At 42.2% G+C, this 124,967-nt stretch overlaps 2 protein-coding genes and 1 long non-coding RNA gene across 3 annotated transcripts; all 3 read right to left on the bottom strand.

Moving 5' to 3' along the window:
* Nucleotides 1-5,020: 5,020 nt before the first annotated feature.
* Nucleotides 5,021-7,732, bottom strand: LOC139473246 (uncharacterized). The gene is made up of 4 exons (XR_011653925.1): nucleotides 7,676-7,732; nucleotides 6,893-6,987; nucleotides 6,003-6,101; nucleotides 5,021-5,180 (listed from the first exon to the last, which is right to left on the bottom strand). It is a non-coding gene; the product is annotated as an uncharacterized lncRNA (long non-coding RNA).
* A 5,404-nt stretch (nucleotides 7,733-13,136) lies between these two features.
* LOC139473277 (uncharacterized) lies at nucleotides 13,137-29,519 on the bottom strand. Its single transcript, XM_071255812.1, has 9 exons — nucleotides 29,356-29,519; nucleotides 26,143-26,247; nucleotides 19,292-19,417; nucleotides 17,883-17,993; nucleotides 17,473-17,595; nucleotides 15,810-15,923; nucleotides 14,315-14,404; nucleotides 13,302-13,396; nucleotides 13,137-13,189 (listed from the first exon to the last, which is right to left on the bottom strand). The coding sequence occupies exons 1-8, from the start codon at nucleotides 29,468-29,470 to the stop codon at nucleotides 13,311-13,313; spliced, it is 870 nt and encodes a 289-aa protein (XP_071111913.1). The 5' UTR covers nucleotides 29,471-29,519; the 3' UTR covers nucleotides 13,137-13,189; nucleotides 13,302-13,310.
* A 9,643-nt stretch (nucleotides 29,520-39,162) lies between these two features.
* LOC139473245 (neurogenic locus notch homolog protein 1-like) lies at nucleotides 39,163-107,905 on the bottom strand. Its single transcript, XM_071255777.1, has 41 exons — nucleotides 107,791-107,905; nucleotides 99,643-99,680; nucleotides 96,448-96,615; nucleotides 92,698-92,791; nucleotides 89,843-89,991; nucleotides 85,695-85,780; nucleotides 82,716-82,816; nucleotides 81,338-81,439; nucleotides 79,124-79,237; nucleotides 77,669-77,767; nucleotides 77,209-77,307; nucleotides 76,362-76,454; nucleotides 75,388-75,483; nucleotides 74,152-74,250; nucleotides 73,916-74,008; nucleotides 71,178-71,270; nucleotides 70,420-70,512; nucleotides 69,793-69,885; nucleotides 68,708-68,800; nucleotides 68,386-68,478; nucleotides 65,697-65,789; nucleotides 65,252-65,344; nucleotides 64,099-64,191; nucleotides 62,183-62,275; nucleotides 61,889-61,981; nucleotides 59,615-59,707; nucleotides 59,164-59,256; nucleotides 57,301-57,399; nucleotides 56,599-56,691; nucleotides 55,751-55,843; nucleotides 55,276-55,371; nucleotides 53,441-53,533; nucleotides 50,923-51,015; nucleotides 50,110-50,205; nucleotides 48,117-48,212; nucleotides 46,801-46,893; nucleotides 43,733-43,834; nucleotides 42,690-42,785; nucleotides 41,446-41,517; nucleotides 40,399-40,503; nucleotides 39,163-39,277 (listed from the first exon to the last, which is right to left on the bottom strand). The coding sequence occupies exons 1-41, from the start codon at nucleotides 107,882-107,884 to the stop codon at nucleotides 39,231-39,233; spliced, it is 3,915 nt and encodes a 1,304-aa protein (XP_071111878.1). The 5' UTR covers nucleotides 107,885-107,905; the 3' UTR covers nucleotides 39,163-39,230.
* Nucleotides 107,906-124,967: the final 17,062 nt, after the last annotated feature.

A 124,967-nucleotide genomic window follows, 5' to 3' on the forward strand; every position in this document is an offset into this window, starting at 1 on the left:
TATGTTGTGGTTCTACTTCAGTATATTGACACTTATCCCTGTGTTTGTATGTTGTGGTTCTACTACAGTATATTGACACTTATCCCTGTGTTTGTATGTTGTGGTTCTACTACAGTATATTGACACTTATCCCTGTGGCTGTGTGTTGTGGTTCTACTTCAGTATATTGACACTTATCCATGTGGCTGTATGTTGTGGTTCTACTTCAGTATATTGACACTTATCCCTGTGTTTGTATGTTGTGGTTCTACTATAGTATATTGACACTTATCCATGTGGCTGTAAGTTGTGGTTCTACTTCAGTATATTGACACTTATCCCTGTGGCTGTATGTTGTGGTTCTGCTTCAGTATATTGACACTTATCCCTGTGGCTGTATGTTGTGTTTCTACTACAGTATATTGACACTTATCCCTGTGTCTGTATGTTGTGGTTCTACTACAGTATATTGACACTTATCGCTGTGTCTGTATGTTGTGGTTCTACTATAGTATATTGTCACTGATCCCTGTGGCTGTATGTTGTGGTTCTGCTTCAGTATATTGACACTTATCCCTGTGGCTGTATGTTGTGGTTCTACTACAGTATATGGACACTTATCCCTGTGGCTGTATGTGGTGGTCCTACTACAGAAAATTGACACGTGTCCCTGTTTGCCTATGTGATGGTTCTACTACAGTATATTGACACTTATCCCTGTGACTGTATATAGTGGTTCTTCTGCAGTATATTGACACTTATCCCTGTGGCTGTATGTTGTGGTTCTAATGCAGTATATTGACACTTATCCCTGTGGCTGTATGTTGTGGTTCTACTTCAGTATATTGACACTTATCCCTGTGGCTGTATATGGTGGTTCAACTACAGTATATTGACACTTATCCCTGTAGCTGTATGTTGTGGTTCTACTTCAGTATATTGACACTTATCCCTGTGGCTGTATGTGGTGGTTCTACTACAGTATATTGACACTTATCCCTGTGTTTGTATGTTGTGGTTCTACTACAGTATATGTACACTTATCCCTGTGGCTGTATATGGTGGTTCTACTACAGTATATTGACACTTATCCCTGTGGCTGTATGTTGTGGTTCTACTTCAGTATATTGACACTTATCCCCGTGGAAGGCATATGGTGGTTCTACTACAGTATATTGACACTTATCCCTGTGGCTGCATATGGTGGTTCTACTACAGTATATCGACACTATTCCCTGTGGCTGTTTGTTGTGGTTCTACTACAGTATATTGACACTTATCCCTGTGGCTGTTTGTTGTGGTTCTACTACAGTATATTGACACTTATCCCTGTGGCTGTATGTTGTGGTTCTACTACAGTATATTGACACTTATTCCTGTGACTGTATGTTGTGGTTCTACTACAGTATATCGACACTTATCCCTGTGTTTGTATGTTGTGGTTCTACTATAGTATATTGACACTTATCCATGTGGCTGTATGTTGTGGTTCTACTTCAGTATATTGACACTTATCCCTGTGGCTGTATGTTGTGTTTCTACTACAGTATATTGACACTTATCCCTGTGTCTGTATGTTGTGGTTCTACTACAGTATATTGACACTTATCCCTGTGGCTGTATGTTGTGGTTCTACTATAGTATATTGTCACTGATCACTGTGGCTGTATGTTGTGGTTCTGCTTCAGTATATTGACACTTATCCCTGTGGCTGTATGTGGTGGTCCTACTACAGAAAATTGACACGTGTCCCTGTTTGCCTATGTGATGGTTCTACTACAGTATATTGACACTTCTTCCTGTGACTGTATATAGTGGTTCTTCTGCAGTACATTGACACTTATCCCTGTGGCTGTATGTTGTGGTTCTACTTCAGTATATTGACACTTATCCCTGTGGCTGTATGTTGTGGTTCTACTTCAGTATATTGACACTTATCCCTGTGGCTGTATATGGTGGTTCAACTACAGTATATTGACACTTATCCCTGTAGCTGTATGTTGTGGTTCTACTACAGTATATTGACACTTATCCCTGTGGCTGTATGTTGTGGTTCTACTTCAGTATATTGACACTTATCCCTGTGGCTGTATGTTGTGGTTCTACTTCAGTATATTGACACTTATCCCTGTGGCTGTATGTGGTGGTTCTACTACAGTATATTGACACTTATCCCTGTGTTTGTATGTTGTGGTTCTACTACAGTATATGTACACTTATCCCTGTGGCTGTATGTTGTGGTTCTACTACAGTATATTGACACTTATCCCTGTGGCTGTATGTTGTGGTTCTACTACAGTATATTGACACTTATCCCTGTGGCTGTATGTTGTGGTTCTACTTCAGTATATTGACACTTATCCCTGTGGCTGCATATGGTGGTTCTACTACAGTATATTGACCCTTATCCCTGTGGCTGCATATGGTGGTTCTACTACAGTATATCGACACTTATCCCTGTGGCTGTTTGTTGTGGTTCTACTACAGTATATTGACACTTATCCCTGTGGCTGTTTGTGGTGGTTCTACTACAATATATCGACACTTTACCCTGTGGCTGTATGTTGTGGTTCTACTACAGTATATTGACACTTATCCCTGTGGCTGTATGTTGTGGTTCTACTACAGTATATTGACACTTATTCCTGTGACTGTATGTTGTGGTTCTACTACAGTATATCGACACTTTACCCTGTGGCTGTATGTGTTGGTTCTGCTACAGTATATTGACACTGATCCCTGTGGCTGTATGTGGTGGTTCTACTACAGTATATTGACTTTGATCCCTGTGGCTGTTTGTTGTGGTTCTACTACAGTATATTGACACTTAGCCAGTGGCTGTTTGTGGTGGTTCTTTATAGATTACCTGGTGTGTAACAGAGGCCGCCCGTCCCTGGGATGGAGTTTTGACTATACAGATTACCTGGTGTGTAACAGAGGTCGCCCGTCCCTGGGATGGAGTTTTGACTATACAGATTACCTGGTGTGTTACAGAGGTCGCCCGTCCCTGGGATGGAGTTCTGACTATACAGATTACCTGGTGTGTTACAGAGGTCGCCCGTCCCTGGGAAGGAGTTCTGACTATACAGATTACCTGGTGTGTAACAGAGGTCGCCCGTCCCTGGGAAGGAGTTCTGACTATACAGATTACCTGGTGTGTAACAGAGGTCGCCCGTCCCTGGGAAGGAGTTCTGACTCTACAGATTACCTGGTGTGTCACGAAGGACACCCGTCCAGCCAGGCACAAACACAAAGGCAGGGGATGGAGTTCTGATTATATGGATTACCTGCATCGCATTTTCCATCACATTTTTGCACCCGTGAATTTCCGGGGTAGAATAGGTCTTCAGCAACCCATGCTTGCCGTAAAAGGTGACTATGCTTGTCGTACAAGGCGACTAACGGGATCGGGTGGTCAGGCTCGCTGACTTGGTTGATGAATGTCATCGATCTCAATTGCGCGGATCGATGCTCATGATATTAATCACTGGATTGTCTGGTCCAGACTCGATTATTTACAGACCGCCGTCATATAGCTAGAATATTGCTGAGTGCGGCGTCAAACAACAAACCAACCAACCAACCAACCAACCAACCATCACAGTTTGGGCGCATTGCATCGCAACATCACATTGCCTATAATAGGTTTGGCCGCTGATGCGATGACCCTCCTCAGCCATCGGTAGGAACGTCCTACTTACATCTAAATAGTGACCTCAAGACAATTGACTCTTTACAAAACTATAACTACGAGTTGTTTAATGGTGCATTTGATTGGGTTGGGTGTAATTACTGTGGATTGATTTGGCATATACAGTCTGTAATTGTCAATATATTTAAATAAACCCAAATTTAGAAAGAGGACGCTTGTCCTGGAAATATATACCTTAAGGATGAGAAGGTTTTGGACGAAAGTGTTTTATATCCAGAATATGAAGATAGCTTCAATAAAACACTGTCACTTTAAAGTACGTATATATTATATGCAGTGAGCGAGGGGGCCGTAAAATACACGCGTACGCGATAACTCTATAGTCAAGAAAAAGCGGCGGTCAATCACTACTGACTCTCCAACCACAGACTTGAGGACAACATTTCTCAACACACGCGACACAAAGGCTAGGATGTCGACATTATACGCCGAGTTTCAGGCGAATGATTATGTCTATATTATACACTGAATTTCAGGCTAATATATCTACATCACACACTAAGTTAAAGACTAATATTGATACATCTTACAATGAGTTTTAAGACTAATAGGTCTACATAATACAATACGTTTGAGACTAATATGGCCAAATGATACAATACGTTTATGACTAATATGGCCAAATCATACAATACGTTTAAGACTTATATGTCAACATTATACAGTGAGCTTCAGACTGTGACAGGTTCAGATTAACATGCCTATATGTCTATGTATGGAACAGGAAATTCACCACATGTGAACGTGTTTGCAAGGCGTAATGTGTGAGGTGAGGTGAAATTGGATTTAATATCGCGTCCAAGATTGTTGCGCTTATATAGCGACGTGCATGTGTAAGCAAGGATCATATTCTACATAAATATTATCCCGGGGTGGGTTTTTTACTATAGAGTATAGTATAGGATATGATTAAACACACTGGTATGGGTTCAAATTCACTTCATAATGTTCACTCTTAGACATGCACGTGTGTGTGTGTGTGGCTGCTTGTTCTAGTCCGGACTGATGCCGATTTATAGTGCTACCTCACTGAGTTACCATGCCTCAGTTTAACATGAATACCCCACTCAGACACAGTATACTGACTCCGAGCCGACCAGTCCTTGTTTTAGCCCCTTAATACCGAGCCCTAGACAGGGTAACAACAAGCACCATGTTTTAACATCTTTTGGTATTCCGCTCTGGAGGCGCTCGCAAGGTTTTAGAACTTTTGGACAAAGAAAATCCATATCATAAGCATTGCCCGTTGTCTTTACGTAGGTCAACGACCAGCTCATTCTGGTTGACATTAACGTATCATCACTAACTCCCAGTGCATAAACAAATGATATCAAATTTAAAATTAATAATTATATTTGTGCAATTCATTTGCTAAGCTACTTACGGCTTGGACAAATCCCGCAAAATGTTGGACATTCAAGAACTAGGTTTTGAAAGTTACAGTAATTGGTGTCTGTACAGTAGGTCTTGTCAGGCGTGGAGCATGACACTGAAAGACAAGTATATATGCACTGATTATCTGAAGAGAAAGATAGTTTCACATTATCCTCCGACGTTTCCCTGAGCTGCTGCATGTATTATGTCAATGGGATTTGTAAACATCTAGGTTCCCGACTGTACAAGGAACAGTTGATAGTCGCGAACGCCTCTTTGAACAGCATTTCAGTTACAACCCAGCATATCAGTTTAACGTGAGCGGAAGCTCAAAGTGTTTGTTTGTTAGTTGTTTAACGCCGCACTCATCAATATTCCAGCTATATGAGGGCGGTCTGTAAATAATCGAGTCTGGAACAAACAGTCAAGTAAGTGACATCATGAGCAATTGGGATACGATCACGATCATCAACATTCATCAACCAAGTCAGCGAGCCTGACCACCCGATCCCGTTAGTCGCCTCTTACTACAAGCATAGTCGCCTTTTACAGCAAGCATGGGTTGCTGAAGACCTATTCTCTACCCGGATCTTCACGGGTCGAAGCCTTAAGTGATGCCGGTCTAGTTCCTTAGGTTAAACCTACGAACAAAGATTTTTGACCAGCGTTTTTACCAGATGGAATCTGTTTGAACAGACCAACATCGCATCTTGGCAGAGCCAAGTTAATTATCAAATTACGGAGCGTTAGGCAAATGGAACGCTCGAAACCTTAGTTTGACACGTATCAATACTCCCAGTACACTACAGCACCATCACCCCCTTAAATTGGCCAGAATATCATAACATGTACCGACATCTGTTACAATTACCCTAGTTGAAATACATAACGAAATCATCATATGAAATCGAGTTATATATAACTTTGTAAACGTTACGTGTTTCGCATGAATCTCCAGTGAATATTACAGGACAGTCGCGGGTACAGGTTGTCTTGTCAAGCGTCCCTCCGTTTAAACACGTCTTTCCTCCGCAATCTGAAGTCATACAAAATTCCATGTTGTAACTAACATGCAAGCCATCATGCTGTAATTATAACCAACACACGCAGTTCTCAAATTCGGATACGGACATATCTACGTGCAAACCGAGGAATCGTTCATTGTCAAACAGTTGGTTTTTAAATGTAGCATTATTCATAAATAAAAGCAAATATCATGAGAAGAAATTCACTGGGAAAACAGTATGTGAAATGCTGGACTCCTCGTTGATAACTTCTTCGTGAACTTTGGGGATAGGACTTTGGGCAAGAAGTTGGCGTCCTCATGGGCACCAATTGTGCTCCCCTCGCTGTTTCCTCATGCACATGAATCGGAGGTTCTGCACGGATTGGCAAAATCCAACAGCTGAATTTGGCCAAGACGTTTATTTTATCGTAAATGATGATCAAATAGTCAATTCCCTTCCACAGATTTATCCACATGATCTAGAAATAAAAGAGACCAGTGAAACCGCCTTATCGGTTTCATTCTTCAGATATATGCATAAAAATTCAGAGTGACAAAAAAAACTCTCCACAAGACGATGACAAGACGGCTTCAATAGTCAACTTTCCTTTCGTGTAGAGTAATATCACAGCAGCTCCAGAAGAAAATGTCTTCTGTCAGGTTTAATTCATCTTAATCCAACCTTACATTAATCTAATCACACCAAATTGCACCGCTTAGTTTTCGCTTTATTTACATTTTTCGCATATAATTGACGCTCCCGTTAATTTCACGATTTACAGTATTTAATAATGTTTCACCTCTGATATACATGTACCTACCGCACAAACCGCTTGCATCTCTCGTCTCACACTGGGTCTGACAGGAGGAAGTTGTGCACACCTTAAAGGGTGTCTTCGTGTCGTCCGAGGTCTGTCTGGATAATATTTTGTTTAGATTTTAGCAATATAAATGGCCACCTGCTCTGATATTGAAATTGAAAGAACACTTATTTTTTCTTAAAATCCGTTAGCTCATTAACTTGAATTGCTGAGGACAATGAGACACATATGGCATTATCGAGTGTCGTGCAAGGTGAGGATTAAATGGGGTTTCACGCGGCGTCCAAGATTATTACACTTCTATAGCGAGGTGTGTGGCTGCTTGTACTAGTCCGGACTAATGCCGATTTTATAGTGCTAGCCCACTAAGATATCATGCCGTAGTTGAACATGAATAACCCACTCAGACACAGTATACTGACTCCGAGCCGACCACTCCTTGTCCCCTAATGCCGAGCGCCAGGCAGGGTAACGACAAGTACCATCTTTTAACGTCTATTGGTATGACGCGGCCGAACCTTCAAACACCGAACCTTCCGCTCTCCGGACACACGCTCTACCACTAGACCATGGAGGCGGTCTGTGTCGATAAGAAGAGATTGCATAAACGACCATGCCGAGAAATCAAATTCAAAGTATTAAAAATATTTATCAGATTGATGTCTGCAAACTGTTACAATTAGCATATGTTCATGTACGCTATGCAGAAACTCCATCCATCATATTGAAGCCACGTCCTGGGTCTCATCCCTCAACCCGACCCCATCATCGTTATAGACTCACCCTCCAGCGTAGTTGCAGACAATGTACTTCTTCGTTACGCCTCCCTCCACACACCTCCACACAATGAAACCACCTAGGTCGTTCGTTGATGTATCTTGTAATGTTACATCCAGCATTAATTGGCCGATGATTTGTTGGTAGTATAGGTTTCATTGCATTCTCCTCGGAACAGCCACAAATGTAATTTGTCCTTTTCAGAATATCACCAGCCAGAAAGCATCCTCAAGCGCCAATACAGGTTATCGGAAAATGAGTGTGTCGATGCATCAAGAGTTAACTGTAAGCGATGGATAAATACAAACAATTTTGTTTGCATTTGGTGGTGTTTTAAGTGTTGAAAACTTATCATAAATGAAATAATTATCGTGTTGACATACATTCACGGGGGCACGGGTGGCCCAGTCGTCTAAGGCGCCGCGATTCACTGTGCAGAGCTGCGTCCATTGGGCACGCCAGAAGCCTCTGATTGTGGGTTCGAATCCCGGTTCGCCCCGATTATGTGTCTAGGTTTGTCAGCACCATACCTGTTGCTCGTGGGTTTCACCGAAGTGGTAAACGTCTTAGACCTGCATCGTTAAACTCAACTCACTCACTCATACATTTACACTCTGTAAATTCAATCGCCTATAATAACCTGAATCTATAAATAAAAAGTGTGGCTTCAAAAAGGAGGGATGGTTGGCTACCCCTGCCTCCCCTCTGGACCTCGTATGATTGGAGACCTGTGACGATCCGGGGTAGAATAGGTTTTCAGTAACCCATGCTTGCCGTAAAAGGTGACTATGCTTGTCGTAAGAGGCGACAAACGGGATCGGATGGTCAGGCTCGCTGACTTGGTTGATGCATGTCATCGATCCTAATTACGTGGATCGATACTCATCATATTAATCACTGGATTGTCTGATTATTTACAGACGGACGTCACATAGCTGGAATATTGCTGAGTATGGCGTTAAACAATAAACCAACCAACCAATCGCATGATTGGAGTGTATCATAATAAAGCCATGTAATGTATAAAGACGTTTACATGAGTGACATATCTAAACCAGAATCATAAACATCCTATATCATGTTTACGTAAATTGTCGTTAAACTATTTCTTATTGGCATTATGTCGATCTCTACTATTTAAAGAGCAGCACATGCTACCTGCATGTCACGTGATGGCTACTGCAGCACGAGGCTGCTACTGGTCAGAGGTCAGGAGGCGGAGGAGTCTGTACCTGTGTGTAGTGGCCAACCACACCGCCATTCTTGGATCCAGTGCTGTACTCAAAATCCACGATCTCGCCATGCCACAGTGTTGTCGCGCAGGTAGGAGTAGTTCGCCCTGTAGTAGTTGGCCACGTTCTGGCCCATTATCACAACCGGCAGAGCTTTAAGGAGAAACATAGATAAATATATTATCACACCCGTCAGATATATATGGGGAAATAATTATCACACCCGGCAGAGCTTGATGGAGAAACATAGATAAATATATTATCACAACCGTCAGATGTATATGGGGAAATATACATAACCCTAATCAACATACCGGGAAGAGCATTATTGGAAAATATTCATAATCTTCATAAGCACACCCGACAGAGATTTATGCAAATATAATCCAAATAGTCACTCAGTGCAGAAACTTATGTGTAAATATACATAATCCTAATGATCACACCCGGCAGAAACGTATGTGTAAATATACATAATCCTAATGATCACACCCGGCAGAAACTCATGTGTAAATATACATAATCCTAATGATCACACCCGACAGAAACGTATGTGTAAATATACATAATCCTAATGATCACACCAGGCAGAAACGTATGTGTAAATATACATGATCCTAATGATCACACCCGGCAGAAACTCATGTGTAAATATACATAATCCTAATGATCACACCAGGCAGAAACGTATGTGTAAATATACATAATCCTAATGATCACACCCGGCAGAAACTCATGTGTAAATATACATAATCCTAATGATCACACCCGACAGAAACGTATGTGTAAATATACATAATCCTAATGATCACACCCGGCAGAAACGTATGTGTAAATATACATGATCCTAATGATCACACCCGGCAGAAACGTATGTGTAAATATACATAATCCTAATGATCACACCCGGCAGAAACGTATGTGTAAATATACATAATCCTAATGATCACACCCGGCAGAAACTCATGTGTAAATATACATAATCCTAATGATCACACCCGGCAGAAACATATGTGTAAATATACATAATCCTAATGATCACACCCGGCAGAAACTCATGTGTAAATATACATAATCCTAATGATCACACCCGACAGAAACGTATGTGTAAATATACATAATCCTAATGATCACACCCGGCAGAAACTCATGTGTAAATATACATAATCCTAATGATCACACCCGACAGAAACGTATGTGTAAATATACATAATCCTAATGATCACACCCAGCAGAAACGTATGTGTAAATATACATGATCCTAATGATCACACCCGGCAGAAACGTATGTGTAAATATACATAATCCTAATGATCACACCCGGCAGAAACGTATGTGTAAATATACATAATCCTAATGATCACACCCGGCAGAAACGTATGTGTAAATATACATAATCCTAATGATCACACCCGGCAGAAACGTATGTGTAATATACATAATCCTTATTATCACACTCGTCAGAAACGTATGTGTAAATATACATAATCCTTATTAACACACCTGGCAGAACCTCATGTGTAAATATACATAATCTTCATTATCACACCCAGCAGAAACGTATGTGTAAATAAACATAATCTTCATTATCACACCCGGCAGAAACGTATGTGTAAATGTACATAATCCTAATTATCACTCCCGACAGAAACTTATAAGTAAATATACGAAATCCACATGTTCACACCCAGCTAGGTGCAAAAACATCTGTTCCATATTCACTATAGCCCCAAATAGAAGAAATATCCACCATAACAGAATGTTGGCACAAGAAGGAGTTTTGTATCAAAATACTGTTCCACAAACCGGTGTAACCTTCATTATAGGAATGGAAAGTGTCATATTAGGTTTCGTTCTTTATTTGATGGTGTGAAGTGTGACGAAACACGTACATAGTACATAGAAAGAAGCTCACATGGTGTGACTATCCACGTTCATCTTACCAGGATAATATATATATATACAGTAACAAGTTCACATTGTGCGACCATCCACGTTCATCTAACCAGGAATTCCACAGAAGAAAGTTTACATTGTGCGACCATCCACGTTCATCTAACCAGGAATTCCACAGAAGAAAGTTTACATTGTGTTGCCATCCACGTTCATCTAACCAGGAATTAAACAATATTAAGAAGTTCACATTGTGCGACCATCCACGTTCATCTAACCAGGAATTCAACAGAAGAAAGTTCACATTGTGCGATCATCCACGTTCATCTAACCAGGAATTACATAGTAAGAAGGTCACATTGTGCGACCATCAACGTTCATCTAACCAGGAATTATACAGTAACAAGTTCACATTGTGCGACCATCCACGTCTATCTAACCAGGAATTCCACAGAAGAAAGTTCACATTGTGCGACCATCCACGTTCATCTAACCAGGAATTACAGATCATAGAAATCCGAACGCAAAAATTCGTCATAAATGGCATGAAAGTTATTATCTTTCCATACCAACTCGTCACCATAATTTCAGACGCTGTCGTGAAGTGTGGAAAAAGCTGTTTAACCAACTATCATGTAATTGTTGGTGGTTTAATGCCTGGTGTAACAATACTTATAATGAAGATCCCTTGTGGATTTCGAGAGAGAATGGGTACCCAACTACAAATGCTGTGGAATGCTGCGTTGTCGCCGTTATAAAAACAAGCACAAAGTGTCAAAATTAACAAAGTGCGGCGATTCAACATTGTGGTCATTTGTCTCATTGTCGCATTGCCACGCTTCGAGTGAGTGAGTACGGTTTTACGCCGTTTGAGCAATATTCCAGCAATATCACGGCGGGGGACACCAGAAATGGGCTTCACACATTTTACCCATGTCGGGAATCGAACCCGGGTCTTCGGCGTGACGAGCAAACGCTTAAACGACTGGGCTACCCGACCGCCAGGCCACGCTTCGAAGAGAATTACGTCTTTTACCTAAGCGCGACAATGCGACAAAGGTTTATCCTCTGTTTGCCATTACATAGCAATGGATTAACAGTAGGTGTGTTTTTACAAGTAAAGGGGGCACGGCAGGCTGTTTCTAACAGACCTCTCTCCCCGAGTACACATCTAGGATGAGATGGAACGAAGTCTACGACAGGACCAGAACCAGCCGGCCACGCTAGCTCGGCTGGGTCAATGTTTGTTTGACATCTGGAACAACATCTCCCAGGCTGCTTTCAATCATCTGGTGTTTACAATGTGTCGCCGCTGCTTCGCCTTTATCAACGTACAAATTGTGGTCACACCCAGTACAGACATTGTTAATAGAGTTGTTACACAACCCCTTATTTACGGCGTGTCTCGCAGTCTCCTGTTACGAGTTATAGGTTTTGTCAATGGATATGTCATGGTAAAAACATTGATCAGATGAATGGCTGAATATATTGTTGTTATTTTCAATAAACACTTACACCACCTTATATGAACACAGGTACTTTTTCACGTAAGTACATTAATAACATACGTTAACGTTCGTTTCTGAATCTGTCTAGCCATTATCACGAGCATCCTTGACCGCAGATGTGGCCCTGCTCTGTCTTCCGTTCGATAGCTGTTTGGTTTTGTATTTAAATGATCACTCCGTGTGCATACAAACGGCTCAGTGAAAAATATTTTCTTGATTTTGTGAACATGCCAGTTTTATGTTTAATGACAGTGGTGTTTACACTGTTGCAGTGAAAAGACAGTAGACAGTATCAATGATCAACCAATGTTGTGTGGCAGTAGAGATTGTTGTAAGTTGTCAGTGGCAGCAACTGATTGAAGCGCTGGTACAATGTTGGGCGCTGTCGGCGGCTGTATGTGAGTTAATTAGAGTATTTCATCATGACTACAGACATGACACACAAACTTCCAACGCCGACTGAAAGTTTGGGGGATAAATGCACAAGTGGTTTGAGAAATAATGAATGTTAATACAGAGAAATGTATATTTTTTTCTTAGAGAAGATATTTGAATATGTCAACATACTTATTCGTTAATTGTAAGTTATTATTTGTTTATTGAAGTGTGGGGAGTGTTGGCAGCTCTAGAAGACCATTGTTCCGAATAAGTGTTCTCGTGTTTAGGATATAAAATCAGCTTTGTCAGCCAAAGTCTTTGGTTTCAGCTGCAGGTTCATACATAGTGATGAATTAGGACAAACACACACACACTGTGTTGTTAACTGCAGACATACTTCTAAAATTAAATGTAAACTGAATACACAGCGTAAAACAAAACAAACAGAGAAATACTGGAGTGTTATTTATTTCTGCAACTGCAAGACACTTTGCAAGTCCTTTCTTGACCTGTAAAACAACCACAGGGGATATATGATTTGCATATCAATTTTTGAACATAGACACTATGAATTGCATATTGCAATTGGGGTAAAACGTTACTATCTCAAACACCACATACCGTGTTTAACTAGGGACATCCTGGGCACACGCTGGCGTAAAAGGACAGGGCCTCACATAGGTTGTTTTCGATGAGGATGGCGCATATTGGGTTTTCTGCAGAGAAATGCAAAACAAGTAACCATATCCATACGTGGTTACATAACTATGGGAACAAGATGTTAACATAAGTAATTGCCATTTTTAAATGTCACATAAGATATGTAGATATTGGGCAAACCTTTGTTAGTCCTTACAACGCACACTACGAACAAGTTCTTATTCAATTTGAGAAACACATTGTATATATTACATCATTGGAAAATAATATTCAACATACAAAAGTATATTTTATCTTATTTAAATATAATATATATGTGTTTGAAACGGCTGATACTTATGATGTAAGAAGAGACACCAATCTATGAGTTCTTATTGAAATCAATGGTATTTTGATTTTGAACATACATACATAAATTTAATTTTTCTCTGGCTATGACAAGAGGGGTGACTTCAACTTTCCAATAGTCAACTTTCCCGTCATGTCGAGCAATAGTCCAACGGCTCCAGCCTTTGGTGTCTACATTTCGCAACTTTGGGGATACAATCGAGCATGATCTTTCTACCAAGATTTCAAAGAGCGGCATGCGACTCTTGCTCAGAAGTTGTTTGATCAAGGTTACAACATTCAAGGCCCCAGCAGAGCTTTTAAAAAAATTTAAGGTAGACGTGTGGAGGACATTTCCAAATTTGACGCATCAGTGACAAAAATTATGTCGGATCCAATTCCTTATTTTGACTTGTATCAATTATTCCCGTGTTTTCAGGTTAACATTTGACATGCCTGTGCATGTGTTTGTGACGGGCGCCACCGCTGGGGCAGGATGCATTAACCTTTTCGCGAACACCTGGTATCATCACTATTTGTCAGTCATTCATAAACACATGAAAAAATCGGAATCGTATTTTAGACTCTGCTTTAGACTCTGATTTCTATTGGATATGGAAAGGGTTTTGTGGCTTCATTTGCAGTACCTTCGACGCATGTGCAGGTGTCAGAGTTCAAAGTCTCAGAGTCCGCGCAGGTGACGTCACACGGGTCAGGAGTTGTTGCATCAGCGCCACCTGTGAAAGGCACACATGACCCATCATGTACGGAATGTCAAGGTGGTTGTGATTCTGACTGGTTTATAAGTGAATGTGAGCCTAGACTCACAGATATGTTACACACATACAAGGTATTCTGAGGTGTAACGTTATCCCAGATTGGAACTATGCTCTGTGTTTAGGGCATGGTTGTCATGGAAGCCGTACGTTTTGCATTTAATTTAATATAATAAAAATTTAATGTAATTTATATAATGTTAATGGATGACAGGCGTATGCATCTTCCCGAGGCAAGAGAGTTAACTGACTATGAAAGTCCATTTTCCACCCTTGCCGAACTAGACGGGTATCATGGAGTTACATTTCGGCTGTATGTCTATGAATAGTCCAATCAAAATCTCGCACCGAAATCGAAATCCGGTTCGTAAACTGTCGTGCAGATTTCGGTGGATTGCAGGATTTGCAAAGCATGTGCACTGCCAACTCGTTGTCAGCAGATATTTTCCAAAACTTTTCCTGTTTTTAATCAAGGTGCTCACGTGATTTGATGCATTTCGGGATGTAAGGCCCGTTTTATCACAATATAGATCTTGATTATCGATCAGATCGTCCTGACCGGGCGCCACCACTTTGTGTGAAGCAAACGCAAGTGACGCGAGAGGTGGAATCTGATTGGTCCATAGGAGAGGCTTAGAAAGGACATAACTGGTAATAGCCACTGGTGGCGCTACGATCGAACCCAGTACTTCCAACCTAGCTCGGCAAGGGTGGAAACTGGACCTTAGTTAACTCTCTTGCCTCGGGAAACTGGACCTTAGTTAACTCTCTTGCCTCGGGAAGATGAGGCGTATGTTGATTTTATTCAGATTGGGAGAACTAGGAATTACGCATACAACTGTCAGAAAAAAAACCCAACGAAATTCGCTCTTTGTACTTTTGTCCTATCTGTACTGAAACACGTTCAACATATTTCCCATATTGAGATGACAGTGCTGACAATGATCGCAAAGACTGGCTGGTGAGGATGTTCAAATATCAATCTCTGGTGATGAGGTGTGTGTGTGCGTGTGTGTGTGTGATAGATATCATGCCGCAGTTTAACATGAATACCCCACTCAGACATAGAATACCAACACCGAGCCGAGCAGTCCTTGTTTTAGTTCTTAATGCCGAGCGCAAGCAGGGTGACAACAAGCAACATCCTTTAAGGTCTTTTGGTATGACGCGACCGGGGAAATAAACCCGGACCTCCGAGCGGACGCTCTAGCACTAGACCACGGAGGCGGTCTCAGTCTCTAATATGTCGTTTCCACCCGATTATTTCATGACTACAGCAATATTGCTGGAACATTTATGAGTGCAGCGTAAACGATAAACCAATACAGTGTTACTTACATCGATAAACCAATACAGTGTTACTCACATTGTCCGCATGTTTCTGGACAGAGCAGATCCCTTACTCCCTCAAAAGCACAGTACCTGTCGAGGTCCACCTTGATCACTGGACATATGTAGAAGTCGGCGGACTCACATTTGTCTGGGAATAGAGTTTGAGTACATTCATTTACAATACTGGTAGGATGTTTGGAGAGGTCTGATTACTTCCTCCTGTTCATAGTCACAAGGTGGGAGGTGGGACTCATGATGGACAGGGATCTCCTTATTTAAGCTTTTATTTCGTGGCGTGTGAGGGACACTGCTGCAGTAACTGTAACATCAGTGTGTATGTGGCATCACTACAGCTGCTGTTACATCGGAGTGTATGTCACTACAGCGGTTGTTACATCGGAGTGTATGTCACTACAGCGGATGTTACATCGGAGTGAATGTCACTACAGCGGATGTTACATCGGAGTATATGTCACTACAGCGGATGTTACATCGGAGTGTATGTCACTACAGCGGATGTTACATCGGAGTGAATGTCACTACAGCGGATGTTACATCGGCGTGTATGTCACTACAGCGGTTGTTACATTGGAGTGTAAGGGACGTCACTACAAAAACCTTCACATCGGAAACTACGGGACATTATTATAGTTGCTGGTACAGACAGGCAGATATAGTTTATTAAAGTGTCACAAGTTAAACAGACATAGCTAATTTAAAACATTTTATGGCACAATAAAAGATGGTTAACATCCAGCTATAGCTTGGCTTACGAGACATTACACTTATTACATTGTGTACGGTAAAATACTATTCACAATGAAATAATCGTTATAAAATGATGTTGTACTATATATATGTCGTCTAAAAACGTCTGTTTGGCAGAAGCGATACATTTGATGCGCTTAATGTGCGGGTTATTTTCAGATAACAATTTAATGAAAATATCTTTAGGCTTTGTAGAATTGTAACAATATTATTTAATGTTGTATCTTAGGTCCTTATTACAATTACACACTGAAAGGAAATGAACTTCTGTTTCTACTTGTTTTCATCAGTGTAGACTCGTGAAGATCCGGGGTAGAATAGGTCTTCAGCAACCCATGCTTACGGTAAAAGTGACCCGTGAAGATCCAGGGTAGAATAGGTCTTCAGCAACCCATGCTTACGGTAAAAGTGACCCGTGAAGATCCACGGTAGAATAGGTCTTCAGCAACCCATGCTTACGGTAAAAGTGACCCGTGAAGATCCGGGGTAGAATAGGTCTTCAGCAACCCATGTTTGCCGTAAAAGTGACCCGTGAAGATCCGGGGTAGAATAGGTCTTCAGCAACCCATGCTTGCCGTAAAAGTGACCTGTGTAGATCCGGGGTAGAATAGGTCTTCAGCAACCCATGCTTGCCGTAAAAGTGACCCGTGAAGATCCGGGGTATAAGAGGTCTCCAGCAACCCATGCTTACGGTAAAAGGCGACTATGCTTGTCGTAAAATGCGACCAACGGGATCGGGTGGTCAGGCTGACTTGGTTGATGCATGTCATCAATCCCAATTGTGTGGATGCTCATGATGTCAGTCACTGGATTGTCTGGTCCAGACTCGATTATTAACAGACCTCCGTCATATAGCTGGAATATTGCTGAGTGCGGTGTAAAACAACAAACAAACAAACACACATCAGTGTATATTATGTGAGGCTTACCACAACGCCCACAGGCGGCTGGACATAGCTGGATGCCCATGATGGGGTTGTCGCACAGGTCTGCGTAGGCAGCGTTGTTGGCCAGTATCGGACAGAACGGCTGATCAATAACGGCGCAGTTCGCTGACCAAATACGAATGATCGTATTATCAATTAAACAAAGTACTATTCTAGTGTCAGTGTTCAATATAGTTCAATCTTCAATATATGCTAGACAGATGTAATCGTTTGAAAGGGGTTGGATTACTTTTCACAAAAGTGTTTAATCCAACATTGTCAAATACTGGGTTTGATGGCCATTGAGTCCGCGTAAACAGAAGTCGTCAGTCACTTCAAGACAGGTATTGGGAATTATGGAAAAGATAAAATAATTACATTTTGGTTGAAAATAACGAGTCTGTTGAAGTTACCTGTTGTCGGGACACAGGTGCATGTTGTATCGTCCAAAATCTCGTCAGCTCCACATGTGAGTGCACATGGATCGCCAGGACCTCCTGGCCCTCCAGGTCCTGGAGTAGCGTCTGAGTCCAGATATGTAGGTATATATACAACTTGTACAACATATGTAGGTATATATACAACTTGTACATCATATGTAGGTATATATACAACTTGTACATCATATGTAGGTATATTTACAACTTGGACATCATATGTAGGTATATATTCAACTTGTACATCATATGTAGGTATAAATACAACTTGTACATCATATGTAGGTATATATACAACTTGTACATCATATGTAGGTATATATACAACTCGTACATCATATGAAGGTATATATACAACTTGTACATCATATGTAGGTATATATACAACTTGCACATCATATGTAGGTATATATACAACTTGTACATCATATGTAGGTATATATTAATACAACTCGTATATCATATGTAGGTATATATACAACTCGTACATCATATGTAGGTATATGTACAACTCGTACATCATATGTAGGTATATATACAACGTGTACATCATATGTAGGTATATATACAACTTGTACATCATATGTAGGTATATATACAACTTTTACATCATATGTAGGTATATATACAACTTTTGCATCATATGTAGGTATATATGTATACAACTTGTACATCATATATAGGTAAATATACAACTTGTACATGTTCTCGAATCCTATGCAGGTATATATACATGTATAACATTTATATTTCACGATCCTCCACTTTGTTTGGAGGGTAAATGTTTCGGTATGGGTATGTCATTATATAACCACAAGCGAATATGTTTCGCCAGAAAACATATACAGGATAATATTTAAATAATGACCAATTTGTGTTAAAATATAAACTGTTAAAATACCGTGGACGTTTTCTCTTTTTGACTCAATAGAAAAATACAAGCATTTGGATCGGTAGATTCGCCTAAAAGGGACACGAATCCTCGTCTTTTACCAACTGAACAGTTAGATTCTATATTAACTAAATGTTGAAGAAATACTTCTCTAAAGTTCAAAATTAAACACTCCTAGTAGAGTCCAGCGTACGGCCCATGTATTTCGACAACATCCATGTATATACATGCTACCGGACCCGTGAAGATCCGGGAAGAATAGGCCTTCAGCAACCAATGCTTGGTTATCATCCTATCCCATTTGCGTTGATCGATGCTCATGACATTAATCACTGGATTGTCTGGTCCAGACTCGATTATTTACAGACCACAGTCATATAGCTGGAATATTGCTGAGTGCGTCAAACATCAAACAAACAATCAAACAAAACGTGCTACCGATTCTTAAGTGTAATTCCTGCACCTCCTTCTCTATAGTGGTAAACACACATACCGCAATTTCCACACGCTGTGGGACACAGGGTCTCCCCAACCAAGGGCTCGCTACACAACCCGGAGAACGGCTCACTGGTGAAGACCTGGCAGATCTGCAGCTCGGGGCGGCTGCATCTGTCCACATCTAGATGTCGGGCAGGAAGACAACATCAGGTTGATATGCAATATTTAGATACCTCTATTGTCATACGTTCATTTAAAGGATGTAAGACCAAGCCATTCAAAGCATGTTATATATACCAGATACTCCGTATTTTCTGAAATTCAGGGGTCTTTTACTATTTCATTCAAAGAAAATGTGTAAAACTAACAAGCCTCTTCTTGTGTACTGGTCCTGTTATAAGTCAATACAAACCACCTCTGCAAAGCAATAACATTTGTTATTATACCAAAAATGTGACTTGGTAAATCTGTAATTTTAATTTTGGAATTGTTACCGCTATGTGCTTCAGACTTCAGCCTACTGCCGCCCTCTGGGCAGGTCTACATGACGGTATCCTGAGCAGTGTTCGCTGTTAACCATGATAGTCAAGGGATTCTTGTCGCAGTGTTCGGTTAATTTTAATCTCCAGCAAAATGTGTCAACAATCTCCTGCGATGCGTTTACATGTTATATTGGTATGGCGTGCTCCACGTCCCTGCTTCCATGTTGTGCTCCCTTTAAAACATGAAAATCCATCATTCCTTCCTGGTCTGACGTAATGGCTCGACTGTTGCTTCAAGGCGCAGAAGAAATTTCTCCTATTTCCTCTGTGCTGGTTTAACTTCTGGACTAACACAGGAACGGAGGGTTTGGACAAGGCCGAGATCACGAGAGTAGGGGAATGAAATCGTAAAACATACTTTCGCCGATGGTCAATGGATTGAGAATTTTAGAATGACAGGGGAAACATTTTAGTTCATTTGTCATGAGCTCCATGTGGCTCATGCAACATAGTGAACTGCCATAGCAATCTATTGGTGGGCATTGTCTGCCGAGTACCGAATTGTGAATACCCTATTTGGAGTAGGTTCGTCAACGGTGAGGAAATGTGTACGAGATGTGTCTACTGCACTTGTGGATGAAATTGGTCCCTCTCACATTAAGATCCCTAAAGATGTTGATCATGACCTACAGGCTGTGATTGAAGGTTTCGAGAATACCTGTGATTCCCTAACTGTGGAGAGGCTGTAGATGAGACCATATCATTGGGTCAGTGCATGCACATTGCGACTACCTAAACAGAAAAAGGATGGTGCTCCAAGCAGTCTGCGATGAAACAAGTAAGTGTTTACCTACGTCAATGTGGGATGGCCAGGTCAGGTCCATGACGCGCGGGTGTTCGGCAACTCCGAGCTGTACCACTAAGGTGTAACCAGTGGCCAGAGAAGATGAGGTCCCACAAGGACACCGTAATACCAGGAACACTGGTTGCAGATGCTGCTTACTCAGTTTAACCCTGGTTGTTGAAACCAGATAACAATGTAACCAATCTATCAGCTGACCAAAGACAGTTCAAGTACCGACTCAGTCGAGCTAGGATGACCACAGAGAACTCATTCGGACTCAAGGGCAGATGGAGATGTCTCCAAAAGAGGCTAGATGTTTTTTTGCGGACTTTGCCACGACAGTCATAACAGCATGCGTAGTGCTTCACAATGTGTGCGACATGCGTCGTGAACGGTACAACGTGGATGGGGCTAATGATGAGGCAGAGGAAGAGGAAGAGGTAGATGTGGAGGGGGAAGACGATACTGCCCAGAACGACCTGCGCCATCGTGATGGCTTGGTTTATACTTTGTCCATATGTGACGTTAATGTTTCCTCTGACATTAAATTCATGCAATTCGCATATGACACGGATTTCAGGAGAAACAAAAACGAATTCCTTTTCGTTTGTGAGTTTATTGTAACTCCTTCTTCTGCCGTTCTTCAGATTCAGTCTTCTGTTTTTTCCAACACTATTCGCTTCACTTCAGCATCAACCTTCTTTTCTTCTGATTTCAGAACAATTGTTTCAAACTTCTCATTACTGTCTGAAAACACGGTCATCACACTGTCTAAATCTGTTTCTAGCCACGGTATCTTCCGTTTTTCTCTGCTTCACGTGTTTTTTTCTGTTTCTTTCTATCTCTTCTGTTCTTCTGTTTTATTCTTTCTATAGCCATCACTGATTTCTAGAATAGTCTATAGCTACATGTCATTATGGCTGTAGTACCTCTGAATGTTCTAGGGTAGTGTATAGCTACATATCGTTATGGCTGTAGTACCTCCGAATGTTCTAGAGTAGTGTATAGATACATATCGTTATGGCTGCAGTACCTCCGAATGTTCTAGGGTAGTGTATAGCTACATATCGTTATGACTGTAGCACCTCCGAATGTTCTAGGGTAGTGTATAGCTACATATCATTATGACTGTAGTACCTCCGAATGTTCTAGGGTAGTGTATAGCTACATATCGTTATGACTGTAGCACCTCCGAATGTTCTAGGGTAGTGTATAGCTACATATCATTATGGCTGTAGTACATCTGAATGTTCTAGGGTAGTGTATAGCTACATATCGTTATGACTGTAGCACCTCCGAATGTTCTAGGGTAGTGTATAGCTACATATCATTATGACTGTAGTACCTCCGAATGTTCTAGGGTAGTGTATAGCTACATATCGTTATGACTGTAGCACCTCCGAATGTTCTAGGGTAGTGTATAGCTACATATCACTATGGCTGTAGTACATCTGAATGTTCTAGGGTAGTGTATAGCTACATATCGTTATGACTGTAGCACCTCCGAAAGTTCTAGGGTAGTGTATAGCTACATATCATTATGACTGTAGCACCTCCGAATGTTCTAGGGTAGTATATAGCTACATATCATTATGGCTGTAGCACCTCCAAATGTTCTAGAGTAGTGTATAACTACATATCTTTTTGGCTGTAGTACCTCTAGAATGTTCTAGAGTAGTGTATAGCTACATATCATTATGGCTGTAGTACCTCTAGAATGTTCTAGGGTAGTGTATAGCTACATATCTTTTTGGCTGTAGTACCTCTAGAATGTTCTAGAGTAGTGTATAGCTACATATCATTATGGCTGTAGTACATCTGAATGTTCTAGGGTAGTGTATAGCTACATATCTTTTTGGCTGTAGTACCTCTAGAATGTTCTAGAGTAGTGTATAGCTACATATCATTATGGCTGTAGTACCTCCGAATGTTCTAGGGTAGTGTATAGCTACATATCATTATGGCTGTAGTACCTCCGAATGTTCTAGGGTAGTGTATAGCTACATATCATTATGGCTGTAGTACCTCCGAATGTTCTAGGGTAGTGTATAGCTACATATCATTATGGCTGTAGTACCTCCGAATGTTCTAGGGTAGTGTATAGCTACATATCATTATGGCTGTAGTACCTCCAAATGTTCTAGGGTAGTATATAGCTACATATCATTATGGCTGTAGCACCTGCAAATGTTCTAGAGTAGTGTATAACTACATATCTTTTTGGCTGTAGTACCTCTAGAATGTTCTAGGGTAGTGTATAGCTACATATCGTTATGACTGTAGCACCTCCGAATGTTCTAGGGTAGTGTATAGCTACATATCATTATGGCTGTAGTACCTCCAAATGTTCTAGGGTAGTATATAGCTACATATCATTATGGCTGTAGCACCTCCAAATGTTCTAGAGTAGTGTATAACTACATATCTTTTTGGCTGTAGTACCTCTAGAATGTTCTAGGGTAGTATATAGCTACATATCATTATGGCTGTAGTACCTCCAAATGTTCTAGAGTAGTGTATAACTACATATCTTTTTGGCTGTAGTACCTCTAGAATGTTCTAGAGTAGTGTATAACTACATATCTTTTTGGCTGTAGTACCTCTAGAATGTTCTAGAGTAGTGTATAATTACATATCTTTTTGGCTGTAGTACCTCTAGAATGTTCTAGAGTAGTGTATAACTACATATCTTTTTGGCTCTAGTACCTCTAGAATGTTCTAGAGTAGTGTATAACTACATATAATTTTGGCTGTAGTACCTCTAGAATGTTCTAGAGTAGTGTATAACTACATATAATTTTGGCTGTAGTACCTCTAGAATGTTCTAGAGTAGTGTATAACTACATATAATTTTGGCTGTAGTACCTCTAGAATGTTCTAGAGTAGTGTATAACTACATATAATTTTGGCTGTAGTACCTCTAGAATGTTCTAGAGTAGTGTATAACTACATATAATTTTGGCTGTAGTACCTCTAGAATGTTCTAGAGTAGTGTATAGCTACATATCATTATGGCTGTAGTACATCTGAATGTTCTAGGGTAGTGTATAGCTACATATCTTTTTGGCTGTAGTACCTCTAGAATGTTCTAGAGTAGTGTATAGCTACATATCATTATGGCTGTAGTACCTCCGAATGTTCTAGGGTAGTGTATAGCTACATATCATTATGGCTGTAGTACCTCCGAATGTTCTAGGGTAGTGTATAGCTACATATCATTATGGCTGTAGTACCTCCGAATGTTCTAGGGTAGTGTATAGCTACATATCATTATGGCTGTAGTACCTCCGAATGTTCTAGGGTAGTGTATAGCTACATATCATTATGGCTGTAGTACCTCCAAATGTTCTAGGGTAGTATATAGCTACATATCATTATGGCTGTAGCACCTGCAAATGTTCTAGAGTAGTGTATAACTACATATCTTTTTGGCTGTAGTACCTCTAGAATGTTCTAGGGTAGTGTATAGCCTTATATCGTTATGACTGTAGCACCTCCGAATGTTCTAGGGTAGTGTATAGCTACATATCATTATGGCTGTAGTACCTCCAAATGTTCTAGGGTAGTATATAGCTACAAATCATTATGGCTGTAGCACCTCCAAATGTTCTAGAGTAGTGTATAACTACATATCTTTTTGGCTGTAGTACCTCTAGAATGTTCTAGGGTAGTATATAGCTACATATCATTATGGCTGTAGTACCTCCAAATGTTCTAGAGTAGTGTATAACTACATATCTTTTTGGCTGTAGTACCTCTAGAATGTTCTAGAGTAGTGTATAACTACATATCTTTTTGGCTGTAGTACCTCTAGAATGTTCTAGAGTAGTGTATAATTACATATCTTTTTGGCTGTAGTACCTCTAGAATGTTCTAGAGTAGTGTATAACTACATATCTTTTTGGCTCTAGTACCTCTAGAATGTTCTAGAGTAGTGTATAACTACATATAATTTTGGCTGTAGTACCTCTAGAATGTTCTAGAGTAGTGTATAACTACATATAATTTTGGCTGTAGTACCTCTAGAATGTTCTAGAGTAGTGTATAACTACATATAATTTTGGCTGTAGTACCTCTAGAATGTTCTAGAGTAGTGTATAACTACATATAATTTTGGCTGTAGTACCTCTAGAATGTTCTAGAGTAGTGTATAACTACATATAATTTTGGCTGTAGTACCTCTAGAATGTTCTAGAGTAGTGTATAACTACATATAATTTTGGCTGTAGTACCTCTAGAATGTTCTAGAGTAGTGTATAACTACATATCTTTTTGGCTGTAGTACCTCTAGAATGTTCTAGAGAAGTGTATAGCTACATATCATTATGGCTGTAGTACCTCTAGAATGTTCTAGATTTGTGTTTGGCTACAAACCATCCATGTCCAGTGTATTACTCAGGATCCAGATGCATAAAAGCGAATCTCGCCTCTCGACAATGCAGTGTACTTTTTAAAACAAATTCATAATTAATTGATAGTCCTTAGTTTTAACAACTTGATATAAAAAGGGATGCTTTGATCGAAGTACTTATAGTCACATCATGGAGCAGCGAGTGTTCTTGTACGTGACGATAGGCTGCAGATGACTTAAAAAAGCTAGCGCATGCATAAGGCAACATCCTTATATTTTATTTTTAGGATATTAACGGATTTTGTCTGCAAACGATCTAGTTTGTATGAAAGTGTCAACGTTTATTTATTCAAATTGGGAAATTTAGGCATTTCCTCACTACAAAATTGATGTAAATAGGCATAAAATGTTATAATGTCAACGATTTAATGATTTTACATATGACTTTGTTTTCTTCCTGTTGATTATTATAAGAGACTGTATCGTTACTTTACAGGTAGCTGCGCATTCTGTATAGTTATAAATGATGAGGTGTTGATATTTACCAAACTGTTTGAAACTGTTCACGGCCAAAAAGCGAGAAATAGTCTTGTAAAGCAGTTTCAGAATTACTTCTGACATTCCGAGACATTACAAGTTCGGTCTCGATCAAACCACGGCTTGTCAGACAGTGTCCGTATGGATTTAAAATCCCTTTTGATCAAAAGTAACCGAAAACGGGGTACGAACTAAAAGCCAGTATAATAACCTGCCCCATGGCACGCACTTCAGAAAGTGAGTGAGTTGGGTTTAACGCCGCTTTGAACTGTATTCAAGTTTTACCACGGCGTGTCAGCTTAGTGTGCGAGGACAGCCCGAAGTGATGCAGGTCTCAGATGTAACCCCACGACAACGAGCATGGTGCTTACAAACCTAGAAACGTAATGAGATCGACTCTGGATTCGAACCACATAGAGGTTTTTGGCAAGCCTAAGGTACGCAACTCTGTTCAACGAATTGCGGCGCATCAGATAACTGGCCCCGCCTCCGCGTTCCTCGAAGCATATAGGCAAACAGTGGGCATATAAACAAACAATCTTCATCTTAAAGAACACTAAGTATAAAGACAAACAGTGGGCAGTGCATTCAGCCCTTGTAGTTCCACCTTAACACGAATGGCACCATGTAAGCATGAGACCATGAGACCCAGTGAGACAAATACACGGCGGTCTGTGTTGTGATGCACTTACCTCCACATTCTCCACACGTGACGGGGCAGAGGTCAGATATCACTTCCACTGGACACAGTTCAGTCGGTATCAGGACGCACAGGTCGCTTTCTCCACTTTCACATACTGAGACATGCGGAAAATAAATATATTGTTAGCAACGTCCTTCATTCGACGTAAAGAGATTTACACGGTATTTAGTAAACGAATTATAAATACGCTGAATTTGTTTTAATTCTTCGATCATATCCAGGCGAATAACTTATAAGCATTAACACCAAGTTGCAATATTTTACACTTTACTTTGAGGGATGGTTGTACAAGCGTTAAGGAACATAATGCGGTGTATTGCATTAGTAACATCATGCAGCACGTTACATTAAGGAACATCATGCGGAGTGTTACACGAAAGAACATCTTTAGGGATGTTACATTGAGGAACATCATGCGGAGTGTTACACTAAAGAACATCTTTAGGGGTGTTACATTGAGGAACATCATGCGGAGTGTTACACTAAATGACATCTTTAGGGATGTTACGTTAAGGAACATCATGCGGAGTGTTACACTAAATAACATCTTTCGGGATGTTACGTTAAGGAACATCATGCGGAGTGTTACACTAAAGAACATCTTTCGGGATGTTACATTGAGGAACATCATGCGGAGTGTTACACTAAATAACATCTTTAGGGATGTTACGTTAAGGAACATCATGCGGAGTGTTACACTAAATAACATCTTTAGGGATGTTACGTTAAGGAACATCACGCAGAGTGTTTCACGAAAGAACATCTTTCGGGATGTTACATTGAGGAACATCATGCGGAGTGTTACACTAAATAACATCTTCCGGGATGTTACATTAAGGAACATCATGCGGAGTGTTACACTAAATAACATCTTTAGGGATGTTACGTTAAGGAACATCATGCGGAGTGTTACACTAAATAACATCTTTAGGGATGTTACGTTAAGGAACATCACGCAGAGTGTTTCACGAAAGAACATCTTTCGGGATGTTACATTGAGGAACATCATGCGGAGTGTTACACTAAATAACATCTTCCGGGATGTTACATTAAGGAACATCATGCGGAGTGTTACATTAAGAAACACCTTCTGGATGTTACAGAACATCTTCAGGCATGTTACATCAAGAACATCATGCGGCATCTGCATTGCATGGGTTGAGGGTACATAGGTTGCTGTTAAAGAGGTTGCGGGTACTGGGGTTGCGGGTACATAAACCGCATGTATAGGGGTTGCGGGTACATAGATTGAGGGTACATAGTTTGGGGGACATAAGTTGCGGGCACTTAGGTTGCGGGTACATAGGTTGAGGGTACATAGGTTGCGGGTACATAGGTTGAGGGTACATAGGTTGAGGGTACATACATGTAGGTTGTGGGTACATAGGTTGAGGGTACATAGGTTGAGGGTACATAGGTTGAGGGTACATACATGTAGGTTGCGGGTACTTAGGTTAAGGGTACATACATGTAGGTTGAGGGTACATAGGTTGAGGGTACATACATGTAGGTTGCGGGTACATAGGTTGAGGGTACATAGGTTGAGGGTACATAGGTTGAGGGTACATACATGTAGGTTGCGGGTACATAGGTTGCGGGTACATAGGTTGAGGGTACGTAGGTTGCGGGTACATAGGTTGAGGGTACATAGGTTGAGGGTACATACATGTAGGTTGCGGGTACATAGGTTAAGGGTACATAGGTTGAGGGTACATAGGTTGAGGGTACATACATGTAGGTTGCGGGTACTTAGGTTAAGGGTACATAGGTTGAGGGTACATACATGTAGGTTGCGGGTACATAGGTTGCGGGTACATAGGTTGAGGGTACATAGGTTGAGGGGACATAGGTTGAGGGTACATAGGTTGAGGGTACATAGGTTGAGGGTACATACATGTAGGTTGCGGGTACATAGGTTGCGGGTACATAGGTTGAGGGTACGTAGGTTGCGGGTACATAGGTTGAGGGTACATAGGTTGAGGGTACATACATGTAGGTTGCAGGTACATAGGTTAAGGGTACATAGGTTGAGGGTACATAGGTTGAGGGTACATACATGTAGGTTGCGGGTACATAGGTTGCGGGCACTTAGGTTGAGGGTACATAGGTTGAGGGTACATAGGTTGCGGGTACATAGGTTGCGGGTACATAGGTTAAGGGTACTTAGGTTAAGGGTACATAGGTTAAGGGTACATAGGTTGAGGGTACATAGGTTGCGGGTACTTAGGTTGCGGGTACATAAGTTGAGGGTACATACATGTAGGTTGCGGGTACTTAGGTTGCGGGTACATAGGTTGAGGGTACATAGGTTGCGGGCACTTAGGTTGCGGGTACATAGGTTGAGGGTACATAGGTTGCGGGCACTTAGGTTGAGGGTACATAGGTTGAGGGTACATAGGTTGCGGGCACTTAGGTTGAGGGTACATAGGTTGAGGGTACATAGGTTGAGGGTACATAGGTTGCGGGTACTTAGGTTGAGGGTAGAAAGGTTGAGGGTACATAGGTTGAGGGTACATAGGTTGAGCGTACATAGGTTGCGGGTACTTAGGTTGCAGGTACAGAGGTTGCGGGTACTGGGGTTGCGGGTACAAAACCTGGCTGGTGTGTATGAGTTTTAAGCTTGAGTTCGTCCGTCGTGTTGGACGTTTAACATGATGAACCATGATGTGCCTCTCAGTTCTGAATATGAACACCTTTTTGACTCGGATGATTATGCTCATCAAGAATATGTTAAGTGAATAGTCAATGCTATCCCTGCCTTTTATGATTTTGGATATAAAACTTGAAAACAGCATTGCTTATTTTATGCCTCCAAGAATAATTTGTGTACACATGTCGTTAGTTTGTGACATATATATTGAAATATAATCGCTTGTTTTCGTCTCAACACATCCTTGATGGGAACCCAAGCATCTTAAATAGGGAATGTATAATAACAATGTGACCTCTCTGATTACATGTCATCGTATCAGTGGTCAGTCGGTCCAAGACTTGAGTAAATAATCAAGTCTTGGACCGATACTACATTACTAACGACTAATCACTGCCCAAACACAATGCAATGAGCGTCTACCGACGTGATGTTGTTAGAATATTGCGTACTGAGGCCTAAAACAAGATTTACACGTCATCTACGCGTACCTACGCATACTACGCATACTTACGCATACTACACATACTTACGCATACTACACATACTCACGGGGAGACGGGGCTTCGGTAGTCGCACAGAGAGAGGGCGAGATCCAAAAACATGTGTAAAAAACAAACAAAGTGAAGATTCCGTGCCACGCCATTTTCTTATGACTTACATACATATATGTTCACTGCTTCGTAAGAAATAGGAACATGTGCTATAAGGTCTCTTCTGTGAAGATATACGTAAGCCACTGTGTATTTTACCTTTGTATTTGCTCAATGACCGTATAAAGTATTGATACAGGTGATATGTCACATGTGAAATATTGACAAGAAAAAAGGCGAGTTCGTCATAACAGAATGTGTTAATTGACAGGTGAATGAGTCTCACACATGCCTCTGTATAAGACGATTTAAGTGACGTTTTTAACATTAGTGAAAAGAATGCATGTATATGACAACATCAAATGAAATACCAAAGCAATATGTCAATATGCAATATTTTAATTTCTTCAAGAACGGAATTTGAAGATTTGTATTTCAGCTTTTCTTCAGCGAGGAATCCATGATAGCCTTTTAATAAGTAATGGATGACGAACAGAAGGCCTGACGCTACCCCCAACACGAATAATGAATCTGACACTTGCCATAGGTACCGATTTATTGGCGTTGTGAGAAGAAGTCTGAAAACGTTCATTTCAACAACGCTGAAACGTACCAGCTCCTAGCCGACACCACGATCAGACTGTCACATTATGTAGCGAAAAACAATTATTGTCAACCCGTGAATCACCACTGACTCAGGAATCAGTATCTGGAGTGTCCACCCCTCTCGCCAATGACATTCTCGAGGCGTCTCCCTATGATGCTGATCAGACGTCATCAGGGTCCTCTGCCAATCTTGGTGCAGTGCACTGGTCAGTTCATTCAGGCCATATAGAAGATGAGACTCTTGACAGAAACAGAAAACACAGAAAATGATCACAAGAATTTGTCGTTTAAATACACCCAACGTCCAGTTTGATATATAATTGAAAACATCATTAATTACACACACTAAAAATGAGGGGAAAAAAACGGCCATGGGAGCAGTGCCAATTTACACTTATCAGAGGGGTACACAAAGTACGTGATCTAGACTACCAGTTGTCGGACTTTCATTTCATTTCATTTCTCGGTGGCTGAGTGGGTCAGATCGCTGACTTTTTGTGCTGGCGAGTAGTTGCCCCACTCTGGCGGTGTGGGTTCGAATCCCGGACAGTACTCAACCCCAAACAGTACGAGAATCTGTACTTTACTTAGAAAGTGTTATCCTAAATGTAACATTTGTTACGGATGAAACTGACGTCAACGATAATACACACACAATTCTTAGGGAAATAGATTCTCTCAATAGTGAGTGAGTGAGTTGGGTTTGACGCCGCTTTTAACATTATTCCAGTCATATCGCGGCGTGTCAGATTAATGTGGGAGGAAATCCCGAAGTGATGCAGGTTTTAGACGTTTACCACTTCGATGAAACCCACGAGCACAGGTATGGTGCTGACAAACCTAGAAACAATATCAGGGTGAACCAGGATTCAAACACACAATCAAAGGTTTCTGGCGTGCCTAAGGGACGCAACTCTGCACAGCGAATCGCGGCGCCTTAGACGACTGGGCAAACCCGTGCCCCCCGATTCTCTCAAGAAGAAATGATAAAGATTATGAATAATGGATAGATCTGAGGTAACATGGGGGGAACATGGCGTAAAACCATCCAAATATTAGTTTGTGTGTGACTGTGCTTGTGTGTGTGAATGTGTGAGAGTGTGTTGGTATGTGAGTGTGCGTATGTGAGTGTGTGTGTGCATGTATGTGTGTGTGTGTATATTTGTATGTGAATGTTAGTGTGTGTGAATGTGTATGTGAGTGTGTATGTGTTAATATGAGTGTGTATATGTGTGTGTCTGTGTGCGCATGCGCGTGACATTGAAGTATTTGTCACACTTAGAAAACATATGGCACGTAAACATAGGAACCTTATCCCAATTATTCCACTGACTATCCTGCTTTTACACCTCGCTAAGGTCGAGTTCCCGCTCTTCAGATAACATACGCCACACCTTGGCATACAAAGACGGGTTTTCTAACTACCGACAGATCGCCATGAAGTACCTCATCCTACTCTGTATTTCATTCTCCGTGTTCAGCGGCGCCTTGTCAGCTGCCAGTGAGTATGTCACATACACATTCAGTTCCAACGTTCAGTGAGACGAACCCAGCTTTCGAAACATTTTCAAAACATTAAAAATAGGCTGATCTTTATTAATGTATCAATGGTTTTCCAAAATGAAAGTAGAACACATTTAACAACTCATATGTCAAATGCATCAATCTTATTGGTTGATTCAGTTCTGAAAAAACCCTCCACATCATCATTTTCAAATATATTTATCCCGTAACTCTATCACGAATATGTCAAATGTGTTAAAACGCAATCATATTATCCAAATAATTATAAATACCTCACAAAATATATCTCATGCAAAGTTTCAAATTAATATTTTTCTGTAAGCCTTGAACCTTGAACCTAGTTACAGGACATATGTCTAAAAAGGTTGACAAAACCCTCACGGAAAACAGACACAGTCAGCTGATTCAATATGTCTTTTGTCTGTTGACACTCTAGTCACTGACGACACGTGCAAGACGGTGTACGGAGGCAGTTGTCTTGACATTAGACTAGCGTTCTGTATCAACGTGGCCAGGGGCATCTGTTCAGGACAGTTCCACGAGTGCTGCTACGCTAATGTCAACGTTGGACGGTAAATAAATGATGACATCTGCTGAAACAGCAACTGAAACACATCAGTTTTGGAACGAAACCTGTACACATGTTTAAACAATATTTCTCAAGAGTTATTAAAAACATTTTGGCGTTTTATTGTGTTTATATTTTTGTTATATTTCTGAAGCATGTTTTCTCTTTCACTTGAGATAATGTTGTGGTAATGCTCACGAGTAAGAGTAGTGTTGCATACGAGTATTAACAAATACATTGGGGAATTACATACAAGCAGAAAGTAGGTGAGTGACTTTGAACTTCTTTGGCACATACTAACCCTTGTCGCGAAAAGCGGGTGTCATCACTGATTTTCAGTGATCCATTCGTGATATAATTTTTAGCGCTATTTTGCGTTTTACGCCCAAAGGAATCTGTAACATCGGATAATCGAAACTGGTTATATTCTGGCGTTGTTTTACATTTATTTGAAACGCGTCGATGGGCATTTCTAAACGAGGCTATTGTAGCGAATATATATGTTTGTTGTTTGTTTGTTTGTTGTTTAACGCCGCACTCAGCTATATTCCAGCAATCCCGTGATTGACATCAGGAGCATCGATCCATGCAATTAAGATCCATGACATGCATCAACCAAGTCAGAGAGCATGACCACCCGATCCCGTTAGTCGCCTCTTACGTCAAACATAGCTTCCTTTTATGGCAATATCTATAGTGTATAACAGAAAGTGAGACACGTCAATGTCACTTAATGTAGCAATAATTAAGTCACGTAATCTACACAAACTGTTGACGTACTTTTAACGCTAGTTCAACAGTGACAAGGCAAAATAATTACTAATGGTTATTTATGGAGTAAATGTCACTTCATGCCGTTTGTTATTCCCTTGAACATGTTTCGTTATAAACTGCAAATTTCTCATTTAACTCGTCAATCGAGACTGTTCCCTCCGTAAAGCGCCATTTTTGATATTTGACCAACGTCTATTCTTTCTCTTCCAACAGCAGTCACGTAGATATCAAGAATATTTTTGGTTAAAGCTTTTTTTGTTTATAATCATATCTATATGAATGATACAGAAAGTTTCGACCCTGAAAAGTGTTCGTTACTTTTGTTTATATTTTTTAAGATTTTGCAAACACGAGAATACCTTTTTAGTCGCAAATAAAAGGGGTGGTGAACAGTCCTTGTGTGTTTGGTAAGAAGAATTTACTTTAAAGGTTTGTAATGAAATCATAAAATTATGAAAATTACACAAAAAGTATATGATAAATAGGTATATAACAGTATATCATATAATAAATAATTTCACACGACACATGAAATGTCCTCTATATGTTAAAAGTAAGATTCAGTGGGTGTTACTTTCTTTAAAATGTTTGTGGAAATGCGTTCGAAATAACATATAGGTATATATAGGTAATAGAAGTATAAAAAGTTGTACCCGATGAACTCAGTGCTACAAGCCAAGTTTCCGGGAAATCCATCAAAATATGTTGCAAATGTTTTATTTGTTATTTAACGACGCACTCAGCGATATTCCAGCTATGACGGCCTCATGTAAGGGATCGAGTCTGGACCAGACAGTCCTGTGATTGACATCATGAGCATCGATCCACGTTATTGGGATACGATGACATGCATCAACCAAGTCAGCGAGCCTGACCACGCGATCCCGTTAGTCGCCTCTTACGACAAGCATTGTCACCTTTTACGGCAAGCATGTATTGCTGAAGACCTATTCTACCCCGGATCTTCACGGGTCGTTGCAAATGTGAATTATGACATGGTATATTCAACAGGTACTGGTCAAGCTGCCATGCACACTTCTCTTAAAGAACAATAACTAATGTGTAATAGGCGCAACTGTAAAATGAAAATGTAACATAAATTAAAAGTTAAAACAATTTTATTGTATGAGTAGTTATTAAATGTACATATGCATGTACATGATGCTCTTAACTTGTATTTACTTGTGAACTAGTGTGGTATAGGCCGTTTGGCCGGGCACTACATGTTACACATGTCAAACAGATAATAAATGAAACATCAATGTTCTGTGTGACACTTTAATAAAATATTCTGCTTTAATATCAGGCCAAAGGTAGTCCACACACAGGCTTATCTGCCGTGAGTTATATATATGACCTGCTTTCATTACTTGTTTGGACAATAAACACGCGTCACAACTACACCGCATATCGGTCCAATGTATCACGGACTACATAGGAACGAGGGCATAAAAACATTCTTTGGCGAAGTATTATATGTTTTGTGATATAACAAACAGTAGGAGAGTAGTGCTGATTTGAGTTTCACTTGACCAGCGAACACCCTAACATCACCATCTTTTTTTTAAAATTAGTATCTATTTGAGCAGTCAAGTTATTCAGTTATGACGGCTCTGTTGGAACTACCTATACATTACAAACACCAACGTATTGAACACAATAAACTTTAGTGAAGTAAATAAAATAAGTGCATTCTACTACTTGTTTTTGTTAAATGTCGCGTAAATAACTATTTACTTGAGACAAAACAACAAGTTAGAAACCATTGTATACATCCTATCTTGTCGCCGCGAAACCATGCTAAAAAAGGTAGAATGACGTGGCAAGGGTTGAATTCACGACCCTGAAACAAATTTAATATGCATACGTCATTGTTTTATTAATTTATTTTCAGAAAATGTATTCTTTTTCTGCAGCAACTACATATATGTAGTAGTCCTGCTATTTATATGTAAGTATGTAGTTGAACTAGGTGAGTGTGATCGTTGTCAATGTTGATCTCAAAGAGGTACGTACATGCACACACTTTTAACCGTACACATACTGCATGTAAGTAGACCGAGTAGATAACGACGTCGTTGTCGCCGCCGATGCGTGCGGAATGATTGCTCAAATTGTTTTTGACTTACAATAACGCCATAATCATCTCGAACAGGTTAACCCGATCCGAAATATCACTAAACGGGAAAACACAACGGTTGTGTGCGTAATCTCGGATCCGGCTATCGCCGCTGTTGTCCTTTCAATATTCAACTGCTACTAGGCAGTACGGGCTACACCGTGCTGATATTATTCGGATATTTTCACCGTGATGATTCACAAAGTGACTGTTGAGTGTTGCCGTTATAATTTAACCAATACATGAGTGGTGAAGTCAGTGTGTGCGCAGAGATACTTGCCCGATCCGAAGTTATCAGCCTCGCCGCTCTGAAATCAGTCGGATCCGAAGTTATCCTAGAATCCGCAAACATGTCGCCATCAACTTACGAAATCCGAAAATCCGCACGCAACGCGGAACGTTTTAAGTTGAAATCGGATTCTGACACACCTTACACGACTGACTGCCTGTCGTGCGTGGATTTATTGAATCGGGTACACACGTTGGCGCTTTTTAGACCGTGATCGTTAATAATTTCGACTGGCGCGGTGTGAGGAACAAAAAGGTAACAAAATATACAGGTAGGAAGTGATCGATCTTTTAACACAAAAATACACAATGGCGGAAAAAACACTTGCGAACTCTCCACCGAAGGAAGAAACGTTTTAAAGGTCTGGTCTTATACGGTAATCTGCAAATCTACGGACTTGTTCGTATTTATTCTACAAAAATAATGAGAAAATTATATTCGTTTCTTTTTAATTTACTAAGAATTTATAGCGAGTTAGCATTCAGATACTACACGACCAGGTTTGTATATGTGATAAATATACACATATATCGGAAATAAGTCTGTTTGGTTTGTTATTTAAAAATAAAACCCATTTCAGTACAGTGTCACCGTGTAAACAAATGTGAGTATCGTAGTCATTCAGTGAAACTTGTTAACGTTGTCGCGATTTGTTTCACCAGTAAGTGGAATTTAGACATGGACACCATGTAGACTGAAAACACTCGTATTTTGATGGCCGCAATGATGGCTATTTGTCGTTTCAGTACCAGTCCAGCTACGTACACTATGCATCTATCAATTTCTGTCTCCTAGATCCGCACTCCCCCTCCCCCTCCCGTCATGATATTGCTTGCATATTGCTAAAAAGCGACGTTTAAATCATTTTAAAAAATAAAAAACCTCAACAAACCTTTCCTAGCTCTTCACTGAATTGAGTCGGACTGAGTATTTTCCTATTAACAAGGGGGGAATCTTATCGCAATCGCGGTAATTTCTGCGTCATTTATCTACCACTGGCGATGCGCTTCGGTGACACTGGGTGATCGAATGTGGAAGTGGAACTAGAGGGACCTTTTTGTGTTGTTCGCCGACCGCGGCGTCACTGGGAAAATGATGAATCTGTCGTCGCTCAAAACAACACTACCGAACAGAGTAGCCTCCCTTTGTTAACGGTAAACAGTTGAGAAACATTCATTTTTGGTTCGTGCAAATACGACACCGGCGACCGATACTAATTTGTACACTATATTTATACGTTTTGTACGTGATAATCTATTAACGTTTAGAACAAAATTCATGATTTCATTGCTTGGGACTAATCTTGCGAAGAGAAAGTGATCGAAACGCCAGTAAAATACCCCAATCTAATCATAAACTTCACTCATTTGGCAACATTGAAAACGTGCACTGAGACTAAACTAACACCTGGTTATACATAACAGTTCTCATTAAGCGTCATACCCAAAGTGTGCGTACATGCATATCCCAGCCAGTACCCCCAACACACACAAAACACACACACACACACACACACACACCTCCCGCATCTGTGCTCCATGTACTTCCAGGCTTTAAAATGCCAACGCAGGAATGGTGTCGAAAAACAAGTACCTCCACGTTTTGAATGCTGTATCCCTTTAAGGACATAGTAACACATAGTTTTGTAAACCTATCCGCAGTTGTATAAGAAATATTCGTACTGTGATGCATTGAATGTACATTTATATCGGTTGCTGTGTTTGTGGATACACTTTTCATGATAGTGTTGATGCTGTTATATGGCAGTGTATTTCATTGTTGAACAATGATTGTAACTGTGCTGCTAGACTGTCTGATTCCAGTGTCACCACTGTCTGGTTCCAGTTGATGCTGCCGTCATTTTTCCGTTGATGAAATTTCCAAACATAAAAGTCGGAATCCCTTTCGTTCTCAAAGATGATATTGATGTTTTGATGTTGGTATATGGTCAGTGTATTGTAATGTAAAACAATGATTGTAACTGTTTAATATTGTCTCTGTTGAGATTCGGTAGACGCTCATTGCTTTGAGTGTGGACAGTGATCAGTTGTCAGGAATGCAGTGCTATTTAAGGTACGCAGTCGTCAGGAAGTTACTATATTCAGATGCTAGAGTGGTTGGGTAACTTCCGGAAACGGCGAGACTCGTCCAGCATTGTATAGAGCTTTTACGGCACTGCGTGGAAAGTTTTGGAAGCTAGTTAGACGGTATTAAAGGGGACAATAGCAGGCCTCTCGCACCTCTCACACATTTCGCCTCTTACGCTTTGCATCGCTTCGAAACCAGCGTTCATGTGAGGATCGCTCATCATCCCTAGCCCATATATATTATTATCACTGACTTTTGCTGTCACCACTGTATTTGATACTGACCACTGACATCATATTATTTTTTGCCATTGAATATTGTACTACCGCTCTATTGTGTACTGCCATTGTAATTGATGTGCAGTAATTTGTATTGATTTGCAAACTTTGTTTTTTTGGGTAATACATGTGTAAGTGTGTACATCTTGTTGGTTGTTTGTTGGTTTCACACTTAGTTCTTTTACCTACAGATTTCTGGTTAACATATTGTTTCAATTTGGGAATCGACACGTAACAATGCTTACGATAACCCCATGACGTTCATTCTCTAGACACAGCGCATTGGTCTGAATCATGGCGTTCATCCTCTAGACACAGCGCATTAGTCTGAATCATGGCGTTCAACATCTAGACACAGTTCATTGGTCTGAATAATGGCGTTCATCGAGACACAGCTCAGTAATCTGAATCATGGCGTTCAACATCTAGACACAGTTCATTGGTCTGAATAATGGCGTTCATCGAGACACAGCTCAGTAATCTGAATCATGGCACTATAAAATCGGCATTAGTCCAGACTAGAACAAGCAGACGCACGCACGCACGCACGCACGCACACACGCACACAAGCACGCACGTCGCTATACAAGTGCTATAATCTTGGACGCGACGTTAACCCCATTTCACCTCACCTCACCATCTATCCACAAGACGTGTATGGCATAATCAAAGTGGGACAAGCACGGTAAAGAACAATACAATATAATGTGCGGTGGGCATGATCCATTATCTTACCTTATATGAAACTATGATTGGTTACTGCACGGGATTTTTGTTACATGTTCCCAGCTGACAAACAAGGTATACACATCATATACCCAGCTCGGAAATGCCGAACTGGTTACCAATATGAAAACAACGATATGATTATATTATTTTCAAACTGAACACCTTTCAAATACAGTTTAAGGAACTAAAAGAGCATGTCTGATTGTCGTGCGGGGGCACGGGTGGCCCAGTCGTCTAAGGCGCCTCAATTCGCTGTGCAGAGTTGCGTCCCTTGGGCACGCTAGAAACCTATGATTGTGGGTTCGAATCCCGGTTCGCCCCGATCATGTTTTTAGGTTTGTCAGCACCATACCTGTGATCGTGGGTTTCACCGAAGTGATAAACGTCTGAGACCTGCATCACTTCGGGCTTTCCTCCCACATTAAGCTGACACGCCGGAATACTGGTAAAAGCGGCGTTAAACACAACTCACTCACTCACTGATTGTAGTGCAAGGGCGATAACTTGGGATGTATTTAAGTTGTCTCCAGGTGTCAAGATGTTTGTGAAACGGTCACCAGACATTCTGATGATAAACGAGCGTAAATTATGCAGGTAAGATAAACCGGTCAACCGATCCTTCAGTTATATGGTGTAGGGGAGGGGTACATAGACTCACACACAGGGTACACCACACCATATACTCCTTTGACCAGTCGACAATTACAAATGTACACATCTTAAACTATTCAACTTATGGTGCCTCTTCCCTTTCTCTACCAAATAAAACATAAGATATGTTTGGTAAGAATATTAGTCGATACTTTTTATTCCTTTTAATTCAGTATTCGGCTTAACCGAAGCATGCTAGGACCCCAGCCTAGGACCAGCCAGCGAACTGGGGCAGAGGGTTCGGCGCATTGATCTCTGAAAGTAGACCAGGCATATATGTTTAAGAAATGACTTTAAAAACCCAGTCTGTGAAGTACTGTCGACGAATTTAATAATACGGATTTATTTCAAAATTTCTTTGCTTTTATTGAGGTATAACGTAAACATCGATTTGAATAAAGTGTACATCGGGTTTTTACATTCATATGTCCGTAAACGCAAGACAATTTGAAATAAATCCCTATTAATACATACGTCAACAGTACTTCACAGACTGGGTATTTAATCATAAACACACAATCAAATGTAGACAACAAATCACGTATTGCACCACAAAGTTTTCATCTATGGTTGGTTGGATAATTAACGCCGCACTCAGCAATATTCCAGCTATATGACGGCGGTCTGTAAATAATCGAGTCTGGACCAGACAATACAGTGATTAATATCATGAGCATCGCTCCACGCAATGGGATATGATGACATGCATCAACCAAGTCAGCGAGCCTGACAACCCGATCCCGTTAGTCGCCTCTTACGACAAGCATTGTCACCTATTACGGCAAGCATGGGTTGCTGAAGACCTATTCTACCCCGGATCTTCACGGGGCCGATCTGTATTGAAGTATTTGTTATAGGTATATTCTTCTCTTGGTATATTCGTCCAACCTTTAGTGTACATTTGCTTAGGTTTTTAGAAGGAACAAAACAATTATTGGCAGTCTGAACGTGCAGAGACGTTTCTTAATGTTTTTATGATACAGTGAAATCCCCTTTGTTGTAGAGACGACCGCCTCCGTGGTCTAGTGGCAGAGTGTCCGCCCGGAGAGCGGAGGTCCAGGGTTCGATCCCCTGCCGTGTCATACCAAAGCACGTTAAAAGATACTTGTTGTTACCCGGCGCTCGGCATTAAGGGGCTAAAACAAGGACTGGTCGGCTCGGGGTCAGAATACTGTGTCTGAGTGGGGTATTCATGTTAAACTGCCGCATGGTATCTCAGTGTGCTAGCACTATAAATCGGCATCAGTCCGGACTAGTACAAGCAGCCACACACACACGTGCATACACGTCGCTATATACGTGCAATAACGCGACGTTAAACCCCAATTCATCTCACCTTGTTGTAGACACTATGGGATACAGATGCGTGTACTTACCGCATGTCCTGCACGTGTTGGGACAGACTGTCATGAGTGTCTTGATGTATCGACATACAGTGGCGTAGAAGCGACAGAATTCCGCCTCTCTCCCATTGCATTCAACTGAATATACAACATGAAATGTTGGTGAACAGGTACAATGTTTGGAGTGACTTCGTGAGAACAATAGGGTTATATCTATATCCTCCAAAACATTACAGATGATACTATCGCTAGAACTGATCCGGAGTTGTAAGTTTGGGGTTCTAACGATGAATTGGCGTGTCGCATTACAACCTTATATATATATATATATATACATACATACATTGCCTCAATACAAAACTTTAAAAACCGCAATTCCGATACGATAATCGAAAAAGATCAGCAATGAAGCATTGTGACGTCGTATGGCTCCAAGTGACCAATCAGCATTGCGAATCTTCAAACTAAATGCACCTGCGCATATATTGGAAAGTTCAATCTTCCCTTATGAGTAATATATATATATGCGCAGGTGCATTTAGTTTGAAGATTCGCAATGCTGATTGGTCACTTGGAGCCATATAACGTCACAATGCTTCATTGCTGAGAAAACATCCGATATGACGACATCCATGGCTCATGACTTCAAAAATTGATGCCATTACGTCATCTGGGCCCACTTGCACAAAGCGATCTTAGCGCTACGACTATTGTAAGCCTATGTTAAAGTATGGGAGCTACGATCATCTTAGCGCTAAGATCGCTTTGTGCAAGTGGGCCCTGAACTATAGGCTTCGGTGAACTTTCCCTGTAGGATTGACATTTCCTACGTTTATTCTCCATTTTCTCTTTTAACATGTCAATGAGTAGTATATAGAATAACCTAAACGAAACTCAAAATTACGAATTATCTGTCCCTCGTGATGGAAATCAGTTAGTCCGTCGCCATTCATTCACCCAGGACCGATAATCCGACGTTCCTGGTAGTTCGTTGGTAATTCCTTTAATGTACGGTTTCAGGGTAGTGACAAGACTATCAGTTAATTTAGTCGACTGCGTAACCATGTCATCTCAACTCACCGTTGTCGGGGATACACACACAGCGCGAGGGATTCAGCTTCTGACCGCTCGGGCATACCCGTGAACAGGACGCTGAAACAATAGTCATGGGTAGAATACGCGCGGCGTGAATACAGACACACATCACGTGGAATCGCATCCTAGTTTGTTTGTTATTCATATAGCCAAAACGAGGATCCGAATAAAATTCGTTTTGATTGCTAAACTAAATAAAAGTTTTTGAACCTTTCACCTAAAACTCCAAGAATTCTATTCATAATAATACTCCTATCCGATTGAACGTATTGATTAAAGGGTTGTGTTAACTATTGGACGCAAGATCAATCTAACAATGAAAAAACAACACTCATTGAACAAGGGATATATTTCTTGGGACATACAACTTCTTTATTACAATCACTGCTTATGAAGCAAGTCATGAACAGACATTTGAAGTAGGGAGGGTATATACATGTGGATAATTGATGTTTATACACGATAATGTTTACACAACAGTTAACGTTAAAGTATTACGCCTGGTAAGACATAAATAGAATTAACATGGCATGATAGGTAAAACAATACAGTGATTGATATATTGATTGACATGGACAAGGTGACTGGAAGCTAGTATAAGCACACAGACACAGACACAGACACAGACACAGACAGACAGACAGACAGACAGACAGACAGACAGACAGACACACACACACACACACACACACACACACACACACACACACACACACACACACGGTGAAATTTGGTGCGGAACTGGGGATGGTGTGTTTAGCTTCCTATACTCGGAAAAGGAGCTGGATAAGCTAGCCAAACTTTGTGTTTTTATTGCTTCTTTAAGGCAAGACTATGCACACATGTACAGGTAAAAGCTGTTGAACGCCTAGTTATTTCAAAAAAAATATAACGTTGCTATAGAACGCTATGGGAAGACATTTGGTTTTGAGTAACCTGGAGCAGGAATGGAACGACGTAACTATGATACCTGTATATAAAGGACTGATGTAATCAAACAAAATCTTTAAATCACACTTTCAGTATTATTGCGAATAACCTTTCTGATTTAGATGGTTCTTCATACGTCTCATCAAGGGTGTTTATGTCCAACACACGACGATCCCTAGTAGTATACAGCGTAGAAAGACAATTGATTTCACAATTGGATCATCTCTTATCCATTTTACTTTTGTCTTATATTGGAAAACACCCTGTACAAGATGAACAAAAGGAGATGGTTAACTTACAGATCTGACACAGGTTTCCTGAGAATCCAGCTGGACATGTGCACGTGCAGGAGGACGTGAGCTGTCCGCCATTCTGGCACTCAGTAGTGCAGCCCGCTGAAAGACCACCACCGAGATATGTGTAAGGGACAAATTACACCAGTGAAATTATATTGTCATGACATAATATCTTTACTGAATTCGCCGTAATATGTGCCGTGTGCGCTTAGAAAGTTCATGACTGGGTAGCTTTTTTTAGTGGACACACTTCGTTCAAACGTCAGTGAAAATAACTGTTTTCGAGAAATAGCTACATGGCAATATTGTCGCCTTCTTCGCTACTGCTTAGATTTCTTACTGATTGGCATAGCAGTTGGTCAGGGGCAATTATAAATATGATTTATAGATTGGCCTAGACGTTGGTCGAGGGGCAGTTATTGAAGCAGGACTCTTAATACGGCGAACTCGGTATTAGATATTGTAGTCGGTAATTGAAGAATTAACATCATTATATTACACGTCGCTTCACTTGAATGTTGTTTCGTTACGCATGCGTAATAAACCGCCCTCCCATCTGTACGTGATAGAGGGTAGGGTAAAGATGTAGTTTAGAATGTTACGGTCAACTCTAAAGAACATTCTATACCTTAAAAAAAACCATGGCAGGTTCACCACCCAACTCAAATAAATGTAACCGAATGTACATGTTCATAAACAATGACAATATAAGGCAGACATTGGCATTATTTTCTGTTGTCTATTTTACGTACGATGTAATCATGGTGTAAGCGTTACTGTGCCAGTTTGTGATGCACTGGGTGAAATATGAGAAAACAGGTCAATATTAATGTAGTACAAAGCAGAATCAATGTGTCATATTTTCGTTAACAATAACTTTCCTACATTATGTTGACTACGAGTACTGGACGAAGTGACATTTAGTAAGCTGTTTTTTTCCCAAGCAGTTCAATTACGATTATATAACGACCTGTGAATATACTGGACTGAAGCCATGAACCGCGACTCACGGCATCGGGGAATGGTGGCACGCAAGAAACACTCACCTGTCTGACAGAGGGCGCCACTGAATCCGAGTGGACAGGTACAGGAGGTGCATGATGGGTAATTTGCGACACCGCCATTTTGACAGTTGAGGTCACACCGTTCTGAAACAGGAAGTAAACTGAGCAGTCTATTTCAACTCAGGTATGGGTGGGGAACGATTTCTCCGCAAACAATATATACCCATTATGACGTCACCATGTTTTACTTGACTTGTACACCTGTAGTCTAACAGTAAATATGAATCGTCAACGACAGAGAATACCACCGATTAAACACCGCAACAGATTCCACTGGGCGTAAAAGGCAAAACAGCGATGAGAATGATATGAATGGACCACTGAAAATAGGTGATGATACCAGGTCTTCGCGAAAAGGATAAACATGTCCCTCGAATCATACTATTTGTATAAAAGATAAGTGTTTTTTGCCTGGCGCCGCTCATGATGTCTATTGCAAGTCTAACTGATGTGTTCCCGGATAATGCAAAGATAACTCTAGGTCTTCAAAAGATCGCGCAATATTGTTACCAAAAAACATAAATGGTTGTATGTTATCATGTCCTTTGAGTTACGTTCTTTTCGATGAATAACCCATATTTTATTTATATATATACGAGATGTTGCGCAAAAGAGAATATTCAATGGTGCATACCAGGCGTCAACTGGTTATTTACGTATGATGTCAAGTTGACCTGAGTGAGTGAGTGAGTGAGTTGGGTTTAACGCCGCTTTTAACAGAATTCCAGTTATATCGCGGCGTGTCAGCTTAATGTGGGAGGAAAGCCCGAAGTGATGCAGGTCTCAAACGTTTACCACTTCGGTGAAACCCACGAGCACGGGTATGGTGCTGACAAACCTAGAAACATAATCGGTGCGAAGCGGGATTCGAACCCACAATCATAGGTTTCTGGCGTGCCCAAGGGACGCAACTCTGCACAGCAAATCGCGGCGCCTTAGACGACTGGGCCACCCGTGCCCCATAGGTTTAGCAGAACCTGTCTGTGTCATATTGCCATTTTGAAAACATCTTTGCCTTTTCTATCTGAGCAGTGGTTGTAATTTTTTTGACAAATTGTTTGATTTTATATAGAATATATCAGTTCGTCATCGTGACGTTTCTGTGTAAGTCCGAATATAATGTTATGTATAGTCACAACACTGCCACGCCATTCTCCTCTCCAATCCATATTCATATCCATTATCATTTTATATTCCTACAAGAAATTTTTGATGGCATGATGGCACTGAGTGAGTGTGCGATTTGTTTCTAACACCGTTTTGAACAATATTCCAATTAATCTGGGGCGGTGGGGTAGCCTTGTGGTTGAAGCGTTCGCTTGTCACGCCGAGGACCCAGGTTAGATTCCCCACATGGGTACAATGTGTGAAGCCCATTTGTGGTGCCACCGATGTGATATTGCTGGAATATTGCTAAAAGCGGCAAAATCCATGCTCACTCACTCACTCACTTGAAATAACGGTCCAGGTTTTCACTAATTGTGTATTTTTGATAATTCATGATATTGTGTATATCTAATAAATGTCATCCTTGGTCACTGGTAGCTATTGTTACGTGCTTAAACACTTACTAAGGGTGCATACATCCAACCTCGGTTATATCTGTGCAACGCTTCCAAAGCAACCGGAGAAAATTACTTGATAGACAATGCTTAGTACAACCATCCAGAGGAAGGTATCCGGATCGTTTTAAGAAGTCCGAAACCTGACCCCCAAAAGCCTGGGCTGTGTCTATGATCTATTTACCACATTACTCAACGGCGAACCTGACCCCATAAAGCCGTGTTGTGTCTGTGATCGACTTACCACAGGAGTCACGGCGAACCTGACCCGGAAAGCCGTGTTGTGTCTGTGATCTACTTACCACAGGAGTCACGGCGAACCTGACCCCGGAAAGCCGTGTTGTGTCTGTGATCTACCTACCACAGGAGTCACGGCGAACCTGACCCGGAAAGCCGTGTTGTGTCTGTGATCTACCTACCACAGGAGTCACGGCGAACCTGACCCCGGAAAGCCGTGTTGTGTCTGTGATCTACTTACCACAGGAGTCACGGCGAACCTGATGTCGGAAAGCCGTGTTGTGTCTGTGTTCTACTTACAACAGGAGTCACGGCGAACCTGATGTCGGAAAGCCGTGTTGTGTCTGTGATCTACTTACCACAGGAGTCACGGCGAACCTGATGTCGGAAAGCCGTGTTGTGTCTGTGATCTACTTACAACAGGAGTCACCGGCGAACCCGACGTCGGAAAGCCGTGTTGTGTCTGTGATCTACCTACCACAGGAGTCACCGGCGAATTTGATGTCGGAAAGCCGTGTTGTGTCTGTGATATACTTACAACAGGAGTCACCGGCGAACCCGACGTCGGAAAGCCGTGTTGTGTCTATGATCTACTTACCACATTACTCAACGGCGAACCTGACCCCGTAAAGCCGTGTTGTGTCTGTGATCTACCTACCACAGGAGTCACGGCGAACCTGATGTCGGAAAGCCGTGTTGTGTCTGTGATCTACTTACCACAGGAGTCACGGCGAACCTGATGTCGGAAAGCCGTGTTGTGTCTGTGATCTACTTACAACAGGAGTCACCGGCGAACCCGACGTCGGAAAGCCGTGTTGTGTCTGTGATCTACTTACCACAGGAGTCACCGGCGAATCTGATGTCGGAAAGCCGTGTTGTGTCTGTGATCTACTTACAACAGGAGTCACCGGCGAACCCGACGTCGAAAAGCCGTGTTGTGTCTGTGATCTACTTACCACGAGTCACGGCGAACCTGATGTCGGAAAGCCGTGTTGTGTCTGTGATCTACTTACAACAGGAGTCACCGGCGAACCCGATGTCGGAAAGCCGTGTTGTGTCTGTGATCTACTTACCACAGGAGTCACGGCGAACCTGATGTCGGAAAGCCGTGTTGTGTCTGTGATCTACTTACCACATTAGTCAACGGCGAATCTGACGTCGGAAAGCCGTGTTGTGTCTGTGATCTACTTACCACAGGAGTCACGGCGAATCTGACCCCAGAAAGCCGTGTTGTGTCTGTGATCTACTTACCACAGGAGTCACCGGCGAACCTCACCGGACAGGCACAGGCACACGCAGACTGGATGAGGATGCCGTTGTTAAGACACTGTCGGGAACAGGAAGCTGAAACAAGATTGTATGAGTCACTCAACCTTGAACCGGAATTGGTTGAATAGAATATTTTCAATTTGTTGAAAGGTCGAATTCCGGGATCACTGAACGGTTTTACTCCGCGTATGTTTGCTTTTGAAAACCAAATACCATGATAATATTTCAGAATGTCACGACATTCCTCTTGAGTATTCACTCTGAACGCGGTATTCAAACACTGCTCCCTAGATACAGTTAGTCAAATGTTAGCCTATGGGTTTCCATTAGTGTTGTAATACTCCCTGATCCCACGGAGTGGTGTGAAACTCGAATCTCGAGACCGTGCATGAATAGATGTGAAATAATCCAACTCAGATACCGGTTTACCGTCGTTTGTGTTATAGGAATTACAATTTTGAGTTATAGGGATTAGAGTTTTGAGTTATAGGTATTACAACATTGTGTTATAGGTATAACAACTTTGTGTTAAAGGTATTACAACCTTGTGTTATAGGTGTTACAACTTTTTGTTATAGGTATTACAGCTCTGTGTTATGGGTATTAGAACTTTGTGTTATATGTATTACAGCTTTGTGTTATAGTTATTACAGCTTTGTGTTATAGTTATTACAACTTTGTGTTATAGGTATTACAACCTTGTGTTATAGGTATTACAGCTCTGTGTTATGGGTATTAGAACTTTGTGTTATATGTATTACAGCTTTGTGTTATAGTTATTACAACTTTGTGTTATAGGTATTACAACCTTGTGTTATAGGTATTACAACTTTGTGTTATAGGTATTAGAGCTTTGAGTTATAGGTATTAGAGCTTTGAGTTATAGGTATTACAGCTTTGCGTTATAGTTATTACAACTTTGCGTTATAGGTATTAGAGCTTTGAGTAGTAGGTGTAACAGCTTTGCGTTATAGGTATTACAGCTTTGCGTTATAGGTATTAGAGCTTTGAGTAGTAGGTGTAACAGCTTTGCGTTATAGGTATTACAGCTTTGCGTTATAGTTATTACAACTTTGCGTTATAGGTATTAGAGCTTTGAGTAGTAGGTGTAACAGCTTTGCGTTATAGGTATTAGAGCTTTGAGTAGTAGGTGTTACAGCTTTGTGTTATAGGTATTACAGCTTTGCGTTATAGGTATTAGAGCTTTGAGTAGTAGGTGTTACAGCTTTGTGTTATAGGTATTACAGCTTGGCTATATGCATTTTGAATTATCAAACAGTAACTAAATCAGTACATACGTGTTTCACAGAAAGTTCCAGTGTACCCCGCAGGGCAGACACAGGAGCAGGAGGACGTTTGAGTGCCGCCATTCTGACACTGCGTTGTGCAGGATGCTTAGAAACAAGAGTACATATATCAGATTCCGAATTAGTGGCAATATCATATGATTTGTCACGAATTGGATATTCAAATAAAGACATGTCAACACACGTAGCATGAACTTAATCAGTATATGTTGTTGTTATTTGTTGTTTAACGCCGCACTCAGCAATATTCCAGCTATGTGACGGCGGTCTGTAAATAATCCAGTGATTGACATCATGAGCATCGACCCACGTAATTGGGATACGATGACATGCATCAACCAAGTCAGCGAGACTGACCACCCGATTCCGTTATTCGCTCCTCACGACAAGCATAGTCGCCTCTTACGGAAAGTATGGGTTGTTGAAGACCTATTCTACCCCGCATCTTCACGGGTCTAATCGGTGTATGATCTCGCGTGTTTGGCAAACACTTGCGGTACACTTGTTCTATGTGATACTTTGAAATGTGCCATGTGGTTACAGCACCAAATTAAACCTGAACAATTCCCTGTCATGTTTGGGCCGACACACAGACTTCAGCACCATTTCTTTTATAATATAACATCCCGTGAATTGTGAGAATTATACTGCAATTTTCACCAGCGACGCGAAGTCCCCGCGACTACAGCCTAGCAACACAGTGTCTGGGTCCTAGTTTGCTGTAGAAGTGTATGCACGTTTGAGGTGAATCTTAATAAAATTTATGATAATTTGAATGGCAGTCGTCCGCCATTGGGACATTGGGTGTTTCTGTCAACACACGACCATGCACGATGTATATATACAGAGACGGGGGGGGGGGGGGGGGGGGGGGGGGGACCACTATCCCCCATCTTTCCGAGGCAAGGACTTTAATAGTCCAGTTTCCACTGGCTACATTTGAATTAATACTTACTACTACCATCAAGATCTTCATCCGAGGCAGCTCACCGCAGGAGTGAGTGAGTGAGTTGGGTTTAACGCCGCTTTTAACAGCATTCCAGTTATGTCGCGGCGTGTCAGCTTCATGTGGGAGGAAAGCCCGAAGTGATGCAGATCTTAGACGTTTATCACTTCGGTGAAACGCACGAGCACGGGTATGGTGCTGAAAAACCTAGAAACATAATCGGGGCGAAGCGGGATTCGAACCCACAGTCATAGGTTTCTTGCGTGCCCAAGGGACGCAACTCTGCATAGCGAATCGCGGCACCTTAGACGACTGGGCCACCCGTGCCCCCCTCAGTGCAGGATCACGCCCTGGCATGGGTGCCGTTGTACAAAGCAATTTTAGCGCTCAGGTGATCGTTTATCTTAACATAGACCTACGACAGTCGTAGCGCAAAGGTTGTTTTGTACAACGGCACCCATATCTTTAAAGCTCACCTCGGCGAACCCATATATACTTACTTCATATAGTGTTTTAATAACGAATGTTTTGAAAAAGATGGATTGCTGAACGCTTTTAATACATGCTGGGTGTTGTGTTCTAGTGCAAGACATACATGGATTTCTGGGACCCAGAACACATTAATGTTCAGGACAAAGTGAGGGGGCGGTCGGGTAGCCTAGTGGTTAAAGCATTCGTTCGTCACGTCGAAGACCCGGGTTCGATTCCCGACATGGGTACAATGTGTGAAGCCCATTTCTGGTGTCCCCGTCCAATGCTGGAATATTTCTAAAAGCGGCGTAAAACTTCACTCACTCACTCATAAAGTGAGTGTTTCTGAAATAGGTTATTTCTTTCTAACCAACAACAAAGTGGACATGTCATATTTTGGCTTGGAGATAACGTTTAGTCAAGTAGGACAATTTGTGAGTGGGAATTCAACGGCCAATCCTTATAAGGATTATTAGAGTCAATTATTGTGAGTATTGTAATCATTTTAAGAAACCCTGCAAACTTAAAAATAGGATTAAACACACTGTAGCAGCTAGATATACTTACTTAACTCGCAGGAGGCTCCAGCAAAGCCAAAAGGACAAGTACAGGTACAGGCCGATGTCAACGCTCCGCCATTTATACATCGTCGGCTGCACGTTTCTGCAAAAATAGATAATATTTGTTTGTTGTTTAAGGCCGCACTCCGCAATATTCCAGCTATATGACGGCGGTCTGTAAATAATCGAGTCTGGACCAGACAATCCAGTGATTGACATCATGAGCATCGATCCACGCAATTCGGATACGATGACATGCATCAACCAAGTCAGCAAGCCTGACCAACCGATCCCGTTAGTCGCCTCTTATGACAAGCATAGTCGCGTTTTACAGCAAGCATATGGGTTGCTGAAGACCTATTCTACCCCGGATCTGGACCAGACAATCCAGTGATTGATATCATGGACATCGATCTAAGCAATTGGTTTACGGTGATAGGCATGAACCAAACAGCGAGCCTGACCACCCGGCATTGTCGCCATTTACGGTAAGCATGGGTTGCTGATGAAGACCTATTCTACCCCGGATCTTCACAGGTCTAACGAGTGAACGAGTAAACGTACAGTTGGCTTATTTGCCCAACTGAATAAATAGTCTGTCCTGTTCATTGTGTGGAAACAATGTTCCCAGAGCATTAAGTTTCAAGGCCGGTAGGGTAGCCGAGTGGTTAAAGCGTTCGCACGTCACGCCAAAGACCCGGCTTCGATTCCCCACGTGGGTACAATGTGTGAAGCCCATTTCTGGTGTCCCCCGCAGTGCTATTGCTGGAATATTGCCAATAGCGGCGTAAAACTATACTCACTCACTGTCGCTACTCACCACAGGTGTCGCCCGTCCAGGGAGTTTGGCAGGTGCAACGACAGGTAGACGGGTCCAGCACTCCACCGTTCGCACAGGAACGACTGCATGTTTCTACAGAGTGAAATATGTCCAGGTATTTTATTAATGTGGTTGTTAAATGAGTCGACATCTCGTTTTCCGATGTCTGCCATAGAAAAACGATATTGTTGAAATGTAATATTGCCTTACATATCTATATTGAAATTAATGTTATGAAGACGCATATTTTCAAGAAACTCGTTGTAAATGCCCTATTCTGCTTGTGGGTACATTGTGGGTAGCAATAGTCCAGGGTGCCGTTTTGAAAAGCGATCTTAGCGTTAAGGTGATCGTAACTCCCTTAACATAGACTTGCGACCGTCGTAGTGGTAGGGTTGTTTTGTACAACGGCACACAGTAACGTAACGCCATTGAGAACAAAGCAAGGAAATAAACCCAATTCTTAAGGGGCATTCATTCACATCATTCAGTTAGTTGTATGCAATTAGTTTCATGAACTGAAGTTGTAAGCAATTTGTCGTCCGAATGTAACGGTTTGCATACAACTCGGGCCTCTGCGTTTAGCTGAGTTAATTTCAATTTTTAAAGAGTTAAACTAGCTGAATACCGTGTGAATGCTGTGTGCATGGTTTTTTTGGCGTTACGACCGAAGGCTTTAATTGCCAAGCTACAGGTACCCGTACACCCCATTGTTTGTGAATCATGACAAATTGCAAGACCGCCTCCGTGGTCTAGTGGTAGAGCTTCCGCCCGGAGAGCAGAAGGTCCGGGATTCGATCCCCGGCTGCGTCATACCAAAAGACGGTAAAAGATGGTACTTGTTGTTACCCTGTCTGGCGCTCGGCATTAAGGGAATTGGTCGGCTCGGAGTCAGTATACTGTGTCTGAGTGGGGTATTCATGTTAAACTTCGGCATGGTATCTCAGTGAGCTAGCACTATAAATCGGCATCAGTCCGGACTAGTACAAGCAGCCACACAAACACACACACGTACATGCACGTCGCTATATAAGTGCAATAATCTTGGACGCGACATTAAACCCCATTTCACCTCACCTCACCTCACCTCACCTCACCTCACCTCACCTCACTTCACAAATTGCAAAGTAACAGCGCTCCACACGACCGGGTTGAGACATGACACACATGTTCGGAGTTAAACCCAATTCTCCAGTGCTCCCTACCTACGCTCCTGTCATCCTACATAAGGCCCGTGAAGATCCGGGGTGTAATAGATCTTAAGCAACCCATGCTTGTCGTAAAAGGCGACTATCCTTGTCGTAAGAGGCGACTAACGGGATATGTTGGTCAGGCTCGCTGACTTGGTTGATGCATGTCATCGTATCCCAATTGCCAGGATCGATGCTGATGATGTCATTCACTGGATAATCTGGGATATTGCTGAGTGCGGCATTAATCAACAAACATCATCATCATCATCATCATCATCATCACGTCATCCTACATAAAGAATAACAGTCACCATCCCCACAGTGAAGAATCCCGGGCCTTCAGTGTGATGAGTGAACGACTTAAACACTAGGCTACCCCGCCGGCTGCCCCTTTAACTACTGTTTAGTCAGTAAGGATTCGATTTATGGATGAACAACTTCTTTATTATCCCCCGCCCAACAAAGTTGGCGGGGGGATATAGAAACGGGCGCCGTCCGTCCGTCCGTCCGTCCGTCCGTCACGTTTCGTTTCCGGAGCATAACTCAGAAACCGTTAAATATTGTTTCATCAAACTTTGCAGGTATGTCAGGTACATGCTGAACTTGTGCCTTTAGCTATTTAGAAATTTAAGAATGTTTTATTTTTTACGTTTCCATGGCCACAAGATGGACTCACGTTACAAACACTTCTTTTTTTACAATTTCCATGACAAAGCCACCTCGTTTAAAAACGGTTAGGGTTTGTTTAGATTTAATTATGTCATGAATTCTGCAACAAGGGCGGGGGATATAGCCACGTTAGTGGCAATCTCTTGTTACAATTAAGGGGCGGTCGGGGAGCCTAGTGGTTAAAGCGTTCGCTCGTCACGCCGAAAACCCAGGTTCGATTCCCGACATGGGTACAATGTGTGAAGCCCATTTCTGGTGTCCACCGCCGTGTTATTGCTGGAATATTGCTAAAAGCGGCGTAAAACCATACTCACTCACTCACTTGTTAAAATCAGGAGCGACTTTGTTGATAACGGTGTAAGAACCTACACCGAAACGTCGCTCCTAATTGTAATAAAAAAGTTGTTCACTCATAAATCTTATCCTCACTTAGTTCTCCAACTTCTAAATGCCTCTTAAAGAAGTTACTGTTTAGTCCCTACGATCTAAACATGTCTAAACATACTGACGGAACACAAACATAACCCCTGCCTGGATGTTAACATGTGGTCTATTTTAACTGAGCAAGGTGACTGGTGAATATCATATGGTCAAGTTAACCTCTAGGTATTTTGGTACTTCACAATCGCGTCGTAGAATAACTATTCGTTACTCACGGCAAGTATCTCCAGTCCAAGGTGACGGACAAGAGCAGGAACACGCTAATGGGTTAAGGGCGCCTCCATTGGAACATGTCCGGGTGCAGGTGCCTAAAACATCAAACATGAACGAATTTGTTTACCAAATGATTTAGAAGAAAAACGTGAATCCCAATACATTTGCTGACAAAATGACAATCAGATAATTATCACATCAACATGTCAACATGGAAGAGTGAGTGAGTGTGGTTTTACGCCGCTTTTAGCAATATTCCAGCAAATTCACGGCGGGGGACACCAGAAATGAGCTTCACACATTGTACCTATGTGGGGAATCGAACCCGTGTCTTCGGCGTGACGAGCGAACGCTTTAACCACTAGGCTACCCGACCGCCCCTGGCATTGAAGAGAGCAATAGTTCCATGACTAGTTAAAACACATCTATGACTTGATTCTTGAAACGAACCAATCTTTATCACAAATTGACAGTTGGTTTTCAAAAATGAACACTTTGAATAAACGGAACAATTATTTATTTCGACATTTTGTCGAAAAACGTGTTGCCAACGGGGCTGGAAACCACATCCCTTAATTTGAGGACGTTTAGTAGTTTACCTCGGCTACGGCGAAATATGAAAGTTAACTTTTTTCACTATCCTTAAACGCCGAGTAACTACAATGTACACCGATGTATTGCTGTGTGTTACCTGTAATAATATTATATCAAAGTAATTAGATGAAGCTTTGGCGATAAAAACTAAAAACAACACCAGGGGAAGCATGTATGTCCTTGTTCGGGGCTCTGTATTTCCTATAATCCCCGTCAGCATGTACTAAAACCGAACAATAGTATCACTCGTTTTGGACCCCATGCAAAGAGCCTCGAACGATGCATTGTAAAGATTAACTCGCGACGGGGATTGGCGTGCGTGCATCATGATGATCAACACGTTTCTCGTGCAGCACACGGGGCGGAAGGGAAGCCCAGTGGTTAAAGCGTTCGCTCGTCACGCCGAACACCCGGGTTCTATTCCCGACATGGGTACAATGTGTGAAGCCCATTTGTGGTGTCCCCCGCCGTGATATTGCTGGAATATTGCTTAAAGCGGCGTAAAACCATACTCAATCACAATCGTGCAGCACACAAGGCCGACTCACAGAGTATTCATTTTTATACAGATTACATGCAGTTCTGGGTGCCGTTGTACAAAACAACCATAGCTCTACGACTGTCGTAAGTCTGTGTCAAGGTATGGGAGTTACGATCACCTTAGCTCTAAGAGGTGAGGTGAAATTGGGTTTAACGTCGCGCCCAAGATTATTGCACTTACATAGCGACGTGCATGCACGTGTGTGTGTGGCTGCTTGTACTAGTCCGGACTGATGCCGATTTATAGTGCTAGCACACTGAGACACCATGTCGCAGTTTAACATGAATACCCCACTCAGACACAGTATACTGACTCCGAGCCGACCAGTCCTTGTTTTAGCCCCTTAATGCCGAGCGCCAGACAGGGTAACAACAAGTACCATCTTTTAACGTCTTTTTGGTATGACGCGACCGGGGATCGAATCCCGGACCTTTCGCTCTCCGGGCGGACGCTCTACCACTAGACCACGGAGGCGGTCCTTAGCTCTAAGAAAACTTTGTACATCGGCTTTCAGGTATATGTTAAAATACTTGGCTTAAAGTAATGCCCTGTGAAACTCTCTAAGTGGGGAATGCCGATGTATTTTAAGTTTGAGAAAGGTGGGTTTTGTGTTAAGTCAGAGGACAAACTTGAATCAGAATCACCTCTCGGGCGAGGCTTATTCACGAACCATCAGTTTGTTTGTTTGTTTGTTGTACTTACTTATCTCGCAGGAGTCTCCAGCAAAGCCAAAAGGACAAGTACATGTACAGGCCGATGTCAACGCTCCGCCATTTACACATTGTCGACCGCACGTGTCTGCAAAAATAGATGATGTTTGTTTGTTGTTTAACGCCGCACTCATCAATATTCCAGCTCTATGACGGCGGTCTGATGATGATGATGAATCAGATGATGATGATGATGTTTGTTGTTTAACGCCGCACTCAGCAATATCTCAGATAATCCAGTGATTGACATAACCAGCATCGATCCACGCAATTGAGATACGATGACATGCATCAACCAAGTCAGCAAGCCTGACCAACGGATCCCGTTAGTCGCCTCTTATGACAAGCATAGTCGCGTTTTACAGCAAGCATGGGTTGCTGAAGACCTATTCTAACCCGGATTTTTACGATTTGAGCCATAAGTTCCTCGTGTGTTCTGAACAGACACAAACTAGATAGTAACTCACTGCAAGTGATTCCAGTCCAAGGAAACGGGCATGTGCAGGTGCACGTGCTTGGGTTAACGGCGCCTCCGTTGGAGCATGATCGCATACATGTTTCTGTGAAGAGATATGAGACCATATGGTAATTGAATTGTTCGTTGACAGTAAACTATTTTAGATTAATTTGAACAGTGAGACCGCCTCATCTGTTTCATATTTAGTTCTACGCATAAAGATTCAGAGTGACAAAACACTCTCCACAAGACTGTGTGGCAAGAAGGCTTTCAACTTTCTGACAGTCAACTTTCCCTTCAATCGAGCAATATTCCAGCAGCTCCAGCCTTGGGCGTTACATTTCACAACTTTTGAGATACAATCGAGCATGCTCGGTCTACCAAGATTTCAAATAGCGCCACATGACACTTGCTCAGAAGTTGTTGGATCAAGATTACAACATTCCATGCCTCAGTGAAGCTTTTAAAAAGTGTTATGGTGGACATGTTGAGGACATTTCCAAATTTAAAGCACCAGTGACATTAATGATGTCCGATGCAATTATCTGTTTTGACTTGTACCATATGTTCCCGTGTTTGTTTCAGGTGAACAATTGACTTGCCTTTGCATGTGTTTGTGACGATGGGACCCACCGTACGGTACTCCCACCGTTTCACGAACACCTGGTATCATCACTATTTGATAGTGATTCCTAAACACATGCTCATGATATTGTCAGAATCGTACAATAGACTCTGCTTTATGCAGAGATTTCTATTGGATATGGAAAGGATTTCTATTTCTATTGGATATGGAAAGGGTTTTGTCGTTTTCTTGCTCTGTTCTAACAGTATATCTGAGTATGTTGTTGGACTTACGGCACGAGGTCCCAGTCCAGGGGGAGGGGCAGGAACAGCTGCAGGTGGAGGCGTCCAGGACGCCACCGTTCATACATTGCAGGGTGCACGTTTCTGGGAAAAACAGATGGATGATGTACTTTTTACGTCGAAGACCACTGAAATTGTTTCACGATATCGGTAGTTTGAAATAAACGTATTGCCAATATTGAAACACAGGGTCTGTCGGAATCATGGGGTTGTACCTCTGATGGGTTGGTGCCAATACTCATGTCAAGTCTAACGGATGTCATTTATTCACACATTGTCTTCATGTACTCAGGGCAGACTTCTATTATTTGATTGATCATTTTCATGACAGGGTAATGTGTCCAATTTTTTAATATAAAAGTTAGAGGAATTTAAGAAAAAATATGAATAGCCGGTAATATGCGATCTCTGGCACGTTTCTGGCACGAATTTTAATACTTTCCAAGAATACTTTCAGGAATCATAACAATAAATTATGTAGTCATTCGTTTTAAGAGTAAACCTTTCTTTTTAAGTGTTTCATTGAGTTGAAACCCATGCGAAAATGCTAAATGTGAAAGCACCAGTAACAGGAGAATAGTTTCAAGTATAACATCACTTCTTTCAGTTTACAAGAGTGCATGCAACGCATATAAGTACGGCTACAGAATGTACACAAGGGATGATCAAGTAAAGATAGCTTATGTGGCTTACGCAGCTGGCATGTCTGTCCCGTGAAGCCGGGCTGGCAGATACACGAACACCCGCTGGTTGCCTGAACTCCGTTATTCTCACACTGGATGTTGCACGTGTCTGGAGAGAGGGATGTCAGTTACTATTTGATACAGCAAACTACGTTTAAAACGAACGCAAAGGGACCACTAATTTCAATTCGTTATAACCGTAGCTCGTTATAACCATATGTAAGGCATATATACAGCAAATGGACAGGACCAATAAATAGTTCGTTATATCCGTCACTTCGTTATAAGCGTGTTCGTTATAAGGGTAGTTAACTGTAGTTCAGTTACAGTTTTAAATAGTCAGTTTGTTTCGTATTCCAGTCAGTATTGTACAGAGAACAGTTGCTTTATTTTGTCACAATATGCAACCTCCGTTTGAGGGAACCACAGATAAGGTCACTACGTTATCTTGAATTATCAGGTGAAGAATTGACTTGCCTTTGCATGTGTTTATGACGGGTGCCATCGGTGGGGTAGGATACGCTCACCTTTTCGCGAACACCTGGTATCATCGCTATTTGATAGTGATCCTTAACTGTATTGTCATGCACAGGACCATTTAGCGAAATTCATGCATATTCATTGTCCAAACCACCCTTCAAGGCCGAGGTCCGAGAAAGTATGAAACAGCAAACACGCCATCTTCCCGAGGCAAGAGATTTAACTGACTATAAAAGTTCAGTTTCCACCCTTGCCGAACCCGGCTGGAATTGCTGAGCTCGATCGTAGCGCCACCTGTCGCTATTACGAGTTATGTCCATTCTATGCCTCTCCCATGGACCAATCAGATTCCACCTCTCGTATCACTTGCATTTGCTTTAAACAAAATGACAGCGCCCAGTCAAGACGATCTGATCGATAATCAAGATCTATATTGTGATGGGACGAGTTTTACATCGCAAAGAGCATCAAATCACGTGAACACCTTAATTAAAAACATGAAAATATTTAGAAAATATCTGTTGACAACGAGTTGGCGGTGCACATGCTTTGCAAACCCTGCAATCGACCGAAATCTGCATGACAGTTTACGAACCGGATTTTAATTTCGTTGCGCGATTTTGATTGGACTATACATTGTCTCGTTAGTCCAGCCAAAATGTAACTCCATAATACCAGCCTAGTTCGGCAAGGGTGGAAACTGGACTTTAACAGTCAATTAACTCACTTGCTTCGGGGAGATGCGATATGGGTTTTTTTCTGCTCGCGTGGGTTCCACAAAATTTCATGTCTTCGGGTTTTATTTCTGACCTGCAATATTCTGTCTTTCCGTTCTCAAGGAACTAATGTTTGAATCTGGCGGTTACTGACCATGCCATTTGAAACAACCGCCTTCTCCCGGACATATTGTTCTCGCCTCTCGCCTTGATTGACAGGTCCTATGAACTTTGTTTTGATCATACTCTCCGTTGATTGGCTACAGATTTTGTGGGCGTTTCACAATCACCTGATTCATGTCACGCCACGGCATGTATTCCTACGCCTGGAATGTTTATCAATTATTTTTGTCTGCTTTGAGATCTATTACGTTTTTTAAAACAAACTATCGTTGGTAGCACATGTTTTCGATCGAATTTAATGATAAGGTCTGACTGTGTATTGTTTTCGTCTCATTGAGGTATGAAAACCGATATAACCAATGTGCAAACTGTATGTTGTCTTGCAAAAGTTTGCATATCGGTTTTTCGATTCATACCTCAATGAAGCGAAAAATAATACACAGTCAATGATTGACAGAGGTCAATGGCATTATATATGGACATGAAGGTTAAGATTTCTGTAACATTTCATTTTCAGTAGAACGCTTGGTGTCATTATGAGGAACGTGACTCACCACAGGTAGGACCGGTGTAGGGGAATGGACACGTGCACGCACACGTGGTGGGGTTGATGACGCCACTGTTGCTGCACACGCGGCCGCAGGTCTCTACAACAATGATTGGACGCTCAACAAACGATGAGAGGTCTTTCAACAACTTCAGATGCAGTTGGAGGAGCATTGCTGGGGATTCTTACACTAATTACGTTTTCATGCTCATTGTGTGAGTGGCGGGTGCTGGCGGTAGAGCAGGCCATGATTATCCTTTTCGCGAACACCTGGTGTCATTACTGTTTTGATATAATTCATATAATTTTCATGATTGTTTTGACTTTTACGCCTAATTATGAAATCTTTTTCGGCAGCTAACCTTTTGTGATTATTTTTGTCTCTGAGGTTTAATGGTATACCAGAAGGCGATTAGCGAACAGCTGTGATGCTGTTCGTGATATAATACTGTACGTACGGCAGGTGTCTCCAGTCCATGGGTCGGGGCAGGAACAGCTGCACGTGCTGGGATTCAATACCCCATTGTTAGAACAGGTGCGACTACAGCTCTCTGCACATACACACAAATAATGGATGAAGACAAATTAAACAACGTTTACAATTTATTATGAAACCATACAGCGCATACAAAACTGTGTACTCAGTATAGCGGAGACAGCACAGATTTTACTCACGATATAACATAATGTTCACTAACGATATGTAGCAGACACAACACAGTGTTTACTAACGATAAGTAGCTGACACAACACAGTGTTTTACTCACGACATGTAGCGGACACAACACAGTGTTTACTTACGATATGTAGCAGTCACAACACAGTGTTTACTACCGATATGTAGCGGACACAACACAGTGTTTACTTACGCTATGTAGCATACACAACATAGTGTTTACTAACGATATGTAGCAGACACAAACCAAGTGTTTACTCACAACATGTAGCAGACACAACACAGTGTTTACTAACGATATGTAGCTGACACAACACAGTGTTTTACTCACGACATGTAGCAGACACAACACAGTGTTTACTAACAACATGTAGCGGACACAACACAGTGTTTACTCACAACATGTAGCAGACACAACACAGTGTTTACTTACGATATGTAGCAGACACAACACAGTGTTTACTTACGACATGTAGCAGACACAACACAGTGTTTACTCACGTCGTGTAACGGACACAACAGACTGTTTAGTCACATCAGGTAGCGGACACAACACAGTGTTTACTCACGGCATGTAGCAGACACAACACAGTGTTTACTTACGACATGTAGCAGACACAACACAGTGTTTACTTACGACATGTAGCAGACACAACACAGTGTTTACTTACGACATGTAGCAGACACAACACAGTGTTTACTAACGACATGTAGCGGACACAACTCAGTGTTTACTCACAACATGTAGCAGACACAACACAGTGTTTTCTAACGACATGTAGCAGACACAACTCAGTGTTTACTCACAACATGTAGCAGACACAACACAGTGTTTACTTACGATATGTAGCAGACACAACACAGTGTTTACTTACGACATGTAGCAGACACAACACAGTGTTTACTTACGACATGTAGCAGGCAAAACACAGTGTTTACTTACGACATGTAGCAGACACAACACCGTGCTTACTTACGATATGTATCAGACACAACACGGTATTTACTTACGATATGTAGCAGTCACAACACAGTGTTTACTAACGATATGTAGCAGACACAACACAGTGTTTACTTACGACATGTAGCAGACACAACACAGTGTTTACTTACGATATATAGCAGACAAAACACGGTGTTTACTTACGATATGTAGCAGACAAAACACAGACTTTACTTTACGGACACAACACAGTGTTTACTCACATCATGTGGCGGACACAACACAGTGTTTACTCACATCATGTGGCGGACACAACACAGTGTTTACTCACATCATGTGGCGGATACAACACAGTGTTTACTCACATCATGTGGCGGACACAACACAGTGTTTACTCACATCATGTGGCGGACACAACACAGTGTTTACTCACATCATGTGGCGGATACAACACAGTGTTTACTCACATCATGTGGCGGATACAACACAGTGTTTACTCACATCATGTGGCGGATACAACACAGTGTTTACTCACATCATGTGGCGGACACAACACAGTGTTTACTCACATCATGTGGCGGACACAACACAGTGTTTACTCACATCATGTGGCGGACACAACACAGTGTTTACTCACATCATGTGGCGGACACAACACAGTGTTTACTCACATCATGTGGCGGACACAACACAGTGTTTACTCACATCATGTGGCGGACACAACACAGTGTTTACTCACATCATGTGGCGGATACAACACAGTGTTTACTCACATCATGTGGCGGACACAACACAGTGTTTACTCACATCATGTGGCGGATACAACACAGTGTTTACTCACATCATGTGGCGGATACAACACAGTGTTTACTCACATCATGTGGCGGATACAACATAGTGTTTACTCACGGGATGTAACGGACACAACACAGTGTTTACTCACATCATGTGGCGGATACAACACAGTGTTTACTCACAACATGTAGCAGACACAACACAGTGTTTACTCACATCATGTGGCGGATACAACATAGTGTTTACTCACATCATGTGGCGGATACAACATAGTGTTTACTCACGGGATGTAACGGACACAACACAGTGTTTACTCACGGCATGTTGATCCTGTCCAGGGGGCGAAACAGGAACACTCACATGTCAAGGGGTTCAATTGACCACCGTTTAAACAAGATGCACCACACGTTTCTGCAAAGACGTCATAATTATTATCTGTATTAAGCATTCACTAGAGACAAGAACTTGTTAACCCCCATAGTGAAATACAGTATACCTAATATATATTCCGACAAGTTGAAGACTGCAACTGTTGAATGTCAATTGTAGAAAAAGCAGATGAATTTGTGATTTGAATCAAGTGTACAGCAGCTAATATCGCCCACTACTCACGACAAGTTGGGCCGGACCAGGCACCGGGACAGGAGCAGGTACACGTGGCAGGGTCCAGGACTCCTCCGTTGGCACAGGAGCGGGTGCACGTCTCTACAGTGTGATATAGAGATATATACACTAGTGTTCAGCAGAATACGTGGTCTTGTTCATTCCACAAACATTTAAATAGATGCATAGTCATAGAACAATGTTAACATTTTAGTATGACATAACATTTGCATATAATGTGTAGCTAAACTGAGGGCCAAAAGAAACGTTACCAACATTAACTGATCTGCCACTTTGAAACAAAGATGCTAACCTGTTCACAAACAGTAAACAACACATCTCACGAATACAGCCTTCATGTTCTCTGTCGTTCTGTGCAATTGCTTTGCGGATTTTGGGAGATATTGGTGTTTTTCAGCAATTTTTCAGCAACATTCTTTGCCAAATTGTCGTGCAATTTCCGGGTATAAATTGAGCGCAGATCTGTTCCCTATCATTGGGTGCGATGATTAACACCGACGAACATGCCAAGATTGACCGCTGTCCAGAGGGAGAGAGCCATAGGTATGCTGCAGATGGGAGCGACATAGAGAGAGGTTGCCATTAACATGAACTGCTCAAAGATGACCATTACCAGACTGGTCGCACGTCTCCGACAGACTGGCAGAACCGCAGACAGACCACGGAGTGGCAGACCAAAGATCACGACCCCGCAGAATGATCGCTTTTTTCGGGTACTTCATCTGAGGAACAGATTTCTTACTGTGACGTCATCAGCTGCCAACAGCTTAGGACATCCGGTCAGCAGACAAACAGCAGACATTATGGTCTCCGGGCTTATCGCCCTTTCAAGGGCATGACCTTGACCCGTCAACATCGACGTGCCAGATTGACGTGGTGCAGGCAAACTCAGCGATGGCAGCAAAGGGAATGGCGGCGAGTGCTGTTGAGTGACGAGAGCAGGTTCCAACTCTTCAAACCTGATGGGCGGACGCAAGTTTATCGACGACGTGGTGAACGTACGGCTGCTTGTTGTGTCAAGGAGGCGGAACCTTACGGGGGCGGAAGTGTGATGGTCTGGGGCGGCATTTGCGGGGACGAGAAGACGGAATTTGTCAGCATCGAAGGCAAGCTGACAGCACAACGCTACATTGACAATATCTAACGGCCAGTGGTCCTTCTTTCATCCAGCGTCAACAACGGACGGTGTTCCAACAAGATAACGCCACACCCCATAAAGCCCGTATTACTACAGACTTCCTCAACGTCAACAACATGACTGTCCTTCCTTGGCCAGGCCGACCACCAGATCTGTCACCCATAGAACATCACTGGGACCAGCTGGGGCGTCGTCTTCGGAAACGTCAACATCCTCCCTTCGCGAAGCGTTGATCGTTGCCCTCCGTGAGGAATGGAATCGGATACCTGCAGTCGATTTGAGGACGCTTGTCTACTCGACGCCACATTCGAAGATGCATTGCCGCTCACGGAGGTCATATCCCGTATTGAAGGTCTGGGCCGTCGTCACCTTAAAGTTGTAACTAATGTTGTTGATCGAATACTGGACGAATGACACCTTGTCAAGAAATGTCCCTGTTGGAGGTCAAGGACTTTGTTGTTGAATTAGTAAATTCGCATTTTACTGTTCTGAATGATGAATTTCTACAAAACAATTGTTATTGCTGCTTCAAATTGTGTTGGTCATATTTTATCCTAGAAATATCGTGGGTAACGTTTCTTTTGGCCGTCAGTTTATACGGTTTTACGCCGCTTTTAGCAATATTCAGCAACATCGTGGGGTATCGAACCAGGGTCGGCGAGACGAGCGAACGGTTTAACCGTCAGGCAACCCAACCGCCCCTAATCGCGTATTTTACGTCTGATTTAACCCGTACATATAATGTGCAGCTGGATTGTCAACTCACGGCATGTATCTCCGGTCCATTGTGAAGGACATGCACACGTGCAGGTGGCCGCGGACAGTGCACCGCCATTAGAACAGGACTGACTGCAGGTTTCTGTCAAAAGTACCCGATATGTGATCATGAATATTCAGCAGCCTTAATCGGTATAGAAATGAATGATAGGTAATGAATATCTGGTAAAAAAAGTTATGTATTGTGTATTGGTTTGTTTGTTTGTTGTTTTACGCCGCACTCAGCAATATTCCAGCTCTATGACGGCGCTCTGTAAATAATCGAGTCTGGACCACACAATCCAGTGATTGACATCATGAGCATCGATCCACGCAATTGAGGTCGATGACATGTATCAACCAAGTCAGCGAGTCTGACCACCCGATCCCATTAGTCGCCTTTTACGACAATCGTAGTCACCTTTTACGGCAAGTATGGGTTGCTGAAGACCTGTTCTACCCCGGATCTTCACGGTTGTCATACATAGTGAGGAAGACTGAATGATACCTTTACATGTGTGTTTGTTTGTTTGTTTGTTGTTTAACGCCACACTCAGCAATATTCCAGCTATATGACGGCGGTCTGTAAATAATCGAGTCTGGACCAGAGAATCTAGTGATTGACATCATGAGCATCGTTTCACGCAATTGGGATGCGATGACATGCATCAACCAAGTCAGCGAGCCTGACCACCCGATCCCGTTAATCGCCTTTTACGACAAGCGTAGTCGCCTTTTACGGCAAGTATGGGTTGCTGAAGACTTTTTCTACCCCGGATTCTTCACGGGACCTTTACATGTGTGACAATGTCATGTATAACTGTGACTGACCAGCTGATAAACACACGTGTGTCAGTCCTTGACACGGAAGGCTAATTGCTAAATACAGGCTCACTGAATGAAATATTGATTTATAAGGGCGTTCGAATTTGAATCCTTCTTTTTATAGACCTCCTGTCTGTGTATTTGTGAATTCATATGACATATAATTTGAAATGAATAATTTGGAAGCATTTGTGTTTGGTAAATGTAAGTGGGTACATTATGTAGCTTGCACAACAGTGTTTACTCAAGACATGTAGCGGACACAACACAGTGTTTACTCACTAATGTATTTGTGAATTGAATCATGTTTACAGCAGCTAATATCGCCCACTACTCACGACAAGTTGGGCCGGACCAGGCACCGGGACAGGAGCAGGTACACGTGGCAGGGTCCAGAACTCCTCCGTTGGCACAGGAGCGGGTGCACGTCTCTACAGTGTGATATAGAGATATATACACTAGTGTTCAGCAGAATACACGGTCTTGTTCATTCCACAATGATTTATATAGATGCATAGTCATAGAACAATGTTAGCATTTTAGTATGACATAACATTTGTATATAATGTGCAGTATTGTTTTACGTCACTTTATCAATATTTCAGCAATATCACGGCGGGGGACACCAGCATTGGGCACCCTCGTTGGGTATCGAACCCAGCCCTTCGGCGTGACGATTTAACAAGTAGACTACCCAACCGCACAGTATCGCAATTGAACAATGTTAGGCGGCATTCGTATATTACGTTTGAGTTAACATGTGTATATAATGTGTCAACTCACGGCATGTATCTCCAGTCCAAGGTGACGGACATGCACACGTGCAGGTGGCCGCAGACAGTACACCACCATTAGAACAGGATCGACTGCAGGTTTCTGTAAAAGTATTCGATATATAAACATGAATATTGTGCGATGTTTATCTGTATAGAAATGAATGGCAGGCATGTATTTCTGGTAAAATGTCGCTTATTGGGGTGTTTGAAGACTGAATGATACGTTTACATGTGTGATGTCAGGTATATCTGAGGTTGACCAGCTGACCAACACACGTGTGTTCCTCCCTGACACGGTACGCTAATTTCTAAGTATAAGATTATATATATATTCAATAAAACATTAATAAGGCGTTCAATTATGAATCATTGTTTTTATTTACGTCCAGTATGTGTTTCTTTGAATTCATATTGTTTAAAATGAATAATTTGGGAGCACGTGAGTAGCGGACACGAACAGTGTTTATTCACGTTATGTGGGGGACACAACACAGTGTTTACTAACGTTATGTGGGGGACACAACACAGTGTTTACTAAGGTTATGTGGGGGACACAACACAGTGTTTACTAACGTTATGTGGGGGACACAACACAGTGTTTACTCACGTTATGTGGGGGACACAACACAGTGTTTACTAACGTTATGTGGGGGACACAACACAGTGTTTACTCACGTTATGTGGGGACACAACACAGTGTTTACTCACGTTATGTGGGGGACACAACACAGTGTTTACTAACGTTATGTGGGGGACACAACACAGTGTTTACTCACGTTATGTGGGGACACAACACAGTGTTTACTCACGTTATGTGGGGGACACAACACAGTGTTTACTCACGTTATGTGGGGACACAACACAGTGTTTACTCACGTTATGTGGGGGACACAACACAGTGTTTATTCACGTTATGTGGGGGACACAACACAGTGTTTACTCACGTTATGTGGGGGACACAACACAGTGTTTACTAAGGTTATGTGGGGGACACATCACAGTGTTTACTAAGGTTATGTGGGGGACACATCACAGTGTTTACTAAGGTTATGTGGGGGACACATCACAGTGTTTACTAACGTTATGTGGGGGACACATCACAGTGTTTACTAAGGTTATGTGGGGGACACATCACAGTGTTTACTAAGGTTATGTGGGGGACACATCACAGTGTTTACTAACGTTATGTGGGGGACACATCACAGTGTTTACTAAGGTTATGTGGGGGACACATCACAGTGTTTACTAAGGTTATGTGGGGGACACATCACAGTGTTTACTAAGGTTATGTGGGGGACACATCACAGTGTTTACTAAGGTTATGTGGGGGACACATCACAGTGTTTACTAACGTTATGTGGGGGACACATCACAGTGTTTACTAACGTTATGTAGGGGACACATCACAGTGTTTACTAACGTTATGTGGGGGACACATCACAGTGTTTACTAACGTTATGTGGGGGACACATCACAGTGTTTACTAAGGTTATGTGGGGGACACATCACAGTGTTTACTCACGTTATGTAGGGGACACATCACAGTGTTTACTAACGTTATGTGGGGGACACATCACAGTGTTTACTAAGGTTATGTGGGGGACACATCACAGTGTTTACTAAGGTTATGTGGGGGACACATCACAGTGTTTACTAACGTTATGTGGGGGACACATCACAGTGTTTACTAAGGTTATGTGGGGGACACATCACAGTGTTTACTAAGGTTATGTGCGGGACACATCACAGTGTTTACTAAGGTTATGTGGGGGACACATCACAGTGTTTACTAACGTTATGTGGGGGACACATCACAGTGTTTACTAACGTTATGTGGGGGACACATCACAGTGTTTACTAACGTTATGTGGGGGACACAACTTAATGTTTACTCACAGCACATAGCATTTTTTTCAGCTGCTTCTACAAAACTAGATATTTGCTTTGAATTGTTGAAAAAGAAAAACATATTGAAAACAATGTCAATCTTGTGGCAGACATTTGTTTTCAACAGACTGAAAGACACTTTTCAAGGATTTTCGGGGACAATATATAGTTTTCGGTAAAATCCCAGCCTGCCGCGCAAACACACGAGTGAGTGAGTGAGTTTGGTTTTACGCCGCTTTTAGCAATATTCCAGCAATATCACGGCGGGGGACACCAGAAATGGGCTTCACACATTGTACCCATGTTGGGAATCGAACCCGGGTCTTCGGCGTGACGAGCGAACGCTTTAACCACTAGGCTACCCGACCGCCCCGCAAACACACGAACCCAACACAGTTAACTCACGGCATGTAGTGGACACGACTAAGTGTTTACTCACATGCAGCGGACATAACATAGTGTTTACTCACGGCATGTTACGGACACAATTGTCAGTGTTTACTCACATCATGTTACGGACACAACACAGTGTTTACTCACATCATGTTGCGGACACAACACAGTGTTTACTCACATCATGTTGCGGACACAACACAGTGTTTACTCACATCATGTTGCGGACACAACACAGTGTTTACTCACATCATGTTGCGGACACAACACAGTGTTTACTCACGGCATGTAGTGGACACGACTAAGTGTTTACTTACATGCAGCGGACATAACATAGTGTTTACTCAGAGCATGTAGCGAACACAACACAGTGTTTACTCACGTCATGTTGCGGACACAACACAGGGTTTACTCACGGCATGTTGATCCTGTCCAGGGGGCGACACAGGAACACTCGCAGGTCGAGGGGTTCAACTGATCACCGTTCGAACAAGACGCACCACATGTTTCTGCAAAGACGTCATAATTAATCATCGATTTCCCCAACCATATGGAGTATTTTACCAGAGACAACTATTTGTTGAAGATCCAAACTGAAACACATGACCCCTAATTAATATTCCGACAAGTTGTCTAAAGACTGCAAGTGTTGAATGTCAAGTTTAGAAAACGAATAAATAAATAACGAATTTGTGAATTGAATCATGTTTACAGCAGCTAATATCGCCCACTACTCACGACAAGTTGGGCCGGACCAGGCACCGGGACAGGAGCAGGTACACGTGGCAGGGTCCAGGGCTCCTCCGTTGGCACAGGAGCGGGTGCACGTCTCTACAGTGTGATATAGAGATATATACACTAGTGTTCAGCAGAATACGCGGCCTTGTTCATTCCACAAACATTTATATATATGTATCTTCATTTAGTGAGTGAGTAATATGGTTTTACGCCGTTCTTAGCAATATTTCAGCAATACCACGGCAGGGGACACCACCCTCGTTGGGTATCGAACCAAGGTCTTCGGCATGACGAGCGAACGATTTAACCACTAGGCTATCCAACCGTCCCGTATAACAAATGAACAATGTGTTAATTGACAGTGCATTTTATTGTTGAACAATATTTGTTACTGTGTTACATTGTTTCTGTTGAGATTCGGTAGACGTTCAATGCATTGTACTTGGGCAGTGATTAGTCGTCAGGGATGTTGTACTATTTAATGTAAGCAGTCGTAAAGAAGTTACTATATTTAGATGCTAGTGTGATATGTCAACTTCCGGTAAACTGTGGACATGCAGAATATTCTGTATTCTGCCGGTAGACTGGTGAGGGCACTGTGTAGACATTTCCAGTAGCTAGTTAGACTATATGTAGTGGAACAAGGGCGTGTTCAGTTATATCTCACGCTTCGCATCATGTCAAGACCAGTTTTCATGTGAGGATCACTCATCATCCCTGATGCCCTGCCTTGTCCATCTCGGAAGCTTGACCACTGTCGCCGACTTTATCACTGACTTTTTCTATCACCAGTGTAATTTTGTGCTTGATACTTACCACTGCCATCATATTACATATTGCCATAAAATAGTGTACAGCCACTCTATTGTGTACTGCCATTGTAATTGCAGTGCAGTAATTTGTGTTGATTTGTAAACAGACTTAATTTTGTAAATACATTTCTTGATTGTGTAGCAGTTGTTTGTTCATTTAACACTGGGTTCTTTTACGTACAGATTTCCTGGTTAACATATTGTTCGAATCGATATGTAAAAATATTTTGCGTTAACATGAGTATATAATGTGCAGCTATATTATCAACTCACGGCATGTATCTCCAGTCCAAGGTGACGGACATGCACACGTGCAGGTGGCCGCAGACAGTACCCCGCCATTAGAACAGGATCGACTGCAGGTTTCTGTCAAAATGAACATGAATATTATGCGGCCATGATAGGTATGAATAACAGGTTATGTATTTTCGACAGAACAGACAATCATGTAATTGATACATGTACATGTGTCACGATATGAGGTATAGCTGTGATTGACAGATGATCAACACGCGTTGCAGTCCTTGACCCGATCCGTGAAGATCCGTGTAAGAAGCAACCCATGCTTGCCGTAACATGATCCTAATGGGATCGGGTGGTCAGGCTCGCTGACTTGGTTGATGAATGTCATCGTATCCCAACTGCGTTGATCGATGATCATGACGCCACACACTGGACAGTCTGGTGCAGACTCGATTTTGTACAGAGCGCCGTCATATAGCTTGAATATTGTTGTGTGGCGTTAAATAACAAACAAACAAACAAACAAACAAACAAACAAACAAACAAACAAACAAACAGTCCTTGACACGGAATGCTAATTCCTTTGAACAAGATGCATCAAGATTCACGTCTCTTGTGAGAGTCACGTGACAACATGATATGGTAAGTAATACATACGACAGGTCTCTCCACCCCAGGGCGAGGCACATGCGCACGTGCAGGTGATGGAACTCAGAATACCACCGTTAGAGCAGCTCCGCTGACAATTTTCTGTAAATACATTCCCACATTAAATACTCTACCTTCTTGACAACGCAGCTTAACATGTTTGTCATGTTCTTTGATGTGATACAAATGCTTTGATTTTGTTGATATCGTCATCATAAAACAAATTTCACACTTTCAGTAAGTTGACATCTACATACGGTAAGTGTCCCCGGACCATCTCCCCTCATCAGTAGCATACCCCCCTCAAACAGAAATGATCTGATTGATTATTGATCACATGTTGTTTGTTGGCATTGTGTGGCACATGTCGGGAATTTTGTTCATTAAACATATCTTCACGCACCACGCAATATTAAGTTTGCGATGTAAACAGATGCACACAATTTGACGTTTTACCTTTCGAATTGGTGATCCTTAGCAAACTTTGAGTAGTATATTTACATACGTCGTCTATATTTCAAATGATATTACTGAACCTAAGCAAATATCTATGAATGTCAAACTTCCATGATCCGTTTTAAATTTAAATAAAGTACGAGACATTGCGTTTGGGCGTTGTAATCCAATCAGAAAACACAAATGTTCTCAAACATTTTAGGCAAAGAAAATCACATGAGCCCCACCTCCCCGTTATCAGAAATATGTCATCTACATACCACAAATGTCCCCGAACCATCCCCGTTATCAGTAATATGTCATCTACATACCGCAAATGTCCCCGGACCATCCTCCTGGACAGGAACAGGAGCAGGTGCTCGTTGAGAGTATTCCGCCATTGATGCAAGCCCAGGTGCACGTTTCTGGAACATGGAATGATCTTGTTGATACTTGCTTACTCGCGAAGGTGATGTGAGGTGGGGTGATGTGAGGTGAGGTAATATGAGGTGAGGTGATGTGAGGTGATGTGAGGTGAGGTGAGGTGAGGTGATGTGAGGTGATGTGAGGTGAGGTGATATGATGTGATGTGATGTGATGTGAGGTGAGGTGAGGTGAGGTGATGTGAGGTGATGTGAGGTGAGGTGATGTGATGTGAGGTGAGGTGAGGTGAGGTGATGTGATGTGATGTGAGGTGAGGTGAGGTGATGTGAGGTGATGTGAGGTGAGGTGATGTGATGTGAGGTGAGGTGATGTGATGTGAGGTGAGGTGAGGTGAGGTGAGGTGAGGTGAGGTGAGGTGATATCCCACTCAGACACAGTGTACTGATGGGGTACTCGCTTGATCCCCTTAACGCCGAGCGGCAGAAGGATCGAACCAGCGGCCTTACGCTCTCCGGGCAGATGCTGTATCTTCTAAACCGCAGAGGCGGTTGCTTCAGAAGAAATAGTTAATGGCAATAATTATCCCCAACTTCAGATGATACAAAAGTGTCGTGTCGGTTAATATTTAGACAACATTTAAGATAATATTATAATTACGTAATTTATTGCTCGATGAATATTGCCAAGGTAAGAAAAGAAAGTTCGCTGCTTTATAGCTTTAATTACCTAATGTCCAAAAGAAAGTATACCAACTAAATGTTTTTCTACTATTTGGTAACTTAAACATCAATGTAAAGTAGGATTAAATACGTCGCACAAATACAACCAAATGTATTCGGTGACAAAAAGCAGGAGAAATTGACAATTGTGTGATAAACGGGAATTTTGCCAGAACTACTTATTAATGTAAGCCGATTTATAGGGAAAAGGCGATACTTGCTAAAAAACTTGTACGTTTATGAACATGTGTAAAAATATACCCCCAATTCATGTTAATCATGTTACTAAAGTTAATTATATCTGCATATTGCAATCTTCATTCAATTGGAGGCAATAAAGAATATCTACCTATCTATATATCTATGCAACGCTAACAGGTGTAGATGCCGGAAGACAACGGGTGACCACTCCCAATTATGACCGCTACATCCGCACCATTCATCTCCGGATCCGAAGCATCTTCATTACAGCGACGGCACTCGGACACAGGGTCAGTCGACAGTGTAAAGGAGATTAAGACAACGTGCCATAAGAGCACCTTGACCCTACGTCAGATTGACGTTAAACGTCAAAACCGACGCCTCATGTTGACATGAGCGAGGAAGGTTCGGCGTTGACAAGTGCGAGACTGGGGACGCGTCATGTTCTCCGATGAGAGTACATATTGCTTGTACAGAAATGATGGTTGGAAGCGAGTATACAGGTGAACGTTTAGCGCCAAATTGTGTTCAGCGAGTTCAACCATTTGGAGGCGGTAGCGTCATGGTCCTGGGAGGTATGTGCTATTATGTTAGAACGAGGCTGGTTATTATTCATGGAAACCTGACTCCCCAGAGATATCGGGATGAGGTTTTGAGACCCGTTGTGCAGCCATTCATTCAGCAAAAGCCACGTGGCATTGTCTTCAGCAAGAAAGGAAAGGCTCACACAGAACCTTCTGAACAACGCGAACATTTACGTTTTACCCTGGCCGGCTAGTTCTCCTGAGATGAACCCGATGGAACATTTACGGGATCACCTTGACCGACAGATCAGAAGACGAAGAGTGGCACCATTCATATGACTTTAAAATCTCTAAAGGCACATTCGAAACCAACAATCTACCGAGCATGTCCATCATGTGTATTACGCTCGCCTGAACACGACGTCACACGGATGACGTTGGAGTCACTGCCATTCCTGAAGGAGGCATTGTTTCAGTTCTTGACCGTTGTCGAACAAATGATGTGACAGTGAAATTGTGAAACTTGTCAGGTTTTACTCCCATGTGTCTTTTGCTTCCGTAAGTCATAAAGTTATTATTTGGATAACAAAAGCAGTTTTACACATTATGTTAAAGCACAACTCTAATGAAATATATACATATTGACTTTCTACATGCTTTTGTATTTCTTTTGTAGTCTTGGTTTATATTTAAGGGAATTTTGTCTTTGGTGTGGTATTAAAGAATTATATAGCTCAATGTAAAATGTGCCGGATCCAAGAATGCTTGCACGAGCAAAACAAGTATAACGACTGGGTTATATTTTGTTGACAGGCAAAAGAAACTATTCATCTCAGTTTACGCTGTCATGTTTGTTTTCCAATTACAAATGTCAACGAGATTACATGAAACATTGAACTGTCCTGGCGGTTAGTCAGAACTCAAAGAATACATCCACATGTTTTTAGTTTTTAGAATATAATTCCATTAAAAATTTGGGGCGTGGGATGGGATTTTATTCAAAACGTTCGTAAAAAAATATGCTTCAGACTGGCAGTGAGGTGCCTGCCACAAAAAATCACATTGTTGGAACGTGTTTTTCTTAAACAAAGATTCAGGCTCATAGTTTAACAAAAATAACTTTGGTTTCGTAGCTGTAAAGTATCTAATCTCTCTAACATGGGTCTGGCAACCTCATTTATTTGTATCCTGTCCGGTTGGGCAATATGTCATCAACTTGGGCAAACAATGATCGTGACTTACGGCAGGTGTCTCCTGTCCACTGGGAGGGGCACTGACAAGTGCAGGTTGCAGAATCAAGCACACCGCCATTGGAACAGGATCGATCACAAGTCTCTGGAGGTGATGAATACAAACGTGAGACAGTTAAAAGTGAATAAAAAGAGTGGCAGCATATAATGTCGGATGCAGAAAATATATAACACTCACTGATAGGACTTAAAAAATAAAGCATAAGCGATAGTCGGGTAATAACGTACGACAAGATGTTCCCGACCACGGAGCAGTGCAGGAGCAGGAACAGGCCGTGGAGTCGAGGACGCCGGAGTTGGAACACGTCAAGGAGCAGGTTGAGGTAGCTGTGGGAGGAACATGTGTGGTTCAGTTTCACACAAACAGGACAACTATCAGACATTGAATAAACCAAGTAGCTCCAACACGTCAAAGAGAAATCGTTTGGATTCACAACTTGCAAACCATAGGTACGGAGTTAATGTCCCTTTGTTAGAAACATTCCCAAAAGTAGTTGCCCGAAAGGAGTGGTTCCACTGTAAATTTGAATTATCGGAGGAAAGATTCGAGATAAATAAACATTTAACAAAGGCACTATCAATTAAGTAACAGGTGAATCAATTCTTGATGAACACAGTGTGAGACCTACATGTACATACAAACAACAAGATCACAGGTTCCACTGAGGGGAATCCCGAGCTCAGTTTTGTCATATACAAACATAGAAACAGGTTTTGGGATGAGGGTATTGTGTGGATACTTCACGTTCATGTATGAAAAACGCTAGGACTATTTGTAAATAACACGACTCGTGTCATTTCATTCTGCATACACGTATGTGTATGTGACATTCGGTTGGACCAAGTTTCATAATTGTTTTATGGCAGTGTATTTTATTGTGTAAGAGTGATTGTAGCTGTTTTGCATAGGTTTTGTTGGGAATTGGTAGACGCCCATTGCATTGTGTCTGGAGATTGATCAGTCGTCAGGAAGTTACTATATTTAGATGCTAGTGTTGTGTGTAAACTTCCGGTCCGGTATACCGCGGACGGTCGTATGTCGTGGAAACATCTTTAATGTTCTAGTGCCGATGGACTTGGGAGACACTGTGTGTAACGTCCCAGTTGCTGGGTAGGTTGTATATAAGGGGAAAATAGCGTGTTTATGTAACTCTCATGCATTTCATCGCTTCGGAACCATCTTTCATGTGAGGATCGCTCATCAACACTGATTCCCTGGCTAGCCCATCACGGAAGCTTGACCACTGTCGCCGCTGGGTGAATATATATAATATCATCACTGACGTTTGCTATCACCACTGTACTTGTGTATCTGATTGGTTGTTTGTTGGTTTCAGACTAAGTTCTTTTACGTACAGATTTCTAGGTCAACATATTGTTTGAAATTTGGAATCGACACGTAACAAATGTCGAAGGTAAATAGTATGTAAGATGTTTTGACATAGTATTGATTAATGAACTCACGTGTTTGGCATTCGTCGCCGCTGAATCCAGCTGGGCAGCTGCACGTACACTGTGAAGTCACAACTCCGCCGTTCTGGCAAGTCTGGCTGCAGGTGTCTTGAAGAGAAGTGAATATACATTTACGCCGCAGTCTTCCTTACTCGAACTATATCCCGATGGCTTCAAAACAATTGACTCTGCGCTACGCAAAACAGGGATTGATAGCGTAAACAACGATTCACATACGATGTCATCCACTCACCCACGTCAAACATTGTGACCTACTCACCACGTCAAACATTGTGACCTACTCACCACGTCAAACATTGTGACCTACTCGCCACGTCAAACATTGTGACCTACTCACCAAGTAAAAAATATGACCTACTCATCACGTCAAACATTATGACTTCCCGATCAGTTAGCCTTACGACATGCATAAGGTGAGTGAGTGAGTGAGTATGGTTTTACGCCGCTTTTAGCAATATTCAAACAATATCACGGCGGGGGACACCGGAAAATGAGCTTCACACATTGAACCTATTTGGGGAAAAGAACCTGGGTCTTCGTCGTAACGAGCCAACGCTTTAACCACTAGGCTATCTACATCCCAACAGGGAGAAACAGGTATCAAACCACATAATGTTGTTAATACAGATGAAATGTGCTTTAGGATCAAGCTATAACTTTTACACTTTAGGACCCGTGAAGATTTGGGGTAGAACACATGCTTGCCATAAAAGTCGTCTAACGGGATTGGGTGGTCAGGCTCGCTGACTTGGTTGATGCATCTCATCGTATCCCAATTGCGTGGATCGATGCTCATGATGTCAATCACTGGATTGCCTGGTCCAGTCTTATTTACAGACCGCCGTCATGATCATATAGCTGGAATATTGCTGAGTTCTGCGTTCAACAACAAACAAAGAAACAAATTCTACTCTTTCGCGTGTAATTTTTTTACAAACATCACGGCAACAGAGGACTTGACATACCACAGGAGTCCCCGGTCCACTGGGTAGGGCAACTGCACGTGCATGACGCCTGCGACAGAACGCCACCGTTATTGCAAGTTCTTACACAATCACCTGTAACAGATGAAACAATACAAACATATATCTGTGACCAGACGAATAAGTCAACTTGCATATTGAGTCTTTCCGATGACCACTATTGCAGGTACAGCTAGACCAGGTTCTTAAAGGGGCCACCTGGTGCCAGTGTAGATGCTAAATCATGTCAACAATACGAAATCAGGGGCCTATAATCAGCCAATCAGTGGACAGCTTGTGGGCGTGGCCTAATTGTTTTTCGGTCGATGTTTAACCAAACAAATGCAATGGGACCACTTGCAATTTATCTATGTATATATAGTACCCTCTCCTTTTGAGGGGGCACGGGTGGCCCGGTCGTCTAAGGCGCCGCGATTCGCTGTGCAGAGCTGCGTCCCTTTGAAAACCTATGAATGTGGGTTCGAATCCCGGTTCGCCCCGATTATGGTTATAGGTTCTACCCGTGCTCGTGGGTTTCACCGAAGTGGTGAACGTCTAAGACCTGCATCACTTCGGACTTTCTTTCCACATTAAGCTGACACGCCGTGATATAACTGGAATACTGTTAAAAGAGGCGTTAAACCCAACTCACCCACACTCTCCTTTTGAAAACCAAATGTAGTATGTGGTGGGCTGTAATACTGACTCACACATAATTTTGATATTTTGAACCCCTCCCTTTTAAAAATGCTGAATCTGCCCTTTATTTACATTATTTGGTGTTGGAATACAAAATAGTTACTGCACCCCGGCCATACGTACCCGGATGGGCGGAGAATACTGTACTTACTGCAGGTGGCGCCACTGTATCCGGTAGGACATGCGCATGTGCAGGCCGTGGAATCAAGTACTCCGCCATTGACACAAGCGAGAGTGCACGACGTCGACACTGAAGACATACAACCCGAATGTTAAGTGCCTGTTATGGAGATTATTACTCAAACGTATTATATGCAAATCGTTGCCACATGGTCGTTAACACTGTATACCTGTGTCAGGTCATTTCGAAATGTTTTCCTATTAATTTTTCGTAGAGAAGCAATTGGAAAAAAACACTTTCGTTTGAAATAGTGCATTTCGGGAATCAGCCGGACACGAAACTTGGTGCAGCTAAAAGTGTAAGCAATACATGAAAATAAAAAAAATAAAACAAATTTAGGACATCGTATGACAGCCTGCTTTCCTGGGTACCATGCTGATCGTACAAACTCAAGATGCACGGAGTTCGGTTGGGTGATGTCTCTCATTACCTGGAGTCTCGCACTGTGATCCGGTGAATTCAGGGGGACAGTTACACAGGCACGGTATGGTGTTCTGGGTGCCTCCGTTCTGGCATGTGAGACCACAAGCTGTAACAGAAAACCAAGACCAAGCACCTGCAGGTGTATGTACAGCTTTAAGACAACCGGGTTACATTAACTAGATCAAATCATTGAGTTAGTGAGTGAGTTGGGTTTAACGCCTATTTTAACATTATTCCAGTTATATCGCGGCGTGTCAGCTTAACGTGGAAAGAAAGCCCGGAGTGATGAAGGTCTCAGACGCTTACCATTTCGGTGAAACCCATGAGCACGGGTATGGTGCTGACAAACCTAGAAACATAATCGGGGCGAACCGGGATTCCTAAGGGACACAACTGTGCACAGCGCATCAAGGCGACAGGGCCACCCGTGCCCCTCTCAACTCATTGGACAGAAAGCAGTGCCTAAATATGTTTCTGTAGTTCTATTGAATGTTCAAGATTAATCAAATTCGTTTGAAGCTAACCACTTCTGGAACCTTCTTGTGGAACATCCCCATTATAAGCCACCTACCTGTGGACCATCCCTGTTTTAAGCCGACTACATGGGGAACATCCCTGTTATAAGCCACCTACTTGTGGAACATCCCCGTTATAGGCCACCTACCTGTGGAACATCCCTGTTTTAAGCCGACTACTTGGGGAACATCCCTGTTATAAGCCACCTATTTGTGGAACATCCGCTTTAAAAGCCACCTACATGTGGAACATCCTCGTTATCAGCCACCTACCTGAGGAACATCCCAATCACAAGCCACCTATTGAATGTTCAAGATTAATCAAATTCGTTTGAAGCTAACCACTTCTGGAACCTACTTGTGGAACATCCCCATTATAAGCCACCTACTTGTGGAACATCCCCGTTTCAAGCCACCTACTTGTGGAACATCCCCGCTATAGGCCACCTACCTGTGGAACATCCCTGTTTTAAGCCGACTACTTGGGGAACATCCCTATTATAAGCCACCTACTTGTGGAACATCCCCGTTTCAAGCCACCTACTTGTGGAACATCCCCGCTATAGGCCACCTACCTGTGGAACATCCCTGTTTTAAGCCGACTACTTGGGGAACATCCCTGTTATAAGCCACCTACTTGTGGAACATCCTCTTTAAAAGCCACCTACATGTGGAACATCCTCGTTATAAGCCACCTACATGTGGAACATCCTCGTTATAAGCCACCTACCTGAGGAACATCCCAATCACAAGCCACCTACTTGTGGAACATCTCCATTACAATCCACCTATTTGTGGAACATCCCTTTTATAAGCCACCCACTTGTGAAACATCCATGTTATAAGCCACCTACTTGTGGATCATCTCTGTTATATGTCAAAAACTTGTGGGACATTCCTGTTATAAGCCATCCAATTGTGGAACATCCCTGTTATAAGCCACTTACTTGTGGGGCACACTCCACACACCACCGGACACAGGTACGGCCAGTTGGAGAACGATGTGCAGTAGTCGGCCGGGCTGGTGTTGCAGAAGCTCTGGTCAGCTGGAGGACATGTCACTGAAACATGCACAGGTGTGGTATATAACAAATGGGTAATTACTATCACTACAGGTGTGTGACGTCACTGCAAGATACACAGGTGTGGTATATAACAAATGGGTAATAACTATCACTACAGGTGTGTGACGTCACTGCAAGATACACAGGTGTGGTATATAACAAATGTATAATAACTATCACTACAGGTGTGTGACGTCACTGCAAGATACACAGGTGTGGTATATAACAAATGGGTAATAACTATCACTACAGGTGTTTGACGTCACTGCAAGATACACAGGTGTGGTATATAACAAATGGGTAATTACTGCCACTACAGGTGTGTGACGTCACTGCAAGATACACAGGTGTGGTATATAACAAATGTATAATAACTATCACTACAGGTGTGTGACGTCACTGCAAGATACACAGGTGTGGTATATAACAAATGTATAATAACTATCACTACAGGTGTTTGACGTCACTGCAAGATACACAGGTGTGGTATATAACAAATGGGTAATAACTATCACTACAGGTGTTTGACGTCACTGCAAGATACACAGGTGTGGTATATAACAAATGGGTAATTACTATCACTACAGGTGTGTGACGTCACTGCAAGATACACAGGTGTGGTATATAACAAATGTATAATAACTATCACTACAGGTGTGTGACGTCACTGCAAGATACACAGGTGTGGTATATAACAAATGTATAATAACTATCACTACAGGTGTTTGACGTCACTGCAAGATACACAGGTGTGGTATATAACAAATGGGTAATTACTATCACTACAGGTGTGTGACGTCACTGCAAGATACACAGGTGTGGTATATAACAAATGGGTAATAACTATCACTACAGGTGTGTGACGTCACTGCAAGATACACAGGTGTGGTATATAACAAATGGGTAATTACTATCACTACAGGTGTGTGACGTCACTGCAAGGTACACAGGTGTGGTATATAACATATGGGTAATAACTATAACTACAGGTGTGTGACGTCACTGCAAGATACACAGGTGTGGTATATAACAAATGGGTAATTACCATCACTACAGGTGTTTGACGTCACTGCAAGATACACAGGTGTGGTATATAACAAATGGGTAATAACTATCACTACAGGTGTTTGACGTCACTGCAAGATACACAGGTGTGGTATATAACAAATGGGTAATTACTATCACTACAGGTGTGTGACGTCACTGCAAGATACACAGGTGTGGTATATAACAAATGGGTAATTACTATCACTACAGGTGTGTGACGTCACTGCAAGATACACAGGTGTGGTATATAACAAATGGGTAATAACTATAACTACAGGTGTGTGACGTCACTGCAAGATACACAGGTGTGGTATATAACATATGGGTAATAACTATAACTACAGGTGTTTGACGTCACTGCAAGATACACAGGTGTGGTATATAACAAATGGGTAATTACTATCACTACAGGTGTGTGACGTCACTGCAAGATACACAGGTGTGGTATATAACAAATGGGTAATTACTATCTCTACAGGTGTGTGACGTCACTGCAAGATACACAGGTGTGGTATATAACAAATGGGTAATAACTATCTCTACAGGTGTGTGACGTCACTGCAAGATACACAGGTGTGGTATATAACAAATGGGTAATAACTATAACTACAGGTGTGTGACGTCACTGCAAGGTACACAGGTGTGGTATATAACAAATGTATAATAACTATCACTACAGGTGTTTGACGTCACTGCAAGGTACACAGGTGTGGTATATAACAAATGGGTAATAACTATCACTACAGGTGTGTGACGTCACTGCAAGATATACAGGTGTGGTATATAACAAATGGGTAATAACTATAACTACAGGTGTGTGACGTCACTGCAAGATACACAGGTGTGGTATATAACAAATGGGTAGTAACTATCACTACAGGTGTGTGACGTCATTTATCGCATATACTAGAGATCCAAGGCAGTGACACGAGTCTGGGTGTAATATAAAGAGATATAGCTTACAGTTCCTGGTTTAAAATCTTGTTTAAGAAGTTTATCAGTTTGTTTACAGCACACATCATGGCATCAGCTTGTGTGCATTACACTTACATGTCTCACATGATCCCCCTGTGAAGTAGCCGCCATCAGGGCAGGTGCACGTACAAGTCGCTATATCAAGTTGTGCGGAATTCAAACAAACTCTGTCACAGGCTACAAAGAAAGCAAAACCCAAGATTTTGAAGTTATTAACATTGAAATAAAAAAACAATATTCACGTTCAAGTAAGTATATGGAACCCTAGATGTTACTGTGCTTTGGTCATGCTGTAACTGTCTGCTTGATAGTGCAAGGCCGTCATCTCGACAATGCGACAGCGTTACGACGTCCCTAGGATTCCATGTTAAGTATTATCATAGTTTGGAAATGGCGTCCCAGCCCTCTCCTAGCCTTAGACTATCAAGCCGGGGAAAGAGTACTTTCAACAACCTCCTCATACGTATCACGTGTCAGATGAATCGGACAACGAACACTGGAGAGCTCCTGCTTTTGGTTTAACGCCGATTTGAACAGTATTCCAGTTATTTCAGGACGCGTCAGCTTCATGCGGGACGAAAGAATGAAGGGATTAATTCTTTTACGTTTACCCACGAGTACGGATATGGTGCTGACAAAACTAGAAACAAAATCAGGTCGAAACGTGATTTGAACCCACAATCATGGGTTTCAAGGTACGCAGCTCCGAAGGGCGATTACGGGCGACTGATGAACACCCGCATCCCTTCTACTCTCATACAAACGCCCAACCGAGTAGAAGTAGTAGAAGGCATGAAACCCGTTTAAAAATATGTCCAGTGAGTGAGTGAGTGAGTCGGGTTTAAGGCCGCTTTGAAAGGCATTCGAGTTACATCACCGCGTGTCAGCTTAGTGTGGAAGGAAAGCCCGAAGTAATACAGGTCTCCGAAGCTAGCCCCGTTGGTGAAACCCACGAGCACGGGAATGGTGCTGACATAACAGGAAGGAATTACTTTCAGATGACGAGGTCACTGTTGCACATTGATGTACAGATAATTTAGTTACACAATGACCGCAACACTGGTTAGTGAATTTGAATCATGGCCTACAAATAGTTAAGTGGTATTGGCAGACAGGACAGGCTATGTCACATCACGTAACACCATGGCATTTATATAGATGATATGTATAATGATTAATAAGCTCTCAACATCGTTGTCAGCAACATTACAACTACATCAACGCGCCCTGTAAGTACTCGAATTTGAACCATACAGACTAGTGGTCAATATTGTGAGCACAGAACAGTCATAATTATCAAATATTGCGATTGTGATTGTAAAACGATATGAACATATTTTTCGTTTATGATATGTTTATAGCCTAACTCACTCACTCACTCACAGATATGTATATATCTACAGATCACTGCTAGCATAATGACGTGAGATCAAGCGAATGGATTCCAGCTTACTGCAGAGTCCGGTGTTGGGGTCTCTGTCCGAACACGTGGCGCAGGTAGTGGACGCGTCGGTGGTGGAACAGTATGGCTTATCAATCTCATCGGAGAATTGTCTGGGGATAGAATTTAAGAAACAGTTTAATACTCGAGCTGATTCACTGACAGTACATCACAAGGAACCTATGCTTGTCGTAAGAGGCGACTAACGGGATCGGGTGGTCAGATTCGCTGACTTGGTTGATGCATGTCATCGTATTCCAGTTGCGTAGACCCGTGAAGATTCCGGGGTAGAATATATAACCCATGCTTGCTGTAACGGGCGACTAACGGGATCGGGTGGTCAGGCTCGCTGACTTGGTTGATCATCGATCCCAAATGCGTGGATGGATGCTCATGATGTCAATCACTGGATTGTCTGGTCCAGATTCGATTATTTACAGACCGCCGTCATATAGCTGGAATATTGCTGAGTGCGGCGTTAAACAACCAACCAACCAATCAACCAACCAATCAACCAACCAACCAGCCAACCAACCAATCAACAGATTGCGTAGATCGATGCTCATGATGTCAATCACTGGATTCTCTGGTCTCGACTCGATTATTCACAGACCACCGTCATATAGCTGGAAGATTGCTGTGTGCGGAGTTAAACAAAAAACAAACAAACTAGCATCACAAAGATATGAGCATTGTGACAATGGTATGTTTACTGTGCTGGATGTCGGTATACGCTCCAGTCAGCGACTTGCTATCTTCGCCTTAGTGGCCGCCGCTTTACAAATCCTGTCTCGACTCCACATGATGACTGAATTCTTAAGCTTGTCTCTGACAGGAGATAATTTGGAACCGCAAGACATTTCCTGGAATACTGTAACTTAGGGCGGGATGTCCCAGAATAATGTAACCTCGGGGAGAGTGCCCTAGAGTATTGTAACCGAGGGTAGTTTGCCCTAGAGTATTGTAGCGGAGGGTAGTTGGTCCTAGAGTATTGTAGCCGAGGGCAGTTCGTCCTAGAGTAATGTAACCGAGGGTAGTTCGTCTAAGAGTATTGTAGCCGAGGGCAGTTCGTCCTAGAGTATTGTAGCCAGGGGGTTGTTCGTCCTAGAGTATTGTAGCCGAGGGTAGAGTGTCCTAGAGTTTTGAAGCCGAGGATAGTTTGTCCTAGAGTATTGTAGAATGTTCAGGTATTGTGTTACACAGGGTAGTATTTCCCGAAATATTATAACCTAAGGGAGGATGTCCTAGAATACTGAGCACTAGATGATGGATAGGACTGGTTGTGCCTCATGAGCAATAGAGTGCTATGAGTTCACTTAACACCCAATGATTCACGTATAATCAAATGTTGAACATCAAGAATAAACGAAATTCCTGAAGTCACAGAGGCGTCTAAGTCGAAAGGAGGCACTCTTATTTAAAACATGAAGGGCAAGGTCGTATGTATTACCGTTGTGTAATATATTACACAGTTATAAGAAAGGCCTGTTTCCTAACCCTCACAATGGATAGTCAGTGTTAAACCCTTTTCTTGTGTCTCATGTAGCGATAGTGCTGGAAACAGCCTTGTACTAAAAGCTGCGATAAAACATATTTACTCACTCACTCAAGCGGGCAATGAGGTCGCGGGACTATGGCTGCATGATGAGGAAAGTGAATGTGTGTTTACTCCCAGTGTGGGCGTGGTTGTGTTCGTCGGGCCACTGGTGTTAGTCACTGGTGTTAGTCACTGGTGCAGATGAATCACTGACGTGAATTACGTTGATGTGTAAATGTGACTGGTATCATCATACATTTTTTGTTTGTTTGTTATTTAAGCATAGTCACCTCTTACGACAAGCATGGTTAGCTGAATACCATTCCTAACCCGGTTCTTCGCGGGTCACATGAATATGGAGTGCTAATGGAAACTGTTCATTGTGAGAAGAAAGTTTATGTATCAATGTTATACAAAAAGAAACGTTGCCGGCGTAAATTAATGGAGAAGACGGGAAAACAAATTATCCTACCGTTTTTAAAATCACGAAATGAAAGAACAGTGAAAACTCGTTAGTCCAGACCCGTAAGTCCAGATCCTGTTATTCCAAACCACGTTAGCCCAAACCCTGTCAGCCTACACACTGTCAGTCTAGACACCGTTAGTCCACAACACGTTAACCCACACACTGTCAGTCTAGACACCGTTAGTCCACACCACGTTAACCCACACACTGTCAGTCTAGACACCGTTAGTCCACACCACGGTTAACCCACACACTGTCAGTCTAGACACCGTTAGTCCGCACCACGTTAACCCACACACTGTCAGTCTAGACACCGTTAGTCCACACCACGTTAACCCACACACTGTCAGTCTAGACACCGTTAGTCCACACCACGTTAACCAACACAGTCAGTCTAGACACCGTTAGTCCACACCACGTTAACCCACACACTGTCAGTCTAGACACCATTAGTCCACACCACGTTAACCCACACACTGTCAGTCTAGACACCGTTAGTCCACACCACGTTAACCCACACACTGGCAGTCTAGACACCGTTAGTCCACACCACGGTAACCCACACACTGGCAGTCTAGACACCATTAGTCCACACCACGGTAACCCACACACTGGCAGTCTAGACACCATTAGTCCACACCACGGTAACCCACACACTGGCAGTCTAGACACCGTTAGTCCACACCACGTTAACCCACACACTGGCAGTCTAGACACCATTAGTCCACACCACGGTAACCCACACACTGGCAGTCTAGACACCGTTAGTCCCCACCACGTTAACCCACACACTGGCAGTCTAGACACCATTAGTCCACCCCACGGTAACCCACACACTGGCAGTCTAGACACCGTTAGTCCCCACCACGTTAACCCACACACTGGCAGTCTAGACACCGTCAGTCCACACTACTTTAACCCATACTCTGTAGGTCCGAACTCCGTTCGTCCAGACCCCGTGAATCTGTAAAGGGTGAACATGTCTTACCCTCTGACGTAGTTACATACGTAGTAGTTGCCGTTACTGCACGTGGCCTGCCCGCACCCGATGCGAATCACATCGTCGTTTATGATCTAAATACAATAAACATCTTTGTACTGATGGAACAGTTTATACAACAGCAATGACGTGATAGATACGGCATAGCATATAACGTTATACATTTCACAAACAACGTCCCTAAAAGACTTTACGCTCTTTTCTAAACTCAAAGGTTTTCGTTTCTTCAATAATTACAGCGACGCTATTGAACTTCACTCTCTGCAGGTCGTGCATTGATGGCGGCGGTGGTGTTGTAGTGGTGTTGGTGGTGTAGTGGTGATGGTGGTGGTGTAGTAATGGCGTTGGTGGTGTAGGGGTGATGGTGGTGGTGTAGTGATGTTGGTGGTGTAGTGATAACGTTGGTAGTGTAGGGATGACGTTGGTGGTGTAGTGATGATGGTGGTGTAGTGATAATGTTGGTAGTGTAGGGATGATGGTGGTGGTGTAGTGATGATGGTGGTGTAGTGATGATGGTGGTGTAGTGATGTTGGTGGTGTAGTAATGGCGTTGGTGGTGTAGAGGTGATGGTGGTGGTGTAGTGATGTTGGTGGTGTAGTGATAACGTTGGTAGTGAAGGGATGACGTTGGTGGTGTAGTGATGATGGTGGTGTAGTGATGATGGTGGTGTAGTGATGATGGTGGTGTAGTGTAGTGTAATGGTGTAGGGATGATGGTGGTGGTGAAGTGATGATGGTGGTGTAGTGATGTTGGTGGTGTAGGGATGATGGTGGTGGTGAAGTGATGATGGTGGTGTAGTGATGTTGGTGGTGGTGTAGTGATGATGGTGGTGTAGTGATGTTGGTGGTGTAGGGATGATGGTGGTGGCGTAGTGATGATGGTGGTGTAGTGATGTTGGTGGTGTAGGGATGATGATGGTGGTGTAGAGATGTTGGTGGTGTAGGGATGATGGTGGTGGTGTAGTGATGATGGTGGTGGTGTAGAGATGTTGGTGGTGTAGTGATGATGGTGGTGGTGTAGTGATGTTGGTGGTGTAGGGATGATGGTGGTGGTGTAGTGATGTTGGTGGTGTAGTGATGTTGGTGATGTAGGGATGATGGTGGTGGTGTAGTGATGTTGGTGGTGTAGTGATGTTGGTGGTGTAGTGATGATGGTGGTGTAGTGATGGTGGTGGTGAAGTGATGATGGTGGTGTAGTGATGATGGTGGTGTAGTGATGTTGGTGGTGTAGTGATGTTGGTGGTGTAGTGATGATGGTGGTGTAGTGATGTTGGTGGTGAAGTGATGATGGTGGTGTAGTGATGTTGGTGGTGTAGTGATGATGGTGGTGTAGTGATGTTGGTGGTGTAGTGATGTTGGTTGTGTAGAGATGATGGTGGTGGTGTAGTGATGATGGTGGTGGTGTAGTGATGATGGTGGTGGTGTAGTGATGTTGGTGGTGTAGGGATGATGTTGGTGGTGTAGAGATGATGGTGGCGGTGTAGTGATGATGATGGTGGTGTAGTGATGTTGGTGGTGTAGTGATGTTGGTGATGTAGGGATGATGGTGGTGGTGTAGTGATGTTGGTGGTGTAGTGATGTTGGTGGTGTAGTGATGATGGTGGTGTAGTGATGTTGGTGGTGAAGTGATGATGGTGGTGTAGTGATGTTGGTGCTGTAGAGATGATGGTGGTGTAGTGATGTTGGTGGTGTAGGGATGTTGGTGGTGTAGGGATGATGGTGGTGTAGTGATGTTGGTGGTGGTGTAGTGATGATGGTGGTGTAGTGATGTTGGTGGTGTAGGGATGTTGGTGGTGTAGGGATGATGTTGGTGGTGTAGTGATGATGGTGGTGTAGTGATGATGGTGGCGGTGTAGTGATGATGGTGGTGTAGTGATGATGGTGGCGGTGTAGTGATGATGGTGGCGGTGTAGTGATGTTGGTGGTGTAGGGATATTGGTGCTGTAGTGATGATGGTGGCGGTGTAGTGATGATGGTGGTGTAGTGATGATGGTGGTGGTGTAGTGATGATGGTGGCGGTGTAGTGATGTTGGTGGTGTAGGGATGTTGGTGGTGTTGGGATGATGGTGGTGGTGTAGTGATGATGGTGGTGTAGTGATGATGGTGGCGGTGTAGTGATGATGGCGGTGTAGGGATGATGGTGGTGTAGGGATGATGGCGGTGTAGGGATGATGATGGTGTAGTGATGATGGCGGTGTAGGGATGATGGTGGTGTAGGGATGATGGTGGTGTAGGGATGATGATGGTGTAGTGATGTTGGTGGTGTAGGGATGATGATGGTGGTGTAGTGATGATGGTGGTGTAGTGATGATGGTGGCGGTGTAGTGATGATGGTGGTGTAGGGATGATGGTGGTGTAGGGATGATGGTGGTGTAGTGATGACGTTGGTGGTGTAGGGATGATGGTGGTGTAGTGATGATGGTGGTGTAGGGATGATGGTGGTGTAGTGATGATGGTGGTGTAGGGATGATGGTGGTGTAGTGATGATGGTGGTGTAGTGATGATGGTGGTGTAGGGATGATGGTGGTGTAGTGATGATGGTGGCGGTGTAGTGATGATGGTGGTGTAGTGATGATGGTGGCGGTGTAGTGATGATGGCGGTGTAGTGATGATGGTGGTGTAGTGATGATGGTGGTGTAGTGATGATGGTGGCGGTGTAGTGATGGTGGCGGTGTAGTGATGATGGTGGTGTAGTGATGATGGTGGTGTAGTGATGATGGTGGTGTAGGGATGATGGTGGCGGTGTAGTGATGATGGTGGTGTAGTGATGATGGTGGCGGTGTAGTGATGATGGCGGTGTAGGGATGATGGTGGTGTAGTGATGTTGGTGGTGTAGGGATGATGATGGTGGTGTAGTGATGATGGTGGTGTAGTGATGATGGTTGTGTAGGGATGATGGTGGCGGTGTAGTGATGATGGTGGCGGTGTAGTGATGTTGGTGGTGTAGGGATGATGGTGGTGTAGTGATGATGGTGGTGTAGGGATGATGGTGGTGGTGTAGTGATGTTGGCGGTGTAGTGATGTTGGTGATGTAGGGATGATGGCGGTGTAGGGATGATGGTGGTGTAGGGATGATGATGGTGGTGTAGTGATGTTGGTGGTGTAGTGATGTTGGCGGTGTAGTGATGTTGGTGATGTAGGGATGATGATGGTGTAGGGATGATGGTGGTGTAGGGATGATGATGGTGGTGTAGTGATGTTGGTGGTGTAGTGATGATGGTGGTGTAGTGATGTTGGTGGTGTAGGGATGATGGTGGCGGTGTAGTGATGATGGCGGTGTAGTGATGATGGTGGTGTAGTGATGATGGTGGTGTAGGGATGATGGTGGTGTAGGGATGATGGTGGTGTAGTGATGATGGTGGTGTAGTGATGATGGTGGTGTAGGGATGATGGTGGTGTAGGGATGATGGTGGTGTAGTGATGATGGTGGTGTAGGGATGATGGTGGTGTAGTGATGATGGCGGTGTAGGGATGATGGTGGTGTAGTGATGATGGTGGTGTAGTGATGATGGTGGTGTAGTGATGTTGGTGGTGTAGGGATTTTGTTGGTGTAGGGATGATGGTGGTGGTGTAGTGATGTTGGTTGAGTAGTGATGTTGGTGGTGTAGTGATGATGGTGGTGTAGTGATGATGGAGGTGTAGTGATGATGGTGCTGTAGTGATGATGGTGGTGTAGTGATGTTGGTGGTGTAGGGATGTTGGTGGTGTAGGGATGATGATGGTGGTGTAGTGATGTTGGTGGTGTAGGGATGTTGGTGGTGTAGGGATGATGATGGTGGTGTAGTGGTGTTGGTGGAGTAGTGATGTTGGTGGTGTAGGGATGATGATGGTGGTGTAGTGATGATGGCGGTGTAGTGATGTTGGTGGTGTAGTGATGTTGGTGGTGTAGTGATGTTGGTGGTGTGGTGATTATGGTGGTGTAGTGATGTTGGTAGTGTAGTGATGACGTTGGTGGTGTAGTGATGACGTTGGTGGTGTATTGGGGATGTTGGTGGGGTAGTGGTGTTGGTGTTGTTGCGATTACGTTGGTGTTGTTGGTGGCGAAGTGATGGTGGTTGTAGTGTAGTGATGTTGGTGGTAAAGAGATGGAGCTTGTGGTGCAGTGACGCTGATGCTGGGGCGGCGTTGCTCACTGACCTGTGTGTGGTGGCCCACTGCTTCCCCAGTGGTGGAGCCTGTCCCGTACTCGAACCAGGCCTTCTCTCCCTGCCATCCATCTGTTATAGCGCTGAGAAAGTCGCTGTAACCCCAGGCCACGTTCTGACCTATGGCCACACCAGGAAGTGCTGTGAAGGAGTGAGTGCATTGGCTTTAACAGTGAATCAGTCAAATAACGGCGAGTTCGGGTGACATGTTTTTTAAAGGCAGTGACGCAGGTCTTAGCCATTGATCCCTTTGGTGGACAGCGATCTAACCTACTCAGCCATCGAGGCTTCCACAAAAGGAAGGTCCGACAACTAGTCCTGGATGGGACCGATCCCAAAACACTTCCAGAATCTGTTCTTAATCTGTATGCAACATTTGTTAGATTTGACCACTTTCTAAATGGCATTTAGTGTTCATAACTTTCGGCCATGGGAGCCGTGCCAATTTATACTTGTCAGAGGGGTACACGAAGTACGACTACCACTTGTCGGACTAATTTTTGTGGAAGCCTCGGTGGCTGAGTGGGTTAGATCGTTGACGTTGTGTGCTGGCGATTAGGTGCCTCACTCTGGCAGTGTGGGTTCGGAGCCCGGATGGGACTCAACCCAAAACGGTACAAGAATCTGTACTTTACTTAGAAAGTGTTATCCCAAACATAACATTTCTTAAAGGCATTTTGTGGTCAATGCGGGATTAGAACCAACGTTGACCGGATCCTTGCAGCGCTAAGGAAAGTAACCTTTAAGTCGAAGATTTCCAATACCTCACCAGTTTGTTGACAATAAAAGGTTTATTGACATTCAGAAGACATCCATAGAACTGATCGCAAAGAACCGATTCCTCCAACAACCGTAATGACACAGTCATGTGCTATATTTTTTCGATTTTTTGTTTGTCTGTTGCTTAACGCGCACTCAGCAATATGGCGGCAGTGTAAATACTCGAGTCTGGAACAGAAGATCCAGTGATTGATATGGCGAGCAACGTTTCACGCCGTTGCGGTACGATGACGCACAATCAATTTTTACCGACCCTGGTTACCCAATCCACACATGTAGGTTTGCTTGAGATCTAACGCGGGAACCCCACTGAGGTTAATTTGTGATTGTAATGGGTTTACATGAGGTTTGTTTGCCTGTGTCTTGATTAACGCCGCACTCAGCAATATTCAATCTATCTGACGGCGGTCTGTAAGTAATCGAGTCTGGACTAGACAATCCAGTGATTGATATCGATCCACGCAATTGGGATACGATGACATGCATCCACCAAGTCAGCGCGCGTGACCACCCGATCCCGTTAGTCGCCTGAAGACCTATTCTCCATCCGTGTCTTCACGGGTAGGATGAGGAATCTATTGACATTACAAATCATTTTATGAAACCAACATCCTGAAATATGCTTGATTCTAAAGTTCTCTCTTGACGTAAAGTGGTTGCACACTGTAGCTATTGTTACATATAAAAGTCAGCCAAAATATATTTGGATGTATTTGTGCGGCATGGTAGTCATATAACCGTTCTTTACCCGTGAAGATCCGGGGTAGAATAGGTCTCCAGCAACCCATGCTTGCGGTAAAAGGCGACTATGCTTGTCGTAAGAGGCGACTAACGGAATCTGGTGGTCAGGCTCGCTGACTTGGTTGATGCATGTCATCGAATCCCATTGCGTGAATCGATGTTCATGATGTCAATTACTGGATTGTCTGGTCCAGACTCGATTATTTACAGACCGCCGTCATATAGCTGGAATATTGCTGAGTGCGGCGTAAAAACAACAAACGAACCCGTGTCTACAACACGTGTCTCTCGACAGTAATATTTTCTCATTGAATAACAGTACACATAACGGAGGCGAAATGAGTGTGGTATCAACGTTCATTTGGTACCAGCGTATCCCCGACTGGCCAATAACAGATTGATTATTTATGTACTTCCGCATTTCACACCCATCTCTCCCTTGTACAAGGCGGTGGTAACTGTAACACTATTTTACATATATAAATGAAACGTTTCTCTCGACCCTATGAACAGATACAAGAGACCTATTTCAAGCACAGGACAGTTTTATGGTATGTTTATACTTAAGGCTCTCTTAGATGATGGAGGTGTCGAATATGCTTGTCGTAAGAGTCGACTAACGGAATCGGGGGGTCAGGCTCGCTGACTTGGTTGATGCATATCATCGTATTCCAATTGCGTAGATCAATGCTCATGGTGTCAATCGCTGGATTGTCTGGTCTAGACACGATTATTTGCAGACAGCCGTCTTACAGCTGGAATATTGCTGAGTGCGGCGTTAAACAACAAACAAACAAACAAAACAAATCTGCACATTTAGTCAACATACGAGTTAAAATTTGTACATGTACAATAACGAAATTAACTTCATCTCCCCAAACAAGTTATTGCTGAGAAAGAGCTCGAATACATTGGAAAATATATTGTTTACACACAATAATGAAACATAAGTTGTCAATGCAAGAGAATAACCAGCCAAGATTCTCTGCCAAAACAGATTCCACTTGGCGTAAAGGCCAAATAACTGTGGAAATTATAAAAAAATGGACCACTAAACACCAGTGATGACACCAGGTGTGCGCGACAGATATCGATAGGCCCAGCTTAAACAAGTTAAAACTAGCTTTAAGCAGATGTATCGGCGCTGTAAGCCACTACGTGATACAGAGATCTGGACATTTCTCGACTAAATGAGGCGGTATCCTGATTATGTGTAATAACTTAAAATCTGGATCAGATTCGAAAAACTCAAATGTTCTTTAACAAAGTGTAGATTATTACTGATATACCGTATGAGCAATGCGTGTGAAGTTGACCGGTACTTACCACTGGCAGCTCTCATTGTGCCCGATGCCTCATGTCCTGCCGTACACTGGCGAGCCCACTTAGCAGCAATAACAGCAACTTCCTCGTCCCAAGACTGGAACAAAATATCTTATAGATAACATATTTTTGGTTACACCTTTACAAAAACAATTTCCTTCTGTGAAAGGAGGAACCAAGCAATGTTATATTGTCCGCGATAGGGGATCCAAGCAATGTAATATTTTCTGTGACAGATCCAAGCAATGTGATATTGTCCGTGACAAGGGGAAAACAGCAATGTAATATTGTCTGTGAGAGGAGAAAACAGCAATGTAATATTGTCTGTGAGAGGAGAAAACAGCAATGTAGTATTGTATTTGGAGGAGGAACCAGGGAATGTAATATTGTCTTTGAAGGAAAAACCAAGCAATGTAATATTGTCCGTGACAGGGGGAACACAGCAATGAAATATTGTCCGTGACAGGGGATCCAAGCAATGTAATATTTTCTGTGACAGATCCAAGCAATGTGATATTGTCCGTGACAAGGGGAAAACAGCAATGTAACATTGTCTGTGAGAGGAGAAAACAGCAATGTAATATTGTCTGTGAGAGGAGAAAACAGCAATGTAGTATTGTATTTGGAGGAGGAACCAGGGAATGTAATATTGTCTTTGAAGGAAAAACCAAGCAATGTAATATTGTCCGTGACAGGGGGAACACAGCAATGAAATATTGTCCGTGAGAGGAGAAAAAGCAATGTAATATTGTGTTTGGAGGAAAAACCAAACAATGCAATATTGTCCGTGACAGGGGGAACACAGCAAAGAAATATTGTCCGTGAGAGGAGAAACAAGCAATGTAATATTGTGTTTGGAGGAGGAACCAGGCAATGTTATATTGTCTCTGAAAGGAGGAACCAAGCAATGTAATATTGTCTTTGAAGGAGAAACCAACTTATGTAATATTGTCCGTGACAGGAGGAACCAAGCAATGTATTATTGTCTGTGAGAGGAGAAACAAGAAATGTAATATTGTATTTGGAGGAGGAACCAGACAATGTTATATTGTCTGTGAGAGGAGAAACAAGCAATGTAATATTGTATTTGGAGGAGGAACCAGGCAATGTTTAATGTCTATGAAGGAGAAACAAGCAATGTATTATTGTATTTGGAGGAGGAACCAGGCCATGTTATATTGTCTGTGAGAGGAGAAACAAGCATTGTAATATTGTATTTGGAGGATGAACCAGGCAATGTTATATTGTCTATGAAGGAGAAACAAGCAATGTAATATTGTATTTGGAGGAGGAACCAGGCAATGTTATATTGTCTATGAAGGAGAAACAAGCAATGTATTATTGTATTTGGAGGAGGAACCAGGCCATGTTATATTGTCTGTGAGAGGAGAAACAAGCATTGTATTATTGTATTTGGAGGAGGAACAAGGCAATGTTATATTGTCTGTGAGAGGAGAAACAAGCATTGTAATATTGTATTTGGAGGATGAACCAGGCAATGTTATATTGTCTCTGAAAGGAGGAACTAAGCATTTTGATATTGTCCGTGACAGGGGGAACCAGTCAATGTAATATTGTCTGTGAGAGGAGTAACAAGCATTGTAATATTGTATTTGGAGGAGGAACCAGGCAATGTTATATTGTCTGTGAGAGGAGAAATAAGCAATGTAATATTGTATTTGGAGGAGGAACCAGGCCATGTTATATTGTCTGTGAGAGGGGGAACCAGTCATGTAATATTGTCTGTGAGAGGAGAAACAAGCATTGTAATATTGTATTTGGAGGAGGAAAAAGCATTGTAATATTGTCCGCGACAGGGGGAACCAGTCAATGTAATATTGTCTGTGAGAGGAGAAACAAGCAATGTAATATTGTATTTGGAGGATGAACCAGGCAATGTTATATTGTCTCTGAAAGGAGGAACAAGCAATGTATTATTGTATTTGGAGGAGGAACAAGGCAATGTTATATTGTCTGTGAGAGGAGAAACAAGCATTGTAATATTGTATTTGGAGGATGAACCAGGCAATGTTATATTGTCTCTGAAAGGAGGAACCAAGCATTTTGATATTGTCCGTGACAGGGGGAACCAGTCAATGTAATATTGTCTGTGAGAGGAGTAACAAGCATTGTAATATTGTATTTGGAGGAGGAACCAGGCAATGTTATATTGTCTGTGAGAGGAGAAACAAGCAATGTAATATTGTATTTGGAGGAGGAACCAGGCAATGTTATATTGCCTGTGAGAGGGGGAACCAGTCATGTAATATTGTCTGTGAGAGGAGAAACAAGCATTGTAATATTGTATTTGGAGGAGGAAAAAGCATTGTAATATTGTCCGCGACAGGGGGAACCAGTCAATGTAATATTGTCTGTGAGAGGAGAAACAAGCAATGTAATATTGTATTTGGAGGAGGAACCAGTCAATGTAATATTGTCTGTGAGAGGAGAAACAAGCAATGTAATATTGTATTTGGAGGAGGAACCAGTCAATGTAATATTGTCTGTGAGAGGAGAAACAAGCAATGTAATATTGTATTTGGAGGAGGAACCAGTCAATGTAATATTGTCTGTGAGAGGAGAAACAAGCAATGTAATATTGTATTTGGAGGAGGAACCAGTCAATGTAATATTGTCTGTGAGAGGAGAAACAAGCAATGTAATATTGTATTTGGAGGAGGAACCAGTCAATGTAATATTGTCTGTGAGAGGAGAAACAAGCAATGTAATATTGTATTTGGAGGAGGAACCAGGCAATGTGATATTGTCTGTGAGAGGAGGAACCAGGCAATGAAATGTTGTCTGTGCAAGGAGGAACCAAGCAACTGAATATTTTCTGAGGACAAATCTGAGGACAAATGATTTGTTTCTAACCCAAATTAGATTCTTCACAAAATCCCAGACCACCATAGCAAATGGTCGATCCCTAAAAACAACTTAACACAGAAAGTTCCAGTAGAATATGTCATCAACCATTGAGTCCAGCCCAAACTGGGGTATGTATATATTGCCCATGAGAGTGAGAAATGAAGATATGAGAGCACCATGTCCTGATATTCCCTATGTAAGGGAAGTCTTTGACTGGAATTTAGAAGTAGAAGTTCATGAAGTCATGAAACTTATCATCTTCCCGAGGCAAGGGAGTTAACTGGCGATAAAAGTCGAAGTCAGTTAACGCCCTTGCCTCGGGAAGATGGAAACGAGTACGTACCAAACTTCTTCAACAACATGTCGTTTTTCAGTATTCACCTGATGACGGGCAAGAAGTAGCCCAGAACACTGTTACAAACAATAACGAAGTTGTGACCCATGCCATGTCCCATGTTTGGATTTGTCATCCAAACTGGCTCCCACGGGAGATATCACTTGAATTAGAACAAGCGATATCTACACTGTAGATATCGATGCAATGAAATTACATCACAATGCTTTGCAGACCATTGTGACGTAATTGGTTACCATGCCGTCACAATCAAATGACATCACTTATGGCTCTGCTACTGAAGCTGTTAGCAGTACTTTGTACACTGAAGACACTGCTAATTACTGTCTACAAATTGAAAAAGTTGGAAGAATGATGTTGGATGATAAATTAAATCTCACCCTCGTGTCTTTTGATATCAAATATATCAACACTCGTTGATAAAAGTGGCAAAAATCCTCGGCAAGCCTCGGAATTTTTCCACTTTTATCAACTCGTGTTGATATATTTGATATCAAAAGACACCCGGGTGAGATTCTCTATATACCTACCACCATAGGCATGCTTGCAGCAGTTGTCTCCTCCTGTCTGTGCTGGTTATGTCTGTCCACGATGTTTTGTATGTCCTGAGCTGTGAGGACCACTTCAGAACTTCCGACAGCGTCTGTCAGACACATAGTATGGTCTGTTCGGATACTGGAATACTTGGAGTCGCAGACCTGCAGCAGTATTACAGGAAATTATAGTACTGTAGTATTATTCGCTATATAATCAAGGTACTGATTGGCCAGTCGTGGTCATGTGAAACCTCAGACAAAATCGGCTTAGCGGATATCATGACGTCATAATGAGTTCACGTGACTTGTCACGCCCTAATTGACGATCTCATTCATACCATACTGACAGTCCGATGGCGGTCACGTGATAGGTCACACGTATTAAAGATATTGCCTTTTGACTAGTGCTTATTTGTTTGTTTGTTTGTTGTTTAACGTCGCACTCAGAAATATTGCAGCTATATGACGGTCTGTAAATAATCGAGTCTGGACCATACAATCCAGTGATTGACATCATGAGCATTGATCCACGCAATTGGGATCGATGACATGCATCAAACAAGTCATCGAACCTGACCACCCGATACCGTCATTCGCCTCTTACGACAAGCATAGTCGCCTGATACGTCAAACATGGGTTGCTGAAGACCTATTCTATATAACCCGGATCTTTACGGGCCTTTAACTTGTGAACGCTATGAGTTGCATCTATCAGTCGCGGGTTTTACGAGCTGAACATTCTCGTCGTGTACAGGATCAAACCAGCGCGTAAAATCCCACACACTCCGCTAGTGACAGTATCATAAACAGTAGCTTTTCCTTTAAATAAAGCGACAAAACCCTTTCCATATCCAATAAAAATCTCCGCATAAAGCAGAGTCGATAGTACGATTCCGACTATATCATGAACATGTGTTTATAAATCACTTTCAAATAATGATGATAGTATTCACGAAACAATGAACGAGTTCTGCCCCACCGGTGACATTCGTCACAAACACATGCAAAGGCAAGTCAATTGTTCACCTGAAAATCACGTCTTGACGCGTTTCTCAAAAGGAGGAACTTGTGTTTATTCATTACGATACCTTGGCCTTCATGGTCCGACCTCCACCCTGCAATGCGTGATTTCATGAGTTCAATTGTCACCATCCTTATACGGTAACAAACTTGACATGATCCAATGTACATCACGCTACATTGCTCGCCATATATAAGGGTTCGGTAAAGCACAACCAACAGACTCATCAGTTTCTAAAATAGGACTGTGGTCAAGGAATGGTTATAGAGATAGATTATAGTTATGTAAAAGGCTCTGTAACTGTAGGGGACACGGGTGGCCCAGTCGTCTAAGGCGCCGCGATTCGCTGTGCAGAGTGGCGTCCCTTGGGCATGCCAGAAACCTATGATTGTTGGTTCGAATCCTGGTTCGTCCCAATTACGTTTCTAGGTTTGTCAGCACCATACCCGTGCTCGTGGGTTTCACCGAAGTGGTAAACGTCTGAGACCTGCATTACTTCGGGCTTTCCTCCCACATTAAGCTGACACGCCGCGATATAACTGGAATACTGTTAAAATCGGCGTTAAACCAATCTAACTCACTGTAACTGTAACATAAGATCTATTCTGTGCTCATATTAAAACCAACGTTGTTGTCAATATTGTCCGCCCAGTAAACACATGCAGCAATATATCATATACAGCAAAAGAGTATATATCATTTAGACAACCGCGCTGATCGTGGTTCATTCGCACCTGAATGACTCGGCGACCTGATCAGACGTTCGGAGAAAGAGTGAGTGAGTGAGTATGGTTTTAAGCCGCTTTTAGCAATATTCGAGCCATATCACGGCGGGGACACCAGAAATGGGCTTCACACATTGTACCCATGTCGGGAATCGAACCCAGGTCTTCGGCGTGACGAGCGCACGCTTTAACCACTAGGCTACCCGACCGCCCCGTCGGAAAAAAGATCAAAACAAATGAGAGACTACCACAGAGACTTTCACGTTGTCATACCATTGATACACGCTTACAAATGCATGTTCTTTGTAACATAATGCATGTCTATGGTCGTATTACCCAGTCAGCTTAGAGGCCAGGCCGGCAGTGCTATAGCTAAATAAGCCTTCCCTCCTCGTTAGCGTTTTTAAAATTCGTTTAATTTGGGTTGTTAAAAATACCGACCTCAAAATACATACTTTTAATTAAGCGCAACAGCGTTAAGCTAATGTTTCCCGCACTGTTTTTCTCTGCCATCGCATTGTACATCATACTGGCCACATAATGATGCAAGAAACATCTATTACTATCACATGATACTTGCACTTTAACATGTGATATCAAGTATATATTATTGATGAATACCAATTATTAATGACGTCTTCATCACAAATGTTCTCTGTTTATGTCAAGCATTCGTTGATGCTTCCAATATAGAAACGAGACAGCCCGCCCCAAACGCTCTCCTTTATAAGACGTTGATTTCACACACACACTAACAGCATCATCTTCCATCATTCAGTATTCTCCGATATGAAAGGCCTCCTCAATCTATGCTCATACACAATGAATCTTTAGAAACTCCCTTTTAAAAATATTGGATCCGCCCTTGTAATACATGGCTATTCGATGGTGATGTATAGCATAGTCGTATTTTAAATGTTAAGTTTATGATGTTTCGGGGGCAGTTTTCTGCCTGGTATGGTTCGGGTAACGTTTGTAATATGTTGGTAAAAAACAATTTTAATTTTCGTTTGCCAGGCAGTTTGTTTAGTATACTCCGATATGCCAATATATCTAGAGTGAGTGAGTGAGTATGGTATTTACGCCGCTTTTAGCAATATTACAGCAATTTCACGGTGGGGGACACCAGAAATGGGCTTCACACATTTTACCCAAGTCGGGATTCGAACCCGGGTCTTCGGTGTGGCGAGCGAATTCTTTAACCACTAGGCTACCCGACCGCCCCCCCACACACACACACCCGAATTTAAAAAAAGAAATACTAAATAAAAATAATTTTGTAAATATTTTTTCTATCTAGAACGATAAATGTATAGAAAGGTGTTATGAGACATTTCTTAAATCATTGTTCACTTATGTTTCTTAACGGTCCTTAAACATTATCTAAATATTTTGAAGCAATTAATTGATCTTTTCGGTCTTTGATTCTTGCAGTTATCATACCATTCTTGCTTTGCGGAGTAGAGCTTCCTGCTTATGACCTGAAACAAACAAACGATACTTATAATTCATATATATAATAACAATTTATTACAACAATTATTATGACGATAATAATTAAGGGCCAAACCACTGATCGAGCCATCAATGCACTTGTCCAAGAATCGATGTCAATACATCGATAACCAGTACAAATATCAACAGTTAATATCGATATCGCAATACATGTACACAATCGATAGTATACATGATGACACCAATACATGGCACACGCTTTAGACTTTGCGATATTGCCGAAACATATTAGGAAATCTTCATTGTAGAAAGATAGAGGTACTTAATTAACTGTCACAATATTGAACTGAGGAGCAGAAAATTGCTCTCTGTTGATGCTATCATTATGTTTGATTTGCAAATGAAAATATTGGAGTTAGCGATATCATATCCAAAACATGAACTACTGGCGCTTAATCAATACTCAAACATGTTTCTACGGGGTTTCATTCCAAAAAATAAATAATTTGATTTAAACCTAATAAAAGTGCAAAAGAAAACTCGCATAATACACAACTGTTGGTGGGTATCTTAGACATCTCATCTTTGAAAATCAATATATGTTCTTTTATCAGCACAGATTTACACCATTTCAAACATGGAAGGTGTCACTTTGTTGCAAATTCATAACTTATCCCAGTCGTCATTGAACCAATTTATTTTTACACAAAAATTACCCAGACACAAATTACATTTTCCAAACTGTTGCAGGAATGAGTGACGGTTAAATATAGACATAATCAAATGAAAGAAGTGTTCTTTCAAATTTCAGTTACATTAAAAACAAACTCGGTATACTTTCGTTTTCTCCTCAGTTTATAACAACAGTTTAACCTATTCAATATTGTTTTTTACCATCTTAATAGTAATGGAATAGTGGATTGTCGTCGTTAGTCACGTTGATGATGATGATGATGATGATGATGATACTAATAATAATACTAACATATCACACTACTATGAAATCACTACCCCGGAAGTGATGTATTGTCGGATCTGTTAACAGTTTACACTCTGTCTATCCATATCATCTGCGTACACGTTTATGGCGAGACGGAGATACTCTATAATTCAAGTATTTTCAACTATTCTTTTAACAGTAAATCGTGATATTACCTCGTTCTAAAAAAAGCACATTCAATATAAACAATTATTTGATATGGACAGATATCATTAATGCTCAGTCCTTCCACCCATGTGGTTAACACTTCAACACTTTTCCGAGGGATTAAGTCGATTGTACACGTATATATTAACCTTAATCGCATGTACACCAAACACATATATTCCAACCACGCATATTCATCTGATCGCTCCCCAACACCACGTTAGTCGATAGAAATGTCCGCACAGAAAACAGCCAGCGTCTACAATAGATTGTATTAACTTCTTCTCACTTGGACGTCCATTCTAAACAAACAGATCACAATAGCGATTCTTTCTGAAAAGTAGGTCTGTTTGTGCCTGAGAGTTAAATATTTGATGTCAATATGGTATATTTGTGCATTCGTCTCAAGGTGGGCGTTGTAGCTTTGTCATTATAAAGGCGGGACAATTTCCACCTGACATACTATTGACATACTTGGATGTGCTATACATAAAGATCTACACGTTGAATACTTTTATGCAAGTAGGTAACCTTCATGGCGTAAAACCTGTCCACCTAACAGGCAAACTGCCACACATGTATACTCTATATTGACATTACATATGATGTATGCTCTATATTGACATTACATATGACACATACAGTAACGGAACAAATCAATTCATCAAAGTAGAGAATCCAAATATGAAATATGAAGGACACAGAGTGCTGAATTTGTTGAAATAAGGAAAACAAAAATTTACTAAGTTTTTAAAAACCCTTTAAAATTCCGTATTATTAACAGTGTGAGTCACTGCGTTCAGTTGGACTGCATTTCGATTTGACTGTTACTGTGTTGGATTGCTCTGTGTCAAATGAGAAAAGTGATAAAGTCATTGTGGTTAGCTTGACTGTCATTAGTCATTGACCGCCTTGACTGCATCCAGTCTCATTGTCATTGCGTTGATTGTTTGTCAGTGCGTTGACTGTTTGTCAGTGCGTTGATTGTTTGTCACTGCGTTGATTGTTTGTCACTGTGTCGGCTGTTTGTCATTGCCTTGACTGTTTGTCATTGCCTTGACTGTTTGTCATTGCGTTGACTGGTTGTCACTGCGTTGGCTGTTTGTCATTGCCTTGACTGTCATTACGTTGACTTTTTGTAACTGCGTTGACTGTTTGTCACTGCGTTGATTGTTTGTCACTGCGTTGATTGTTTGTCACTGCGTTGACTGTTTGTCACTGCGTTGATTGTTTGTCACTGCGTTGATTGTTTGTCACTGCGTTGGCTGTTTATCACTGCGTCGACTGTTTATCACTGCGTTGACTGTTTGTCACTGCGTTGACTTTTTGTAGCTGCGTTGACTGTTTGTCACTGCGTTGATTGTTTGTCACTGCGTTGACTGGTTGTCACTGCGTTGACTGTCACTGCGTCGACTGTTTGTCACTGCGTCGACTGTTGACTGGTTGTCACTGCGTTGACTGTTTGTCACTGCGTTGACTGGTTGTCACTGCGTCGACTGTTTGTCACTGCGTTGACTGTTTGTCACTGCGTTGACTGTTTGTCACTGCGTTGACTGGTTGTCACAGCGTTGACTGGTTGTCACTGCGTTGGCTGTTTGTCACTGGGTTGACTGTCACTGCGTTGGCTGTTTTCACTGCGTTGGCTGTCACTGCGTTGATTGTTTGTCAATGCGTTAACTGTTTGTCACTGCGTTGATTGTTTGTCACTGCGTTGACTGTTTGTCACTGCGTTGACTGTTTGTCACTGCGTTGAGTGCTTGTCACTGCGTTGGCTGTTTGTCACTGGGCTGGCTGTTTGTAACTGCGTTGACTGTTTGTCACTGTGTTGATTGTTTGTCACTGCGTTGACTGTTTTTCATTTCCTTTCAATGTGACTGTCATCGCCTTTAGTAAATATGTTGCTCTGTTGAAATTGCCCGAAACTGTTTTCATGGTATGTTTGCCACTGTGTTGACTTGTGAATGCCAACTAAACGAATACTTATAAGCTAACTGTTTCATACAATTTCACACAAAAGCAAACTAATAGCAAGGTTTCGTTGAAGAATGTATATGTCGGTGTAAAGAAAACTAAATGATTATTGTCAGAAGTAATATGTTTTAAAATGTTCTGCACCTTAAAATAGGTATTAACACATTACCTGGTTTAATGGGTTTCTTAGACACCTGCGACATAACTTATATCAAACCTACAATGTATGTGTGAGATCGAATTTCAGGTCCGTGATGGGCTATTCCATGGCGATGAGTTTAGTTCAGATTATGAAGGACATTTTTCCTGATTGTAATTCAGTGATAATTTTCTCATGCTTCGGTCGAATCATAAATAATTGTTATTTGATCTGATCCTGCTTGCATTATCATCATCGCGTTGAACATCCCAACATATGGCGTAAACGTTTTTATAGAGGGCCACACCAGGTCTGAATGGTAGGGAGTAATCCGGATGACGTCACACGTGACTGTTTTATGTATTAATGCACCAATGCAATCATGAGAATAGACAAGATACGCATCGATTGGAAGCTAAAACGGCGCGATGATAGGGTGTGTAAGAAACAGATTACTGCATTACTGCATATACAAATTATCATTTATTTTTCGTAAATACATTTTGAAACAACTCTTAACACAAATGGTATCTGACATTCGTTAAGTAATTTCTATTTAAAGGGTAAAACTTATAATCACAGTCTCCCGCTACCAATCGGCATGTCATCCAAAGCAACGAAACAATTATACATTATAAATGCATACCATATAACTCTAAACAATGCTGAAGCCCATTTCTGGTGTCCCCCGCCGTGATATTGCTGGAATATTGCTAAAAGCGGCGTTAAACCATACTCACTCACTCACTAAACAATGCATGTTATGCATCACGCTTCTTATAGAGACCCTATGATAAGCGTTAGCTATGATAACGTGTATCGTACTGATCATAGTGTCACAACTGTGTTGTATACTTACTCCTGTTTCGAAGCACAAGGTTTAACCTAGACTATTGGTGACTAACGCCCTGGTTTCCTCAATATGGAGCATCTCCTTGTATGCGCAAAGGGCGTGTTAAAACAAGCATCTTGTATACTCCCCCTTGACACCGTGCCTCCAAACACTGGTCAGATTCAAACAGGAGGCTGATGAAGACACGCGTGGCCAACAGAGACACAATGGGAAGAAGGAAGTGACCAGCACGCAGGGGGTCCCCACAGTCCAGCGAGAGATGCGATAAACGCGTGGTAATCCCGCAGATCAAAGGAGAGAATAGGGATGACCTTTAACGCCCGATGCCCACACCGCCTCCCCACTCGGTCAGGTGGACTGGCGCGTGGTGAAGCGGATCTCACAGAAAACCATGCGACTGATATATTTGTGGTGTAAAAAGAAGCGACACAACCATTTCAATAATAAGAAGAAATATCTGCTAACAGAAGAGCCCATTGTCCGATTCTGACTATAATATGCAAGTGTATAATGAAAACTCTCTTTTTCAAATAATGAAATAGCTATTTCAGTTGTCATAAGCCTATTCTGATGTCTTTATCCAGGGACATCCAACGTTTTTAGTTGTCGGGAATGTCGACAGTCCGCTTGTTCGAACTATTGACAACGCGACATAAAATCGACGACTCTTTTTATGTTTTATTATTATATATGCAGAACCTCCTGATAGTTTTCCGCTTGTCCTTTTGAAGACCTTGGTATCACATATATTTGATATGACCACGGACTTGTATATTGGTCCGTGATATGACACGTTATGTGTTTGTCGTGACGAGATTGACGAGGATTGACTCTCAAAGAAACTGACTAAAGAGAACAGACGATTGTGAAATTCCAAACGCTGATGTATTACCACATGCAGGATGTATTCTGATGTATTACCATATGCAGGATGTATTCTGATGTATTATGACATGCATGGAGTCTCCTGATGCATTATCACGTGCAGTACATATTCTGATGTATTACCACATATAGGATTATTCTGATGTGTTACCGCATAAAGAATGTATTCTGATGTATAACCACATGCAGGATGTACTCTGATGTATTACCACATAAAGAATGGCCTACCTTTAGAACACAGTACCACAAACTTTCACAAACACGTGAAAATACCCTATGACGTAATTTGTAGTATTTTGTTGCCAGTCACACCGGGGAAAAAAGAACCTGTGACGTCAGGGGTCATCGAGTGTGTCGAAGCTCCTCTCAGTGATCTATCATCTCTACACGTAATGTCATTCAATACGCCCAGCGGTGTTGAGAGTTTTGAATATTTGTTAACTAAATATAGCCTGCGGCGGCGCATTTTATAGCAAGCGCTAGTTTACGAATGCACTTTTATTTTTTATATATTCTTTATTTCGTTTTTCTCGAAATTCAAGTGGCTAAAATGGTTATAAATGGGAACAAATATACATGTACATATATTATTTTTTCCGTTAATTACTTTTCATTATTATGCACAGGACAAGATCTGTTTAATAGGGATATTATATTGGCGCTGAACACATCCAAATATCGCAAGTGTTACGGTAGGTTACCCCGAACTCTATCCTTAGCCCTTGGATCCCCTTTACGATCAATCACCTCTTTACGATCATTAGGGTTAGGTACCCGTTTAGTAGCTATTATAGATTCTGCGGCTCCTAATATTCTTCACACAAAAACTTCGAGTAAAAAGGATGAAATGGGTTTGTGTCGAATATTTTGGTTACTAGAAACTGTCCTGGGACATTCACACAAGCCACATTCACCGGCTACATTCCTATTCCTCCCTCGTTCCTTACTATTATCAACATCATCCTTACAGTGTTCCCTATACCACACTGTTCTGTCACAAAATCCACCCGACGAATTATTAAATAACACGTCATTCATGCGTACTCGCGAGTTCGACGTCTGATGTCTGACGCCTGAAGCCGTTTTCAGTTCGCGCCATATCGGCTCATTCCTCACCACTCGGTATCTTGTAGATTCCTGAATGTGACGAGTGTGCCAAATGGAATCGGGGTCATTCGTAAGTGTCCGTAGACTAAATTCACGAGACACCATGCCTACCCGTAACCTTCGTTAGTGTCCTTCACCTATTAGACCCTTTTCGTTCATTTCGTTAAAGTCGTAGGCATGACTATGTAGTTTCACAGTGTGGACGTAGCTCAATCGGTTAGCTGTCGGGCTAACAATCCGAAGGTCGCGAGTTCGCGTCCGACGGATTCTTACAAAAACTGGTTGCTTGCCTTTGAGACATGTCACCTACGGCAGAGATCGTCCTCACGAAAAGTCGTGGTACTGTATTCTAAAGGTGCTCCTAAAGAATGCATTGTGATGTACTATCACATGCATGAAGTCTCATGATGCATTATCACATGCAGGACGTATTCTGATGGTTTATCATATGCAGGATGTATTCTGATGTATTACCACATGTAGGATGTATTCTGATGTATTACCACATGTAGGATGTATTCTGATGTATTACCACGTGTAGGGTGTATTTTTATGTATCATCACATGCAGGGCTTTTTCTGATGTGTTACTACATACAGGATGTTTTCTGATGTGTTATCATATGTGAGTGAGTTGGGTTTAACGCCGCTTTTAACAGTATTCCAGGCATATCACGGCGTTATCATATGTAGGATGTATCATGATGTATCATCACATACAGGATGTATTCTGAAGTGTTACCACATAAAGGATGTATTATGATGTGTTACCACATGTAGGATGTATTATGATGTATTACCAATGGTAGGACGTATTATGATGTATTACTACATGCAGGTTGTATTCTGATATATAACCACACCTAGGTTGTATTCTGGTGTATTACCACATGTTGGAAGTATTCTGATGAGCACACATTAATTCAAAGAAGGAATATGTTTGAAATGTGTTATGATTTATGATATATCATATTAACATATTTCATAAAGTATGTCAAGTTTATTATTTTCCGAAACTGCGTCAAAACAGTCAAATCTTATCTATGAAAGAAATCTCTAAAAAGATATTATAACCAAGACTTCACCACAAGACTTTCAGAAAAGCAGATCGGCGGACGAAGGTTTTTAAACCCAGGTGAAAAATAAAAAAACCCCCACAAAAAACCCAAAATTCCAAAACTCTTTTGGTTAATGATTGCATTTCCTGCTTGTATCACAGATTGTGTCTTGCAAAGTATTCATCGTGATATTATCAGTTCAAACATTTCGTTCTTTTCCAAAGCATTGCATAGGGTCACTTTTTTTCATATATAATTTTGTAGTTGAATGTGATAACGAGCAACTTGTTTCATATCAGTCCAGGCAGTTTGGTAGCCCTGTGGTTATAAAGGGTTCTCTCGGTCCGGCTCGATCCCACACATCAGTACAATGTGTGAAGCAATTATGCCCTATCTGATCAGCCGTAAGTGAAGTTGTACTTTAAGTTGTTCTTAGGGACCGAACATGGGAGCTGGGATTTTGTGTAGAGATTATGTTTTTTAAAACCACAGCTTAAAACCAAGTATTTGTTTATGTAGTTTTGTGGCAGGCAACAGTCTGAAGCTTTTATTTCAAGAATATTTTTGGATTTTTTTTTTTTTTGCGATAAAAAACAAACCCAAGGGTATCAAATACTTGGTCCCTTAGGACTAGGTATGAACTACCGAAAATACCTACGGTTAATTAATGATCTACCGTACGTATTTCCGTGTTAATTCAAATTATAAACGAGTCCTTCACAACCGATACTTTGGTAATTTCGATCTGAGGCTATCTGAAGGACCTAATGATACCTTGTAGACTATGTCCTATTTAGAGCTTAAATACAGTATGATTATGAACATCAACGCTAGAGAATAACCAGTCTTGATTATCTGCCGAAACAGATTGCATCGGGCGTGAAAGGCAATGGAAGTGATAAAAATGATATGAATGAACACTTTTCATTCTTTCATATATCATAATTTTAAATCAACCAATATGAAAAAAGCCTCACCCCCAGACGAGGAACTTGAAGTCGAGTAGAGCACTAGAGTGAAGAAACCTGCAGCACATAGTGCAAGGGCTACGACAGGGGCAACAGCTTTCATCCTCTCTCTTTCCCACCCGGGTCGACACTGCGTCTAATTGGATGCGTGCATAGGTACCCGAGTATTTATTCAGACAACGTACACCTCTCGCGTCATAATGGACGAGACCCACCATGCAGATTTCATTCATTAGGGTATGTGTGATACATGCCAACATGATGCCGATAGGGGGTAAAGGGTCGGATCTTAATTACAGCTGATGTCGTGGTGTTCGTATGTTTGAGGCAATATCCTGGACAGGACTGTGTGTGTTTTTTGTCCAAGGGGAACTGATTCGGCATTGACTAGGGCACTCACGAAACTTTTGAAGAAGTACTAATCGTGTGGGACATGTTTGCCTACATTTGTTACAAGGACACAAAGAATATCAAAGCCAACGGGAAAAGTTCTGAATCGTTTTCCTCTGTGTCGTCGTTTTCAGAGGCTTTGTATTGAATGCTATTACCATTCTTATACATGGTTGATTGTGACAAATAGTGTAGTCATGTACAGAGTTTATACGATGACACAAATATACATAAGTTGATATGAATTACTTCTATACTACACATAGCGGTCCTAATTGGTTTCCAGATCACAAATAGGTGCTCAATCCACATGAACATCACAAAACATTATGTTAATATTTGCTGATAGAATACTTTCAAAATCGTTAAGCCAGGACCATATCTTGAAACTGGCGGTTGTGGGTTATTAAAACCAGAACAATAATTATATAAATAGATGAGCGATACATACATATACACACACATACATTCAGGTTTAGTCTGTATTCATAAATCGTCACAGATGGTGCTTTACAATACTCACATCTGTACGTTATATAAAACACTTACAGCATGCGTTCCTTTGCCCAGGTCTAAGGACGTTGCACGAAGCCCAATGGATAATCTCACCCCGTCCACTAAGTACATCTGTTTAACTGAATGACAACCATATCCACTACCTCTGTTTAACTGGAGGACAACCACATCCAGTACCTCTGTTTAACTAGAGGACAACCATATCCACTACCTCTGTTTAACTGGAGGACAACCATATCCACTACCTCTGTTTAACTGAAGGACAACCATATCCGCTACCTCTGTTTAACTGAATGACAACCATATCCACTACATCTGTTTAACTGAATGACAACCATATCCACTACCTCTGTTTAACTGAATGACAACCATATCCACTACCTCTGTTTAACTGAATGAAAACCATATCCACTACCTCTGTTTAACTGAATGACAACTGTATCCACTACCTCTGTTTAACTGGAGGACAACCATATCCACTACCTCTGTTTAACTGGAGGACAACCATATCCACTACCTCTGTTTAACTGAATGACAACCATATCCACTACCTCTGTTTAACTGAAGGACAACCATATCCACTACCTCTGTTTAACTGAATGACAACCATATCCACTACATCTGTTTAACTGAATGACAACCATATCCACTACCTCTGTTTAACTGAATGACAACCATATCCACTACCTCTGTTTAACTGAATGACAACCATATCCACTACCTCTGTTTAACTGGAGGACAACCATATCCACTATCTCTGTTTAACTGAATGACAACCATATCCACTACATCTGTTTAACTAAAGGACAACCATATCCACTACCTCTGTTTAACTGAATGACAACTGTATCCACTACCTCTGTTTAACTGGAGGACAACCATATCCACTACCTCTGTTTAACTGGAGGACAACCATATCCACTACCTCTGTTTAACTGAATGACAACCATATCCACTACCTCTGTTTAACTAAAGGATAACCATATCTACTACCTCTGTTTAACTGAATGACAACTGTATCCACTACCTCTGTTTAACTGAATGACAACCATATCCACTACCTCTGTTTAACTGGAGGACAACCATTTCTACTACCTCTGTTTAACTAAAGGACAACCATATCCACTACCTCTGTTTAACTGGAGAACAACCACATCTACTACCTCTGTTTAACTGAAGGACAACCATATCCACTGCCTCTGTTTAGCTTAAGGACAGCCACAGCCACTACCTCTGTTTAACTAAAGGACAACCATATCCACTGCCTCTGTTTAACTAAAGGAGAACCATATCCACTGCCTCTGTTTGAACTAAAGGACAACCATATCCACTGCCTCTGTTTAGCTTAAGGACAACCACATCCACTGCCTCTGTTTAGCTGAAGGACAACCACATCCACTGCCTCTGTTTAACTAAAGGACAACTATATCCACTACCTCTGTTTAACTAAAGGACAACCATATCCACGGCCTCTGTTTGGCTGAAGGACAACCATATCCACGGCCTCTCTTTAGCTTAAGGACAACCACATCCACTGCCTCTGTTGAGCTGAAGGACAACCACATCCACTGCCTCTGTTGAGCTGAAGGACAACCACATCCGATACATCGTATACATGTTCAGGTTTGGATCCACGCTTAACTAGAAAATCAAGGGCGAACTTTTTGTCTACCTCTTATGTAAAAACGGCAACAACGCACATGTACTTGCATGTGACTTTGGTTGCTTTATTGCCCTGGAGGGCTGGACTTTGCTTGCGTTATTGCCCTGGAGGGCTGGACTTTGGTTGCTTTATAGCCCTGAGGGCTGGACTTTGGTTGCGTTATTGCCCTGGAGGGCTGGACTTTGGTTGCGTTATTGCCCTGAGGGCTGGACTTTGGTTGCGTTATTGCCCTGGAGGGCTGGACTTTGGTTGCGCTATAGCCCTGAGGGCTGGACTTAACAGCCTTGTCGAACGAGACTGGAATGTCGTTGCCTTTGGCGATTGCGAGTTATGACCCTTTTATGTCATTTCCAAAAATGATGCCTAAAAACCGACCAAATGTCGATTTGCCTCGGGAAGATGATTTTATTGCTGTATTAAAGTAAACACTGGTGTGCAAACGTCTGGACCTACGCAGGCTGTCAATCAGTACTACTTTGAACGGGTTTCTTTTAAACCCTATTGCCCCCCCCCCCCCCCCCCCCCCCCCCCCTTCCCCCTTCCCCCTCCCCCGATATCTTACAAAGCTAACCAAAACCGAATTCGCGATCGTGAACCGACGTATAAACTGACATATTCTCATATCGATACACGCATCGATCATATCTATTTGGCATCCAAGGTCGGATCTAGCATGTTTAAAAGAGAGGGGTCCCCCACCTCTGGACCCACCTATACCAAAGGGCTTCATAATGGGCTCTAAACGATCATTACTATGCCAGCATATGTATTGCACGTGCAACAGCCTAGGGCAACACACGTTGTCACAAACAATGTGACAACGTGAACCTTCAGCGAACCTTCACTTCATCATCTTCCACGGTGGATCAGTGGGAAAGGGGGCACGGGTGGCCCAGTCGTCGAATGCGCCGCGATTCGCTGTGCAGAGTTGCGTCCCTTGGGCTCGCCAGTAAGCTATGATTGTGGGTTGGAATCCCGGTTCCCCCCGATTATGTTTCTAGGTTTGTCAGCACCATACCCGTGCTCGTGGGTTTCACCGAAGTGGTGACCCGCATCACTTCGGGCTTTCCTGGCACGCCGTGACATAATTGGAATAATGTTAAAAGCGGCGTTAAACCTAAACTCACTCACTCACTCAGTCGGAAAACACTTGGTTACAATACCACACATGCTATATCAGGTTACACCTTCGATACACGTCGTGGACGTTTATGTGAAATAATAAATGCTGACCAGTCAAAAATCAACATCAGATGCGAATTAATTGATACAGTTCAAAACAATTACCAGCAAGGTCTTTTTTATGATTCAAAATAAAATCTTACGTCTTACTTGAAAGAAGTAAAACTCTAAAGCAGGTCAAACTGTGAAAAGCAGACCTCACTAAGTTTGACTAACGCTGAAAAGTAACAATGCTTAATATGAAGTTATAAATAAATAAAAACAAACTATTTCTTAATTTAATAATGCAAATGTTAATACATATTCTGGAGAACATCTCCTTCAGGTTAAGGGATTCACAATTAACACATGCATGACATACCATGACCTGCCATGGGCCTGTCGTCCACGTGAGTAAGTGAGTGAGTGAGTTTGGTTTTACGCCGCTTTTAACAGTATTCCAGTTATATCACGGCGTGTCAGCTTAATGCCGGAGGAAAGCCCGAAGTGATGCAGGTCTCAGACGTTTACCACTTCGGTGAAACCCATGAGCACGAGTATGGTGTTGACAAACCTAGAAACATAATAGGGGCGAACCGGGATTCGAACCCACAATAATAGCTTTCTGGCGTGGCCAAGGGACGCAACTCTGCACAGCGAATCGCGGCGCCTTAGACGACTGGGCCACCCGTGCCCCCCGTCCACGTTTAACGTCAAATCAACAAGACAACTATATTGTATTGGCGCATCTATAGAATTTATCCCAAACAGCTCGGACAGTCCTGGGATAAGATCAATTAGTGGAAGAACCGTACGCAACCGGTCGAGGGAGCACGCCACCCGACCCCGACGTCCAGTGATACGCACAATTATGCTTCCACGTCACCGTCAGGCACGCCAAGCTTGGTGTAGACAGCAGCTGAGGTTCAGAAGACAAGACTGGGACAGTATACAGTTCACAGATGAGTCCAAGTTTCATCTGGACAGCTCTGATGGTCACGCAGGGGTCTACAGGCGTCCAGGAGAACGTATTAGCAACGCTTGTGTTACTCAACGTCGTCAGCGTTGGGGTGGAAATGTAATGGTATAGGGCAGCATCACAACGCATGGGAGAACACAACTCATTCTAATGGCAATTTGAATGGCGTACGTACGCTACCGGGACGGCATTTCGCGAGATCATGTTCTGCCCTTCGTGCACATGCAGGCACGTAACGTCACGTTGTAGCAGTATATTGCCGCCCACTTGTTGCACGTGTTGGAACAGTTTTTATGAGGGAACTTAGCATTGCTCTACTGCCATGGCTGGCTCTTGCTCCAGACCCCTCCCACAGAACATGTCTTGGATCAGATGGATGTTTTCAATCGTCTGGTGTCTTCAATGCATCGCCGCTGCCTCGTCTGTATCAAGACAAATAGTGGTCACACCCTTTATTGACATTGTTAATTAGGTTGTCACAACAAGCCCTTTTAGGGCGTGTCGCTCTCTCTCCTGTTGCCAGGTATTGGTTTTGGCAATGAATTTGTTATGGTAAAACATTGATGACATTACCGTTAGAATAGTCAAAGTCGTTCAGGGGTTTCAACTTGCTTGAACCCAAGTACTCCCTCAAAGACGAACAGCCGTTATAGAACAAAGGGATGACGTCACTGGAGGTCTATCCGACATGGCCACGTCTCAGATGTGTTACGTTCATTGTCTGCATCATCCCCTGCATCATTAACTCACAGCCGAGATGAAGAATACATCCTCTCACCTACTTAAATGTTCTCTAAAAGCAACATACTTTCGACCAAGTGTAATTTCGTTTCCACCACCAGATGCCCCGTCCTTCTATCCTGTTGACCTCCAGTTTGAGATCCAGTTTGGAAAGTCCCCCAAACTGTGCACGTGGGGTTAATCCTTTTGTGCCTCTATGCAAACAACCGTAATTGAATCCAAATAAACACACGCGAGGGTCCAGCTACTCGGGCCAGCGTCCGGCCTTCCTATACATGGGGATGGGGCACGCTAAAAACAGACGGTATCCTGACTGATGTGCATGCATACAACACAGTGGTTAATGGTAACTGTTGAGGCATTACCAACACCGTATTACAACAGTAAAATAAAATAGCAAAAGCATTTCTGAAGTGTATTAGTGTTTCTTTGTTTTTTTGTTTAACGCTGCAATATATCAGGTATCTGACGCCAGTCTGTAAATAATCGAGCTCAGAAGAGACAATCCAGTGATTGACACCATGAGCATCGAATTACACAATTTGGAAACGATGACATGCATCATCCACGTCAGCGAGTCTGATCCCCCGATCCCGTTAGCCGTCTCTAACTGCAAACATGGGTTGTTGAAGACCAATTCTAACCCGGATCTTCACGGTGTCTAAACTATGTTGATCATAATATCAGTACTGTAGGACGACATGGTGCTATATTATTATATGGGTATTCTTACTAGTCATTGAAGTATTGCAATCGCCCAATATGTACAATCGCGGTACCAAAATAAAAAACATTATTGTTGGTAGAGTGAGTGAGTGGGTTGGGTTTCAAGAAGCTTTAAGCAATTACAGAAATATCAAGGTGGGCGACACCAGAAATGGGTTTCACATGTGCTAATCCAACCCGTACCTTTAGCGTGACGGGCGAGGCTCCAACCACAGCCCCTCGGGGTAGAGCGTTAGTCAGGTTAGATAAAAGCAATTTAAAAGTACATATTACATATTACCATAAAAATGGTCACAGTGTCGCTAATGTCGGTCATGTTTAATTAAAAAAATGAGTTGATCTTTTAAATAATACTTAACACTATCCCTAACTATTTTAGATCAATGTCACATATTTATGAACTGTTTGCCGTTTACAGTAAATACAAACGTACATATTACTAATAGTTAAGTAACTATCAAAACGATATTTTCAAAACCGTCAGAATGAACGTATATCTCGAAAACTGTTCAAATAATAAAATATATTAACTTTATGTGAAAGTAGAAAAAAATAGTATGATTAATCTGATTTAGAAATGAAACGAGAAAAGATCTAATACAGATATTGACATGTAGTCAATGACAACAAACACTAATGTTTGATCGAGAATATACTTCTACAGATAATATTAACTGTCGGTCAAAAGAGAGTACAAACTTGAAAAGTAGATTTGACCAAAACGTTACAAACGATACTGAAACAGTACGAGGCGGAACACAGTCACCGAAACATTGATAGACGGAACCGTGATACCCGTATCAAATACATCACCATCGAATAACATTTTTCGTTTGATCCATTTTAACCACCATCCAATAAAGGTGCATACTTTCTTTTGCCCGACTGTTTAGTTAATAAATTTGCACAGGTAATAACATGGTTTGAAGTGGACTGATTGACTCCCAGTATAGATGTGAAGGCGGGTCAGAGAGGCCCAGCGCCTCTTTTCGGCATCGAGCATCGGGTTCCAAAGATTCATGTCTGCCTCTGTGGTTGGCTATGCTAAGTATATTTAACTATGGAGTTGACGGCAAGAAGTACTATAGGCGAGCAAACACCTCCATCATCTAAGAGGGCCTTATGTATAAACATACCATGAAACTGTCCTGTGTTTGAAATAGGTCTCTTGTATCTGTTTATAGGGTCGAGAGAAACGTTTAATTAATATGTGTAAAATAGTGTCACAGTTACCCCCGCCTTGTGCAAGAGAGAGATGGGTGTGGAATGCGAAAGTACGGAAATAATCAATCTGTTATTGGCCAGTCGGGGATACCCTGGTACCAAATGAACGTTGGTACCACATTCATTTCGCCTACGTTATGAGTACTGTTGTTCAATGAGAACATATTACTGTCGAGAGACACGTGTTGTAGACATGGGTTCCTTGGTTTGTCGTTTTACGCTGCACTGAGCAATATTCCAGCTATATGACGGCCGTCTGTAAATAATCTAGTCTGGACCAGACAATCCAGTGATTGATATCATGAGCATCGTTCCACAAATTGAGAACGATGACATGTTTCAACCAAGTTAGCGAGCCTGACCACCCGATTTCGTTAGTCGCCTCTTTCGACAAGCATAGTCGCCTTTTACCGCAAGCATGGGTTGCTGAAGACCTATTTTACCCCGGATCTTCATGGGTCTGTAGACATGGGAAGTTAATATATAAGTATATGGTATTTATTCTGAATTACTTTATCATGCATCGCAAACAATACTTCAACATTTGTTGCTCAATTAATTAATGAGTAGCGCCAGGGTTTTCTCACTGGGGAGCACCATCACTCGGGCGTCTCGACTCCCCGTTATTGCGCCAGAGTAATTAACATTGGGGAACATCGTCACACCAGTCCCACCTCGGGCGTCTCGATCCCCCGTTGTAGCACCACAGTCGGCCCGAGGGGCGCACGCCTCACCCCCGAGGGGTCCCGGCAGTAGTTTCCGGCCAGGGCAGCTGTCTCGCCCAGGTCGTTGAAGTGAAGGTCCCTATAACGGTGCCTGTTCGGAGACTGAGAGGTCCAGTTTTGACAAGTCAGGCCACGGTTGGTCGTAGATAGTGTTCCGTGGTAAACTCGGACGCCGTTCCTCGTCAAGAAGCAGCTGGTGACTGAAAACGCAAAACCTTCAGTTACATAGAATGTGTTGTTTCTTTGCTTGTTGTTTAACGCCATAGGTGTGTGTGTGTGTGGCTGCTTGTACTAGTGATGCCGATTTTATACTGATATCAGTTTAACATGAATACCCACTCAGACACAGTATACTGACCCTGAGCCGACTATTTCTTGCTTTAACCCCTTAATGCCGAGCGCCAGACAGAGGAACAACAAGTATCATCTTTTAACGTCTTTTGGTATGACGCGGTCGGGGATCGAACCCCGGACCTTCCGCTCTCCGGACGGACGCTCTACCACTAGACCACGGAGGCGGTCCATTGTCATTGAATAGTAACGGTAATCCAATACTCTGTAATAAACAAGGACATACCATCAGTGCATGCGAAGTTCGTAGGTGTCCAGGTCCCGTCAACACCACATGTTGAGTTATGTACACTCCCCGCCGTGCTCACCGACCCCGCCCTGCACGTGTAAACCGCCATCTTGTCCACAACTAACACGTCAGCGTTCGCTACAGTCGGTGGAGACAGGCACGGGGGGACTGAGGGATGGAATACATGAAGATATTCAGAAGAAAGACACAGGAAAACAAACATTGCAACAACAACAACATCACAGCGGTTTTCAATGAAACGGACGTTTTCATTTAAGGCTGTCTAAAAGGAAGGAAAGGCCCGCCCGCCAAGAACAAAATACATTGATCTGGCCAACGTAACATAATACGTTTGTGCCTATCCCTCGAGGTACATGAACTTCGGGGTGACAAAGTACTAGTATTTTTTATTCTGAACGAATTTCAATGCCCGCCAAACATGTTACGCAGTCAAGTGCATATTTGAAGGAAAAAAAACACGTTACAAAAAACTTAGGCTGAAGCAGGCTCCCCTCTGTAGGGTGTGACGGTGTTCACCACCTACCTTGACACCGGGTGCCGGACCACCCCACAGGGCAAGAACACCTACAGGAGGCCACGTCCATCGTCCCGCCATTCTCGCAGGGAGCACCACACACTGAACACAGAGGCAGGACGTTAAAGAATGATGATAAATCTATACAACCACTTCCATAATCATCATAATACCCATTGTTTTAATTTATACGTCCATTTTATTCGGTATTAAAGGATTAAGTATATCCCTAAATATTGCTATGTCAATCCCAATTTCTGTACATTCACAATTCGAGTAACTCGAATTGATAACTTTTACGAAATAATTCAATGTGTATTTATCATGCGACGAGACTTGTTGTAATGATATAGACTCTACTACTGTGAACGTACTTATTATAAATGTACTACAGGTCTGTAGCTTCCTCAGTACGGAAATAAAGAATATCGGACACAAGGACCTTATTTGTCATGACTAAAGAGACGTACGCCTTTCTTCACAAAACTCCCCAGTGTAGCCTCTTGGACATGCGCACTGACAGGCGTCATCCTGTAGAGTTCCGCCATTGTGACACACCTTCTCACATCCTGCGGAGAGGAATGGACGTGTAACGGCACCATTATATCTATATACAATACTAATAGTATGATATGCTGACAAATCGTATCTACAACCAGTAATTCAGTGAGTGAGTGTTTTACGCCAATTTGGCGGTTCTTTCATATGATCTCCGCAACTCAGATTTATGTACAAGACACCTGTGAAGATCCGGGGTAGAATAGGTCTTCAGCAGCCCATGCTTGCCGTAAAAGGCGACTATGCTTGTCGTAAGAGGCGACTAGCGGGATCGGGTGGTCAGGCTCGCTGACATGGTTGAAGCATGTTATCGTATCCCATTGCGTGGATCGATGTTCATGATGTCCATCACTGGATTGTCTGGTCCAGTCTCGATAATTTACAGACCGCCGTCATATAGCTGGAATATTGCTGAGTGCGGCGTTAAACAAGAAACCAAACCACAGTAGCTTCTACTTAACAAAGGCAATCAAGGGTACATGTATGCGAGGTATGGGTCGGGTATATTTATCCCATATACGGAATTTATATTTCCAGAGATTTGGGTTTTACGACACTAGATCAATTGTATTGACGACATGTCCAAAAAATAAAAAAGACATGACCACACGAGCGAGCGTACTCACTGGGAGCGCACACACCACACAGGACCGGACACACAGTAGACAGGACCCGGTCACCACACAAGCAATTCGCGAGAGATGCCACACAGCCAGGTGGGTCGACGACCATGCTACAATTTGCTGAAGGCAAGCAGAACAAAGCTCATTTCCTCTCCACCTGATCACGAATAGGGTTGTATAATTCATCGCAGGAAAACAATATTTTATTTAAATTTAAACATGAATAATACATGGGGTTAACGTGAATACTGCATGGGTGTTAACATAAATAATACATGGGGGTTAACATGAATACTGCATGGATGTTAACATAAATAATACATAGGGGTTAACATGAATACTGCATGGATGTTAACATAAATATTCATGGGGTTAACGTGAATGCTGCATGGTGTTAACACAAATAACACATGGGGTTAACATGAATACTGCATGACTGTTAACATAAATAATACATGAGGGTTAACATGAATACTGCATGGATGTTAACATAAATAATACATGGGGTTAACATGAATACTGCATGGATGTTAACACAAATAACACATGGGGTTAACGTGAATACTGCATGGGTGTTAACATAAATAACACATGGGATTAACATGAATACTGCATGGAGGTTAACATAAATACTGCATGAGTGTTGAACTGAAGCCTCTCCTTACTCTGCTCACAGCGTGACCCTGTGTAGAGTCCTGGATGGGGACAGAGACACTCACAGGTGACTGGGTCGACCACGCCGCCATTGCGACACGTCACAGTCCTGCAGTCGGGCACTACAAGCATACAGGGTCACAATACATAGCACGGAACTGTATCAGATCTTACATACAGGGTCACAATACATAACACGGCACTGTATCATATCTTACATACAGGGTCACAATACAAAGCACGTCACTGTATCCTGTCTTACATACATGGTCACAATACATAGCACGGCACTGTATCAGCTCTTACATACAGGGTCACAATACATAGCACGGCACTGTATCATGTCTTACATACAGGGTCACAATGCATAGCACGGCACTGTATCCTGTCTTACATACAGGGTCACAATGCATAGCACGGCACTGTATCCTGTCTTACATACAGGGTCACAATACATAGCACGACACTGTATCAGATCTTACGTACAGGGTCACAATACATAGCACGACACTGTATCATGTCTTACATACAGGGTCACAATGCATAGCACGGCACTGTATCATAGCTTGCAAGATCCTTGTTAACGCTGTATAAAACAATTCCGACAAAGAAATACGGATTTGTAAACTAATATTTGAGTCGACGTAAATATATTACTGAAAACCAAAACGTGATGTTTTCTGGTAATACTAGAAGATGCTACACAACACAATGTAGATTAGTATGCTGTGTTTTCACAAATATATGACCCACATGCACAGTATGTGTTTGAGATATTTCGAATGTGTATCATTTGCAGAAAGCCATATTTATTACTAAATATATCACAAATTCTATCACTACTTCATCAGTATTGTTTGGATATATGTGACAAACCCATTACACAACTTTTATGGCATTGTACCTTATTTTAAAAATCTACATTAAGAAAAATATCACCTAAATAATTTCCAAGACTTACTACATATTGTTATTATGTTAACGTTGTATGTTTCTTTCAACAGAGTAATGAAACAGGAAAAGGAATAAACGTGGGTCGCTTGCCAGTCGGGAACGACTGCTGGACACGCAACATACCTCGCGTCTCGCACAGGTCGCCCGTGTATCCCACAGGGCAGCCACAGGTACAAGGGAGACTATCCTGTGTGCCTCCGTTCTCACACACCTTGTTGCACTCTGTATTGTCAAAGGAAAAGACAAAGTAGTTGAGTAGAGGTAAGTGCTGCACATACTAGGCCTGCCGCTGATGTGCTTGGTAAACGCAATACATCTTAGTAACTAGCAACAGCTACTAGAGTTACCGAGAAATCACACTGTTTTCGATCAATTCATTTTTGCGTCAGTGTGAACTTCGTTTTGAAACTGTTACACAGTAATGTATGTGAACTTTATCGTCAAACGAACAAATGACGTTTACAAATAATACACGATATACTGTATGTCAACCTATGATATTGTCAACTCCCTGAGATTTTCTCTCTATATTAGAAACATATCACACGTTGGCATAGGGGAGGAATTATCGTAACCATTTGAGTTGGCGGGACACAGAGGAGTACACGGTACTTACTTGGAGGAAAGTCCCCGTACATGACGGGACACAGAGGAGTACATGGTACTTACTTGGAGGACAGTTCCCGTACATGACGGGACACAGAGGAGTAAAGGGTACTTACTTGGAGGACAGTCCCCGTACATGACGGGACACAGAGGAGTAAAGGGTACTTACTTGGAGGACAGTTCCCGCACATGACGGGACACAGAGGAGTAAAGGGTACTTACTTGGAGGACAGTTCCCGCACATGACGGGACACAGTGAGTGGTTGAACAACTCCACAGACGCACAGAACCCAACACCGAACAGTGGACAGAACACACGGTCAGACGCAGGACATTCTGAAGTAGTAAGAACAATTAATGAACCAGGAAATGAGTGTTTGTTGTTTTATGCCGAACTTAGCTATATTCCAGCTGTATAACGGAGACCTGCATATAATCGAGTTTGAACCAGATAACCAAGTGATGGATATTGCAAACAACGACCCAAGCAGTTGGGGACCTATATTTTCACATTCATAATCAGAAACTCCGGGGTAGAATAGGTCTTCAGCAACCCATGCTTGTCGTAAGAGGCGACTGTGCTTGTCGTAAGAGGCGACTAACGGGATCGGGTGGTCAGACTCACTGACTTGATTGATGCATGTCATCGAATCGTAATTGCGTAGGCCGATGCCCAATCTGATGTCAATCACTGGATAGTCTCTTCTATACTCGATTATTTACAGATAACCGTCATATTGATGGGATATTGCTGAGTACGGCGTTGAACAACAAACCATTAAAAATAAATAGAACATTGTGGGAACAGGCCGCTGAGTCAGCAATATACCTGCTATGTCACGGCGACCTGTCAATCACAGAGACAAGCAAGGTAGTCACTATCACACTACGATGAATGAGGTTCGTGTTGCCTGACTACACGTTGATCAACATGTTCTATTATTATTATAAAAAAATCCAGTTTAATTATTAATTGGCAATCAGTTCCTCGTCTTATCTCGCATATGTTCCGAGAACGATCACAACGAACTGACTCCCTCACTAACCCTGTGTCTGACATAAATCGCCGGACAGATTCAGTGGACATTTGCACGAGCCATCAGGTTGTGGAATCACACCGTGTTTGCAGGATGCACCGCTTCCACCTACAACAGAGAGGCATATCCGACTGATACTTGTTGTCTACAGTCATCACAAAAATATCCACTAAATTCTCTGTGACAGGTATGTACAAAGGAAAAAGTATACATATTTGAACAAATAACATATTTTACACAGAATCAGTTTTACAACCACTCATACTCGCAACGTGCTATCAGCTGTCACTTATGACAGATAGAGTATCAAATTTAACACCGTGAAGACTTGGGACTTTAGGACTACTATATAAATCAGTGAAATAATCTCACGGACGTGTCTTCCACATCCCCTTGCATAGTACAGGTAGCAAGGGAAGCAATGCTGATCAGTGGTATTTACAATGGTAATCGTTCCATTTTGTAAGAAATATATTTGCAAGTTGAATCTCTAACAAAGCAATAAATTATTCCTTTTGCGGTTGTGTTTCCATAAACGTGAATGAGTGAGTGAGTGGGTTTAACGCCGCTTTTAACAGTATTCCAGTTATATCACGGCGTGTCAGCTTAATGTGGGAGGAAAGCCCGAAGTGATGCAGGTCTAAGACGTTTACCACTTCGGTGAAATCCACGAGCACGGGTATGGTGCTGACAAACCTAGAAACATAATCAGGGCGAACCGGGATTCGAACCCACAGTGTCAATTTCTTGTCTCAAAAGAGTGGAGGAGAAATTTATCATCACATTAGATCGGTTAATCATGTTGTCTCGTTCACCGATCTACACCAATTACAAATTGTTAAACCAAAATGGGTTTTGAGTTTCGCTAATCAATGACAATTTTGATTGCGAAATGGCACGTTATCGAACACGTTTTCTTGATCATTAATAAACACACACCCTCAGTACGACATTTATAACGATTTAGGATTAAATAAAAATGAGTTTTACACTCACGTCTGCGTTTAGCAATATTCCAGCAATATCACGGCGTGGGAAAGCAGAAATGGGCTTTACATATTGTACCCATGTGGGGAATCGAACCCGTGTCTTCGGCGTGACGAGAGAACACTTTAACCACTAGGCTACCCCACCGCCCCAGTAATAACATGAGAAAAGATAAGAACAAAGTTACATAGATCCACGTCAGTGGTTTCACTCAAGGTACAAGGAGGCACGGATGGCCGAGAAGTTTATAAGGCGCCGCAATTTGTTGTTGCAGCGTTTTGCACCTCCTTCATGTCAGGATGCGCTAATCTTGGGTTCGAGTAATTACTATGCCCGACGTTTGGGTTTTGACAAATATTGTAAACATCTATACATCTAAGACCTGCATCACTTCGGACTATCCTCCCACATTAAGCTGACAAGACATGATGTTATTGAAACACTGCTCGTAGCGTCGTCAAACAAGATATAACATGTACTACTAATGGCGAAAATCAGCCGTAACACTGAGGCATGAAATAATATAGTAAATACCAAGAGGCCACATCGTGAGGATATATAGTTTGCTCTCGAGATAATTGGTTTGAATTGTACATAAAAGCGACAAAACCATTTCCATATTCAAAGGAAATCTCTGCTAAATATGATTTCGACTATATTAAGTGTCTATGAATTTATTTTAACACTATCAAATAGTGATGATACCAGGTGTTTGCGAAAAGGTGAGCATATCTGCCCAACCGGACATGCAATGGCAAACCAGTTGGAAACAACACAGGAACATATGGTACAAGTCAAAATAGGGAATTGCATCGGGCATCATTTTTGTCACTGATCATGATGCGTCAAATTTCGATATGTCCTCCACATGTCTACCATAAAACATTTTGAAAGCTTTACTGAGGTCTTGAATGTTGTAACCTTGATTAAACAGCTTCTGAGCAAGAGTCATATGACGCTATTTGAAGTCTTGGTAGAAAGAGCATGCTTTATTGTATCTCAGAAGTTGTGAAATGCAACCACCAAAGGCTGGATTTGCTGGAATATTGCTCGACATGAAGGAAAGTTGACTGTTGGAAAGTTGACGTCATCCCCCTTGTCATACAGTCTTGTGGACAGTGTTTTGTCACTCGTTATGCATAGAAATAAATATGAAAATCAAACATGGCAGTATGATATGCATAAATATCGCCACACAATAAACATTCACACATATAACATCGATTTGCGAAAAGCAGTAATTAATCGAAACGTTCAACCTGAACTCTATAGTTTGTATTCATTACCTTGAGAGGCAGTCAGCTGAACAGTGACAGCAATTACGGAAATGATGAAGACCCTCATGTTGGTGAAGTCTGCACAGAGGATCCTTGTAACCTGCACATATATGCTCAGTTGACTGCATCATGAGTAAGCTGAGGACAATGCTCCGATACAACAATCTCCAGGTCCTCTTTACAAACAGACAATACGACTGTTCAAAACAAGCCTGTAAGGCTAAGCTTTCCCTTAATGTCCTCAGATCCCTCATAAAAATCAGTGTTAAATTTGTCACGTTACCAATTCCGTAATCAAAAGAAAGAGGGCAACATTGTTTTCTGTCATTGATAATAGATCTTATTGCATCTCCAAGATTTGCGTTGTTTGTGGTTTGTTTGTTGACGAATGTAAGGTGACCTGCCACAATAGCAAACATTCCAGACCTTGTTGCTGTGATCACATCAAAGGTGACAATTAAGTTACGGTCTTCTTTGATAGGAACTCGTGACGAGGTACGTTAAGGTGACATGGAAAGACTGTTGTGACGAGTATGAGTCCCTCCAAGCAAATGAACACGTTGATTGAACCCATGAATGAACTTGTAACATTCATGAATGAACTAACTTCTTATCTATTTCGGCAGGTAATAGACACTGATTATTTTCTGGCTTTGACGTTTTTTGATATATTGTGAGAGGCCGAAAAGGGGAATGAATATATGATCAGTCCCAAAAATTAAAGAAAACAAGTGTGCTTCAATAATTAACAAGATCAAATTACGAAAGAATTGAATATAGTCTTTGAAATAGATAAAAAGAAAATATTTTTTCTTAATTGACCTACCAAATATGAATTTCCAAATTTATTAAAAGATAATCCTCATAAATAAATAAGAGTGAGTTGGGTTTAACGCCGCTTTTAACAGTATTCCAGTTATATCACGGCGTGTCAGCTTAATGTGGGAGGAAAGCCCGAAGCTCAGACGTTTACCACTTCGGTGAAACCCACAAGCACGGGTATAGTGCTGACAAACCTAGAAACCTAATCGGGGCGAACCGGGATTCGAACCCGCAATCATAGGTTTCTGGCGTGCCCAAGGGACACAACTCTGCACACAGCAAATCGCGGCGCCTTAGACAATTTACAATGACATTATTTTCTCACGAATCATGAATTTTAATGAATGAGTTATACAGAGTTTTACAATGTCCATTTACAATGAAGAAGGACGCTCAACACTGAAGCTTTGTTTAAGTGTATACGGACA

This window comes from Haliotis cracherodii, unplaced genomic scaffold (genome assembly GCF_022045235.1).
Source record: "Haliotis cracherodii isolate W230 unplaced genomic scaffold, xgHalCrac1.p SCAF_27, whole genome shotgun sequence".
Taxonomy (NCBI): domain Eukaryota; kingdom Metazoa; phylum Mollusca; class Gastropoda; order Lepetellida; family Haliotidae; genus Haliotis; species Haliotis cracherodii.

Excerpts from the sequence above, each read along its gene's own strand:
- LOC139473277 (XM_071255812.1), bottom strand. The coding sequence starts at position 29,470 with ATGTATGTAAGTCATAAGAAAATGGCGTGGCACGGAATCTTCACTTTG. Across the intron at positions 14,405-15,809 it reads TCCAGAAACATGCGGACAAT|GTGGCGCTGATGCAACAACT; the intron begins GTGAGTAACACT and ends TGCCTTTCACAG. Across the intron at positions 13,397-14,314 it reads CACCTGCACATGCGTCGAAG|AAAACCCAATATGCGCCATC; the intron begins GTACTGCAAATG and ends ATTTCTCTGCAG.
- LOC139473245 (XM_071255777.1), bottom strand. The coding sequence starts at position 107,884 with ATGAAAGCTGTTGCCCCTGTCGTAGCCCTTGCACTATGTGCTGCAGGT. Across the intron at positions 71,271-73,915 it reads GTGGACAGGAGACACCTGCC|AAACGTGCACCTGGGCTTGC; the intron begins GTAAGTCACGAT and ends TCCATGTTCCAG. Across the intron at positions 61,982-62,182 it reads CTGGTCCGGCCCAACTTGTC|AAACGTGTGGTGCATCTTGT; the intron begins GTGAGTAGTGGG and ends ACGTCTTTGCAG.